Source organism: Eucalyptus grandis, chromosome 6 (genome assembly GCF_016545825.1).
Source record: "Eucalyptus grandis isolate ANBG69807.140 chromosome 6, ASM1654582v1, whole genome shotgun sequence".
NCBI lineage: Eukaryota > Viridiplantae > Streptophyta > Magnoliopsida > Myrtales > Myrtaceae > Eucalyptus > Eucalyptus grandis.
Window position 1 is genome coordinate 40,691,658 of NC_052617.1, and position 142,758 is coordinate 40,834,415.

At 39.4% G+C, this 142,758-nt stretch overlaps 11 protein-coding genes and 2 non-coding genes across 19 annotated transcripts in view; 10 read left to right on the forward strand and 3 right to left on the reverse strand.

The window, feature by feature from the left end:
• LOC104452001 (homeobox-leucine zipper protein ROC8) overlaps positions 1–199 on the forward strand; it is a 4,120-nt gene extending 3,921 nt beyond the window's left edge. The window contains exon 10 of the mRNA XM_039314572.1: positions 1–199. This exon is cut by the window's left edge and continues 182 nt beyond it. Coding sequence (XP_039170506.1) covers positions 1–199 — 199 coding nt within the window.
• Positions 200–19,145: 18,946 nt separating this feature from the next.
• UGP (UTP--glucose-1-phosphate uridylyltransferase-like) lies at positions 19,146–25,101 on the reverse strand. The gene is given in 21 exon segments (NM_001302734.1): positions 19,146–19,172; positions 19,295–19,366; positions 19,669–19,773; positions 19,849–19,947; positions 20,048–20,131; positions 20,217–20,273; positions 20,373–20,448; positions 20,552–20,604; positions 21,281–21,313; positions 21,840–21,905; positions 21,981–22,027; positions 22,172–22,229; positions 22,314–22,386; positions 22,784–22,857; positions 22,965–23,015; positions 23,094–23,171; positions 23,255–23,315; positions 24,336–24,426; positions 24,537–24,628; positions 24,777–24,824; positions 25,016–25,101. Coding segments are annotated over 21 exon segments (1,431 nt in total).
• Positions 25,102–36,364: 11,263 nt separating this feature from the next.
• LOC104449760 (protein REVEILLE 2) lies at positions 36,365–41,601 on the forward strand. Of its 2 annotated transcripts, XM_039314205.1 has the most exons (8): positions 36,365–36,383; positions 38,287–38,416; positions 38,574–38,856; positions 39,622–39,756; positions 39,854–39,965; positions 40,054–40,115; positions 40,269–40,625; positions 40,713–41,601. In XM_039314205.1, exons 3-8 carry the CDS (start codon positions 38,845–38,847, stop codon positions 41,349–41,351), a joined length of 1,317 nt encoding a protein of 438 aa, XP_039170139.1. In that variant the 5' UTR covers positions 36,365–36,383; positions 38,287–38,416; positions 38,574–38,844; the 3' UTR covers positions 41,352–41,601. The 2 variants fall into 2 exon arrangements, with proteins under 2 accessions (XP_039170139.1, XP_010062320.1); XM_010064018.3 differs by lacking the exon at positions 36,365–36,383 and having other exon boundaries at positions 38,142–38,416.
• A 17,271-nt stretch (positions 41,602–58,872) lies between these two features.
• On the forward strand, positions 58,873–63,534 carry LOC104449761 (expansin-A13). Its single transcript, XM_010064019.3, has 2 exons — positions 58,873–59,561; positions 62,597–63,534. The coding sequence occupies exons 1-2, from the start codon at positions 59,065–59,067 to the stop codon at positions 62,904–62,906; spliced, it is 807 nt and encodes a 268-aa protein (XP_010062321.1). The 5' UTR covers positions 58,873–59,064; the 3' UTR covers positions 62,907–63,534.
• Positions 63,535–69,527: 5,993 nt separating this feature from the next.
• LOC104449763 (PH, RCC1 and FYVE domains-containing protein 1) lies at positions 69,528–77,760 on the forward strand. Of its 5 annotated transcripts, XM_018875287.2 has the most exons (10): positions 69,528–69,692; positions 70,255–70,341; positions 71,462–71,551; positions 71,657–71,743; positions 71,935–72,129; positions 72,814–72,857; positions 73,014–74,901; positions 75,749–75,895; positions 76,765–77,120; positions 77,527–77,760. In XM_018875287.2, the coding sequence occupies exons 1-10, from the start codon at positions 69,642–69,644 to the stop codon at positions 77,633–77,635; spliced, it is 3,054 nt and encodes a 1,017-aa protein (XP_018730832.2). In that variant the 5' UTR covers positions 69,528–69,641; the 3' UTR covers positions 77,636–77,760. The 5 variants fall into 5 exon arrangements, with proteins under 5 accessions (XP_018730832.2, XP_010062322.2, XP_018730831.2 ...); XM_010064020.3 differs by having other exon boundaries at positions 72,814–74,901; XM_018875286.2 differs by having other exon boundaries at positions 71,669–71,743; positions 72,814–74,901.
• Positions 77,761–83,159: 5,399 nt separating this feature from the next.
• Positions 83,160–87,620, forward strand: LOC104449764 (NAC domain-containing protein 78). Its single transcript, XM_039315184.1, has 7 exons — positions 83,160–83,257; positions 83,371–83,695; positions 84,815–85,092; positions 85,240–85,560; positions 85,958–86,404; positions 86,502–86,580; positions 86,679–87,620. Exons 2-7 carry the CDS (start codon positions 83,539–83,541, stop codon positions 87,419–87,421), a joined length of 2,025 nt encoding a protein of 674 aa, XP_039171118.1. The 5' UTR covers positions 83,160–83,257; positions 83,371–83,538; the 3' UTR covers positions 87,422–87,620.
• A 7,042-nt stretch (positions 87,621–94,662) lies between these two features.
• Positions 94,663–98,747, forward strand: LOC104449765. Its single transcript, XM_010064022.3, has 11 exons — positions 94,663–95,188; positions 95,711–95,813; positions 96,052–96,065; positions 96,177–96,395; positions 96,496–96,567; positions 96,703–96,792; positions 96,982–97,020; positions 97,359–97,463; positions 97,626–97,794; positions 98,096–98,205; positions 98,454–98,747. Exons 1-11 carry the CDS (start codon positions 94,970–94,972, stop codon positions 98,538–98,540), a joined length of 1,227 nt encoding a protein of 408 aa, XP_010062324.1. The 5' UTR covers positions 94,663–94,969; the 3' UTR covers positions 98,541–98,747.
• A 1,469-nt stretch (positions 98,748–100,216) lies between these two features.
• Positions 100,217–100,319, forward strand: LOC120295196. Its single transcript, XR_005552554.1, has one exon. It is a non-coding gene; the product is annotated as a small nucleolar RNA Z103 (small nucleolar RNA).
• Positions 100,320–100,536: 217 nt separating this feature from the next.
• Positions 100,537–100,633, forward strand: LOC120295194. Its single transcript, XR_005552552.1, has one exon. It is a non-coding gene; the product is annotated as a small nucleolar RNA Z103 (small nucleolar RNA).
• A 1,710-nt stretch (positions 100,634–102,343) lies between these two features.
• On the reverse strand, positions 102,344–107,882 carry LOC104449766 (protein SET DOMAIN GROUP 40). Its single transcript, XM_010064024.3, is given in 7 exon segments — positions 102,344–103,217; positions 103,220–103,274; positions 105,229–105,513; positions 105,819–105,959; positions 106,060–106,191; positions 106,575–106,725; positions 106,859–107,882. Coding segments are annotated over 7 exon segments (1,530 nt in total). The 5' UTR covers positions 107,023–107,882; the 3' UTR covers positions 102,344–102,615.
• A 2,935-nt stretch (positions 107,883–110,817) lies between these two features.
• On the forward strand, positions 110,818–115,275 carry LOC104449767 (phytoene synthase 2, chloroplastic). Its single transcript, XM_010064026.3, has 7 exons — positions 110,818–111,697; positions 111,784–112,368; positions 112,528–112,578; positions 113,128–113,300; positions 113,607–113,842; positions 114,436–114,628; positions 114,771–115,275. The coding sequence occupies exons 2-7, from the start codon at positions 111,927–111,929 to the stop codon at positions 114,948–114,950; spliced, it is 1,275 nt and encodes a 424-aa protein (XP_010062328.1). The 5' UTR covers positions 110,818–111,697; positions 111,784–111,926; the 3' UTR covers positions 114,951–115,275.
• Positions 115,276–117,383: 2,108 nt separating this feature from the next.
• On the forward strand, positions 117,384–120,725 carry LOC104449768 (phytoene synthase 2, chloroplastic). 2 transcript variants are annotated; one of them, XM_010064028.3, is made up of 6 exons: positions 117,384–117,839; positions 117,997–118,047; positions 118,581–118,753; positions 119,410–119,645; positions 120,059–120,251; positions 120,396–120,725. In XM_010064028.3, the coding sequence occupies exons 1-6, from the start codon at positions 117,425–117,427 to the stop codon at positions 120,573–120,575; spliced, it is 1,248 nt and encodes a 415-aa protein (XP_010062330.2). In that variant the 5' UTR covers positions 117,384–117,424; the 3' UTR covers positions 120,576–120,725. The 2 variants fall into 2 exon arrangements, with proteins under 2 accessions (XP_010062330.2, XP_010062331.2); XM_010064029.3 differs by lacking the exon at positions 120,396–120,725 and having other exon boundaries at positions 119,986–120,217.
• Positions 120,726–123,538: 2,813 nt separating this feature from the next.
• LOC104449769 (glutathione S-transferase F12) lies at positions 123,539–124,969 on the reverse strand. The gene is made up of 3 exons (XM_010064030.3): positions 124,726–124,969; positions 124,290–124,338; positions 123,539–124,154 (listed from the first exon to the last, which is right to left on the reverse strand). Exons 1-3 carry the CDS (start codon positions 124,870–124,872, stop codon positions 123,712–123,714), a joined length of 639 nt encoding a protein of 212 aa, XP_010062332.1. The 5' UTR covers positions 124,873–124,969; the 3' UTR covers positions 123,539–123,711.
• Between the last annotated feature and the right edge of the window lie 17,789 nt (positions 124,970–142,758).

A 142,758-nucleotide genomic window follows, 5' to 3' on the forward strand; every position in this document is an offset into this window, starting at 1 on the left:
TCCAGGTTCAAAACCTTCGACCAGCACAAGCTCCAGCAAGCCAGCAGGTACACTTCTCACTGTGGCATTCCAGATATTGGTTTCCAGCCACTCAGGACCAGAGCAGCTCAACGTGGAATCCGTGGCGACCGTGAACACTCTCATTAGTGCGACCGTTCAGAAAATTAAGGCTGCTCTAAATTGCTCTGCCCCGGAATGATTTTTCTTTTTTTCTTTTTAAATATTTGACTAGGCGGAATGATCCTTCTATTTGTGTTGATGGTTTGTAGCGAAAGATGAGATGATATAATTTCATAGCGAGATGATTTAATTTCACAGCGTCACCAACCCGTGGTGAGTACAACCAGTTCCTGTCCAGAATGATCTAAGTTGGTGTTTATATTGGAATGACTTTTTGCGGAACTGTGGAGTATTAAATGTGGAGTTCCTAGCTGTTTCCTTCATCTTCATCTCCATTTTTTTTGTTTTTATTCCTTTGGGCTGTGGCAGAATGAATGCTGTTTTAGCAATTTGAAGATAACATGTTTGATGTTCCTCAGGATGAATTTTGCTTGGCAATTCTAAATCCATTTTGAGGAGCAATTTGAACACGTTTGAGTATGAGAAACACTTGCTTTTGGAGCTCCTTGGTATGACAGCAAAAGCTTATAAATGGATATAACCATCAGAACGTAAAAGTATAATATCAAGAGCATCCAATAGATTGTTCAACGGTACTTTAAGGCATTGTTTGGTAATACTTTCGGGAATAATTGGTTATATTATTTTATTCCTTAAAACAAAAAAAAAAAAAGGAATAAAAATTCGTTTAGTAAATTTTATATTCCCAAGAACAAAATCCGTTTTTTTGTTCCCAAGAATAGATTTGGAAAGAATCAAGAAGTAGAAAAAAAGTAGTTTCTTGTTCACGGGAACAATTTCAAAATCAAGTCAAATCTTGTTCTCAAGAACAATTTCAGAATCAAGTCAATTTTTTTTTTTTTTTTCTTCTTTTTCTGCTTCTCTCTTCTTCTTCCTCCACCGGCCATTGCTTGCCACTGCCATTGCCCCTGTTGACTCCGACGGCCACTGGCAAGGCCAACCTCATGCTGCCCAAGTGAGGTTGAGGCTTGTAGTGGCCAAGCGAGCCTCTGATGAGCTCGTCAGATCTTGCTTAGCCGGTCGCCAGCCACAGCAGTGGTTGTCAACTAGCCACAACAAAGGAGGAAGAAGAAGAGAAAAGGAAAAAGAAAAAAAGAGAAAAGAGAAAAATATAGTAGAAGTATTACAAAAAATTAAAAATAAAAAATTTAAGAATCCTACCATATATCTTCAAACACTCAAAAATTGTTCCCGCTAGCATAATAAAATAAAAAAATATTTATGAGGAAATTTCTTTTCTAGAAATATAATGATTACCAAACACGTCCTATCACACATCAAATGAAAGAGGACTTAGGACTTGAGACCGGTCTTTATAGCCATTGCCTTCGGTATTCCTTCTGGAATTTGCTTATGGAGAACCAGATGGAGAGGCATACCTAGGCAGTTTGAGATCATTGTGCCAAGAAAGATGAGCAAACTGAGTGGTTATACAGAACTAATATTTGGCAATCCCAAATTATTAGTATAGACCCGAAAATTACTGAAGCAACAAGGCAACAATTAAAAATCGCAATGCTTAAAATATGTCTCATTCAGTAAATTAATTTATGAAATGACATGACAAGCTCTATGCAAGCGAATCGTGTTCGAGTATCATAAAGAATTTGCCGCAACTACATTTTAAACTAATATGGGACACTATTATTTATAACTCTAAATGCATGTATGGACTATGGACAAATGGGTATCCGTTGTGCCTGTAATTGCATTCGTATTTGTATGAACATCATCCAGGTATGGCAACCTTTCAGGACGGGCATGACATGAGCAACTCTTTATTTGATTTTTCTTCTGTTGAAATGTCCGATAAAGTACCAGAACCTGTAACACGGGTTTGGCATTCAACTATACTCGTATGGAAGAAAGAGCACACGGACACAAAACTCTGTTGGTTTGAATGAAGTTACTGGTTTTAGCAGCATTTTTCGCTCTCTTTTCAAACAAGCAAAGTTGTAAAATTCTCACCGTTTGGATTGAGACGCTTCAAACCAAATTGTCCACCTATTTACCTACCCATACATGTAAAGATTCAACCATCACATTCAGGATCTCCAGTTGAAAGTCAGATACAACTCGCAATATATTTCCCATTGGAAAACCAAGTAGTGTTCCTCAGGGCCATGGATTGCCACCACGAGACAAGGTTTAACTGTGAAAAGACAGAACTTCATCTGGGTTTGAATCCTACTGAGAGGTCCACTAGAGATCAGAAATTGTTGAAGAAAGAACAAGATATAAGCAGTGACACTCTCACGAATTAAGGATGTAGATGTTGGGAGAGTAGAAATCCCAAACCTTCACCCAAGGAGGTCACCAAGAGGGAGCCCAAATCTGAACCCATCCATATATCCAATTGAACCCACCTAAAAGCTTAAACGAATGAGTTATGAGTCAACTATAATATATTAATTCTTCGATATAAGACTTTTCTAACACAATTCACACGTCTATCCTAACAATTTTCTCCTCACTTGTTAGCTCTAGTTTTAGGTATGCTTCCCTTTAATTTAAGTATCATTTTGGCCCAATTTCATCCTTATGAGCCTACGTTACTACAACACAATGCTCACCTGCCCAAAATCCATAACCATCGACTCTGATGTCATTTGTTGGGAGCATGTAACAAAAGTCCAATACTTTCATGGGAGATCGCCAAGAGGGAACCCAAATTTGAACTTGTCAATATATTAAGTTGAACTCACCTTCACTAAAAAACTTAGTTAACAAGTTATGAGCCAATTATGATATATTAACTACTCAACACCACATCAATTCTCCGATGCGCAACTTTTCTAATAGAATTCATACGTGTATCCCAACAATTGAATCCATTTTACCTTGTTTTTCAGCACCACCCCATTAGGAATTTCCAACTTAACCCAACAATGGTCTCATATCCCTAGATGAAATACGGAGTACTAGCTTTTTGTGAAGGCAAATCAACCAGGCCATGATTGACATCATCAAATGCACGTGTAGATGTCTCGTTTCAGGGAAGCACAACAAACGATTAGGGAGAAAGGGTGAGAGGGAGACAGAAGTGTCACGAGCTGATTATTTGGGATTGAGATCGTATAGAGACTTAGGCTTCATTGGATCATTTGAATCGCTTGCTCGCTCACTCGCCTACCCAGATCGTAAAGAGAGAAATTTCTAGAAAGAAGCTCTAGGAGAGAAAGGAACTATTGTTGAAATGGCTTGGATGATCATAATGAGGGGAGGGCAACCCTTCTCATACTAGAGGCCATTTGATTATAATCATTGATCATCATTTGATCCGGCAAAGGAGATCGCATTTCCCAACCTATTAACTACCGGTATTTATGCCAAAACAATTCTACAACCTAACGCAATTACTATCTCACCTGTCTCTATGAACATTCGGAAAACCCTACAGAGAATCCTAGAAGAACTTGGGCGGTCTTCATTGACCCAACACGGTCCTTCAATCATGGAAACCTCATGATCGTGATAAAAGTGTGAATGAGGTGGAGGAAATCGGCAGCCCATGGGTTGAGCAAGGAAAGACATTAGGTTAAATATGTTGCGAAAACTTAAAATCGAGATGAATGAACTTTGAGAAGCTCATGGGTTGAGCAAGGAAAGACATTAAGTTAAATATGTCGCGAACACTTAAAAATCGAGATGAATGAACTCTGAGCATTCAAGGGCAAGGAGCTAAGAGGGAAAAATGACCAAACAACAACGGTCTGTTGGATCGAACGACAATCATGCTAGTAATATTCCAATACGAAATTTCACATTGGGTGTGTTGGACAAATTTCAAGTGAGATTGGAGGAAAGAGAATTTTAAAACTCCAAAGGTATTCATAGAGTAAAGTACAACACCTCCTCTAATTGTGTCAAGTTGATAAGTCATGCAACCAAACAGATAATGTGAAATCAATGTTGAAAGTGGAAGCCAGGTACCGTGACTTGAGTGTCAAGACTAGGCCCCAGCTTTAGAGGACCTGGGCCTGGCCAATCGAAATTCCCACGACCAAAAACTGGGGTCTTGGTCGCATCCTAGACCGAGTCACTAGAAATTGAGAATCAGTGCTGAATAGGCCTGTTAAATAGATAGATTGGGTCATAAATAGTCCCACCCAATTAACCCATTTAACTCTTTCACTATCCATTTATTGCAATGCAAATTCCATTATTCATACCCAACCCAACGTAACATTCTCTTCTATATCCTTAAGCACCTCACAATCTTAAAGTGACTTCATTGGAGTGCAAAATCACATATGAACAGGATCCCATACACAAACCCTCATGAACAGAATTCAACATACATCACCTATATATCCAATTCGTTCACATTTCAATCAACTATATACAGTAAATCCAGCAAGACACAACCAACGCAACTTCAATAGGGTAGCCTTGGTCTGATTTCAGCATCTCTGTCTTTTCTGCAATCAACAATATACAGGAAATCTGGTTCGATAGTCATTGACTCTTTATTAAAGGGAGTGGACCCAAGGTGTTAGTAGTTTTATTAGACTCCCGTATCTCATCTCCACTTGTGCTGATCTTGGCGAATGTAATGAGCCCCTCTCACGACTCACTTTCTGAGTGCTCTTTCGCATGTAATATCGTTCTTTCGCTTTCGCCTACCACCAACAGTGCCCGAGGTTTCAAGCTGTAATTACTTCTAAAATCGCTCGTCCAAGAACCACACTAATAACACTTACACTGGACAAATGTTATTTCTTTGAAAACTAAAGACTCCATTCCGCAATGAACAAACAATCTCAAACCCATCCAAGCGAACCGACAAACGAAGCGGCGCATCATCAAAACCCTGTCCTCAAGAAAAACCTCGCTTTCCTCCATGGCAAGCAGGGTCCTCGTTGAAATTCTTGGAGGTATAATTGGCAGTGACGCCGCTGACCTTGAGGACCAAGTTCTCGCCGCTCGACTTAGTCTCGGTGATCGACCACCACTAGAAGAAGACCCTGACCCGGATTCCCTCCAGCCTGACGATTCGGCCCCTCACAATCCTCCCTGTGATCTTCTTCGAGTAGGCGGTGAATCAGATCCGTGTTGTCAGCAAATAGAGTTTTGAGACCCAGTGGCAGGCTCTAGGCTAGCTTTTTATGTGTCAATGGTCCATCATGGCCGATTCATGAAATTTGATGTGATCGACAGTTATTAAATGAGTTTTGAACTCATTTTGACAAGTCTACTAGTGCTGGGTTGTCACAAAATTTTGAAAGCATATAGAATAGGTAGTTCTGGCTACAAAATTTTGACAGAATGAACCTGCAATTATGAGTAGGGACTTGATTCTCGGGGCAACTTATTTCGGAATCCACGGTCAAAACCCACGAATTATCTAGGAGGAAGGACCGACTGTTTGGTACGGTGTGGCGTGTTCATAGGCATGAGAAGCCAGGAAACAAAAGGATGCCAAAGAAAAGAGAAAGGGGTCATTTTGGAGAGAACCAAGGGATAGAGCCGCAACACAAAAATAGGAATCCACGTGAGCCTGGACAAACAAGAGTTTCAAGCTCTCGGCAACCAGAAGCGAGAGAGTAAGGATTGGAAGGCGTCTGAGCTGCTCCATTTTGAGGAATAAGAACAGTAGGAGTGTCAAAAATTTTGTACAATGCTCACTCAAGCATCAAAACATTTTTTTTGCTCACTTTAGTACCAAATCGGAGTAAAATCGCTAACTTAAGCGTCACTTTTAACCAAAAGTCCTATGTAGATTTTTTATTTATGTGGAAATTGATTACCATTTTGTCCGCGAACGGGTTAGTCAATGTAAGTTGCATCCTCAATATAATTTCACTCTTGATCAACCCACTGACATTTTCACCAAGGGGCTCTCCACCTCTCAGTTTTGCCTCCTACAAGCCAAGCTTACTACGTGCTTACCCACATTAGCTTGCGGGCATATGAAAGGAAACATTGCCAGCTAAGAGGAATAATCTAGAATTATCCAAACATCATCGCAACTTCCTCTCCAAGGAAGGAGGGGGTGAGGAGGTTTGTCAAATTCGGAGGGAGAGGTGGTCGAATAGGAGGCGACTCCGGAGGACGAGCAGAGCAAGAAGGTGGAGAGAAGACAGGGAAGGCGTCGGGCGACGAGGAACGAGGTAGAGAAAGCCCTTGGGCTGCGTTGACTGAAAACATTTTCTTTGACCTTTGTTTTCCTTTCGTCAGAATCTGAGAAATCAGAAAACCTTTTGTTGAAAATTATTTTCCGGAAAATAAAAGATTCAAAAAACACTTTTCGAAATAAGATCGCTTATATTATTAAAAAGATAAAAAAATTTCATTATTGATGAAATTTATTAGATATAAATTGTTACATACTAATTATTTTAATTAATATAAATAATTATTTTCAGAAAAAATATTTTTCAAATTATTTATTATACATGAAAACAAACGGAGCCAAAGACATATTTGCCGCCCTGTAAACAAGAAAAGTGAGGGGAAAGGGAATAAGCAAACAAGAAGGCAAAAGTAGGATGGATATACCAATGCTGACACCGATAAAAGAAAGCCTGTGAGAGCACTACATCAAGTTTCTCACTGTTCATCAAGGATTGGGAACCCATGACCAGGGAATAACTGTGTATAGCATTTGAAATGGGAGAAAGTTTTACGTCAAAGATTTCCCATTAAAAGTTTATGACAAAGAATCCAATTGAGATAGCAGAATTGTAACTATTGAAAAGTATAAAAAGCACAAAGGAATGGACAGAGCTAACCCCTATCCAGTGCTTGGTAGTGTTAAAGGATCAAGATCCTTATCTTATTCTGCTACATCGAGAGTCAGCTGCGGGTCAACACTAGAAGATGAGGATCACCGGAAGACTGTCGTGAGTTGATGTAGAAGACACGGATAGCCGTCTTATCAACGGTGAAGATTATACAATACAGAAGACGTGGATTGCCAAGCTTGATTTGTCAAAGTTGTTGTTCTGTTGTAAATAGCTGTAAAAGTTTGTTAGTTCAAGTCAGTTAGATCGTTTGTTCTGTTATTAGCTTTCTAGCTTCTCTTCGTATATATAGAAAAGAGTCAAGCTCGTCTGAGATAAGAAGAATGATAGAGAGAGAAAGCTAAGAGAGCAATCATCAATGGATGCTCTGCAATTGTATAGCTGATACGTGCTGTGATAGAGAGATAGAAACAGGGGATGTAAAATAGAGGATTTTGTATTCAAAAGCTGTCATTGATCACTGAAGCTTTGTACTACAATCATATTGATATAGAGTAATTCGAAGTATTTCTTTTGCTGTTTTCGCCGTATCCTGATTCATTTCTTCATCTTCATCTTCATCTTCACATGGTATCGAGCATAGTATCTGAAGAAATCATCTTGTCATTTGCACATTCAATCTTGGATTTCTCGAAAGGTTTTCATCTAGCGGCGATCATATTTGCCGAGAGGATCCATTCGGTAGCTATTCATTAGATCGAGAAGAAGAAGCTGAAGTTGCAGCGGTGCAACATCACGGTAATTGTGTTAATTCTTCATAACACTATTGCTATCTTCTTCTTCAAGCTAAAGGATCGTAACAATGGCGTCGAACACCAAAGTACTCCTTTCCAATACATGTGAATATCTCGAATTTTGTCACAATTAAACTTGCTGAAGACAACTTCCTGTTGTGGCAAGCTCAAATCAAAGATTTCTGAAAAGTCAAGATCTTTTTGGTTTTGTTAATGGTGATATTCCTTCGCCTCCTCGAATGCTTTGCGAGAGAGGGATGAAGGTTGTGAAGCTGATCTTATCAATCCAGTTATACCGATTGGACTAGAACGAGATCAATTGATATCATCATGGATCGTGGGGTTGTTACTGAAAATATTACGAGCCTAATAATCGGATTAGAAACATCATCGAAGTATGGCAAACTCTTCTGAAACGATTTACAGTCAATTGCTAGAGAGTTCGAACTGAGGGGAAAACTGCAATCATGCCAAAAGCATGAACAAACCCTCTCTGTTTATCTCAGGGAATATAAATCCATATGTGATCAGTTGAATGCAATAGGTAAACCTGTGGATGAAATAACCAAAATGTTTGGTGTTTTGGAAGGTTTAGGCCCTGAATATGAAAACTTTCGAACCACCATATATTGCTTAAAGCCTCAACCTGAGTATGATGAGGTTATTGCCCAATTAGAAAGGTTTGAATCAAGGCTGAAGACCTACTCCAGGAATCAGTTCAACCCGAATTTGGTCTATTTTGGGCAAAAACAGTCTCAGTTACAGCCTAAAGAAAACACTAATGGAGATTACATCTCTCAAACTTCTGGATTTATATCTCAAAGAGGAAGTTACAGAGGAGGTCGAAGCTATGGTCGTGGCAGAGCTATTAATAATAGAGGTCGTGGGTTTGGTTATACTGAAAGAAGTCAGAATTATAGAACAGATATCTTAAACCAAGGACAAGGAGATCAATATCCTAGACAGAGAAATATTATTTCTACAACGAATCAAGGATTCAGACCCTATACTACTTACTCTCAAAGGTACCAAAACATCAAAACATATCCTTCTGTAAACTCAAATAAGAACTTACAGGATGAGAAAGAAACAAGTAGTATTCGATTGGAATGTCAAATATGCAAACGATCTGGACATGATGCTCTTCGCTGTTGGTATCGGTTTGACAACTCCTATCAAGCAGAAGACATTCCAGCAGCTTTAACAGCAATGCATATTGAAGATTCAACAGGAAGCGAATGGTATCCTGATACTAGAGCTACAGCCCACATCAGTGCCAATCCTGGTATGCTTCATACTCTTTCTAAATATCAAGGATATGATCTTTGTTATGATAGGCAATGGATCATGTTTACCTGTAACATACATTGGCGATACTTGGCTGAATACAAAGGGTAGTACATTACCTCTTAATGATGTCCTAATTGTTCTAGAGATAAAGAAGAATCTTCTTTCAGTATCTAAGCTTACAGATGACTATCCTTGCTCGTTCACCTTTGATAAAACTGGTGTTTATGTAAAGGACAACAATATCAAAATAATGGTGAAGCTCGGAAGGAAAACTAGAGGGCTTTATCAAGTTAATCCACAAACTACATAAGCTTTCTTTACTCAGAGGCAAAGGACAGTCAATGAAGACACATGGCACCAGAGATTAGCTCACACAAATGCACAGGTTGTGAAACATTTGCAGAAACAGAAGCTGATACATTTTAATTCAACATCTACGAATGTATGCAGTAGTTGTCAAATAGCAAAAAGTACAGCTTTATCTTTTCCTTTGTCGGATTCTGTGTCAAGTCTTCCATTGGAAAAGGTTCATTGTGACATTTGGGGACCCTCACCAGTATGTTCATTTCAAAAGTTTAGATGTTATGTGATTTTTGTTGACAGTTTTTCTCGATACAGCTGGTTATATCCTATGAAGTTGAAGTCTGAGTTCTATGACATATTTGTTCAATTCCAAAAGCTAGTTGAACGACAATACAATCATCAGATTAAAACCTTCCAGAGTGATGGGGGAGGAGAGTTTGTAAGCAACAGGTTCCAAACTCATCTGAAAAACTATGGGATAAAACAGCTTATATCTTGTCCTCACACACACAGAAGAATGGGGTCTCGGAAAACATCGACATATAGTTGAATCTGGGGTTAGCTATGCTATATCACTCAAAAGTTCCACTAAAATTTTGGGTGGATGCCTTTGCGACAGCTAATTACATTATAAATATTCTCCCCACACCAAAACTGAAAATGGATACACCCTATAATAAACTTCATAATAGACAGCCAAGGTATGATCATTTAAGGGTGTTTGGCTGTGCTTGCTATCCTTGCTTGAGATCATATGCAAGCCACAAATTTGATCCTCGATCTCTTCCCTGTATCTTTTTGGGTTCTGATGTCTGCACAAAGGATATCGATGTCTTGTACCCACCGATAATCGTGTGTATATCAGTAGACATGTTGTCTTTGATGAACTTTCTTATCCTTTTACAAAGAGGTTAGCCAATGAGTATGGACAGTATACAAATCTATACAAACAATGGATTGGAGGGATGCATTTCTTCGAACCTCCAAGAACGAGTCAACGACAATGGTCCTCTTCATCGATCGGCCAAAAATCAGCTTCATCTGATATATATGATTGTTATAATCATCACTTATATAGTAGACAACAACCTCAGGCCATTTCCTCGATACCTTTACAGAATGAAAGCACAACAGATGAACAACCTGTCTTAACTTCAATAGATAGTATGTCTACAGATCTATCTACCACTCAAGAACAACATACTACCAGCTCTTCATCTTCACACAATGATCTACCAGTGACGGTAGTTACGGTGAAGAGCACTACAATTCTACTCTGTCTTCTTCTCAAGGTACTATTAATAATCATCATATGCGGACTTGACTGATGCAGGATTAGAAAAACCAAATCCAAAGTATGCTTGTTTAGGCGAGTATCAAGTTCCTATGGAACCACGGTCTATCAAGTCAGCCTTAGCTAATAAAGCTTGGTATAAGGCTATGAAAGAAGAAATGGATGCTCTAGATGAAAACCAAACCTGGACATTAGTTCCCAGAACTGACCAGATGAATGTGATAGGCTATAAGTGGGTGTATAAGACCAAACTCGCACCAGATGGGACTCTTGATAGACTAAAAGCTCGTCTAGTCGCCAAAGGCTTTCACTAAGAAGCAGGACTAGACTTCACTGAGACCTTCAGCCTTGTTGTGAAACACACAACAATCCGGATAGTGCTGTCTCTAGCCATGATAAAACAGTGGCCAATACATCAACTTGATGTTAAGAATGCTTTTCTCCATGGAGATTTGAACGAGATTGTATACATGGACCAACCACCTGGCTTTATACACCCTCGAAGCCAAGTTATGCATGCGCTTCAAAAGTCCTTATATGGTCTTCGACAAGCCCCAAGAGCTTGGTTCGATAAATTCAGCAAATTTTTACTTGAAAGTGGCTTCTTCTGTAGCACAGCAGATCCCTCCTTGTTTGTTCTTCATGCTGAATCACATACAGTCTTATTACTACTATATGTTGATGATATCATCTTGGTAGGTAGTTCACCCCGACTCTTAACTACCTTAATTCAGCAGCTCGGTCTTCACTTCCATATGAAGGACCTCGGATATCTTCACTATTTTTGGGCATTGAAGCCAAACGTACTTCACGAAACTATTCCTATGCCAAACAAAATATGCCAGACTTCTTGAAACGAGCTCATATGGCTGATTGTAAACCAATCTCAACACCCTTGCCACTTGATCAATTTCCATGGCTGATACTACAAATCAGCTCACGGATCTGTGGAGTACGAAGCTTGGTTGGTGGTCTTCGGTACTTGACCATTACTCGACCAGACCTAGCTTTTTGCTACCAATCTTCTTTGTTAAAAGATGCAAAAAATCCTACGGTGGCGGACTATCATCGGTTAAAAAGAGTCCTTCGATATGTCAAGGGTACTATACATCTTGGGATCTATCTTCATTCTCAAAGTTCAGTAAACCTCTATGGGTTTTCTGATGCTGATTGGGCCGGTTGTACAATCACACGATGTTCCACAACTGGGTTTTGCACATTTCTTGGATCTAATCTACTTTCATGGTCAGGCGAGAAACAACCTACTGTTTCCAGATCCTCCACTGAAGCAGAATATCGTGCACTTGCTTCGACAACTGCTGAACTCACCTGGATAAGCTTTGTGTTACGAGACATTGGTATCTCTCTTCACTCACCTACATCCTTATTCTGTGACAACAGATCAGCAATTTCTCTTACAGCCAATCCAATACTGCATGCTCGAACTAAGCACATTGAAGTTGACTTTCACTTCGTACGTGAGAAAGTTTCTTCTGGATCTATTCGTATTCAATATATCTCTACTCATCTTCAATTAGCTGATATCTTTACTAAGTCACTCTCACGATTAGCTCATGTTACTCTCCGAACCAAATTGGGAATAGGATCATTCACCCTTCCCAATTTGAGGGGGGATGTTAAAGGATCAAGATCCTTATCTTATTCTGCTACATCGAGAGTCAGCTGCGGGTCAACACTAGAAGATGAGGATCACCAGAAGACTGTCATGAGTTGATGTAGAAGACACGGATAGCCAGTCTTATCAACGGTGAAGATTATACAATACAGAAGATGTGGATTGCCAAGCTTGATTTGTCAAAGTTGTTGTTACGTTGTAAATAACTGCAAAAGTTTGTTGGTTCAAGTCGGTTAGATCGTTTGTTACATATTAGCTTTCTAGCTTCTCTTCGTATATATAGAAAAGAGTCAAGCTCGTCGAGATAAGAAGAATGATAGAGAGAGAAAGCTAAGAGAGCAATCATCAATGGATGCTGCAATTGTATAGCTGATACGTCTTTGTGATAGAGAGATAGAAACGGGGGGATGTAAAATAGAGGATTTTGTATTCAAAAGCTGTCATTGATCACTGAAGCTTTGTACTACAATCATATTGATATAGAGTAATTCGAAGTATTTCTTTTGCTGTTTTCGCCGTATCCTGATTCATTTCTTCATCTTCATCTTCATCTTCACAGGTAGAGCTAAGGGGGCTTCAATCCTTATTCCTTTTCCTCGCCCAGGCTAACGGGGCCTTACAACTTTGCGTGGGGGTTGGGGTGGGAATGGAGCCTTGAGAAGCACTGTTCAGAGGAAGATCCTTGGCCCCTCTTCATTCTCTACAGGTTCCAAACCTTTCTTCAACATAGGTGACAAGGAGCGGGGCAGAAATGGGAGAGATCGAACATAAGAAGCAAGCTTGCCTTCCTTTTTGATCATTTTCATAGAGGGGGTGGAGAAAGTGGACAAAATAGACTCACATTCCCCAATTGATGGGTTCCTTTTTGTCTCGCATTTCTCATCGAACAGGAAAAGAATCATATTGAGAACGCTTCTAACTTAACCCCTTCCTTTGTAGAGCTGTGTATTGTAGGTTATCCGAACCTGCTCAAAGCAACCCTTCCATAGAGGCAAGTGAAGTTGGTGAGCCTTATGTTGGGCAACTATCTCCTGCGGTTCGGAGAGGACTCAGCTGTTAGTTAGTATGCCCTCAGTTACTGATTAGTCGGAAATTGTTGTCGAAAAGATTAAAAGTCAAGTTTAAGTGTCATGCTTGTGACCCAAAAAAAATTCGAGTGTCATGCCTATTAGGGCCAGATATTGGTGGCAAACAACTTCATGCATCAATTTTAAAGAAGAAAGCATCATGATCAGGAAAACTGAACTCCTTGACATTTAACCAAAGTCTTACCATCATCAAGAACCAAACGGTGATACTCGCTTTGTATATAATTCAATGAAGACTGACATAAAAATGACTTGGTCAATTCTAGACTAAACTCATCAGCAGATAATAAGCAACTAACTAATATTTTTCATCACAAACCTGATTAAAGTATGAATATCAATATTTGAGTTGGCATAATTTTCAACAATCTATAAAAAAGAGGAATATGACAATTACCGATTAGAATAACTAAACTATCAACAAAGAGGCAGGACAAAAGCCATTATCCTTCAAAGTATCATCATAGGTGTTAAAAGAGCTCATTAAAGCAGGGGGCATTGCACCCTTATTTAGTGTTTAGATTCTGTATGAACAGATGAAGATGTGATCAGAAGGAATAGAGCTAAAGAAACACGCGCGACATGGAAAATTAAAGAATACTACCTCAATTTGGATAACTATAAGGCAAAGAAATGTCAATCCATTGCCTACTTCTACGACATATCTACGTCACAATAGAAACATGCAATATTAACAAATAGGCAGCTTATAAAACATGGACAATGATATTAACAAATCTCCAAGAAGACATGGTAAAAATTCTAAGGAAGCTACATTTACAGCCTTGACAAATATTACATCTAAATAAGATCGAGGAAGTACCGAGCAGATCAAGCAGACACATTAGTGAGATCGTGCATCTCAAAACGGGGTGATTAAAACTTTGCCAAATAATGATTTCTTGATGTGCTGGTACTTCAGAGGCAAAATTATCTGCCATTCGGAACTTTTTGGCTGAGATTCATCAGATGAGTAACTAGCTGTCGAAGCAGAGAAATGTCCTAGATGCTCACCAACTTCACTTGCCTCTATGGAAGGCTCGTCATTCTTTTTCTTCAGACTATTTGGCAGAAAGAAAAGTGACGAGATATTTTTTTAGATCACAAAAGTTTTCACCAACCTCTTCAATTCAATTCGATTCGACTTGATTTATCCTGCCAAAGTGGTGGTTTCCGGATCAAGTGAGTATCATTGCTTCTCTCTTCTCTCCTCTTTTTCCTTTTACTCTATCTACGCATCCTTTGCACTTTATTCTTTTATTTCAGTAAAATTCTCTTGCTTTAAAAAGAAAATGAAAAAGCCGTCTAGATACAAAATGGATCCCTTGATAAGGTATATTTTTTCATGACGGGAGAGAGAAAAGAAAGAGGATCTAATAGTTGCATTTTCGCATCTGCCTCGTTAACAATACTTGCTGGTCAAGTAGGGGAATTTACAAATTAAAAAAGTTCCTGGGATGCTCTAGGAGAAAAAAGAGGCATGTGTCACTGTCCGGAACGACCGTAGATGATCCGAGAAGAAGTGGAAACCTCAAATCATCTAGGAATTTTTGAATTATTTTTGTACGCTCTAGAATATTCCCTAGAAGATTCTTTAGGATATTTTTAAGAGCAGGCAATAAGGTAACTATACATAAATGGAAAAAATCTCTCCGATTAGATCAAGGGGGCAATCTACTGTTGTGGTTCAAATCGTTATTGCATTCAATAGCGCCCTTCGCTCCCTATCTCACAAGTTATCTAATATCTAGAGTTCTCTCTCAAGACATAAGACACATACAACAAGATGATGATTTACATATCCTAGCAGTGTGAACACATTATTTAAGAATAACTTATTGCACTCCTGAAAAAAAGAGCATTCAACACAAGTATGCTATTCTTAATGCAAGAAATGAGGCTGAATAACCAGGTAGAATGTGTCAATTACCGTTTAAAATGACTATATATTGAGAGAGGTAGGGCGGAAGCCATGGAAGGATAGTCAGGTCAATAAGAGAAGCCAAGTTTTCTGAGTTGGCAACAAAAACATATTCCTTGCCCTGTAAACATGAAAAGTGAGAGGAAAAGGATAGAAAAACGAAAAGGCAAAAGGAAGAGGAATGGACTAGCATTGATAGTTGATAAAAGAAAACCTCTGAGACGGCTGTTCAAGGATGAGAATACGATAACCAGGGGATACCTATGTAACGGTGACCAACTTCTTTAAACTTTGCTATAACAACGCAGCATTCTCTAACGTTTTAGCGGTGCTCCATCTCAACCAAATCAACAATCCTCATTCTCATTTACTAACGTTGTTGCCATATTCTGTTCCAGAGCTATGAAAGAGAATATGGCAACTACTAAAATTCAAGTATTCTCAGTACAAACCATATCTTTAACGGCCCATAGGGCCATGAATTTCCACTTGAAGAAATCTGACTCCAAACATATGAACTGGCAATGAAGATCTAACAAAAAAGGGATGCATCGTCCACTCCACCTGATGAGTCATGGGCGCTGCACTTGGAACTACCACTTTCATGCGAGTCTCGTATCCCTACATGAATTTCAAAATATTAGTTTTTTGTACAAGGAGTTATGAGAAAAAAAATGACCAAACTACCTACCTGGAATTTGATAAAGGTGCCCAAAGATAGATCAGCGAAAGCAGACTCAATGCTATACTTAATGGTAGCAATGAAGCTCAAGATACTCTGAAATTGTCGACCCGGACATAAAAAAAAAAAAAAAAAAAAAAAAAGTGGCACGGGCACTAGCATGCAAAAAAAAATTCTCCTGCTCAAACCCAGCCATGCTTTTACAGTACTTGTCAAGGATCCAACCAACTTCTATGGAGATAGAATAAAGTGTCCATAATAAAAATGTTTACTGTTCAAAATTCTAAGAGAGTATTGGACAATTACAATTATCAAAGCATAGTAGGGAAAAAACAAAAGCTCATCTCGCAACTATATGCAGAATCTACAATTCGATAAAGGGCTATAGTGAAGTTGACCACTGCTTCATAACAAACATCACACGCGAAAACAGAGATAGAGCTTCCACTAAGGCCCCTTAATTAAACAACTTCAGAAATCATCCTTCAACATCATATGAAGAAAAAATTCATAATTCCATCAAATGGCCAGTAACAGAACAAGCCTCACTTTCCTATATGCTTATGAGTTCGCTAACAACTTCAAAAATCATCCTTCAATATCATATGAAGAAAAAATTCATAATTCCATCAGAAAGGCCAATAACACGAACAAACTTCACTCTCCTATATGCTCACGAGTTCACTCTCCTAAATGCTTACGAGGAAGTTCATAATTCTATGAGTGCATTGGACAATTACAATTATCAAAGCATAGTAGGGAAAAAGCGAAGTTCATCTTGCAGCTACAAGCAGAATCTACAATTCGATAAAGAGCTATAGTGAAATTGACCCCTACTTCATGGCAAACTTCGCACAGGAAAGCAGAGATAGAGCTTCCATTAAGGCTCCTTAATTAAACAACTTTTTGAATACCTAATCTACTCGGTCACGATGACGAAGGAGACGGACAAGTACAGGTTTGCTGCCAGTCACCGCTTATCCAACTACATTACTAAGGATACTATTCAAAGACTCAGTATGCATTTTACTACCCTGAGACCTCTTGTTACTTTCTGCAGATCTTGTCTATCGCTGAAGTGTATTCTCACTTGGTGATAGAGCACCTATAGTGTTTGTTGATGCTTGTTTTGCATGGATATTCTTATGTCCCTTATCTCTTCACTCAATGATACATTTGCTCTCCAGTTTCCGAGCAATGTCCAATTGAGAAATATCATCATGGACGATTCATTTGCTTTCAGAACCCATTGGAGGAGATATCACTGTTGCACGTGAGTCAGAGATCTTAAAGAACACTCCAAAAACAGCAATGGACAAAGCCTTATATGAACAACTGAAAACGAGGAAGTTTTCAGCAACTGTGGACAAGGTCAGATTGAGGATGCAATTACACATCTATTCCCCATTTTGTCAAGCGCCGAGGAATTGAAGGCCATGAACTTAATTCTTTAAATCTCCACAAGGTACTGTTCTCACGAATCACGGAAACTGCAGGCCAGATGTCGATATTTTATGTTAGAAAAAAACATTGTTTGGGCGCTTTTTATAGTGGATTGTAGCTGTGTGCTATTGATTGATGCGGGGGCTGCTGATCATTCTGCATTTTTCTCTGCGTGGTCCAGACAGAATTGCTCGAAACCATACTTGCAACAGAATTTGGAGGCTCTGAAGACTTACTCCTCGAGGAATTCCAATTTTCCTTCATTGCATTTCTGGTAATGACTGAATTTTTTTTTTTTTCCTTTTGATGAGGTAAATAAGTTGCTCTATGTCTGACACTGTAGATTTTTCAGACGGGGCAGTCACTGGAAACATTTTTGCAATGGAAAGGCCTTGGTTGGCCTGTTGCTTAGTTGCACTGAAGAGTGCTTGCTTGGACAGTTCCATATATTCCATCACGTTTTAAATGTTATTTTAACTGTTGATGTTAGTATATTCATGCCTATATTTTTAGGACTAAGAACCTCTCTGGTTCTCTCCCAATCTACCTGTTTTACTTTTGCCATTCGTGGGAAGTCTTTGACCACTGACTGCTTCCAAATTTCTAGTTTCTACATTTATCACCCCGTTCTGTGTATAATCTTGGTTTTGAAAATATGCGGGCTTTCCCATGATATGTTTAGCAGTGGGGTATTAGAAATGGGCCAAGTGTTTATATTGTACTGTTTGTTTTGTGGGTATCTATACTATATGGGAGTCATAAGAAGTGTTTGAAAAAATCTAAGAATTTGAAGAAACGTTTAAATATGACAGTCGAAACAAGATAAATCTACAAAATGCAAAGCAACTTTATGTTGTTTCAGCTCTCGCGAACTTCTACTTTTTTGGGTAAATACTCCACTAGATCCGGACAAGTTTCTCGAAAGCCCATATGGCTAAATTCTTGAGTTGCACGTAATGGAATCGAAAACATCCAATGGATCATTCACCAGTACTGTAACATCTCTCACATCTTAAACGAAAAAGAATTCAGGACTTGGAACATTCTTTGTTGATTGGGACGGGTTATCCGGTGTGTGTGAAGAATGCGATTGCTTATAGAAAACTAGATCGAGAGGCATATCTAGGCGATTTGAGATCCTTACGCCAAGAAAGGTAAGCACATGAGTTGTTTTAGAGAACCATTCAGCACTCACATACCGAATATACAAAGCACTAACTAAAAAGCCTAATGCTTCAAACACAGCCTCTCGTTTGCCAAATTAATTTACTAAGAGACACAACAGACTCCATGCAAGTGAATCGTGTTCTAGCATCCAACTATAATTTGCCTCAATCACTTCCCAAACTAATTCGGCACGCTATAAATCGAAACACTAAACGCCCGTTTGGATAAATGGGTATCAGTTGAATCAGACAATTTCCACGTACAAACTAGCAGACTCCTCGTTCATTTATATGAACCACTGTCGAGGTATGGTGGCCTTTCAGAGCGGGCACTCTTTATTTGAATTTTTTTCCTATGTTTCGGGAAAATCGCTGCTGAAATGTCCGATAAAAGTACCAGAATCTGTAGCATAAGACCGACATGCAGAGTTTGGCATTCAACAATACTTATACAGCAGAAAGAGCAGACGGCACATTTAAATGACCTCACTGGTTTAGCAGCGTTTCTCACTCTCTTTTCAAACAAGCAAAATTGTAAAATCCTCGCCTTCCCAAGGTTCGGGTTAAGATGCTTCAAACGGAATTGTCCACTTATTTACCTAACCAAATATGTAAAGATTACACCAACATACTCGGGGTCTCCAGTGCAAGATCAAATACTACTCTCAATATGTTTCCTTCTGGAAAACCAAGTGGTGACTCTAGAGGTCCTCAGGGCCATGGATTTCCTGCACAGAAAATTCAACAGTCACGATATGTGGACAGCAACATCAGCAGGCACGATATGTGGACAGCAACATCAGCAGGAATAAACGACATAGATAACGACATAGATTCTATGATTGTGTACCTTGTTTTCCAGCACCACCCCATCCGGAATTTCCAGCTTAACCCCAGGTTTTGCAGCAATGGTCACCTTTCCCTACATGAAATAGGGAGTTTTAGCTTTTTGTCAAGGCCAAATCAACCAAATCATGATTGACATCGCCAGATGCATGTATAAATGTCTTGTTTCAGGGAAGTCCAACAAATGATCAAGGAGATGCTATATATCAAGTCAATAAGTCATTGAAGGAATTTTTCCATAAAAAAATTGCAGCATGCAACTAAACAGATGCATAGGAATCTTGGGAAAATGTCACATCAGCATTGAAAGTGGAAGCAAAAAGACGTGTAAAACAAGAAGTATCCTATTTGGGTATAATGTGGTATATCACCAATTACCTTGAGAGTAATGCCAGTGCCAAACCATACATCACCAGACACCTTCAGGCTATCAAGCTCAATAATGCTGGGAATTGACTTGAATCTGCTCAAGAAATTGCCAACCTATCAACATCACAAGAAGTCAGTCATTATCCCAAAAGAGATGCGATGGCGATATCCCTGCAAGTAAATCTTCACCTTCTTAAACTCAGGGCCCAATTCGATTGAAGGATTTGAGGGATTTGTTCTAGCCTTGTTTCGTTCAACAAAACCATCCACCAGAGTATAAAGATCGGACTGTAAGACAGTAAGAGATGCATTAGATCCATCATTTCTTAATGCTCTTCTTCAAATAAAATAAAATAAAAGTTAACACGGACTAGGACAAGTTACTAGCCTGAACAAGAAGCAGATCTGAAGTTGCTTTCACTGGAAGGAACCTCGACCGAGGTACATTGATGCCAATAGCATTGTCAAAGAACTAATGCAAGAAGAGACACAAATTTAAAAAGACAAAATTTCAACAAATAGATTATTTTGACGAGAAGTTGGGTAAAGAATAATACCTTGATTGCTGCACCAGCTGCAGTTTCTAGCTGCAGAACTTTAATTCCATCCACTTCCTGAAATTCAAGAAACATCAAAAATAGGTTCCCTCTATACAAGCAGCATCTTGCAATTACTTGTGCAAAGAGAAGGGAGCAGGATCTACTATTATGTACCTTTGGATTAGGAATGATCTCCATCTTAAGAGCTTGAGCTTCGACAAGCCTTTTAATTGCCTTTAAGTTAACCCACCTGTATTTGTCATGTCAGTGCTTGCTTCATCATAATTACATAAATGTAATGCCAAGAACTCGCTTCCATGTCTGCGGAACACACAAAAGAAAGCATATCTTACAAGTTGTTTGTATTGAAAATCTTGAACTTCTCAATTGATTTGAACTCATTGATCTGCATAAAGCAAATGAAACATAACATCTCAGCATCGAATTTGAGAACGAGTTGAGAAAAAGAAGGGATCAAAAGGGCAGAAAAAAGCAGTACCCTGTTTGTATGAACTTATACAAAGCAGTAAACTGTTTGCATCTCATGGATTTTTAGATTTGAGACTACTCATCAACTGAAATATACGTGTTTAAAACCATATCACATTTAAGAGATGTTGATCTCCAAATTTATAAATGCTTGGATAAGAGAGAGGAAGTCATCATAAGAGCCCGTGAAACATCTGGAGGCAGTCACCTGGATAAATGCCATGATCTCAGAGATAAGGTCAATATCTACCTAGGAGATCCTGATAAGCAGGAGTCATTGACAACATTTGAGGATGGCAGCCACGTATGGTGCTGGCCTTCGCAATGACATGCTAGATGTAGGCACAGAGGGAACTAGTGTATCAACTAAGTCATCTTAAAACAAATTAAAGTCACTAGAACGAGAGTACCAATTTCCTTGTGGGCCGTTATGTAGCCTAAGTACCACTATGACTCCCTTGATTCCCACGTATCTCAATAAGAGGTCAAGAAAAACAAAGCAGTGGAACCGAAGTAGAGATACAAATTCAGAAAATGCCAATGCATGCTTCAGACCATGGAAATAAAGGAAAAGGGGAGAAAGGATCCCTCACGTGTTCATCAGGGACCTGTGCAATTTCCAAGAGCTGCAATAAGCGACAGAAGTATGTCAGTCATGAATCCCTTTTCTCTGTGTAAATCCAGCTTATGATCACATCTGTGATTTTTCCGTGAAATAACATGTTCTATTTACAATTGACTCAAAAAAATGAAAAAGGCGTAACAGTTTTCATTTTACAACAATGTGAGTTTGTTTTTTCAGAGGATTGCATTTCTGTCAAACCAATGTCCATCCAGTGTTACAAAGGTTAGGATTGATAAAGTCGATTCTAAGAGGATTTTAAGAAGTTAGAGATATTGCAGGAATATACTAAAATATCGTGGCACCGAATTAATCTGAAAAATATCCATGAACGGAATGTCAAAATCAAATAAGGTTCCACTTTCAGAATCTGCTGGGAAATGTAAGTTTGTTGAGGCTCTAGTTATCTTAACCATCAGAAAGAAATGCACTTTTAATAAATTTTAGAGAACTTTGTAGCCTGGGTCATAATTTCAACGACAGAGAACAATCTCACAGGACTAACTAACAAAGAAAATGGTGTTACTTACTTGAACCTTTCCCTCATAAGATATGAGTGTACCACCCTTCACATCAGCTAAGGTTTTTGGAGTAACCTGTAAAATTGTGAGCAAGTCAATACAAATACCAATCTATTAAAATAATTCTTCCTCACAATCCTCCTCATCTACCTCCATACAGTACTCGTTCTTGTTTGTCATCAAATGATTTAAGATCTCTATGCAATTCAGTTAAGGTCCATGGGACAACAAAAAATTATCAAACGGGCCCAACTGTCAAACCAAAGACTCAGGAAGGAGATATCATGCGATTAAAATCTAGAAACCAGAGATATCAGAAGAAACTAAGAATAGAAGGATACTCAGGTCAACAATAGCACCCAAGTTATCTGAGTTGGCAGCAAAAACATATTCCTTGCCCTGTAAACATGAAAAGTGAGAGAAAAGGGGATAAGCAAATGAAAAGGCAAAAGTAGGAGGAATGTAATAGTGATAAAAGAAAACCTGTGAGAGCAAAGCATCAAGTTTGCCACTGTTCATCAAGGATGCGAACACATCACCGTGACCAGGAGGATACCTATGTAGAGCATTTGAGACAGGAGAAAGGTTTCATCAAAGATTTTCCATTAAAAGTTTATGACAAAAGAATGAACAGATACTGATTAGTCAGAAATTTATTGTCGAAAAGATTAAAAATCAAGTTCAACTATTGGTGGCAAATAACTTCCTGCATTAAAGTCAATTTGCTCAAGCCAGCATGCACTTGCCACATCTGGGTTTCATCAAATCATAAAAGGTGGAATTCTAAAGGACTAATGACTATACAACGAACTGAAAGACCTACAATTACAGCCTCTTTCATTAAATGACCTATCTTGAAGCAAAATCATTTTGATGCAAAAAAACTTAATGAAGAAGGCATCTTGATCATGAAAACTGAAGTCCTTATACTTGATGTTTAAACAAAATTTTACCATCCATCTTTTCCAGTCTGTCCTTTGCAAGGCAGTGGCATAAAATCCTCAACAACCAAACGGGGATACTGGCTCTGTATATAATTCAATCAAGACAATCGAGACAAAAATGACTTAGTCAATTCCATTATAAACTCATAAGCAAATACTAAGCAGTTGACCAAAATTTTGCATCACAAACCTGATTAAAAGTATGAATATCTATATTTGAGTTGGCATATTTTTCAACAATCTACAACAAGGAAGATGGGTCAATTAGCAATCAACATAACTAAAATATCAACAAAGAGGTAAGGTGAAAGCTGTTCACCTTCAACGTATCATCATGGGTGTTAAAAGAGTTCATCAGAAGCAGGGGAACATTGCACCCATATTTAGTGTTCAGATTCTACATGAATAGAAGGAAGATGTGATCAGAAGAAATGGAGCTAAAAACAAAAACACACCACATGGAAAATTAAAGAAGATTACCTCAATTTGGATAACAATAAGGTCAAGAAATGTCAATCCATTGCGTACTTCTATGACAGATCTACATCACAATAGAAACATGCACATTAACACATAGGCACATTGGCAGCCTATAGACAAGGATATTAACAATTGTCCCAGTAAACAGGGTAAAAGTTCGAGGAAGCTACATTTACAGCCTTACTAAATATTAAAACTAAATAAGATCAAGGAAGCACCAAGCAGATCAAGCAGACACATCAATGAGGTCTCTTAACAAGGTGATTAAAATTTTGCCGAGTAATGATTTCTTTTTGTGCCAATTCCTCAGAGGCAAAACTATCTGCCATACGAAATTTTTTAGCTCAGATTCATCACATGACTTGCCTGGCTCGTCATACTTAAGACTATGTGGCATGAAGAAAAGTGACGAGATTTTTATTTTTTGAAGATCTGAAAAGTTTTGATGATCATCTTCAATTCAACTTTATTTATTCTGTTGAAGTGGTGATTTCTCATATGAAGTGAGAATATTCTTGCTTTCTCTTCTTTATTCTCTTTTTCTTTTCCTCTATCTACACATCCTTTGCACTTTATTCTTTTCTTTCAATAAAATTCCCTCGCTTCTAAAGAAAAAGGAAAAGTTGTCGAGATACCAAATGGATCCCTTGATAAAGTACATTTTAGCGCAACAGAACTGAGAAAGAAAGGTGATCCAATTGTCGCAATTTCCAACCTGCCTCCTCGACATTACTTGGATGTCAAGTTATGAGAATTTAGAAATTTCAAAAATTCCTTCAAGGCTCTAGGAAAAGAAAAAGGCACGCATCTTGCATCCTTTAAGACATGCACAACTAGATGATGGTAGATGATGGTATGCGTGTATGGACTATAATCAAAACGCTCATATTAATATGTTTGCAAGAGACAATTGGCGTGATTTACAACCCGACCAGTGCAGGCACATCATTCTAGAATAACTCATCCCACTTCTACAGCAACTCCAAATGGAGAAGCATCGGTAGCCGACTGATGAGATCCATCAAACTAAAAGGAGATCGTCTTATCCAACATGTACGAAATATAAGATCAGAAGCCATACTTGGGACCAGTACAACCCATCGTAGTTCCCAAACCACCATTGAGCTTCAGCACAACGAGTTTGTCCAAAAGGCTCTTGGTCGCTGCAGGATCTGCACAATTTGAGGAATTACGGTCTCAGCAGCAGGGGAAAAACCGATGCTCAAGTTGGCAATGTCATGCAAATCAAACGAGAGGATCATGAGCAGGGCAAAGTAAATACCCTGGGGAGTGGGCGCCAAGCTATCGTAAGGGACGACAATTTCGTCAGTGGGCGTCTGGATCTTGCTCCAGTCAACATGTTGAGCTTCGCCACTGAAAAATACAAAACGAAACAAAATGAAACGTTGATGAATCGTACTTTCCACCATCAAAGCATCGGACCAAAAAAAAAAAAAAAAAGGAAAGCGATGATGATGACGAAAAAAAGAAATGCCCGATCAACAACTCCGTCCCATGTCACCTGAGATAGCGAGACACGAGGTTGATGAATCCATTCTTCTCACTATCGCTGCCATACAGAATCAAAACGAAACAGAGTGAGATCCGGAATTAACGCTGATCTCCTATACACAAGAAATTACCAGAAATCAACCGTCGAAACAAACTCATCTCACGAATCAACCGACGCACAAAACCAATCCGGAAGCGCACAGACACACGGGGAGGGAGTGAGGGAGGGAGGGAAACATGGTCGGGAACCTGATTTGGCCGAGGCCGGAGACGGCCGATTTGAGCTGAGAGAGCTTCGCAGCGTCGGGGGCGCTCAGGGTGGCAGCGGCAGCCATTGGCGGGCTAGCGAAGAAGAGCTCCGGATCTGAGAGGGAGACAGCGATGGAGATGAACGTGGAGAGAACGCTGAGGAGGAGGAGGAGGAGGAGGACGAAGGTGGTGATGTGGAAGATAAAAAAAAGGAGGAGCGAGATTCGATTGGGCTTTTGGGGAGGGAGATGAGTGAAGAGTACGAAACGGGAGGAGGATATAAAAGTGGCCGGCTAGCGACGGGGGGGAGAATAACAAGCGTAACCAATCTCGGCCGTTTGCTGTTCGGTGGCGTAGCCTCAGAGAAAGGTTAAGAGAGAGAGAGAGAGAGAATATGCAGGCGAATATGACGCCCCGCCCCCGACCCCGGTTTTCAAGCCTCGGACGGGAGACTAGACCGCGCCCACCGCTTTTGTCTTTGCTTTATTAAAATATCGCCCATTCTCAGGCAACCCAAACGTCCGATGTTAAAAGCCGTTCGTTAAAACCCCCCCCAAAAAAAAAACTACAAAAAAAATTGGTAAAAATCGCGGAATAAATCCAGGTTTGATTCCTGAAACGTGGAGCGAATTGATGTGAATCAGCATGAATAGATCCAGTTGGCCCTAAGGCTAAAGCATGGGACGGGTCGTGCAAGCGTGGGTTTGAAGTATTAGCCGTTGGTATCGGCCGGTCGTAGACACTTACATAGTAACGTTTCTGGGTTTTTAATAATTATTGCTGGCGTTCTTCGTCGTGGTTTTTAAATTCGCATGCGCGTTACCGAATTTAATATCGACAATTTTGTAACCGAACATGAAAACGAAACGCCCCTGAAGCTTTAGAGTGATTGAATGACAAATCAACTCACTTTCTGATGTGGGAGCATCGGATTTTGGCAAACAACTCTCGAGCTCAATTTAGATTCCGTCAATCGATTCAGATTAATCCTTACTCTTGCAAAGTAAAGGCCGATTTAGGCTACAATTTGATTCAATGGTTTCGAGGTTGAAGATGTCGATTCTGTACCAGAGTTATTGATTCGATGGGTTAGTTGTCAATTTCATGGTTGCCAATCAACTACTAAAATGTTGATTTATAAGTTTATTGTTAACTTGAAGGCTCCTAATAGACTACCTAGCAACTGGAGGATGGAGGATGTTCCGATCATTCCAGGAGGTTACTCCTAATAGACCACCTAGCGACCGGAGGATGTTCCGATCACTCCAGGAGGCTAATCTGCTTACAAGGCTAGTGTACGGATTCGAAGAGTCTAATCCAACATATTATACATCTTGTCCTAATTAATTGCATTTAATCCTACTTATTATGCCTCTCATTAATGGTTATTAGTCCTACTTTTATGAGTGTTAAGTGTGTTATCGGAGTCATAATTATGTAACCGTTCATAAAATTGTCATGATTTTTTAGGAATTCTAAGAATCATTTTCGTTTGCTTGCTTAGAGTCCCTCTAATAGATATGCAATCTCATTTTGATTGAATAAGACTTGAATTTGAAGAACATATGAGATTTTCCTCAATTGAGAAATTTTGATTTTGGGTTCTTTATCCAATTCCTTTAGTGGTGAACCAAAAATTCTTTATCCTTGGCTGGTAATGTGTCCTTTAGGTAGTGAATTTCTCCCTTATCATTGACGGTGGTGTTTCTTTAGCCCTTCGTGGTGAACTTTATCTATCCCTATGGCTGGTGGTGAGTTCTTTTTTGCCTAGGTGATGATCATCTTCTATTAGAAAAAAAAAAAGAATCTTATGTCACTTAAAATACATCTTGTCATTTATCACTCTCTATGTTATTTTAAATTCACGCGTTATAGGTTTTTTTTCTTGGTTAGGCAAAAGAAATTATATTCTCACCCTGCCACTCACAAATTGAGATTAAAAGTTATTCTATAATGAATAGTAGCGTATTGACTATTATATAAGAAGGGAAAAAGCACGGATAAGAACGATGGAATAATTATGGAAAAGGGTGAGGAGAATAAACTTACTCTTCGAGGAAGTGCATGACCAAAATTGGGAACCCTATACCTCATGAAAAATAACTTTTAAAAGATTTACTATAGATTTAATGTTCTTAAAAGAAAATAGTACTTCATTTCAAGTTTTGAATTTTCTTTTTTCATCTGACAAGACTGAATAGCTTTCTTTATAAATAAGCTCCCACTATATTGATATAATAAGGAAGTACACCAAAAATAGGAGATGACATCGAAGGAAGCGGATTCCTGTTTTTCGAACAGAACAATGAATTCTTGGCATCTAAGTAGAAGAATTAATGATTAAAAGCACGCCTAGTCCATATTCCTTTACACTCGGCATAGTCCGATTGATGGAAATTCGTAATACGCTCCGGTTAACCTGACAAAAGAAAGGAAAAAGGGAAAAGAGCCGAAAATGATTGCAAGGAAGGTGGAATGATCCAATCCAAGAGAGTGAACAGAAGAAAGCCTCCCAGCCCAGCCCAAGATTAGCAGGGCCCATTGGCACCTTGAATTTTGCGCCTTGCTGCTGTTTATTAGCTTTGAGATTTTGCCGACAAGTGTCTTAGGAACACTTGTTATGCAAGTTATTATTTCCCGCTTTATCCGTCAATTAATGTTGTGAAAACCGAAACGGTCCTTACTCGAGATGCTTAATAAGTGTTCGAGAACGCTTGTTAACATGGCTTTTCATATCGGACAAATAAGTGTCGAAGTTATATGGCTCCCCATCTCTCGGCATTGGCGAGAGCTTATATCGAAATGAAGAAGGCAAATCTGTGGCTAGTGGAGAAACAAGCTGTGAAGCTGACGTGGTTCAGCAACGGGTTAAGAGGAGAAACAGGAATGAAATCCAACGAAGGACAAGATCCCAAATAGAACATTTGAGTCGCTTTATGTGGTAAGAGGACTCGTAACGTGACTCCTCGAGTTTTTAATACGTTCATAAAAGGTATAATCTTCCTTTCACCAAATCAAAGAGGTGGACTAACCCACCGCGGAAGTTGACCCAAGATACCACTCCACCATCGTAAAATAGTGGGAAAATTGCTAGAAAAATCATTAAACATACTACACTCATGCCAGATTTTTCCCGAACCTCTCAATAACACCAATTAAGTTCTAAACCTATTGTCGATTTACCAATATAGCTCTTTTGGCAGATTTCAGCCGGAAATTAATGACGTATATGTATGACGTTCTATGTGGCATAACTAGTACTAACAATGACAATTATTATAATTTTGAAAAAAAAAAATCTGAATTTTCTATGTACATTTTTTATTTTATTTTTAACTTCGATCGATGAGCTCGGTGAGTCATCGCTGGCGGCTGGCGAGTGCCAACTCGCCCAAAGCTACCTCGCTCATTGTCGACAAGATTGGCACTACCTCACCAGAGATCAGTGATTGCTCGCCTACCAACCTCATTGATCATTGTTAGAAAAAAAAAAGAAAAAAAAAAGTGTGTAATGGGTTTTTTTTTATTTGATGGGCCAAGTCAGGCCCATCTGCCCATGTTGGGTCAAACTAGGCCCATAAAGTAAGGGCCCATAAGAGGAAATGAGGCAATTATTTTTAAATAATAACTTTTGTATAAAAATGAAAAAGGAGGGATATTGAGAGATAGAATGAAACAATATGTTCTTTTCCTTCTCTTGAGACAATGGTATACTCCCTCTTGAAAAACGAAACTTCGGGTTTCAATCAATTTCTCTGATACCGCAATGAGTACTTAATTTGTAGCAAATAAGATATGTTCGTCTTCGAGATATGCCTTTGATCGGTGTTATATGTTTTCTGAGTGCATTTCCGCATTTGTTTTTGGTATTTGGTCGTTCAAGTATCGATTTGTTTTTTAAGGAATTTCTAACATTGTTGACGTTTTATAATTTTTTTTTTATCGAAATTTTGAGAAACATTGCGACGGACATGCGGGGACGGAAATCCCGACACTCGCCTATTGTTCACCCCTCTTTTTTGATATTTTGTGAGTCAAAACTCATTTTTGAAAGTGCAGGGTCATAATTCTCATCGAGATGAGAAAAACAATGAGTGGCTCGCCGCCGGGGACCACTGGACGTGCCGCCACGCACGGCCAAAATTTTCTAACTCGTCGGCGCGTGCGTTTCCCCAAGCATGTGCCCTGCACACGCATGCGCAGCATAGGCATAGTAATTGCTCTGCACATGCGCCACACATGCCTGCTAATGTCATCGTGACGTTAGCCGGTGGTTGCTCGCGCACATGCAAGATACATGCTGATGACGTCACAGTGATGTCATATTGTTGAGTCGGTTAGTTTGACCTAACCCGGTTTGACCCAACCCGACCTAGTCATTCGTTGATCGATGTTGACCGCCGTTGACCTTTGAACATTGACCCCAAAAAAAACGAAAAATGTGTTTTTCAAATTTGTTCATTGTGGATTATATGCAATTCCTTTTGTTCTGCATTTGTTACAGGAACAATGATGCATTTTGTATGCACGCCTATATTTCCGAGAACAAATGAACAGAAGGTGAGACTTGAAAGGCTGAAAACATAATTAGCTAATTATCAGTGAAATGACGGTAATGTAGTGTCACACATGGTCATGATTAATTAGATGATACAAGAAATCATCCGTAATGGTTATCTTATACCGGTTGTGTTTCTTTAGCCCTTTGTGGTGAACTTCATCTATCCCTACGGCTGGTGGTGAGTTCTTTTATGCCTAGGCAACAATCATCTTCTATTTAAAAAAAAAAATATTATGTCACTCAAAATGCATTTCGTAATTTATCACTCTCTATGTAATTTTAAATTCACGTGTTATAGGTTTTTTTCTTGGTTAGGCGAAAGAAATGATATTCTCACCCTGCCCCTCACAAATCGAGATTAAAAGTTATTCTATAATGAATAGTAGCGTATTGACTATTATATAAGAAGGGAAAAAGCACGGATAAGAATGATGGAATAACTATGGAAAAAGGTGAGGAGAATAAACTCACTCTCTAGGGAAGTGCATGACCAAGATTGGGAACCCAATACCTCATGAAAGATATCTTTTAAAAGATTTACTATAGATCTAATGTTCTTAAAAGAAAATAGTACTTCATTTCAAGTTTTGAATTTTCTTTTTTCACCTGACAAGACTGAATAGCTTTCTTTTACAAACGAGCTTCCACTATATTGATATAATAAGGAAGTACACCAAAAATAGGAGATAACATCGAAAGAAGCGGATTTTTGTTCTTTCGAACAGGACAATGAATTCTTGGCATCTAAGTAGAAGAATTATTGATTAAAAGCACACCTAGTCCAGATTTTCCTTTACACCCGGCATAGTCCAATTGATGGAAATTCGTAGTATGATTTGGTTAACCCGACAAAAGAAAGAAAAAAGGGAAAAGAGCTGAAAATGATTGCAAGGAAGCTGGAATGATCCAATCCAAGAGAGCGACGACAAGAAAGCCTCCAAGCCTAGCCCAAGATTAGCAGGGCCCATTGGCACCGAAGTTTGGTTAGCTAACTCCAAGGCACCATTGAATTTTGCATCTTGCTGGTGATTATTAGCTTTAAGATTTTGCTAAGTAAGGGCGCGTTTGGTAATGTTTTCATTCCTAAAACAATTTTTGAATAGAATAACGTGTTTGATAATTATACAAAATTTCATTTACGAAATAGAAAAACATAAACACATTTAGTAAACTTGTATTTTTTGTTTCTTTTAATTTTTTATTCTTACCGAGATAACTGGAAGATCCAACTTATACGAATCCTAGTGAACCTAAAAAAGGATAATTATTTTATTTTATTTTATTTATTTTTGCTAAGGAATTTTTATTTTACTTTTCATTCTTTCTTTTTTTCTTTTTCTTTCTTCCTTTTGGCTAGCGGCCTTGCCCAACCATGGCGAGGCTCGCCGGGCCACCACCAGGTCGGCAAGCTTGCCAGGGGCTAGCGACACTCCGGCCTCAACATGGGTCGCCGGCCATGGCCAAGACTAGTGACCGGCCAAAGAAAAATAAGAAGTGCTTCTCGAAATTGTTCCCGATAACAAGAAACGAGTTTTTCTACTTCTTGTTTTTATTTCAAATTTGTTCCCGGTTTGCTCCTGGGAACAAAAGAACAAAAATATGCGTTCTAAGGAATAGAAATAAATTTATACAAATAGCCCTAAGGGCGCATTTGGTAACGTTTACGTTTAAAAATTGTTCTTGAGAACAAAAATAGAAAAAACTATTTGTTCCGGGCATAATTTTTTAACAAAATAATGCGTTTGGTAATTGTACAAAATTTTTGTTCTGGAATAGAAAAGAACATAAACACGTTTGGTAAACTTGTATAATTTTTTTTGTTTCTTTTAATTTTTAATTTTTTATTTCTTCTTTTTGGCGGCCTCCCCCCTCCACGATAAGGTCGGCCTTGACGGCGGTGCGAGGTCGACTTCGCCTTGGCTAGGCGAGCTCAAGCTCGCCAAAATCCGGCGGGCCGAGGTCGCCCGGCCACCGGCGAGGCTCGGCCTCGCTTGGCCATCGTTGGGCAACACCGACTGGCGGTGGCACAGCAAGGCCAAGCCTTGCCGGTGGCTGCGCTTGCTCGACTTTATCGGATCTGGGTTAGCTTAAGCTCGCTAAGCTAAGGCGAGGCCGAGCCTCGCCGGGGGCCAGCAACACTCTAGCTAAAGAAAAAAGAAGAATAAACAAGAGAAAAAGAAGAAGTGTTTCTCATAATTTTTCCTAGGAACAAGAAATAAGTTTTTTCTACTTCTTGTTTACATTGTGGGAACAAAAAAATAGTTTTTGTTCTCAATAACAAAAGTGTAAACAAACGCGTTTTAAATTCTTTTTTTTGTTCCCCATAACAAAAGAACAAAAAATTGTGTTCCAAGGAATAGAAACAAATTTAAACAAACAGCCACAAGGGTGCGTTTGGTAACGTTTATGTTAAAAAATTGTTCCCAAGAACAAAAATAGAAAAAAACTATTTCTAATTTGGGAAACAATTTTTGAACTTTAAAATGCGTTCGATAAACTTGTATAATTTTTTTGTTTCTTTTAATTTTTAAAAATTTTTCATTTTTTTCATTTTTTTTTCATTTTCCTTTTTCTTTTTCTCTTTGGCTAGTTGCTGGCCACTGCTGTGGCCAGTGACCGGGTGGGCGACGTCCAACGAGCTCGCCGGAGGCCAGCCTGGCCCGGGCAAGGCTTGACCTCGCCTAGGCAGCGCGGTCTCTCCGGGGGCTGGCCTTGTCATGGCCAAGGCCAGTGATCGGCAAAAGGAAGAAGAAGAAGAAGAAGAAGAAGAAAAAAGCAGAAGAAAATAAAAGTATTTCTCGGAAGTGTTCCCAGGAACAAAAATATTTTTTTTCTACTTTTCTTTTCAATTCCAAATTTGTTCTCGGGAACAGAAATGTAAACAAACTCACCCCGCGGTGGACGAGATGGTTCGCACCTCACCTTTCAACTGGCAGGGAAGAGGTTCGAAACTTCTCGCCCCCATTGCATGACTCACCTGTGGCCCGTGGGAGGTGGGTCCCTGCGGGTCGCCCTAGGTTTACGTCGCCGGTCGTCCGCTGTACGGCGGTTCCCGGGTCACAAAAAAAAAAATGTAAACAAAAGCATTTATGTTCTTTTTTTTGTTCCCCGGAACAAAAGAACAAAATTTGTGTTCCGGGGAATAGAAACAAAAATTTGCCAAACACCCCCTAAGTGTCTCAAGAACACTGTTATGCAAGTTATTATTTCCTGCTTTATGCGTCAATTAATGTTGTGAAAACCGAAACATTTCTTGTCCAATATGCTTAATAAGAGTTCGAAAACGCTTGTTCACACGGCTTTTCTTATCGAACAAATAAGTGTCGAAGCACTATGGCTCTCCATCTCTCGGCATTGCGAGAGCTTATCTCGAAATGAAGAAGGCAAATCTGTGGTTAGTGGAGAAACAAGCTGTGAAGCTGACGTGGTTCAGCAACGGGTTAAGAGGAGAAATAGGAATGAAATCCAACGAAGGACAATATCCAAAATAGAACATTTGAGTCGCTTTATATGGTAAGGGGACTCGTAACGTGACTACTCGAGTTCTTAATACGTTCATAAAAGGTATAATCTTCCTTTTCACTGAATCAAAGAGGTGGACTAACCCACCCAATGTGCGAAAGTCGACCCAAGATGCCATTCGACAATCGTAAAATAGTAGGAAAATTGCCAGAAAAATCATGAAACATACTACACTCGTGCCAAATTTTTCCCGAACCTCTCAATAACACCAATTAAGTTATAAATCTATTGTCAATTTATCTATACAGCCCTTTTGGCAGATTTCAGCTGGAAATTGATGACGTATATGTATGACGTCTTGTGTGGTACAATTAGTGCTAACATTGACAATTTTTGCAATTTTGAAAAAAAAATCTAAATTTTCTATATACATATATACACACACATATATGTATACATATTATACTTATACTGAATTAGCATTAAACCTCTCAATGACGACAATTGAGTCATAAACTTGTTTTCAATTTGCCAATATAGCCATTTTGACCACTTTCAACATGAAATTATTGGCGTAGATGTAAGATACTTAAAATGGTCCAACCAAAGCTAAGGTTGATAATTTTTGCAATTTTAAAAAATATCCAAACATTCTATATTTATTTATTTATTTTTTTTCAACTTCGACCGACGAGGCTAGGTGAGTTGTTGCCAACTACTAGCGAGTGCCGAAGCTACCTCGCTCGCTGCTAGCAAAGCTGAAACTACCACGCCAAAGATCGGCGATGTCTCACTTAGCCTCGCTAGCCACAATAAGGAAAAATAAGAACGAAAAAATATGAAAAATTCACAAAAAATTATTAAAAGTGTTGATGTCAATATTAGTAACATTACGTAAAACAGTTGACGTCTTCAAAATCAATTTTCAATTGAACAATTATGTTGATAAAATGTCAAAAAATTTAGATTATATTGATAAAATATCAAAATTATTTAGAATTCAATTCATCAAATTAAAAGATTTATGGATGAATTAATACCAACATTAGGTTTCGAACTTTATCGAGAGTTTTTCCTCAATCAGTGAGACCCTCACTAAAGCGTCGAGAGTCGGGCCCACAAATTTCATGTGGCTTTGTGATCCCATAGGAGGAGAGGGCGAGGAGATGACGACCGAACCAAAACCTAAAATTATGGCAGACAGAGGCAGACACGTGCCCGCCAGTCACTTCGTTTTCACATCCATTCGGTCACGGATATATTCTGCCGATTTTCCCTTTTGCCCCGCAATAAAACTTGCGCCAGCACATATAATATCTTTGTGAAATTTAAGGAATCGCCAAGGAAAATAACCCATATATATTTATAAAAAAAAGAAAAGAAAACCACTCCTCCGACATTGATTAAAACTCGAGCCCCACTGAGGCCCGCAGACAGACGCAGATGTCAAGCTGAAAAAGCGCAACGGGAGTCTGGCTGGCATTTGACAAACGCGACCACGTTAAAATCGACCAATTTAATAAAAAGGCAGAAAAGACCGCCACGAATCTCAGCCACTCGTTCCGGTACTTAGTTGACCACACGTAAAAACCTAGAACGCCCGAACGGGGGGCGGGCCCCACCCACCAGGTCGTGCCCCCCGGGGGAAAAAGCACAAAAAGCGTCAGGCCCGCCGTGCACATGTCGCGATGGCATTGGGTCGTTCCAGACGAACCGTCCCGAAAGGAAAACGAAGAAAGAGAGAGAGAGCACTTGTTTTTTTTCTTTTCTTTTCTTTTCTTTTTTCATTTTGTGAAGATAAAGAATATCTGAGAGAAAGATCTCGCGCCTCATGTTTCACAGTGTTGACCGCAACCTTCCACGTTCCACTGCACCTGTCACCGCCTAAATCGCTTTTCCCTTTCCTTTGTGTCCGCCCTCCAACAAAGGGCAACGAATTCACACAACGCCCCCCCGAATTCCGAGGGTATTGCACTTTTGCCCCTGAAGTTTCGACTCTTATACAGTATCCATATAGACTGTCGTTTTGCTACCGCCGCTAATTCTTCATTTTTATTTTCTTCGTTAGCATGTGCAAGACACTTGAAAAATAAGAGTACATTCTCAAATCATTTTTTCGAAAAGAAAAATCTCTCTTTTAATCTTAATTGTAGTAAAAAGATGAAAAAAAAAAATTGAAACTTGGAGAAGACTAAATCAACTCGGAGACTAATAATAGAAATATAAACATGAATAATCACATTAGAGAATGAAAAATCTCCGAGCTTCTGGGATGCTCCAAGGTCCACATGAGCGTCCAAAACCGGGTCAAGTCCGGCATCATGTCAAACTTGATGGGTGTGACTACTTTAATAAAATTAGACAACATATGTTTAAGAAAAAGAGTGAACAAAGAGCCCATCAAAAAGGGAAAGAGCCTCGATAGCAAACATGATTGCTCTTGATGTATTTCTAAAGGTTTAATTAATATATAAAATAATTAATTAACATTAATATTTAAAAAGCATTACACCGGGAAGGATGCCTTTAGAGCATAAAAGGGAACCATCAACTGAAATTTAACGTGCTATTTGGATACATTTAATTGATCAATCATATTTTTTTGCAACTATAAGTATAAAAAAAATAATAAAATAATTTTCAATATTCAACCCTTTTGCTATTTAGAAACTTCTACGTTTTATTTTATTATGGTATTTTCATAAAACTATTTATACATCCGTCAATTTATATTTATCACTTATTATGATAATTATATTTCAGTTAAGTTATCTTTCTCCTCGTGTACTTTAATTTTGTTTCATTCTTTTTTTTAAGGGCAATCAAGGGTAGGAGATATTCAATTTAAAAAGCGATGGGAAATACACATGTTAACGAAAAGCATAATGGGGGATCGATAGGCATAAGAAAACGGAAGTTCGGGACTAATGCGCAATTAGGCGAAAGCTTAGGCGGCAAACATGGGCTAATTTTAAGATTAGGAGGGGAGGTTAGTGTAATTTCCGCAGCGCAAAAAGCGCATCCCCGCTCGCGAAAAGCCTAACGCGAGGACTTGTGGCCAGGATTTTTGGGGATTACTTTAAATCGGGGGTAAGGAGTACGAGTGGTGCAGAGCCATCCAAAACACATCCGCCTCGCCCGTCTCCGTCGTCCCGTCTCTAAAAAATTACACGTGGCGGGCAGTCATTGTGGAGGGCGGCGAGTGGGGCCGCTGACGTGGAGAAAAGCGCAAGGGGGAAAGTGGCCTTAGAAGTCGCCTGAGACCAGCTCATCCGACTCATCCTCATCTCCGCGCTTTTCCATCCACAACTCTTGGCCTACTTTTTCTCTCTCTCTCTCTCTCTCGCACTTTGTGCTTTTTTAATGGCTGAAGATATTTTATTTTAATTATCTCTTCCTCCGGCAGAAGACATCATTGGATTTCTCGAATTAAAATAGGGACAACTTGGATGCCTCTTGTCTTCATTTGGGTTAGGTGTGTTGGGTTGTCATTGCACGAGAGTAGCGATGGAGTCGTACTCGCCTTCGGTGCCATGTCCTTTATGTGCTTTTTGGCTTGATTGATAGATAGTGAATCTGATTTAAGTGGGAGCTTTCCCATCATACACATGTTCGTGGGAATATTAGTCATTATTCCCTTGTATGCTTACATAGTATTTTATCTCGTTTCGCACTTAATTAGTGAGATTCTTTTTGGTCGATTCTGACCCTTTGTCTGCTGTTTTAGTTTTCCCCTGCTTCGTATTGATTTGGAATGTTTTTATGGGGTTAGTTTTGATTGCAAATACGAAAAAAAACATATGTGTGCAATGAATCTCTATATCCTAGGGGATTGTTGTGTTAAAGGGAAGTGAATCTTTTAAGTCATTAGTCATAACACAAGTTCTAAACTCTAGACAGAGAAACTTTCGCCTCTCCTTTTTACCAATATGAGCTGATATTTACATATGTATTGACATAAGAAATTGTATCTTGAGACAATGATAACATCCTTCCCCGTGTCGATTTGGAATGTTTTGCCGAGTCAGCTTTGATTGAAAACATGAAAGAGATGCTATGAACTTCACTCACGTGCAACACGTATGATATGCGTGATAAATATCGAGATCCTACATAGGGTGCAATTAATTCATTTAGTCATAATGGCGCTTCAATATAAATAGCAGTACTATCCCTATACTATAAAAAGAAAGCTTTTACTTGTTTTTTATTTATTTATCAATACGAACTGTCATTTACATGCGTAAAGAGATTGTATCCTTAAATAATGATAATTTCACGTCGAGACAAATTAATCGAGTCATGTTCGTGCATGATTTTCCATAAATTTTTATCAAAAGGAAATATCCGATGGATTAATGAAATAATCGAAAAGGTCTATTTCACCTTCTCAATTCAATTTGCTCGCGTGTTGTACATGCAATGGTAAATGCACATAAATAACCTATTTGAATAGAAGATTTGGTTATGTCTTTGCTCAATGTCATTCATTATATTGATTAGTTACTAAATTCATCGAGTTGGAGAAGACAAAATCGTTACGTACCCATATCGAATTTAAAGTACAAATTGCGGTCAAAAAATAGTTTTTTTTTTTTAATTTTCGGTCGGTATTTTTATTTTGAAAGTTGAATGGCCTTTTTCCGAGGGTAGGCAAAAACATGTGGGGGAGAGAAGAGCGGGGGGGCTGCTGCAATCCACACAAGTGCCAATCCGACCCATTATCCACACGCGGCAGCCCCAGGAGGCGAGTGTTGGGGCCCACCCCCGTTTCGGCAGGCGCGTGGCGGGAGTCCCGCGCGTCCCGTTGCTCCCTCTTCCTAATTTCACTCCCACCGAATTTAACACGCCGCGCAAATGGAAAAAAAAGCGGAAGGGGGAGAGAGGGACGCGAGGGAGCGCCACGTGGGCGGGGCTCTTCGCGACGTGAGCCACAAGATTCCATCCTGCGTTCTCGAGCGTTCCCTCGGGTCATTTCTAGGCGAGAAACGAGTAGAAGAAAGAGGAAAAAGAAAAAAAGAAAGAAAAAGAAAAAGAGAAAAAGGGGACAGAGCTAAATATTTCCGCGAAAAACCGGATCTGACGTGGCGGCCCCTGCTTTTATCTTTTGGGCCATCATCGCGGCCAGACATCACCACAGACACTCTTCTCTTCTCTCTCTCTCTCCATCGCTCGCCCAAATCAAATCCAGTTCGTTCTCGCAAAGAACAGATATTCAATTCCACCTTCTTCTCTTCGCTTCCCTTCTCTCTCTCTCTCTCCGTGTCCGGATTGGAGCTTCCCGACCGTCCTCCTTCGCTTCTCTTCTTTCGGGTTTTGAAGGATTTCCGCGCACGGTGCTCCCCCCCCTGGTCCAATCGCCGCTTCCTTCAGTTCGCGTAAGCTGCTTTGCAAGTTGAATTTGCGTTTCCTGCTTCCGAGACCAGTTTATTTAGTTTGCGTCGCAATCCGTTTGTTTGTTTTTTTTTTTTCCCCTTTTTTTCTGTTTGGTGGGTGAAAACTGAAGTAGTTGCTGCTGTTTGTTGGTGTGAACAGTTCCCGAACTAAGGCGTGGATCGAAAGTCTCCATTTTGAAGTGGGTGGTTTCCTTTTTTTGTCGTTCGGAGCTCGAGAATTGAGCCGGAGAAGAGCTCGTACGGACGGAACGACAGCGACGGCGGCGGTTCGAAGGGATCCAGATCGGTCGGTCTTTGAACGGAGCCGGTCGATTCGAGGGCAGAGGAGGAAGCCCGGAAGAGAGACGTTCGTCTTGACTCTTTTCGGGGTTGGCAAAACGAGATCTCGCGCGGTGTGCGTTGGTGCCGATATGACCGTACAGGTATTGTCATGATCTTCATTCATGTAATTTCGTCTTCGTCTTTGAATTTTTCGTGCTTTCTTTTTCCCCCTGCGGTCAGTCGATTTTCTCAGTTATTCTTATGGTTGGTCTGTGAAGATTGCTTAACCTACCCAGAAATGTACAATTTCTCACTTTTGTTCTTTTTAAGAGAAAAAAAGAAAAAAGAAAATTGGAATTTTTTTCGAAGAGAGCGACAATCCTTTTCACTGAATCCGTCGAGACAGTAGATCTAACAAGTTTCGTGGCTGAAAATTTCAGCGTTTCTTGGGGAATTGACGATTCTTATGAATTACGGTTTTTATCATGCATCTATTTTTCATGAGGGAAGTTAGTGTCTGGATTCTCGTAAAATTGTGACCTGATGCTATTAATATTCCTGATTAAGGTGAAATTCGCCAGGCTGCTGTTGCTCGTGTATTTTGGTTCCTGCGCTTAATTGATATATTTAGTAGAAGCAAAGTCATTCTTGCAGTATATCTTATAGGGTTTCTTACAAAATTGTCTGCTCCCTGCAATCGAGCATTTTTGGGTTGTACAAAGTTACGTGGGCCAACCAGGAAGAGATGAATGAGTGAAACAATTGAGAGCCACAAATTCATAGATCAAAATTCTAAGGGGGGAAGAGAATATGGTTAATGTAGAGATGGATATGTTAAATGCAAGATCTCTCCCTCTATTTTAAGTTTTAGATTTTCAAGATTATGCTGCAGGGTTCATTATTAACCTTTATCTCTACTAATGCAGGATCAAGATGGCAGTGCCCATTCGAGCAATATGATCGTAGGAAGCAACGAAATGTCATTGAGTGATAGCCTGCACTCGATAACCAGCATCTCACTAAAGGAGCAGTTTTCTTGTGCGAATGACTATGCTCCCAAGGTCTACTATCCCTCTTCCACTGTGACAAGCTTTAGGTTCTTGTGCTATATCTTTTTCCCTGTTCAATCTGATTTACTTGTCACTTTGATATCGATAGGTGAGGAAACCTTACACCATCACAAAGCAGAGAGAGAGATGGACAGAGGAAGAGCACAAAAAGTTCCTTGAAGCTCTTAAATTGTATGGTCGAGCGTGGCGTCGCATAGAAGGTAATCAACAGGAATAATAATCTTCTCATGTGTTAATATTTCTTTGGTTTCTCTCATTCACTGGATAAAATTTTTCATTTCTGTTCAGAACACGTGGGCACCAAGACTGCCGTTCAAATTCGGAGCCATGCTCAGAAATTTTTCTCAAAGGTATACCGATACCCATTCTTTACCAAAATATCTGTGTCCCATTGACTGGTAAGTCTGATTATTTATGACCTGAGGTTTTCAAATGGTCATAGAAGGGATGGTCTTTGCTATTCTCGATCCTGTCCTAATTCTGCTTGTTTCACTGTTTGGCAGGTCGTTAAAGACCCGACTGATGGCAAGGTGGAAACCATTGAGATTCCTCCTCCGCGCCCGAAACGAAAGCCGATGCATCCTTACCCTCGTAAGCTTTTGGCTCACCCGATCAACAAGGAAAGCTTGCCTCAGGAGCAGCCAATTAGGTCTGGGTCTCCAAATTTCTCAGTCTCCGAACTTGAGAACCAATCGCCTATGTCTGTGTTATCCACTTTAGGCTCAGATGGTTTGGGTTCCTCTGGTGCAAGCACACCCAGTGGTAGCTCGTCCCCAAGTTCCTCGGGGGGTGCGGCCTGCCGTGCAGGTCTGTCACTCTTTGAATCGCCAGCTGAGGAGAATGGTCCGATCACTAGTGAGGTATGCCAAACATAAAGCTACTTAGCCTTGAGGTCAGCGTGTCATCTTTAGACTCTTTTATCTTATGGCATGTTTCTGGGATTGTAGAAACTCGAGCTGCATGCTAGAGGATGTGAGGCCTCAGGAGGTGCCATGGAGGAAGCACCTTCCCGAACCCTCAAGCTGTTTGGCATGACTGTATCTGTAACAGATTCGCATTGGCAATCTTCTTCGGCCATCAAGTCGGAGTCGAAAGAAATGAAACTTCAAGATCCCCTTTCTCAGGATACTTTGTCCGCGACATCACCTGCAAAAACAAACCGGGTACTTAATTTAGTGCAGCCACGGGACACATCCACCGATCGCATGGAAGCTGGTCCTGCCCCTTCAGCGCCTTGGTTGAATCTTTATGGCAATTTGACAATCTCTCTCTCACCGATTCGCAATAAGGTGGCTCCGCGATCTACTTGCGGAGACATCAACAAAAATGGGATTCCAGAATCCAGGAACGGTGTAACTTCCAACGAGTTCCACAGTGGCTTTGACCTAAAGCTCAGTTTCCTTTCGAAACCAAGCAGCACGTCGGTGGCCCCCGAACTAATGACGAGGCAAGAGAGACGAGGAAGAGGATTCATGCCTTACAAAAGGTGTATGGCGGAAAAGGAGACGCAGCCCTCAGGGGCAACCGGCCTAGAAAGGGAAGTACAAAGAGTACGCCTTAGCTTGGAGTGTGCGTCTAGCTTGTAGAGAGCGCGTCCCCGTTAGGGCCTTCGAATCGCATTCGTTAGTTTGATGTCCTCACGTATTGTTCTCCCCCACCCTCAATATGTCTAAAAATGTGTAGGTACCCTATAAATGCCTGTACTCCCTGATTTGCCTCATGTCTAGTTGCTTCCTTTTTTGATTCCCGAAAGTTAGTGGTGCTGTTTTCTGCAGAAGATAATTGTATAAGAGGACCAATAATTCGAATGAAGAAAGTACTTTTTGCTTGCTTTCTTGTAAATTCTTTTATCTTTGTACTTGGACTCAGGAAGGGAGAGAGAGTTGGTGGCGGTACTCAGGAAATGACAAATTCAGAAGCTTCTTTGAAATTCTTGCTTAAATCTCGTTAGGATTGTCTTTAACAATGGGACAGATCATGCTTCGAAAGGTTTAACTTCAACGCTTCCCTGTGCAGCTCATCAGCTGCGATGTCGACTTCACACCTTACCGTTTCCATTTCGGGGTCCAGCGAGAACTAACACCGAATGACGTCCAAGCCCGAATGTGGACCGAGCCCAATAGATTGCTAACATCCATCTTGCAAAAGAAGTTAGAAAGAAAGCTTTCACGGAAAGAAGAAGGGAATCGAGATATTTTTTTTTTTTTTTGTCAGAAGATAAAAATTTTCATTATTAACAATTAGATGAATAACAGAAACTTCCAATATCAAGACATACAATTGAACATAGTGGAGAGGAGGGACTCTCTTTCCAATTCGATGAAAGAGAATCCGTCCGGTGGACTTTGACAATTCAGTTTGCGGCCTAATTTGCATTTTTGGGCTCATATTTTAAAGCGACCCCATGTAATTTTGGCCCATTAATATTCTGCAGTCTTCAATTATGCACCTGCGGCCCAAGGAATTTGTAGCCGGCCTATTACACAATCCACGGCTTCAGAATTGTTTGAGACAACATCCACGTGCAGAGGCTATTCAAAAGAGTTTAATTCATTTTGCGCAGTTGTGCTTGCATTTCTCCACGATTTTTCCTTCAGCCACGACAAGGCTTCTCGGATAGCTAGAGTTTCCGCAATCAGCACCGACGAAGCTCAGATTTACTTGGCAAAACCATTGACGACGGTTCCCCATTCATCTCTACATATTCCGGCGACCAATCCCTCCATCGTCGTACTGCACTAGGAGCTATCGACATTAAGCTTGAGGGGAGTTCGGTGGCGGCAAACTCCAGTTCGTCTGTCTCGACGTTGGTCGCATTTCACCTTTCGTTCCCTTGGGTTGCCATTTAGCATAAAGATGGACTATGGAAGTGGCTTCTTTGATGATAGATCTTGGGTATGGCCTACTCCCCTGAAACATTAGATTGTTCCGTGCCTTCCAGATCGGCCATAGGACCTTCGCGAACAGTGCTTTCAACTTTGGGTCCAAGTTCGAGGTGAGGAAATCGCAAACCCATTTGTCGATTATAGTAATTGTTGTAGGGGATGTGTGTGCTTCCATTCTGGGATCTAACCATATGTCTTTTGTCCATTCACATAACACGAGGAGGTGTTCCATCGTCTCCAGAGCTTAGTTGCATAGTGAGCAAGTTGGGTCAGGTATCATCTTCTTTCCGTGTAGATTTTTCTTTGTTGGAAGTGCGTTGTTGCAAATACTCCACAGTAGGAATTGAGCTTTTAGGAATATTTGTAATTTCCAGATGTTCCATAGCGTTTTAGGGGCTTGGTAGGATGTTGACGGTTGTTCTTCTGTTTTGGTACTTTCCCAATATATTATATTGTATCCGCTCTTAACTTGATAGACCTTTGCATTGTTTGATGTCCACACTAGTTTATTAAGTCCAAGGCTTAGACTCAGGGGTTGTCGTGATTTCGTCGACAATTCTTTCCTTAAAAATGATGTTGAGTTTCTGGATATTCCATTGGCCTGAGTTTTTGTCAATTAGATCCTTGATCAGGTGGGAGTCATTTCGATTTGCTAGTCCTACGATTCTTTCAAAGGTTAGCCACTTGTCCTCCCTTACTTAGATTGTTCTTTCATCCCTAGCTTCCCATTTAATTTCTAGTTCTATAACATCTCTTCCTACTAAAATACTTTGCCACCCTCAAGAAGGTCGGGGGCCTTTTTGTGCACTCTAGAAATCTCCTTTTGCAAAGTAAACGCATTTAAAAATTTTGCTCCATAAAGCATTCAGAGTTTTGATTAGTTGCCAAGCTTGCTTCCCCAACATTGCTTAACTGAAAAATACCAAATCTCTTAAGCCTAGGCCCCCATAATACTTCCCCGTTTTCAGGTTTTCCCATATTTTCCAATTTATGTCATTCTTTGTTGCATTTTGTCTCTGCTAGATTGATGATAGGCTCTTCTCAATTGCCCTACAAATGGATATAGGGATTTTGAAGATGGACATGGTATATTATAGCATTGCTTGAACAACTGTTTTGATTAAAAAAATTTTGTCTGTCTTTGAAATAAGTTTTTCCTTCCATCCTTCTAATTTTCTATCAACTTTGGTAAGAACCTAGGTAAACATTTGTTTTTTTGGTTTAACCAAGTCTGAAGGTATTCCAAGGTATTTCCTGTTTTTTCAACCCGTAATTCTGCCACTAAATTTGACTTGTGGCTTTGAGGGCAATTTTTTCCAAAGAAAATACATGATTTGTTGAGATTTATAGCTTGACCCGATGCAAAATAGTATTGGTTTAGGATAGATGCTATATTCTAGGCTTCTCTAGTTGTTCCGTCTAGGAAGAAATGGCGTCATCTACAAATAGGAGGTATGATAGGGTTGGATAGCTGCTATTCAGTTTAATCCCTTTAATAGTTTCATCTTCTACTACTTTAGACATGAGAGATGATAGAAGATTAGCCATAATAACAAACAAATAGGGGAAGAGAGAGTCCCCTTGCTTGATCCCTCGGGTTGATTGGAATGGTTCATAAAGTTCTCTATTCACATTGATTCTAAAAGAAATTGAGAATATACATTGTTTTACTAGGGAGACCCATCTTCCATAGAAGCCCAATTTTAGTATATAATCATATAAGAAGTCCCACTCGACCTTGTTGTAAATTTTTTACATGTCAAGTTTTAGGACTGTTTGGAATTAACTCTTCCTTTTTTGCACCCTTAGCTGATGCAATACCGCCGCTAACAAAAGTGTTTTGTTCTTGAGAGATAAGATCATGGAGCTAGAGTTTTAATCTATTGGGCATTACCTTTATAATGATCTTGTAATTGAAATTACAAAGGCTAATCGGCCTATATTGGGTGATGTTCTCTAGGTTGTTTACTTTTGGAATTAGAACAATATGGATCTCATTTATCTAAGGGTTGAAAATACCTTGTTTGAAGAAAGTATGAACCATTTTGAAAATGTCTTCTTGGATAATAAACTATTGGCTTTAGTAGAATAGTCCATTAAGCTTGTTTGGCCCTAGGGCTTTGGTAGCTCCCGTTTGAAGTATTGCTTCTTTAATTGTTCTCTAAAATTTAGCTTGATGAAAGACTTATTCATTTCGACATTTATCACTTGTATTTATTGGTCTAATATGAGCTGTTAGTTTCGGAATAAGTACACTAATGGTGCCATAAGTTGTGTACGGCGCTCACTTTGGTGCCAAAAGTTTCCATCGGATCACTTAAGTGCCAAATTTTTTGAAAAAAAGATCACTTTGGTGCCATCGCCGATTTGGTTGGTTGGAAATTTGACGTGGCAGTTTTTTATTAATTTTGACGTCGACGTGGATCGCCGGAGAATACAATCAGCATACAAAGAACAAAACGATGCCGTTTACCGTTTTCCCTAAATAAGAAACCCTAAATCCCCAATTTCGATTAGAACCGGAAGTTGAAAACCCTAAATCCCCAATTCGATCATTTCGAGTACATATTTCGATTTTCTCCCAAAGTTATCAGCTTGCTTTTGCAAATGGAGGACAAAAGCTTTAGCAACGGCTCACATTCCTATAAGAAAAGCAAATTAGATGGTGAGTATTACTGTTATTGTGGGTTACTGAGTCCGAGAAGAACATCTTGGACTCGGTTGAATCTCGGGAGAAGATTCCATGGGTGTGGCGAGATATAGAGAAGGCTCGAAGTGCCAATATTTCAAATGGATTGATAGAAAGTTCTTTGATCAAGCGACAAATGTGATATTGGAGTTACTTGAAAGCCGAAATCAACCTTCACCTATGTTAATGGACGAGTTGGAGGATGTCGACTCAATGCAAGCTCAAATGAAGGGTTTAACATCTCTGGTGGACCATTTGAAGAGGGAGGTTTCAAGGCTGAAAATCGAAATTTTTTTTTATCGAGCGTTGATTGTGTTCTTATTTTCTTGGGTAGTTTATTCAAATGTAAAGTGAGTAATGAGAAGAAGTTTGTATGTCTACCATAGTAGAAGACGTTGAATATGCACTTGTATTGGATTATTTATAAGTAAAATGTGTTTTTTGGTTTGCTGCAATTTTTGTATGGAGCAGAATGTTTTGTTATTGTAATCTATGGGTAAAAATGCAAGGTTGGACTTGGAATGCATTAGTTGTGAGCACTTAAAAGTTTTATTGTTTAGTTGTGTATTGTCAATATTTGTTTTGGTTAGTTTTTGCTTCAAATATAATGGTTTGCTGCAATTTTTATTTGGTAATAGTTTGCTGCATTGAAAGCTTTTAGTAATGGTTTGTTGCATTTTTTTGTTTGGTAATGGTTTGCTACATTTTTTATTTGGTAATGCTTTGCTGCATTGAAAGCTTTTAGTAATGGTTTGCTGCATTTTTTTGTTTGGTAATGGTTTGCTGCATTGAAAGCTTTTGGTAATGGTTTGCTTTTATTTGATAATGGTTTGCTGTATTGAAAGCTTTTGGTAATGGTTTGCTGCATTGAAAGCTTTTGGTAATGGTTTGCTGCATTTTTTTATTTGATGATGGTTTGTTGCATTTTTTTATTTGGTAATAGTTCGCTAGTTTGCTGGTTCGCTAGTTTGCTGCAATTGCAAACCATGGTCGAAATTAAAGGATGGTGGCAAATTCACAATTGATCATTTCAGTGTCATAAGTTGTAAATAGTGATCACTTGAGTGCCAAGTTTTTATAAAAGTGATCATTTAAGTGCCAGTCGCGATTACAAAGTGATCATTTATGTTGCACAAGTTTTTAAAAAAGAACATATTAGTGCCAAACATCACATTCCAAATGCACCTTATTCTTGCACCAGTTGAGTTGCTGGTGCATCTTCTTACACCAGCCCAGGTGCAACAAGATATACCAGCACTCAAAGTGTTCTTATAGCAACACATATAATCGTAACCCCATAAATTCATTATAATCCACAACTTTAACCAACAATGTTGACAGCAACAGTGCAGCAACAGCAACATTGCAAGAACAACAAAAATAAAATATACAACAGTCATAACTACCTAGAATGGATTGTTAAGCCTAAACTTAACCCGGGCTCTCCCAAGCCCATTCTAATCGCGACTTAGATTCGAGTTCTTAACATGCAATTGATTTTTAATTAGGAGTCGCCACTAATCTATTTTTGGTGGGTCGATTAGAAACCCAAGTAAAGTAATGGGAGGTTTACTTTACTTCTACGAACCAAAGATTATGGGTACGGGGACTTGGTTACACTAGATTTCTCTAATGCCCTTTCGGTACCATTCTTTTAATTTCAAAAATGTTTTTGCGAGGCAGCTTGAATTGATTTTAAATTCTAACATGTGAGGTGATCGTGCGGGTGCAAACCACCAATTTAACATCCAAGAAAGCAATGAATAAATTGCAAGACTTACCTCGTAGCAACGAAAGCATCTGCGTTGTCGGTTTAGAATTCACATCAGCATGAGTCATAAATATGATTTCTAATTAACACGCAATTTTTGTTTTGTTTTCACTTAATTAATGAAAATCATGCAATATGCAATGCATGCCACTAATTTAACATGAAATGATATGACATGTCAACATGACTTAGCTATATGACCTAAGTAATATGTCATAACTAAGCATGTAGTCTATCCTAAGCATGAGATGATTTATTCTAAATAATTTTTTTATTTTCCATGAGATTCGAAATTAAAGAAATGCAACATTTAAATATGCAATCTAAATTAATCTAATGACTTAATTCTAATGACGGGCAATTTCTAATTAAATGCACCTAACAAAAATCACTAAATGACGTGCATTGTATGAAACTAATTCTATATGACGTGCACATGATTTTTATTTTCCTAATAAGCATGCAATCTATTTAGGAGAAATTATCTAAACCTATAATATGCAATCTTAGCATGCAATGACGTGCAAAGAATGCTCTAATTCTACATGACATATGCATATGACATTTTTTATTAAAAAAAATGCAATCTATCTTAGAAATTGCAACTAATTTATCCTAAGACAAAATTTTATGAAATTTTAAATGATCTAGCTAGATTAAGATTCTATCTAATTTAAACTAGGGATTAAGTCATATTAAATCCTAATTTAAACTAAGATCTTTGTCTTAACCTAGCAAGCTCTAACCTAAGATGCAAAAATCAATCTAAACTTAATATGCAATTTTATCCTAATATGTCATGACGTGCCAAGGATGCCTTAATTCTACATGACGTATGCATGATGATTTTTGTTTTTTTGTGTTTTTATATTAATTTCGAAATTAAAACTAATACATAATTAATATGCAATTCAAATAAAAAACTAACAACCTAAATGAATGCACTTTCTTTTTTGATTTTTATTTAAAAATTCATGATAAGATTGCAATCTTAAATATGCAAGATAACAACAAACCTAATCCTAATTAAGATTTTTTTTATTTTTTATTTTACGAAAATAAGATTTGACTCAACCAACTCGACGATAGCAAATCAAATAAGATAAGATTGATATCAAAAATTGGCGAACCATATCTCGCATGAGATCGGGTTGACCAATTTTAAAATTAAATCGTGAATCGAATCTCGGCTTTGAGATTGGATTGTCGATTTTGTAAGGGATTGCGAGTCGGATTTCGGGCGTGAAAATCGGACTGTCAATCCCTAGCTTGAGAGACTTTTTCATGTTGGAATCTCAATCATATACATTGATGATTATTTCAAATAAATAAACAAGATAAATAATAAATAACTAAATAAATAAATAAGAAATCTACCTAGTGGGATTTTGGACTCCTAGGGTTAACCAACGGAGGCTCGTGACGGTGGCTCAGCGTGGCTCGACGATGATGAACGCGGCTTCACGACCCACGACCAAGATTGGCCAGCGGTGTACTAGCGGTCAGGGGACCCGAAGTCTATTCTCTATTCTTCCACTAAAGAATATCTCCACACGTCAAATTTCTTCATGAGCTCTTGGCCTAAAATTAATCTCCTTCTTGCATGAAGTGAAACCGTAAAACCCACCAGTTGTATATACGAGACAAAACTCAACAGAAGACAAATTTACCGCTTGCACTTATTTGACCAAATTGTGATCTTTTTCCACCTGCGGCAACTTTATCCCTCTTTTCAAAACACGTGAGAGGCCACGGTTTTGTTGCTGGACGTAGACAAAGGCACCGGTAAACCTGCAAAAACAGAGAGTAGTAATCTTTGGGGCTTGGCTCAGCAATTCGTGGTGCTGTTGGGATGCTTGGGATCAGCCGGAGATGTTACGGTGGTGCGGCGATTTCTAGCGTCGGGTCACAGCCAGCGGTGGTGCTCGGAGACGGCAAGCAAGGGCTCAGCTATTGCAGGTCACGGGCGGAGCAGAGGCGCGGGATCTGGAGGTTGTGAGCGGCGCAGGAGCAAGGGCGCTGGGTCGTGTGGCGGTGGCGTCTGCAGAGCTACGAGCAGAGGCGCTTGGGTTGTGCGGCGGTGGCGTCTGCGACGAGTAGGCGTGGCTACAACAGGCGTTGGCGAGGCAGAAGCAGCGGGTCGTCGGGAGCAGCAGAGGCTTCGCGGTGGTTGAGACGCGGTAGCGTTGGTCAGAGAGGGCGTCGGGCGAAGGCAGGTCGCGGCGGCAGGGATTGGCGCGGCGTCTGGCGAGGCAGCAGACCAGCGGTGTGGTCTCCGGTGGGGCTTCGGGTCGTCGTGAGGAGGCGGGTCGCGGCTGGTGAAGACCGGCGGTGTGAGCGCAGCGCGAGTGAAGAGAAACTGGCGATTGGGGCAGCTAAAGTGGGGAAGATGATGAACAGTAGGAGTCAAATCACCTCTGCTTTTTTACTTTTCTCCTCTCTCTTTCTCACGTTCTGACTTTTCTCTTTTTCTGCTCTTCTTTTTCTGAATTTTTTTCCAAACGAAGCCTCCCCCTATCTCCACATACCCGATTGCTTTTTATAGGTGAAAATATGTAATCTTCGTAGAATATTTTATCTCGTTTTTTCAATATACACGAAGATAATCTATAACCTCCCGATCACCCAAAATCTTCTTATTTTCCTTATCTCATTTAATATCTCTAATGATTTTATTCTTTTATTGATAAAGATGAGATTGCAATGCGGTTTTCTCAATCTTCAAAAAAATCATCAGAATATTGCATCAAATTTCAATTTTTCACAAGATAATTGATTTAAAAACAATGGGCTTGGGCTAATTTGCTCATTCACGGGCTTTAAATCCGACTTGTCAATTTAAGCTCGAAACATTAATTCGAACCCATCCACCAATGCTCCAATAACTAAAAAATGCAAATTAAAATAAAATGCACCTAAAACTATATGCTATGCAATTAATTAATTAACTAATATTTTTTGGGGGTTAAAATTAATCCTAATTTTTTAATGCAACTAATAATTAAAAGGGTCACCAAAATTTAGGTGTCAACAACCGACTTGCTAGCATTCTAGCCGAAACCAACACAAGGGAAAATGAATAATCATTCCAAGATTTCTTGCCATTAACATTGATTGATTGTTTACAAAAAAGAAAAAGAAAAAGCATGTCTAACTTCACTCCCCAATCATCGAAAGTTCAACACTCTCTTAAAAAAAATAATGGCATTGCAGGTAACAACTACCATCAATCCAACACACTCCTAAAAAAAGAAAACATGAAAAAGACCATGTCCAACATCACATGAAAAAAAACCATGTCCAGCATCACATAAAAAGAGACCATGTCCAGCACCCTCCCATCAGTCAATATTGACAACACATTGATCTCATTTTCCTCTTGGAGTTTTGAATTGAATTATAATCCGAGTACTCTTTCGAACTGAATCTATAGGTTCTTTAACTGGGCTTTCTGTCACCTCATTTTCATTTTCCTTGTTTTTGACAGCGGCTATTTTTGTTCTACCACGTGTCATGTGTTGGTCCATATCATCACTACTGCTCCCAATCGTTGGTTGAGATGGAATTGGTGCTGGGTTCTTTTTGGATGGCTGTTTCGCAGCTGTACCCGATGTCTTCTTCTTCTTTGGAGCACTCTTCTTTAGCTGCGCCCTTGATTTTTGAGTTGGCCCACCTTGAGAGAGAAGTACCTCCGAAGTTCTCCCAGGCTACAAGAACATAGTGATATTGTCAATCAAATGAATTGAAATACAACAAATTAAATGCATGAGGCCTATAAATTTTACATTCAAAATAGTCATTCCAGTACGTTCATCTGTGTAAATCCCATAATCATATTGCCTTAATCTTTTTCCAAGAGCCCCTCTTGTTCACTGTGGTGCATCATTTTCAGCAGCAATAATCCTTGTAGCAACTTCTGCAACTTGTGCAGTTGCTCGTCTTCTCACCTGAGAAACACATAACAAATGTAAATTTTAGCCCTTAAAATACCAAACACAGCGATGCATAACTTACAGGATATTTTGTTCTTGTTTGCTCAACAGTGAACTCAGTTGTTGTTGTTGCTGTCCTGCCCATTCCAATCCCTATCCCTGCACTTGAGCCTACAACAGGGCCTAAAAGGCCCTGTAGTAGGCCTTACAACAACGTACTATATTATTATTATGACCAACAACACTATCGAATAAGAACTGTAGAGTTACTAAGACAAAGATGATACTTACCTTACGACATGACTTTCTGTTTGCCTTTCAGTAGGCATTACAGCAGGGCCTTTTGTCCTCCCTTCAATAGGCCTAACAAGAAACTCTTCAGTAGGTCCCGTCCTTGGCACTGAATCAGCCATTACATCTTGCTGTTGATGCTGCTTTTTCAGCTCACAACCTTTCTTATTGTGTCATTCTTTGCGGCAATAGGAGCATTTCATCTTTGATCCAGTCCTACTCATCCTTTGACTTGATGCCTCTTCCTATTGCATTATTCGTCTCTTTTTTGGCCTTCTTATTTGCTTATTCAGCGGTAAAGGTAGAAGGCTTTCATGATTTGTTAGCTCCCAAAATTTGCTGCTTCTGATAAGTTGCATCATGAATTGGTATGAAGCAAGGTATGAGTTTTTTTTTTTTGTACCAATCATGTAGGTAATCATCTGGGTTTTCTTGCTTCATTTGAATAGCACAAATGGTATGGGCACAGGGAATTCCATTCAGTTGCCAGGCTCGGCATGAACACTTCCTTCTATCTAGGTTGACAACATACTTATCTTGATTTAGAATAATTTCATATCCATTATCTCCATTCCAAACTGGATGATAGAACCTGCTAGCAGCAATATTTGCATCCAATCTCTTCACAATCCTAGGGCCACAGTCTCTACTCCATTTTGCAGCCTCATCTCTTTGCCTATGCAGTCTAGTCATAACCATAACTCAAATATCATCAAGCATGCTGATGATTGGTTTGCACTTGACCTCTAAAATTCTACCATTAAAAGCTTCACTAAGGTCGTTATCAATGATATCGCATTTGAACTCTTCGCTGAAGAAGGCCCGACACCAGTGCTTAGCTTATGTCTGGAGGAGTGCATCAAAACCTTTCTTTGTCAGCTGCAACAATCCTTGTTTGGCTAATTTGAAATCAACCATATTCGTACTCTTTGTTATCTCGCGAACCGCTTCGCAACCTATCTCCTTTGAAGTTCCTTGACTAATTTGCATATATGTGCCTCGCGCACATTCTATGCTCAGCATGTGGCATCAATTCAGCTAATGTAGGAATAAGTCCCTACAAAAATTCAAACCAATAAATACAAGTCAAGAAAATTATGCAATGACTAATATTAAAAGGGAGTGAATTAATTGACAATGAAATTACCTTCTGTGGGTCGCTCATGAATGCCCATCCTCCCCCATCGGTTATCTCAAGGTTAGCCATTAAATTTTTTAGAAACCAGAACCAAATATCCTTGTTTTCTATCTTTACCACCGCCCAAGCTATCGGGAACATTTGATTATTGGCATCTCTCCCCATAGCAGCCAACAACTCCCCCTTGCATAAACCCTTTAGAAAGCATCCATCCAATCCTATAACTCTTCTACAACTAGCCAAGAAGCCCCGTTTGCATGTATCAAAACAGACATAAAATTTATCAAATCTAGGCCCAAGATCAGGGAGTGGCCTCTCCACAACCTCTACATATACCCTACTAGATGGGTTTTGAAACATACATTCATCAGCATAATCCCATACCTGCGCATATTCTTCCTTATACCCACCCATCAATATCTTCATCACCCTCATCTTCGCTCTCTTACATTGATTTCTCGACACATTAACCCCCACTTGTCCTTCACTAACATTGAAATTGAGACTCTTGATCTCGGGCATTGCTTTGATAGTATTGAAAAAATGTTTTGATAACCACACACTTGTTATCCCTTGATTATTAAAGATAATTGGACAAGTATGCTCCTTCTGAAAGAACCTAATCTGGAATGACCCATTCTTACTAAGCGCAGCATAGAGTTTCCACGAACAATTAGGTTGTGAGCACTTAGCTCTCACAAACTCCTTCGTATTTTTAATGAATTTACTGCTCCTCTATTCACCAATTGAGTTCTTCACAACAGTTTCCTTGAACTGTTTGGCATCATCAAATCTCATGCCCACCGAAAAAACAAGTTTATCAACAGTCGGATCATAGTAAGGGTACTTACTTTTTCTTTGAGGAGCAGGTTCTTCATCATCATTGTCAAGCTCATTTTTCGAACCAACAACTTTATCGCCACAGCTTTCTTCATTTTCACTTCTATTACCCTTAGCTGGATCTCCATCCCTATTTACTGGCTTGGGCCTTTTTGCTGAAGCTGCAAGTTTTTTTCTCAGAAATTCCCTTTGCTTTTGTCTTGACTGTGCGAGTTCATCATTATCTTCGTCACTTGGGAAATTTACTAAAGCCAAACATTCATCTTCCGATTCACTAGATAATGCAATTTCCCATTCTAATCCAATGAAATCTTCATCGCCCACATCTTCATCCAAATCTTCATCCAAGATTTCAGGACATCTCCATTTTTGTTCATCTCTATCAATATGACTTATCTCCCTATCATTTTGCCCTCCATCTAACCTAAACTCATCCCCAACCTGATTACTCGCTTGAACAGGATCCCTCACTTCTTTTCCTTCAATGGTGGTCTGCTCATCCCCATCCTCATCCTCATCCTCACTATAATACTCAACATATACCTTAACTTCTTCACCGTGAAGATAATGGTAAATGATATCCTTAATACCATTATCATCATTAAAAAATCTCAACCCATCCTTCAATTCTTTCCCAGGAACACAATAATGTAGTTTTTGCACTTTGCATCATAAAAATATACCAAATCCCTCATAAAATCAATATATGATGGCTTCTAAACATTGACATAAATAATATCTTAATTTCCACCACTATATTCCCAATCTTCAGTGCCAATAATAAACTCTCCACCATAGCAAACAATGACGCCTACCTGATTTGCGTCCATGTCGATGCTGTACCCAATGAAAAAAAGAGGAAAAGACTCATTGTCGTTTTGTTGGAAACATATAACAGAATCGGCAACTTCACATGCAGGTTCTTGTCATTTTGTTGTCAAGGAACAAATGCGACTAAAATCTCTCCAATTCGGTGCATTTACAGAAACAAAAAAAACCAAATTAAATAAACAAAGTGAGGTCCCCACCACCCATTTTTCAATTTAATCACATTCACATTCGGTTCCCCACAAAAGCAGTCCAATTAATTAAACAAACAAATTCGGTCCCACCACTATTTCCATCCGAGTCAAGCCCCTTCGCACCTTGTTTTTCTATTCGGTCCCCACAACAAAAAGCGAACGAATGATGGAAGAATCAATTTTTCTATTTCGTCCCCATAAAAGTGACATCCTCACCACTTTTCCCATTACTTTCCCCCTGAGCCGAGTCCTCAATTTGCCCTCCATGCCTTAACTTGCCCATTGGAACCCTAAATTTTTCGCAAAATTGATCAATGTAGAGAACATGACAAACCTAAACGATCGTGAACGACGGCGCAACTATAGTGATGGCCGAGCAACGACAGGCGGGCGACTGAATGGCGGGCGAGCGAAAGGTGGTGGGTGAACGACGATGGGTGAGCAAGCTACGGCTGGCGTCGAGGAGAACCGTATACGAACCCTATTTTACTTCCTCTGCAACGATATCGTTTTTTGCTATGGAGCAAGGCGGCGTCGTTTCTTATGTGAATCCACAATGGATGGCAAGAAACAACGTCGTTTCTTACGAAGAAAGGAAAACAGCGTTGTTTTATGCTATCCACCGTGGACAATCTTAAGCCACATTGATTTTTTTTTTAAATATAAAGGCCACGTAATTATTTTGTCTGGAATTTCTCGCTGGTGGCATTAAAATGATCGTTTTTCCTCCAATTTGGCACTTAAGTGATCCAACGGAAACTTTTGGCACCAAAGTGAACGTCGTACACAACTTATGTCACAATTAGTGTACTTATCCCGTTAGTTTCTATAGCCCACCAAAGTAAATAATGAATTATAAAGAGTTTTGATGTATTGTTTGATGTTCGATGGGTCTTGGCTCCACTACTAGTCATTAAGTTGTAATAAATAAATCTTGTTTTGTTGTCTTCTTTGGACTATTGTGGCATGATTTTTTTTTATTTCCCCATTTTGTCCAATTTATTCAAGGTCTCATGAACCAAACCATTTCTTCTTGCCACCATAAATTTTCAATCTGTTTTATAATGTTTATGTATTCCTCACTGTTTGGTCAATCTTCTACACAGTTAGAAAGCTCAATAAGTCTATTTCGGAGTGGTTGGATCTGCCTTGATGCATTCTGAAATTTCTTCGTACTCTAATTTCCTAGGGCCATGGCCACCTACTTTGTCTCGACTTTAATATTTAAGTAATTGAAGCTTTTATTCTTCCAAGCTATGAGTATGACTTCTGTACATTCTATATTTTCTAATTAAATCTCAAACCTTTCTAATCAGAGGGCTTCAAACTCCAAAATTTTCTTTCTTCTCATCTTATTAGAGTTTGACAAAAGTAGGATTAGATAGTGTTTTGACCCTATTGCTAGTAATGCAAAGGCCTCTACATTTGGGAAGTATATGACTCCATCTAACCTATTTTTCACTAACTCCTTACCTTCCCTATTGTTTGTCCATGTATAGGTGCATCATTTGCTTTCAATATCCATGAGTGGGCATGTATTCAAGAGTTCCCGAAATGCTACAATCCTATATCGGTCCGCCTCATGCCTTCCAACCTTTTCCCATTGGTATAATAGTTCATTGAAATCTCTTATATAAAGCCATGGGAGAGTATTGGATAAACTAATGGAGCAAATAACCTGCCATAATTATAATCTTTGTTGGTATCTTATGGGGGCATGAAGGAAAGATATCCTCATTAGGTATCCACTATTAAGGTCCTTATATGTGATGTTTATTAACTCTCCAAAATTAGATTCCACTTCCACCTTCACCTTTTCATTCCACATAAGAGCTTGTCTTCTCGCGATTCCAATATGATTAATGTTGATTGATGTAAATTTCAATTGTTGCTTTATACAAGTCACCGTGTTGTTTTTTATTCTTAGTTTTCATAAGGAAAATTAAGTCAAGCCTGTCTAGAGCTACTAAGGCTCTAAGATGCTAAACTGTTAAGGGTGGACGACTATCAAGGGTGGGCCCAACTCTACCCACCCTTTGACAGTTTTGGCTCAATAACTTCATGTACGTTTGGGTAGTTTATTAGTGCTGGCCACCAAAGTTCTTTATTGGTCCCCTTCCTACACCTGGGTTGGAGTATCCAAGAAATGCTTCTCATTTGGTAAGGTAACCGATGATACCTTCTTTTCATAAGGTTGGATATGCTTATGTTTTTTGGCTACTGGAATTTTGTGTCATGTTTTTTCATTCTTCAACATTTCTGCATACTTCCTTGGGCTTGTTTAGTTGAGTGGTTGAATTTGTATTTATTGTGTTCTCTTTCCTTGGCTTATGAACATGTTTGCTGCCATATTATCCTCTTCCAAGATGTCATTTTCTGTATTGTATGGGATGATTGCCATCTCGCCTGGTTTTGTATTCTCCTTCCTTTTAGTGACATCAATAGAAAGTAGTGGTGTGGTTGACATTGTCTACTCTTGTTCAGAGGATGATTATATTTTTCCATAAAAACTTTCCAAAATAGGCTTGATTCCCTCACTTCCGCATTGAGTGACGAGCCATATCTTCCGGGTAGATCTTGAGCTAGGCCAATTTCCTCATAAGGAATCTTTAGACGGTAGTAAGCATAATTGCTTATACATCTACATAAGTAACAAAAATGTGGAAGTCTCTCGTATTTGAAATCTAACAACCATGTTTTTGTCTCCCATATTGATAATTGTGCCAGATGGGTTTACCAAATTTAAGCACACTTGTGCCTTTCTAGCTTTACGTGAATTGCTATTTTTTGTTTCAAGTTTTACTTTTTCTACCTTGTCTAATTTTTCTATTATTTGCCGCACATAAACTTCATTAATACGAGCTCGAGGGAGCCCCAAGATTTGTAACTAGAAAGCGTGATGCATGAATTCATAACAATGTTCTAGAATATATGGGTCTCTTTCAATAGAACAAGAAGATTGTTGGCAAATGACCAATGTTCCGTCTTTAACACTTTTCTTTTATCCTTAATGAAGCTGAAAATGAAAGAGAACCCGGGTTGTATTTGCTCACATTTTACTGAATTTAGTTTCCATGCTTTCCTCATCATACTTAGAAATGCTTGAAAATTTATATTGGGTTTGGAATAAAGTTTTCCATAGATGATCAATTCACTTTCCTATTTCTCTTATTCAAGGATCTATGCTACTAGTTTTGTGATGTTTTCTTTAGACCACAAATCACCCATTTTCCTACACAATGTTGCCAGGCTCAATTGGTTCTCAAAAGCCTCTGTCATATGTATTGTTTAATGTGGTAAATGCGAGGAAAAAAGGCCAAAAACTTCCTAGGTTATAGAGTGATGGGAACTCTTGAAAAAGTGTAGATTGCTACACTTAGGGTTTATAATGTAGATGGTTTTTTTTGTTTTTTGTTTTTTTGGTGGCTATGTAGAGGTGTGCTTATAAGGGATTCTAGGTTTATGTATAGGCAGAAGGGTGGTTTTAAGTGTTCCCCACTGTCAATTTTTCTTTAAGGTGAAGAGAAGGAAAGTGATAGATTCAAACGGTAAGGAGGGCAAGATTGAATGATTCTAGCTTCAGCAAACTCGGAGGAGGTTAGTTAAATCCCCAATTTGGAGATGGTGGGATCGGTGTTACCATGGGAGGGGAAATAAAAATTTGGGTTTTTAGGGTTTGAAAGAGGAAGAAACTATCACCTAAGGGATAAAGAGAAGCTCACATAGAGTAAGTGAATTCCAACAACTTTCTAGTTGACAAATCTAGCCAGTAGTGGGAACGGTCCAAAAGAATCAAGAATTCATGCCGCGAAATTTCCCCAAAAGTTTTCAGATTTGCTCTAAGTTCAATTTAGGCATAATTATACAAATAGTCTATGAAATTTGCCCTAATATTCAATTTGATTCTTGAACTTTTTATTTTTTCAATATAGTCCATGAATCCTGATAAATGTTTGATTTAGTCATTGCATTATTATATCCATCATTTTTATCTAGTCCTTGGATTATCTAGTTCATGAATTATATTGAATATATACCAAAAGTTTAAGTACTGCATTAAATAAAATAAAAATTCAAGAATAACATTGTATGTATTGAACAAATTCATGGATTATTTGTATAATTTTCCCTTTGATTTATGCCATATGTTCCTAAAATTTTGTTCCACTTAATGCCTTCACATTCCCCCCAAAATCACCCACGGTGCGATCTATTGCGCAGGAAGCCTCAACCCATATCAGAATGTCTCTTGTGTAATTGAATTAAATTTTCCTTTTGGTTGAAATTGCAGACGTTGATTTGATGAAAAAAGGATTAGATGTTGATTTGATCGAAAGGGGAATTAGATGGAGAAATATGAAGATTACTACTCCGAACAAATCCGAGGTTTGCGGGGAATGTCCTGCTCTGGGCTAGATCGAGGCGAATCGAGAAATTGGAGGGGAGAAAATTGGAAATCGATCCAAACTGGAGGGGCGATGAGACGAAGAACTTTCCCGAATTTTGGAAAAAAGCAAGGTGCTATCGCTTTCGACGGGAAAAGCCCAAAAAAAAAAAAAAAAAGGCAAAGCGGGAGCACTCATTGCAGTGATCTCCGAGCTCGAGCACTGCGCACTGACCACACACGCAAGTCCATCCATGGAGCCGACAAGCTAGAAAAAAAGGAACGTCAATCTTAGAAACGAATCAAAGCTCCCCTGTAGTTGTCTCCGTCCCCGTCTCTCTCCGGCGATGTCGCCGTCGGCTCGGATCCTCCAAACCCTAGCTCTCTTCCTCGCTCTCGCGTCCCCGGCCGCGTCCCACACGCCCACGGCGGCGTCGTCGTCGCCCCCCTCCCGGTCCTCCTCCCTCTCCGAGTGGCGGTCCGCCCGGGCCACCTACTACGCCGCGGCCGACCCCCGGGACGCCGTCGGCGGCGCGTGCGGCTACGGGGACCTCGCGAGGGCCGGGTACGGCATGGCCACCGCGGGGCTCAGCGAGTCCCTCTTCGAGCGCGGCCAGATCTGCGGCGCGTGCTTCGAGCTCCGGTGCGTCAACGACCTCCGGTGGTGCATCCCGGGGACGTCGCTGATCGTCACCGCCACCAACTTCTGCGCGCCCAACTACGGGTTCGCCCCCGACGCGGGGGGCCACTGCAACCCCCCGAACAAGCATTTCGTGCTCCCGATCGAGGCCTTCGAGAAGATCGCCCTCTGGAAGGCCGGTAACATGCCGGTCCAGTATCGCAGGTAAGCCAAGGCCCACAACCTATTTCTTCATAAAAAAAACGTTTCAATGGTCTTATTGCGTTTCGATCGGCCTTGTGTTCTTAGATTGCTAATAATCTAATGAAGACGACGCTTTCAAATCTTTGCTTACGCGGTATGCGACCCCTGGACTTTTGTTCCTGATCCTCACTTAATTAGTCTGTCTGCATTACGAGCCGAAAGAGCTAAACGAAGAACAGAAATCGTGCTTGGTTAGTTCATAAATTTGTTTCGTCCGCTATCAGAGACTCTGCTGCTCCTGCTAAAGTTGTTATTCTCACCGCATCTTTTCTTTCCTGTGTTCTTGTCATCTTTCTTTCGATTTTGTTTGGTGTAGACCTGCGAAATGGGCCAAGTTTTGGCATGTCTGACGGGTCGCTATCCTGCCTGTAGTGAGTTGATAATGAGGCGCTATATTTTTTCGGGGTTTGAAAAGGACAGGAAATTTAATTAGAGGAGGTTGATCTTTGAAGCGTGTTTCTTGCTAATTTAATGCTATTATGTAACTGACGGTGGTTGGAGTTGGAGTATAGAAGTGCCCTTCTACTTGGATGTTCATCTTCTTCAGGACCAGATATTGATTGGAATAGATTAGTCTAGAGGACCCTCTAGTTTATCTTTCTGGTGATTAGATTAAGTTCAAGTAGCGACATCATCGACTAATTTGCTGCTAAATAAATTTAATGTGATTCATAAGGTAATTCCTATGAATAAGGTTGGACCATTCGGGTCAGGTTCTACTATCTGAGCAAGTGTCATGTTTCAATGGCAGGGATTCTTAATGACATCATGTATTTGTACTTCTTCCAGTTCCATCTACTATCTATTTTTTGCCTTGGAATCTTTAATGTATTGTGAGTGTCTTAGATGGAACTAGAACCATCCAATTTTCTTGTTGCTGAAAATTTATCTGATGTCTCCATAGATTTTCCATATTGATGGATGTTACATATAATTTTGTTTAGACATGAAAATTTGTCAAGAAATTGGAATCAACATTTCATGCTTATAGAACAATTGGGAAAACATCCTTTAAATATTCTCTAGTTCTTTTAAAAATATGGCTATTGAATGCACAATTACAGAGAAAAAGTAGGCTTTATGGGCAAAATTAAGTTTTTGAAGAAGTCCTTATTTATGGAAGGATGGCTAGTTACTTAATAGTAACAAAACAAATCTATTCTGGAAAAGTTCTTTCCTATTGGTAGTATCTGTGATGACACCTCCTTTCAGGAAACCAGAAAATTGAAATGCTCCCTAAAGTCATTACCCAAGTAGTTTAATGGAATAACTGACTGAAAGGATCTGTTTGCGGATGCGAGGAATTTTTTGCTTATTCTCTGCCTGCTTACAGCACTGGTTCAAGAATTCAGTTTGTGACTGTTTTTGGAATTTCCACAATGACAATAGGTATCACATTGGTTGGAGAGAGTTCCCACCCTGTTTGCCATTTGAAAATTTACTCCAAATACTTGTTTTCATTCTTTTTGAAAAAGAAAAACTTCAAGGGATGGTGTTTGGTTGAATTTGGAAGCAGTCTGCATTGAAAATGCAAGAACACGCTGTTTTCTAAAGTTATGCTTAGATTGAAAGTTAAGTGTTTTCTAACCATATGAAAACATAAGATCTTTATGGAACATGTTGCTAACTCGCTCCTCATAATACATGTTTACATCTGTCTTTTGCACTTGTTCTCCAGATCAATTGTCATGATCTGTTAGCTGATGGTTGCTAAGTGACCAAGGAAGACACCCTTGATGACTACTCCCTCCCCCCCTGGGGAACCCCCAGGTTGGGGCTTCAGAAAAAGGAAGCTTGAGGGAAACTTCCCTTTTGAAGGCTGAAACTTTGTCTTCAGCTTCCAGAAGCTTCAAGGAAATTTTTCAAATCCTTAAAGCTTTCACCCTCAATGTTAAATACTATAAGATAGGTCAACTCAAATATTGACACGGAGTGATTAATACATGAAATAACAAAGTGGCGTCATTAACACGATTAATCTGAAGATGCTCTTTCTATATTCATTCTAGTCTTTGAAATAATTTATGTTTATAATGCCTTTATTAGTCAGATTAGAAAGTATAGGGAAATTGAAGCTTTCCATCAAAGCAATTAATAGTATGTAAGCATTAAAAAGGCACAGCAAATACATTTTAGCAATTTTTAATTCCTGAAGGAAATTTTCATGTACTAAACACATTATCAAGAAAACAGAACCTAAAAATTTTAAAACTGTTTTGTTTTCGCAAATGGGAATTTTTCAAGAACTAAACAGGGCTTCATTTCATTTTGTCTCATAATTTCCAAACATCAATTTGCATTTTGCTTCTCTGAAAATGTGTTTGATCCATAATTTTCAATTTGTACCTGTTCTGTTTTAATATCCATAAAACGGTTCTAATGAGAACTCCAGCTTGTTTTGAGACTTCAATCTAGGAACTTTATTATCAACTTTTGGATATGGCTTTTTCTGTTCATCCTATCTTTATAATGGCATAAGGATATATCATGTATCTGTATGAACTCAGCAAATTGACTGCTGTCAGAGTTATGGAAGTCCTTTAAAAGAATAAAATGCTGCATCATCAACCATTGTAATTTGATTTCTTCAATTCATTGCTTAACGCAAGTAACTCAATCTGTTAATACCCCAGGATGAGGTGTGCTTTCCTTTCTGGACACATGATCTCCAATTTTAGGGCACTCTGCCTTTGTTTAGATTCATTTATATGGTTCGTCCAGAGCTTCGATTGATAACGCTGCTTTTGGTAAATAGTTTTTGTGCCTGGAATATGCTGCGTTTTCCTAGTTATTGGGAAATTGAACACCGGTATTACAAATGTTATGTCAATTCTTCTCTATCTAACTGACAACAAAAATGTGACTAGCCTAGTCATTAGGCCTAGATGAAGAGAGGGGGATGCAATATGGTGTAGAGATACTTTTGCGATGCAAATCACTTAACTTCTGGACTCTTGAAAGAGATATTGTTCATTCTCTTCTTTGTCACTATGTAGGATCAAATGCAGAAAGGAGGGAGGAATTCGTTTTACAGTTGATGGCTCGGGTATCTTCATCTCAGTCTTGATCCGCAATGTGGCTGGTGCTGGAGATATAGCTGCAATAAAAATTAAAGGCTCGAAAACTGGATGGCTTCCAATGGGGAGGAATTGGGGTCAGAACTGGCACATTAATGCAGATCTGAGGAACCAGCCCCTGTCCTTTGAGGTGACCTCTAGCGACGGGGTTACGGTGACATCTTACAATGTTGCTCCCAAGAATTGGATCTTTGGACAGACTTTTGAAGGCAAGCAATTTGAGTCCTGAAAGTTTGATTAACGTAATCAAAAACAAGGCATTCTTTTGATTACTCTCTGCCCTCATTGGTATCGGATATGCTTGTGTGCTGTAATTGTGCACATTTTGATGGAAAAAGAGGTAAAAAAGTGACTTGAGTGGCACAAGCAAGCTCAAGTGTCTGTACCGTTAGTCACAGAAAGGGCACTTCCATAAAAAATACGTGTATCCTTTCATAAATGTGTTACGCCTGGGTCTCTAGGTAGCTGCGGTTGCATGCCCATGCCCTTGGATTATTATGGAGAAAAGGTTAATATGCTACCCAAATTCTTTAGAAATGTAAAACTTAGGTATCCGAGTAGGAATGTTTTACTTTTCGTTGATGGTGAGTTGTATTTTATGGATGCGGATTTTGGAAAGTTTAATCGATGCTGTACTTTTCTTACAAAGAAACCAAGGTTGCATGGACGTGCCGAATTCTAAGGAAGAGATGAGAGTTTTGTGTAGCAGTGGACTGTATTGTGGGTGATAATACTCTTATGTTATGGAGACTGACGCATCTTATTTTATATGCTTTAAGACATCTGTGTGCATTGTAACATGCCAAAAAAAAACTAATGCTCGATTGTATTTTGCAGTCATGTTATGTTTAACCCAATTCTGATGTGAATATGCTGTTTCCATTCGTTGAGTATGGCCTTTTTAGCTCTCAAAACTCTACACTCTTGAGAAACTTCTCGTGGTACATGCACTGTCCTCGTCGGAACTAGGAACCATATGGCCAAACTTGTAAGTTACATCATGGACAGACTTGGGGGGGTGATGCTCAAGGGTTGAATCTCCAGTGATGGGGATCGAAATTCCGAATCCACGAGCTCGGTTTTAGATGCTTCTCTAGACTTGAATTCACGGTCGACCGATTGTCACATTTTGTATGGAATGAGGGTTAACAATACCAAAAAATGTCAAAATTTGTTGTCGAGTTTTAGTTTCTTCGGCACATAAGATCTGAGCTTTAAAACTGTGTGGCGCGTAAGAATGACAACCGCAGTGGGATAGAAAGATGAGATAAAGATATTGATACGCCGACATACTATATGACTAAAACCTTAAAATCTCATTTTATTACTGATTTTCTTCAAAACTTTGGTGGTAAGAAGATGGATAAGCTACATGAAGCGACAAGAGAAATGGAGAACAGCTTCACGTTATGTGCTTCCAGAAGATGGAAACTGCACATGGGATGACGAGCATCATCTAAATGCAAAGCCTACAACACCTCGTAGCATCGTTGTTACTTCACAGGGGCCTCTAGCGACAACCGCAAATTCCAAATCTCCGAGCTGAGAAACAAGCCCGGCGAAATCACGACCTCGGGACTTCTCAAGGCGAAAAACAGCTCCCAAAATCGGACAACGATCACAAGAAACAACGATAACAAACAAGGTGGGATAAGAATTTGATGTTTGAGGGGACAGGTCCTAGTCTTTGCCCAGAGATTTGTGAGGGCTTTGAGTGATCAATTTAAGATAGAGGCACGATTGCCCCCCCCAAAAATGAAAGGAAGGACGGAGGGTATCTCGGGCTGCTTGTCCTTTGGCCAACAGATGAATGTTTCGCGACATATTCCTTCCAATTTGCATGTGGTCATGCACCGCAAGTCCCTCCAAGCTATCTCGGAGAACCCTACTATTTAATTGGTTTATAATGCGGTTCAGTCCGAGATTGATTGAACGTTCGATTATGAATCCCTTTGTCCTCTTCTTTTTCTAACAATCCATATCGCTTACACGTGACACGACGACAAATATTGCATCAGAAACTGCAAATTTTCTTTAATAGATAGCTTAACAAGCATCATTAAGACGGTTTTTTTTTTTTTTAAAAACAAAATCCTAAATATAATGGTTTCGGATAATCATGATGCCATCTTTTTCTATGCATGGACTTCTCTTCAACATGGCGAAGTTGCCCCACAGCGATGTAGGAATTGTGAATTAAAATCCTTGCAAAACTGAATTGACCCGCACAACTCCAACATGCCCCATAGCGATGTAGGAATTAATTTCATTCCCTTTCGGCAATTCCAGTCATGGCTGACATTTGAGCTGATGCGCACGTCGGTGTCAAGTTATTATTGTTATGCATGATATACATGGAACTTGAGGTCGATTTCAATCGAATCATGCATACCTCCACAGAAGACGATGCAGAAGTTTTGAACCTTTAGCATCTCCAAATCAAGTGTAAACGAAACCATTTTTATCGTCTGTCTAAACGCATTATTGCACAGAAACTGCATAATAAACCAAACAATTTCAGATGGAACCAAAGTTCTTGCCTAGCTTGGATTTTGTGGGTGTAAGTAAGTGCTGCGTCGACTTGGATATGTACAAGCCTATCCGAAGAATTAATGATGGGAGTCCAAATGCAAAGTCCAGGGTTCCTCTAGGATGAGATTGTGACTACTCATCAATATTGTTAGGTATGAAGTGCCCCGTCTAGTACACCTATCGGATTGCGGATGTGATCAAGCAGCAAGGTAATCATTTCCGATTTTCTTTCTGTACATTCAATGCAGTTACAAAAGGCTGCCTTCAAATCGAGCTGAAGTAGATTGCTAAATAAGAAAACAACTGATCTCGAGGTCGAAAGTCCTTCACGCAGGTCTTGTAATAAGGTCTAGGACAAATTTTTCGAGGACGACTCCTCGCAGGCCTGCAGATGGCTTGATTTGCAGTGTTTGATTCCCTGCCACAAGCCCCACTATTCGGAATCTGCCAGACCGACCATTCTGCAAGTGCCGCTTCGGCAACTGCATCCCCATCAGCAAACGGTCCATGCCCATCTTGTTGACATAGATCTGATCAGGCAAAGAGGACAACAAGGCAGAGAAAACCAGATTGTCCCAACCTCGCTTGGCAAAATGGAGCCCCTATGCAAAGTACACGTTGGTATTGTATAAGATGCGTTCCACCAGAAATACAGACATTTGGGAGACAAACGGACGCATGGGGCCAATCTAACGTTAGCCCACTTCGTGTCTGCCGGAGCCCATCCCGCGCGATGGTCAGCGACATTATTTTGACCGGCCAGGCCACTTATACATGCAATCATACGTCCGACCTGCAGATTCTGGAACGAGCAGCAGGCCAAGTACTCAGTTTCACCTTTCCAATTTACACCGAGTTCCCCACGTATTATGTTCTGCACACCCAAGGCTTGCTAATCTCAAACAGAAGCCGGATCTCCAAGAAAACAAGAATCAATCCAAACATGTGATTAGGAACGTACGATTTGTCACATGCGGTCCGCTTTTTTGACTGCTCTCCTGCTTTTTATGTGAGTGGAAACTGGAAAGTTAATGCAATCATGTTCTCACTTTTGTCCCACGAGTCGAAGCAGTTGAGGACCAACTGTTCACGCACAGTACAACCTAGCTTTGATTAATTAAGACGAGGGATTTCAAGTACAACATAAATATGCATCGAGTGTCGAACCACCCTTTGAAAATTCTCTGTTTCTCGGGTATGGTACCGCAATGTTTAGCTGCGTTCCTTCCTTCCTGGGGGAACATTTTGGCATATGCCGTAACGCAAGATCGTATCGCATGTTTCGGCTTCTCCCTAAAATGATGGACTAGTTGGATATTAGGAGAGGTTGCGTTTGCGTGTACTATACACTATGTTGTGCTAGTGGAAATATATTTTATAATATTTTGAGAGAAATTTCGTAAACTAGTAAATTCATGCATAAATTAGCTAACTACTTATCTCGTGAATGAATAACATGCAAATCTTTAGTGAATTACCGTGCATATCTTACAATTTAAACATTGAATTATCAAAACTATTTTATCATGCTCTCATTTATTGCTTGATTATGATTGGCCACTTTTGAGAGTCGTGTATCATAGATGTTCAAGATGGCATGTTTCAACCCATTTGCTCTATTTGAAGTAACTCAAGTTGTCATTTGAAATTCTGGTTCCATCACCAACTAGCACCAATCGGTGAGGATCTTATGATTAGTCCTTTAACTCATGAGGATTCTTGATTTGAATAATCTTAAAATATAACTCGAAATATGAAAATGTCAAATTATATCTTTTAATAAAAAGAAGACATTTAAGTTGGTAAATCTCAAACTCATGAATATATTATGACAAGGGTCACTCTTATTTCGAATATGTGTTGAGAATTCTAATATATTATCCCTGACATAATCAACCCCAGGGTCCACCACGGCACGTAGGCTGTGATACTTGGACGGACATAGATAACAAGCTCATTAGCACCATAATTACTTTCAACAGATTGAAGTGCTACGAACACAGGTAGCTCCTAGTTCCAAAGCATTAGTTACATAAGTAGCCTACTGCCTAGGGGATATATTGCTAGAGATTTCAATTTAAAGCCCACATTAGTAGCCCGCAATTTCTCTCTCATTGTATTTATGATAACATAATCTAATCCCACAAGATAGATGTATGTCCACATGTACAATTTCTTAAGCCTATGTTTTGGTCGGTATACATTTAAAAAATTAGGTGAATTGTCGTGCATGTTTGCATGCTGTTGAATTGCCCGATAGGAACCGGACATGCTTAATTATGACCAGGGGCACTCTAAACGAAATTGCATTGACTTTATAAGCCCCTCTACAGTCGCGCAAACCCTAAGAGGTCCCAGGAGAAAAAGGGTTCATTTTATATTAGGGTTAGTTGGGTGGTGGATTAGTGGATGAAATTTGCCGTGAAAACCCTAAATTTCTTACTGTCTCAACTAATGACTTTTGACCGACCAAAAAAAAAAAAAAAAAAAAAACTATGACTTTTGACCTATTCTCTGTCATACTATCATTATCTCCATTTTCTTAAGCTTTTTCAGGTGGCCAGTTGATTTCTTTTATTCCCTCTTTTGTGCTTAACGATCGCTGGATGATTGAGTTTTTTGCCAACATTTGTGGGGTGAAATTATTCTCCGAATTATAGAAACAGCACAACTTTCGAATTGCATGATTGCAAGCGATGTCTAGGGTAAGATTGTGATCTTTTTCACGATTTGATAATCGCAAGTCAGAGTCTTTCCTGGAACTTTTCCCTGTCTCAAGTCGGGATCTCGATCAAGATGATCAAATCCTTAGGACGCCATTATAGAGTCGATATCAATATTTCTAGCGCGAATAGTAGGTCAATTGAGGAACACCTCGAAGTGCCATGGTTGTGTTGGTGAAAATTGACCTGAGGACTAGCCAAAAGAAATGTTGACAAAGAGACGATCTAAACTTTAGAGAGTAATTGAGATGCTCTACCATTCTACGGTTAAATCTAAACTACTAGTTTTTTAAGGGAAAATTATCAAAAAAATGTATGTATACTAATTCAGTCCTAATTTTTTAATTTGGTCAATTTAGTTTTAAATATTTTGATAATTTGTCAATGTAATTATTTAGATCAATTTTGGTCCTAAATTGTTGAGGTAAACTTTGGTCATTTTATGTGATATGGCTTGCTTTAATATGAATAATTTTTACAATTTTTTAAAAATATTTTACGATTTTTTTTCCACCATAATTGGTAATGGTCACCAAGCCTCACCAGCTACTAGGTGAGGCAAGGTGACCCTTGCCTATGGTTGACAAGGGCTTATAGGCCCTCGTCCAGATTGGCAAGGCATTGAAATAATTTTTTTTAAAAAATATTTGTAAAAATTGCTTATGTTAATGTTGGCCATACTATATATGATGGTTGGTGTTCATATTAACGATTTTAGTAGAGAAGGGCCAGAATGATTTCATTGGCATTCTAAAATGATTTAGGATTAAATTGGCCAAATTTAAAATTGACATCTCTACAATAATTTCATCTTTTTTTGGTAATTATGCTAGTTTTTGTAAGTAAGTGAGGAGACTCCTATTTACTCATAAGGGTGGGATTAACAGGCCCTTGACATCTTTTGGATAATGCATGAAGATTTTCCCAAATTTTTTTAAGATAGTGAATTTCCGTTATAAATTTTTTTGAACTTGTTTCTGTAATCATGGACAATTCATATAATTTATTGACATCAAATGAGATATCCATGTGCAATGTACAGATTCTATACGTCGAGAACAAGAGAAAGGAAATGCAAAATTTGCAACGTTCAAGAAACATGCAATTTCCTATAAATCAGGGAGAATTCATAATTTCCTAAGAGTTCGGAAGAAGGATGATTTTCTCATTGAAATGAGGGTAAAAAGAGTTTCCTAGTGAGTTGAGGGGACAAAATTATAAATTCTCACGAGATCAAACTTAGCAACAAGGCGTTAATTTTAAAATTTTCCAGAGTTAAAATTGAAATCCCTATTCGATTTTGTTGTGTACTTAATATATTCATAGTGGCATATTCTTCTGTCCATGTGCAAGAAACATACAAAATCGAAGGTGTACATATTATAAGTTAAATTTTTAATTATGAGTGCCCGATAAATTATGAGAGAAATGAGAAAGATGATGAAGCTGAAGGGATGTGAAATTCAATTTAGCAAGCAGATGAAAACAAAGGTGTGGGGATGGTGCGCACGTGCATGTTTGATTGTGTTTTGTCCAGTTATTACTGAATATAAAAACCCCATCGTCTTCTCTTCCGCCAGCTCCACTGAGTCCACTCTCCACTCGACGCGCGCAGAGCTGACTGAGGCTCAGGACAACCATTGCAGTGCAGTGGAACAGAGATTACGCCAACACAACATCCTCCGTGTGTGTGTGTGTGTGAAGGCGTGATGGGTGAAGAGTTCTTGGAAAGAGTTTCGACCGACAGAGCAGTCGAACAGGTTTCACAGCTCTGGTTCTGTCTGTTCTAAGTTTTCCCCACTGTCTTGCTCGTGAATGCGTTGTTGGTGTGCGACTGCATGCCGCCATTTCCAAATCATATGGTTTTGCTGGTTTCCATTCCCACATTGCTGAATTTTCCACTTGTTTCGGTGTTAAAGTCTGTGAAGATAAAGTTTTCTCTGTTTCGTTTTGCGTGACGAGCCATTAATTGTTGAGAATGTGGAGTGCTTTCCTGGGTTCTACACTACATAGTTGCTTCATCTGTTCATTCATAAGCGATAAACTTCTTGGTTTTCTTTTTTGCATCTCTTATGCTTTCTTTTTCTTTTTAACTTGTTTGTAGTATCGGCTTTGATGGCATTCGTAATTACAAGGAAATTAGACATCTCTCTCTCTCTCTCTATGCATGACTTCTATTTTTTTGTTCCGAACTTCTTTGTTAGTGCATAGTTTTAGATGCAGCAAGCACCTTCCTTTTCATGCGGCAAAGTAGGAAGTTTAAAGTTTGTTTTGAACGCCGTTAAAAATTGCAATGATGGGACTCCAATTAAATCACTGCAGGCAATTATGGCCGTAAAGAAGGGCGCGTATCTTTTGAAGTGTGAAGGAATGAGAAGGCCCAGAGTCTGCCCTTTCAGGATTTCTGTGGTAGGTCAACTGCTAGAAGAGCAACTAAAAAGATGGATCTTCCGATTATGGAATAGTGTGGGATTGATATTTGCTTCTTCTTCTTTTTGAATAACTGTCCAACCTAGTTGATGGAGTTGTTCTAATGCTTTTAAGTCATTTTCCAAGGAGAGAGATATTTATCATGTGCAGCACCAAACCTTGGTAATCTTCACTCTTTATGTTTCCAGGCAGAGCTGGAGGACTCATATGACGGGCTATATGATGGTGTTAAGCAATTCTATGGCTAGGTATCTCTAGGGCAGTGCAATCATTTAACAGGGACGTGCATAATTTGTAATTCACAAAACTTGAATAATAAGAAAGAACCCCAGACTAAAGAACTGTTCAACCGTGGTTGCGGCGGATCTTCCCAGGAGATTGCATCTTTATTCATGTTCTTTTCTCCTATTTCTGTACTGATGCCATACTTAAACGAAGACCAATGTGTTGTTTGAGCATCCCAGCATTTTATTATCAACAGGAACTGATTGGATACTCATTCATTTTATTCGAGTGTCATTGGCTTTATTCTAGATCTTGGAACAGAAGCATGTGAGAGTGGCTAGTGTGGTCGATGGTCATCGGCTCATTGGAAGCCTTTCATCTCTAGTCATCGTGCATTGGATTTCACTACACATAATCCACTTCTTTGCTGGGATCAATTTATTCTTATTTGTCTTAAATCAAGTACTATTTACTCCTCCGTTGACTCAAGTTGCCAATGGATGTTCACAGGGTAGTAATCTTACATTTGTTTTGTACAGTTCTGTAACATCATTATCAAGGAAAGTCCATTCATTCTGCAACTTCAAGTCATCTTATTTTGAAAAAGGGCACCTGATCTTTTCTTCCCATATGCTTATTGTTGTGTTTGACAACTACTTTTATGTTAGAATGTTGCCTCGGAGGCCAACTTTCCCTTTTACTTCTAATTAGTGCTAGATATTTCTTCTCCATAGAAGTAATATATTCCAAGCATTGTTAGGTAGGTTGGCTTTCTAGAGGAGTACTCTTCTGCTTACACTTCAATTAAGTGGATAAAAATTTCCCCTCTTTTGCAATTTGTTGAGGAAAACTAACCATGCGTGTTTTGTTTCAGGATGAGAAGTTTATGATTTGGTATTCAGGCCAAGAGGAAAAGCAATTGAGACTAAGCTCAGTTACTGAAGTTATTCGTGGACAGAGGACTGTATGTGCTATTAACATGCATCCGAATGCAAATTGGTTTTGTGATTCAAGTAAATATCTTTCAGTGCTCCTTCTGTTTTACTAACAGGAATTTTCACTTTGCAAGGTAAATTTTCAGAAGCAACTTCAACCAGACAGGGAGGCACAGTCATTTTCTCTCATCTATGCTGATGGTAAACGCTCAATTGATCTGGTAATGTTTAATGTGTACTCAATATGTCCTTGAATGTGGAATCATCTCAAACTTTCTGGAGTGTACTTATCTTTCCACATTCTTACTAGACTCAAGGATTTTTATTATTCATCTTGCACTGATTTTGCAATAGAATTACGTGAGGAAGAGAAGGGCTTCAATTATTCTTCTCTCCTTTCCCTGTTGTATAGATATGCAAGGATCACGCACAGGCCGATTCTTGGTATCTGGGCTTGAAAACCATCATATCGAAGTGTCAACATTCCAGACCATTTGCGAGTTTCAGAAGCCCAAGTGGTGTTCAAACTTGTGTCAACAGTCCAGCAGGTTTTATGCGGAGAAAATACAACCTAGGACTTCTTGAAGATACTGCAGGATTTTGCCAGGTTAAAAAAAATTTCTTGAGATTATTGAGTAAATACTGTTCTAAGTGATATCTGTACATTCTCATATATTTTGCCCATTTTACCATGTTGTTAGTGTTGCTGAAACATGTTCACACCAGGTTCCTTCCTCTGTTAAGAAAAAAGTTTCTGCTTACACTGAGGTAGCAGACAATTACCTTTTGCTCTGCTTGGGTATTAACCTAGTTCCGTTAGTACTCTGTTTTAACTACTAAAAAGTTTTTGCCTGTGATTTCAATAGACGGGAGAAAGACAGGCACAGGCAAATATACTAGGAATATCTCTTTATTTGTTGAAAAGCCATCCGAATGTCCTTTGAAGTGAAGGTAGCTCCAAATTTTAGCACTGTTGCCAGATTGTAAGTAATGGTCTATGTATTAGTTCAATGCTACTATCTTGTTGATGTAAATCATTGATAAATTAGATAGGTGGATCATCAGACAGGTCAGTGGCTGAGAAAATTATCCACTTTGGACAGCCTCTCTCTCAATAATGTTGTAATTGAGAGGCTATTGAGCAATGGCAACTACCAAATAGTGAACTAGAGAGCTCTCTTTCCTTTCAAATGCTTTATTTTTGGATTCAACATATGTATGTAGAGTTCATTTTCTCATTTGTTGCAAGCAGTGAAGGTAGATCTTATTCTTTCTATATGCTATTTTGAAGGTGCGCAGCTTATGCGGGAGTCCTGCGTTATCACTTTCAAAAAGGTATTTCTCCGAAGGCTCCTCCAATTCTTCTGATAGCTTTTATTCATCAGAGTCGAGCACGTCGCAGGTCCATGATATCACATATTACAACAATCCTGAGTTCTTGTCTGCTGAATCAAAGAATCTAAGTAAGTCAGAATCATCTTATGGTGGCAGAGATATTCAAAAGGACTTGCCTAGACAGTTTGCCTCACCTGATTACAGCTCTACTCATGTTCAACCAAACAAAAACCTGAAGGATATCTTCATCTGGGGTGAAGGAGCTGGAGGGGCACTCAGAGGAGTGGTTGATAAATCTGTCGACAACACTGGAATGCTGAGGGATTCCTTGTTCCCCAGACTGTTAGAATCCGCAATGATGTTAGATGTGGAGCAAATATCTTTAGGAGGAAAACATGCTGCCTTAGTTACTAAACAGGGAGAAGTGTTTTGCTGGGGTGAGGCAGACAAGGGAAAACTGGGACATAAGGTTAATATGGATGAGAGTTGTCCAAAACTAGTCGAGTCCTTATCCATGGTCCATGTAAAATCTGTTACTTCTGGTGAACATCAAACATGTGCTGTCACTCTATCTGGCGACTTATATGCTTGGGGCGACTATAACATTGGGTCTGACTTAGCTGTTGAGGAGAGAAGTAGAAATCAATGGTTGCCATGTAAAATTTCTGGTCCTCCTAATGGTATTAAGGTATCATCTGTTTCTTGTGGAATATGGCACACTGCTATTATTACCACTTCAAGACAGTTGTATACATTCGGGGATGGGACTTTTGGTGTTCTTGGGCATGGGGATCTTCGGAGTATCTCATGGCCAAAAGAAGTTGAATCTTTCAGAGGCTCTCGAGTGAAATCTGTTGCGTGTGGACATTGGCACACTGCTGCCATTGTGGAAGTTGTGTCAGATCGTTTGTCACCAAGTGGTGTGAGTGGGAAGTTATTTACTTGGGGTGATGGGGATAGAGGGAGGCTCGGGCATGGTGATCAAGAGAAAAGGCTTCTTCCGACTTGTGTTGCAAAACTTGTGGATCATGATTTCGTCCAAGTCTCTTGTGGACGAACATTTACTGTTGCACTTACCAAGTTGGGTAAGGTGCACACATTAGGTAGTGGAATGCACGGGCAATTGGGGAATCCACAAGCCATGGACCAATCAATCATTGTCATTGAAGGAAAGCTTAAGGATGAATTTGTCATGCAGATTGCAACAGGGTCCTATCATACAGCGGCGTTGACATCTCGAGGAAGCGTTTATGTTTGGGGAAAGGGTGCACATGGACAGCTAGGATTGGGCAATACTGAAGACAGAGGCTCACCAACGTTGGTCGAGGCCTTGTGCAACAGAATAGTTGAAAGCATATCTTGTGGTTCAAATACAACAGCCGCTATCTGCATACATAAATTTGTTTCAGTTGGTGACCAAACAGCTTGTAGTAGATGCAGAGTCCCTTTTGGATTCACAAGGAGGAAGCACAACTGCTATAACTGTGGTTTATTGATCTGTCATACTTGCAGTAGCAATAAAGTCAAGAATGCATCTCTGGCACCAAACAGAAACAAACCTTCACGAGTTTGTGATCCGTGCTTCGTCAAACTGAAAATAGATACTTGTTCTAATTCAGAAAAAGATGTTCAAAAACAGCTGTCAATCCCACATAATAGATTCTCAGATGAAAAAGAAACCCCTTCACTCACTCCTAGACTGGGCCTAACTTTGCAATGTAGGCGACCTTGTGGCAAAGTATCGCAGTTCAGTGAAATGCAGATACTGCCTGATAAAAAAGAGGGACACGAAGATTTAGATTTTGTTCCATCCTTGTTGACTAGAACGCCACAATGGGGACAGGTTTCTCGCCCTACTTGTTTTGAATGTTCTATGGAGCTTGCTCCTCTTCCCAAGACCCAAGCTCTCACCATTTCTCCAATTCATTCGCTAACTAGACCTCCGGGATCAAAGCTTTCTATTAAAACTGCCACGAATACTCAGGAAGTCAAGCCTGAATCTGCTAAAATGCTCTCTGAAGAGATGCACAGATTGATTAATCAGGTACTTGTTTCTCATTCCCAGTTCTGAAATTTTCACATGGCTTCCTGGTGTTGCTCTGGCCGTTTAATGTCCTCTAAATGTGCATCCACATGCACAAGAATACTTGGATTCACTAGGATATTATGGTTTATGAATAATGTCCACATAATATGCCTTGGAAAGGCTTTCAATTCTAAGGGTTTGGTGCCGGTCACTGGGCATCTTCTTTGTTCCATTGGTTAGTAATACGCCAGTAAGGTAGATGAGTGTGGCAAATTTTTCATTTGCTCCTCTTATTGAGTTAACACTGAAAGATTACACAATCAGTGGTCTTCTCTGCTAGATGCGGCTGAAGAATAGCATACTGTAAACTGATTTCAGTTTCCGTGCATTAGTGTTGTGAGAGATTGCTTTTGTAAAATGAAATACAAAGAAAAAAACTACACATATATTTTGCTGCTTATAGTAAGGAAAGGGAAAGGCGAAAGAGTGCCCCAAGGGAACTTGTTATACAAATTTCTGTTTAAAGGATATCACTTGCTCGAGATATGATTTTGATCAATTATCTTGGTGCATTAATATGCGCTTTTTCTATTTTAGTGGGGTCTTAACAAGTGCCTTAGAGATATTTGTTGACAATTATTTTTGTTTGTCCTCATGAAGGTACATTTTTCTATTACACATTTGTCCTAAGTGTTTCCCATATGTATTTGTCTAAAAGTCAACTTCTATCCCCAGGCATTCTTCTCTTTGCAACTTAAATTACAGATAAATGTCTGCAATTTCAGTATTCAACCCTCTGTTATGTAATGTAACCAAACCTACCCAAATTAGTTACCATGGGAGTGTTATAATTTCTTCTTCGCAGGCAAGGACTCTTGAAGAACAATGTTCGATCAGAAACCAGAAGATTAAGGAGTGTCAAAGAAAACTTGAGGAAACACGGTCTCTGGCAAGGGAAGAAGCTGCTAAATGTAAAGTAGCAAATGAGGTTATCAAAGCCTTGGCAGTGCAGGTGATTACTATCTACTTTCATTATGAATGAATACATGCTTCCAGACGCTTTCTTTTGTCACTCAACTCAACCAGATGAATTCTTTCTGCTTCCCGTCTGTCAGTCAATCGCATTAAAGGGACTTTTAGTGCCAAATCAAATATATTTTGGGACTTTTCCTTCAATGTGTCCAATCCATTCAAGAAATTAGAAAAATTTGACAGTTTTAGAGTCCATCTGGCATTTGCTTTTGATCTTCTCCAGTGGCGTGACATGGAATCACATTGGTCTCTTTGTCCTTCTATTATTTGACCTGTAACTTCTGCTTTGCTGCATCAAAATGATTGTTGTCATGGAGACCGCATAAGTGAACATGAAAATCTATATATGTATTTTCTTGTAGTTTTTGACATACCATGTTGGCTCTTGTTCAAACTAGCTCCTTGGATGGAAATCATCATTTGGCAATCAATGAGATTTAAGCGTTTTAGTGGTAAGCTCATACAATGAGGATCATACATGTCGGACATCATAGTTTTTTACTAGAACAATGCACTCCTAGTCTGGGAAAATACTTGTTCTTATTCCTTATGCTTGAGCCTGGAATAGCTTCTTAATCCAGTTGAAATCCGCTCTGACAATCCGCCCTGTATTAAGAGTACATTAATCTTGTGGTTTTCAAAGGATACATTATGCTTTGATGTACGTTTTGGAACTTCCTGGTTGATTATTTATTAGGGTCTACTAACCTAAGATCCCGGTTAATTATTATATAAACCTGTCTTTTGATTGTTTGCTTGCATAAGTATTTTTTTCTTCAATTCTTTATTTCCAACTTGCCTCTGTATTTCACTACTAAGCAGCAGTCATTGAGGCTCCTTTCCTTGTAGCTCCATAAGTTGTCAACCAAAGCCTCTGTTGGGAGCGGGACAAAAGACGGTGTTGATGAGCAAATGCCTCAAAATGCACCATCCCTGGGAGAACTGAATGTTATGAAAGGCCGGCAGACTAACAGTTCCTGCGGCTCTCCTACTGCATTAACAGATGCATCGAAACCCCTTTACAAAAAAGACGAGTGGCGGGATGGCTCGAAATTGGCCCATTCTCATCCCGCGAGAAAAGAAGTTCAACCAAATGTTGCTAAAGATGTGGGGCTTGAATGGATAGAGCAATATGAGCTTGGTATATATCTTACATTCACAGCCTTGCCAAACGGGCAAAAGGGGCTGAAACGAGTGAGGTTTAGGTACCATACTATCCGCCTGCATTGCTAGACTTATTTTACGATCTATCCCATCTGTTACTTTTATTTTTGTGCATGTGTATAAGCATGGATGTGTAGAGTACAAATTTGTTCTTGAACATCATCACGATCCATCAATACTTGACCAAATCGAGCCTAATCAATTGCAACCTCTATTTGAGTGGCCCAAATTCGCTCTAGGGAATATACATTAGAGCAGGCCAAGTTAAGGAGGAGACATGAATTCAGTAATTTAAATCCAGATCTACTGAGTTTTCTGGGTGAAATAGACAATCAATTCATGTCATAACAATGTGTTATTCATTTTGGATGATTGAAATGTACCCTCATTTTTACTTTCATCTGTTCAAATGCATCATGAGCAAATTATTGCACACTGTTTTTGTAGCCGGAAGCACTTCTCAGAGAAGGAGGCAGAGCGATGGTGGGAGGAACACCAAGTCGCGGTGTACGAGAAATACGACCTCGAAGGATACATGAAATCGAGCCGCAAATGAACAGATGGCTCGCCTTAGTCAGCATTTAACCATATATATCCTCTGTCGGTTCATGGTCTGACCCTATTCGTGAACATTGGCACTATGTCAAGTAAGCTAGTTCATATGGAAATTTTTTTGCTGTATATATGATTTTCCACCTTGTTCATATATATATATATATATGAGGTGTCGCTTTTCATGTCATTGTGCGGTAGTCTCAGTAAGTTTCCCCGTAATGTTCCAACCAGGCATGGCATAATGCCATCAGCCAAAAGCTAAAACAACGAAGAAAGAAAAGAAACGAGTAATCGGGCAAGTTTGCCCTTGAGCACAGCGAGCTGGTGTTTGCCAATTCACGAGCTCCCTTTTAGTGAACGAATCAGCATATGACAGGGATAAAATGGTCAAGCCCAATGGCCTTCTTGGATCAGATCACTGTAAAAGAGTAAAGACCCATGATTTTGGTTAGTGACATCATCATGTGTCGTTGATGCCTTTCTCAGGCAAAAGTGATCTAGTGATGCACAAGCAGGAGAGGGAGCAGTTAAGGAGCAAGAAGTGTGAATAAGGGCGTTCCATTAACATGAGTATGATCTGCATGTGACATTGATTAACTATCTCTGCGCAATCTGACAAGTAAGCTTTTTGTATCCCGGAACACTGGACACCAAACCCATCACTGCCTTCTCTAATCTCTGCTTTCCAGCAACTTAGCCAATCAAAAATAGGAAGGAGGTTTTGGAAATGAGAGAGGAAAAGAGAGAACACTTCCCATCGGTGAGCTCAGATTGAGAGCTTGTGTGTTGTCATGCATGTTTCGAACTTATATCTGCAACTGTAACCCGGTCCCTATCTCATCGGATACTCGACTAATCCTTTCGACATATGAAGGTATCCCATTGCACGCACGCTAATAATTAGTCAATTGCAGGTGACCCTCGGCGAAAGTTTCGAGTGCAATAAACGTACAGCAAGATGGCCCCTCTGTACCCCCCAAGACTCATTAAAAACAGCATATAAAAGGGATTCAATGCATTATTAGGGAGATCTTTATGTCGCAAAGATCATCCCTCGATTCTGTTCGGGTTTTGGTGTGAATAGAGGACGTATCAAGCTACTTAGCCACAGGGTTTTGCTTTTGCTGCACTCAGTTATTTAAATCATTCTTTAGACCCCCAAATGTATGTGAACTTGTGGGGTTGTACGTACATTGGTATATATGTAAGCAAGGAAAACAAGGGTGCTCTTTATCTACTTTAATCTGCATATTTTATTGGGGGGATTGGTTATTTATCATTTCTTTGGCCTCCTCGCTTTACACTTTCGGAAAATGTGAGCATAACGTAGGCGCTGCAGATGATTTTGGACCACTCATACCCCGAAGTTGCATTGCTTCCCTTTTGGAAATGGTCATGAACACATCTTTCGAAGATGCAATACTCATTCGCCAATAAAAGCACAGACAAACCTGTCGTTCTTCAACTTTAATGTGCTCATCACATGTCGAAGCAACAGTGGATTGAAAAGTCATCGAGATACCATGATCGTTCAACACAAAACCTAAAAACAGATCCGAGAATTTAACATATTACCGATCGGCAACTGTCGGGAAAGTGAAGTCATGTGTCGGACGAGGCCCTGTAGAAATTGAATCATGTTACAGGACCAGTTCGTTACTGGTAGGATTTTCACTATGGGGGCACATGTGTTTCATTAGGCGTCAGTTTGTATTAGTATTTTCCTACCACTTCCGTGGGAAAATATTCCATAAATAACTTGTGTTTCCACAAGAGCTATAGTTACCTCCCAATCCCATGGCTGCCCCCATTGGTCCCATTCATCTGTCTTTTTTCCTTCTGAAATTATGAGGAAATTCTGCATTGTCACGGATACCGTAACCGTCGATTTATACAGATGAGCATTTAGGATTTTCATACTATATGAAGCTTAAACTTATAAAGCTAAAAAACAGAAAATAATAAAAGAAGACGTGACTCCAGCCGACCTTATTTTTTGTGGTATGCGTGAACTTTGAAAGTAGTGTACTTTTGCCCTTAAACTTTCAACAGGGGGTTGGCAAGATGGACCAATCAAACTTAGAATTGCTCGGAATGGACCAAAATAGCCAATTGGTCCGATTTTCAAGGGTGTTAGTCCAGTTCCTATTTCCTAAAAGTTGAACTAGTGTCTAGACAATTCGGTTCCCGATTCCAAGAAATAACTAGATCGAACAAAACTATCCAGGCCAATTCTTTGTCATTTATTGATTTTTATATGTCTTAAGCACGCCTCTTCTCCTCTTTCGATCTTTTCTTTGCCCCACGATACTCAGACCTATTCTTCTTTTTCGGTCTTTCCCTTTCTTTGGGTCTCTTTGAGATATTCTCTCCTTTGAACTTGATTGCTTTTATTCGACCACTTGGGTTAGTCCAATCTAGTCATTGGTTTCGGAAACTAAGAATCGGTCCCTTGGGTTTAGTTCCTAGTTTCGTGGTGGGACCTGAGACGTGGAAACCGAACACCTTTGCTTTCAATTGATACACAATGCCAACTATAACTTTTGTTTTAGCCATTAATTCTCCATTATGTTTTCTGGTAGCATGTAGGATGCACATGACCTCTAAGGTGAAAATTTGTATGCTCATCTCATCTTTTGAATGAAATCTCTCTTCTACCCTCGATTTGACAATTAAATGAATAATCCTTCTGGCCTTTTCGTAATGAAGAAAAATAAAAATTAAATTAACTAAAATATCTAAACTAAATATCAATAAAACATTATTTAAAAAAAGGTCTTGTTTTGCGGCTTGTCATTGTTCTGAATTAGAAGAAAAATCAACGTGGAAATTTAAAGAATCGTGAACTTCTTGATAATTAACCTTGCCACCGAAAGAGTAGGCAAAAAATCTAATACATCACAATGAAAACTTTTTTTTTTTTTTTGGGGGGGGTGTAAAAACCACAGTGAAAACTTAGAAATAAGGCAATTCCTTACACAGCGAGGGAGAGGAATGAAAACCTGACTTATGTCTAGCAACAAATACGACAAGCATATTCTTTGTCCTACGTATAAGGTGATCTATACATGGGGAATTTCATTACAGGACGTCACTTCTTTCTTTCGCGACAAGAAAAAGGAACAACTGTTTATCTTAGTATATAGTTTGATAATATATGCGCCTAACCCTAGGTTTGTGAGTGATTATGACGACAGAAACCCAACCGACCGTAACGGTGAAGGCATCAGGATATGAACTCGAGCAAAGGGAAAGGTACCAAAAGATTGATTGATGTAAAAGGAAAAGATGGAGGGTGGGGGGGACCCACCTGCGCTTGGGCATCGGAAAGGGAAAAGGATGAGAGAGGACGCAAGAAATCCTGTCTTGCCACGTGGAGCGCCTCCCCTTCACGTGGCAAAAGCAGGTCCCACATGCGATCTCGTGGACCCTCGTATCAGGATCGGAGCTTCCTAAAACGAGGTTCTTTTTCATTTTCTTCGTTTATTTTCCTAGGGCAGAAAACCATTTCGCTAACCGGGGGATTAATGCGCTAAAACGGGAGATTGGCGAAATTCTTAATCAATGTCAGCCATGCAGAGAAAGTCTTTCGTATAAGGTCATATCACTTGGCAATATAATATGGTCGTAATGTGATTTCAAAAGATGAACGTTTAATGAATGTCATTATAAGACTTTTCACTTTTGACTTTTGACTACCGAAGATTAACACTAAGTCAATTGCAATTTCTACCAACCCTTTCCAAAGTTTGACTGACTGTGGGCCATTACAAGAAGTGATGTTAAAGTTATCTCACTTACTGTCTATGGAGTTATGAGCATTTTACAAGTATGACATGGAGAGAGTTTCAGAAATGTTACAAATGGAAATTGAATATTAATCTAGATTAGTGAGTTTTATCAATTTTTTTAAAATGATAGGATAGGAGAAACGATCAGAGGAACTACCCCTTATACTTGTTACTGCAAGAATCTCACATTACAAATAATAACTCAATATTTAGTTTGAGACATAACTATTTAGTTTACTCCTTATCCAACAGTAAATTTTGATACCCTCTACGTAATGTAGTGTGCTAACAGCATGGTAGCATTTAGGACATTATAGAAGTGGGTGAGACGCTTTTATATCACGAGTTAGTATGCTCGATGGTTCTAAAAGTAGCTAGTTAATAGTTAGATGGTCATACTTAATTATTTGAAAGGTAAAAAATAATCATTCCTTTCTCGGTTGACATTTATGATAAGAGCTTTGATTGGATTGAATTTGTGAGGTTCCAATGCGATTGGATACGGTGCAATAGGGAAGTGATACTAGAGAGAAGCTCTTTTCCTTCATCTACAATTTGGTACAACGGATAGGTCAATATATGAATCCTTTCAATTCAAGGGGTAGATTGACATAATCAAATGCCCCCAACAGTAGTTACACCTAGCTTTTTAATCACCAAAAGCTCTAATAGCCTAGTCACTGAAAATCATGATCCATGAATTATCGATAAAAATTCTCAATCTCTCCATCCTCTAGGTGGCACAACTCCCATCATTCATGCCGCCATGACTTGACTTGCAGGGGTCAAGCTCTAAAAAGAATGCTAAGATGTGACCATATAAAGTGGTGACCTTTTAAGTTAGGGATGGTTTTGCTTATGATTAATAGTTGCGAAAGAAGGTGACATATATTAAAATTAGGATGCAAAGGGTGGCTAACATTGGATTATAGCCATTTTGGTTTGCTTTGAGTTTGATGTTGCGCATTGTTTTTAACCCTAGGATATTAGTTTGCTGATGGACATCCTCGCAAGACTCATGCCAAATAGAGAAGATGGCAATCCAACTGGGCAGTGGCCACATGCATGGGATCCAGACAAAGCGTCCTTGAAAACTCACTTTTATCTTTTTTGAACAGTTGTATTTGTGAGGAACATTGCCATTTTGGAGATTACCAATCAAGCTTTCACATGGGAAACAGCACAATACAGAAGGACAGAAGGTTCTATTTATTGATAGAAACTGAAAGTAGAGAGTAAAGAGAGACGTGGGGTAAGAGCAAGGGAAGGGGACAGTTCTTCTATTGGAACGCCGCCGCCAATTCCTTCACCTCGGTGCTGTCAAAATGTTTGATTCTATCTTTTCGGTTTGAGTTCTTTGTCCGAGTCATCTGCCGGTTGTTTGGCTCCTCTCCCTAACCCAACTTTTTGCATGAAATAGAGGTCATATTGCAGCGTCGCAGTCGGTTAAGAAAACGTGGAATAACACAGAATCCAAGAAAGGGCGAGAATGAAGTATGGCATATAATTTGGGCAGTGTCTGTGCAGAGAGAGAGAGAGAGAGAGAGAGGCTTGACAAGAAAGATAATGAGAATCAGTCAATATAGGGCAATAGTATAATAATATAATGATAAAATAAGAATAAAATAGAATAAATGAAAAGAAAAAGCAAAGCAGGGGTGGCAGCTCCCCGCTTCACTTTTTCTCTTTCTTTTGTCCTCTTAATAGTTCATATATCTTATACCTTCTCAACTCAATCCGTCCCTCTCTTCTCTCTCTATCTCTCTTATCATTTGCAGCCTCTTGGTTCTCTCTCTCTTTCTTTGTTCCTGGATCATCTCCTCTCGACCAAGGTCTCTTTCTCTCTCCACAACAACAACCACCCCCCCCTTCCCGGGGCGGTGTTAGCTCATACGTACTTATCATCAAATCATTGAACTAAGCAAATTTGTTCTTTCTTTTGCAGAGGCTGCACTGTACAGTTGTTAATCACATACACGATTAGCATCAACCAGTCTCTCCACTTTTTTGTTTGGTACGAGGCTGGCTCATTGTTTTCTTCTTCCATAGATTTACATAGGGAGATTGATTATTCAGAGAGGAGAAGGTCCGGATCAAGGAGAGAAGTAGAGAGATGGCTCCTGTTGCATTGCCTCCTGGTTTCCGGTTCCACCCCACGGACGAAGAGCTCGTGGCTTACTATCTGAATAGGAAAATAAACGGCCGCAAGATCGAGTTAGAGATCATCCCGGAGGTTGACCTCTACAAGTGCGAACCTTGGGACTTACCAGGTATTTAGATTCGAGACTTTTTAATCGGTGAATGGTTTGTGTCAAAAACATAATTGTAGAAGCCAAAGTACAGAAATATATGCATTACTTAGTCTCCTTCGACTTCTAAAGTTGAATGTGTTCACAAGTCTTTAATGTGCCTTACTTTTTCCACAAGGTTGGATCAAATTACCAAGTTCTGGATTCTACTTTTCCTTTTTTCTTTGCTAATCACTCCGACACGGAATCGTTTCAATAGGTACGACTGAGTTTTTCCAAGTCTTACGTGCTTTACTTTGGAGAAAATTGTGATGAAATTAATAGATTATAAAGAGGTGCGAGGCATTTATTTTCAATATTGCAAACAGCTCCCCTTGATAATATCTTCGTCATAGCATTATACTTTTGGGATCTTGTTGACAAATGAATATCCTTATGGTTCTACATTGAACATCTCTCTAAACAGAAAGCAATCTGATGGAGTTGTATGAAAAAAAAAAATGCTTTTTGAAACCGTCTTTGTTACGTGCCTGTTCTTCATGTCATTTAAGTTTGATAAGGCGTACGATTGTATAGTATTACCCGAGAGCAACATGCTTTATTTTATTTAGGTCAGTCAAATATCCAAAGCTTCCCTATGAAATATCTAATGGGCCTTTATTCATCCTCAAGTGTGAAAAGAAATCGTTATGTGGCACTAAAGTGCATGGTCCCTCATCTTTAGGGTTTATATGGCGAATATAAAGATCAAAGTATGTGGGAGACCAAGTCAAAAAGCTGGGTGAGGAAAAGAGAGAGTGACTCGTCGGATGTCATCTTTTCTCGAATTTTACTTCCATCTGGGTCGATCTTTCTTCTTCTTTTTCATCTCTTTAGCTTTGATCAGATGTGTAAAGTACTTGGAAATTACTCATGGAATTTTAGATCTGCAGTCCAGTCCCTGCGCGATCAACTTTAGAGCACATGTGATCCCTCGTTTCTATGTAGTAATTGCTGCGTTTAAACATACATACAGATGTTTCAATACAAATATACTTAGATACGAAGAAACAAAAGTAAGTCTGTGGAAACTTTGTGCAAGAATTGGCTAGGCTTGTAAACGTTGATAAATCTGACTCTATGATTGCAAATATGTTGTAGGGAAATCTTTGCTACCAAGCAAGGATCTTGAATGGTATTTCTTCAGCCCTCGTGACCGCAAGTACCCAAACGGGTCAAGGACCAATCGTGCAACCAAAGCGGGATATTGGAAGGCTACAGGAAAAGATCGGAAGGTGAATTCTCAAAACCGTGCTGTGGGCATGAAGAAGACATTGGTCTATTATCGTGGAAGAGCTCCGCATGGTGCTCGAACCGATTGGGTCATGCATGAATATCGCCTTGACGAGAGGGAATGCGAAAATGCTTCTGGTTTACAGGTAAAAGCCCATTACCTCACATTACATGCGTTATGCATCTTCACCTAATTCTTGCTTTCTTGAAGGGGGAAATAAGAAAACCCCTTGATGATATGTACCTTATTCCTCTTCTTTTCCAAAGCTTTATCATTTCAAGTAATTTTACAGGATGCGTATGCGCTATGTCGAGTTTTCAAGAAGAGTGCGGTGTGCATGAAAGTTGGTGAGCGTAGCAGCTCTATGAATTTGACTGTGAGCCAAAGATCAGACGACTTGTTTTTGGAGAGCAGATGTGACGACATGGAGAGCACAGATAATTACTCGGTTTCGTTGAATACTTGCTCACCAAGCATCATGAATGAGCCATCAGCATTTGATGAGTATCCACCACATGAAGCCAAGTGGGTTCAGCCTCAGCATGAAGATACATTTCAATTTCCTACTCCCTCTTTCTCAAACCGTGGTGCCCTATCATATCCTCCATCTCAGGTAATGCTCATTTTCCTATTTAGTTTTTGGTTATCATTGCATAATATTATTCAATCCCGATCAATACGTCCAAAAGCTATAGATTAAGATGCGATTTGACATTTGGATGCTATAGAGTTGGCATTTTTCCTTACCTGATCAATCGTCCACTGTTTGGTTATGCTAATCAAGTGAATTCCCATAGTGCATATTTTAGTTTATTAAAGTACTCAAACATTAATATAAAAATCAAACTGCGAAATTTCTAATCGGTACAGCAATTAAACTTCAAACTTTATCAACGAGGAATAGTTTCATCCTGACTAATTAAGCAAGCAAGCAATACCTTAGTTGTAATCTTCCTTGTTCACTAAGCTCCCTCGTAGAAATTTTTTACAACGTGTAGTCTCTTTTGCAGGTCGATATAGCTCTAGAATGTGCTAGGTTGCAGCATCGGTTTTCAATTCCACCATTGAGAATGGAAAGCCACGCTCAAGATGGATTCGTTCATTCCCAAATTCCGCAATCGTCTCTGACACAAGAAAACACAACTAAGTGTGATATTTTGCAAGAAATTCTCTCTGTCGCACAGGCATCTCAGGATCTGATACAACAATCCAACCCTTTATTTTCTTGGGATGCAAATTACACTGCTATGGAAGATTTCAACTTCAGCACTGGGAAAGAGACCGCTTATTGTCACCTCATTAGTGATGTTCCTTTTGCGAGATACAATGATAAATCGTGCAGCGATCTGAACGCTCGAAATGTGGAGATTGGCGACTGGATGGAGGACTTCAAAATGGATCAGGGGGCGTCGGAGAACTTGAGATGGGTGGGAATGTCAAACAAAGATATGGAGAAGGTAATGTTATTATTAGCGTCTAATGCTAGGTTGCAATAGTCATCTATTTTATCATATCAATTGATACTTAAGTGTTTTTTTTTTCTATATGAACTAGACTTTTGGAGAAGAAAACAAAGTAATTCCAGTCGAAAACATTTCAAACTTTCAGAGATGTGGAGAGGAAGAAGCTCAAGGTACAATGGCGTGACCTCTCTCTTTTCCCCTTCGATTTTGTGCCCATGAAATGAATTTTCTCGTCTCAATATTCCCCTATAAAATCCTCTTGTTGCAGGAGAAATACTGCCCAGTAGCAGCTACAAGGAACTACTTGAAGATGAAGAGAGGGGTGATTTTCCTCTTGACTTCATCAGTGGAGATCGGAATGGAGACTTTCTGGATGACGGCCATGTTGACGATTACTCGAATTCTCTGAGCTTCGAGATTGTCGAGGAAGTAAAAGTAAATCATGGCATGTTCGTCGCAACTCGACAGGCAGCGGAGACAATCTTCCACCAAATGGTGCCATCACAAGTGGTCAAGGTTCAAAGTCTCAACCAGGGAATGATACTAAATGACTTGCCCTTCACTAGCTCCTATCCAAAAAGGAGGTGCGAACTCATCCGAGATTCTAATGTGAGAAAATTCAAGTCCTTTGCACGGGGAAAGTTTGTTGGCATGAAGAATTCCATCATTCCAAGCATGAAATTCGGAAGCTCGATCGTCTGTATGTTTGCACTATTCTTGGTACATCTCATTTATCTTGGGGAGGATGTGGAGTATGAAATATTAATAGATGACAGCATCACGGCAACAAAAGATGCACAGCATATTGAAGAGTGCAATTTCAACATGAGGAGAATGAGAAAAACAGCAAGCATCAAATGGAATGACAAGTCAGAAAATTCTACATCGATCACCATTGATGGAGATGGGAATACCAGGTTGCATTGGAAGAAGACAGTGTTCTGCCTCACAATTGCTTTGGTTCTTTCTTGTGTTTGGGCTAACCAAAACATACTCACTCTTGAATACTGAAATGTCTGTTATTTTTTTCTTGAAATTTTATTGGTGTCAAGTCAACTAATTGGAAGGCTTAAGCTAGCCTTGGGTTTACTTAGGGGTCAAATGCATTTGTTCTTTCATTTCCAGTTAAACACATGTTTAAGATGATACAGCTTGTAACCGAATCATATACATTCTACATTAGTGAAGTCTCATTTTACTGTTCTTTCAATGACGGTGTTCTTTCAGAGAGTTTCGAGTATCATGGGTTGATCTCACCATGCATCACTTCGGCTCCCATTTTGGTTCACTTAATTTGAGATCAGCAAGTGACTCTTTAGTCTTCACATTGCATCAAACCCTATTTTTCACGAGAGGACAAAAATATTGAAATGAATTCATCATTTCGTTCGTAGAGGATTAGAAGAAAATCGTTCGTGCTTCGCTTCATGTGCGAAAGTAGTAGAGCTAGCAGTTAGCAGATTTATTCAGCGAGTCACTGGGCAAAGTCAGAGTGGTTTGGTTGAGACATGCTAGACCCGCAGGATACGTGAACTTAAGATTGAGAGAAAGTCTGTATCGAGGATGTTAGTCTTTTGTTTTTTTGTAACTCCGAGAAAGATACCGTTGACGATGTATTCACTAGAGGTAGCAAAATGGAGCCATCAACACATATGTTAACTCATATTTATTAAGTTGGGTGAAATAAGAGTTATTTAAAATTTAAAATATGGGTTAAAACAGGTCCATTGAGGCCAGGCCCGATTCCTCCATCGCTCATTCTAGGTTCTTTGAGACTGGGCCCGAGACTTGAGTGCTTGTGCCCAGGTCCATGAACGCCAAGCTCGAGATCTTTGTGTTTGTGTCTAAGTTCTTGGTGATCATGCTTTGGTACTCGGTTCCCATGCCTAAACCACCGGTGTCCAGCAAGGGTCCATCGAGATTGAACTCGGTTCCTTGATGACCTTTTTGGGTACACCAAGGCTAGGCCCAAGGCCTCGGTTCCTTGATGATTATTTCCCTAGTGGCCTTGCCTAGGAACTCACGCACCCAAATCACTAGCGTCCGCTTGGGGGCCATTGAAGTGAAGCGTAATTCCTCAATGACTAGCCTAGTTACATCAAGCTTGGGCTCGAGACCTCAGTGCTGGTGTTGAGGTCCTTAGTGGCCATGCTTGTGTACCCAACTCCCTCGCCTAAGCATTAGCACTTGGCCTTGTCCAATGAGGCCGGGCCTAGTTCCTTGTAGTCAAGCCTGGGCCCAAATCCCTTAAGGGCAAGCTTAGGATCTCATGCCTGGGTGCTCGGTGGTTATGCTTAGGTTCTTGCCTCTTGTGCCCAAGTCACCGGTGCTTGACCCTAGTCCATCGTGGCCAGGCTCAACTCCTTAATCAACTTGCCAATGTCCATAGTGGATGGGTCCAATTCCCTTGAGGCCAAGTCTAAGACCTCAATATTTATACTTAGGTCCACGAAGGCTTGGCCCAGGTTTCTCAAGGCTCATGCCAAGACCATGGTGCCCGTTTTGGATACCCAATGGCCATGGAAGGTACTCTATTCTCGTACTGAAGTCTCTAGCACTTGCCTCGGATCCATTGAGGCACGCTTAGGTCTGTTGAGGCCAAGCTCAATTCTTTGATTGTTGTGTCTTTAGAGGCCAAGCCTAAGCCCTAAGTGGCCATGATGTCCAAGTACTTGGCTTTACACCAAAGTGACCAGCACCCAACTTGAGTCCATTGTGGCCAAGCTTACTTCCTTGATGGTTAGGCTAGGGTCCCACAAAAGAGGGGGGCTAGGTCAAGACCCTAGTTGCTCGTGTCAACCCATGGGGGCCAAAACCAACCGATTCTTGGTTCTAAAAACTCTTTGTTTTTGTCTGCGTTAGCGAGGCACTCACCCGCATCTCCATGTTGCTCATGTGCCAAGTAAACTCCTAGCCCATGACCCGACTTGAGCACCTAAGCTCCCTCCATTGCTCGGTGAGCCGATCCATGGAGTTGCCCAATCTTAAAAGATAACAATTTAAGGAGGAAAATTGCTAAGAATTGGAGCCCAAGTTGAGCAGGGTATGAGTGGAGTCCCATTCAAATATGAGTTGTTGAAATTGTATTGCATAAAAAATGAATCAATTTGGATTGGACATTTTTTACCCAATCCGACCAATGGGCCTAATGTTGACATTAGGAAATTGTTGTAAAATTTAGTATGATGTATGAAAAGTTTACCGCATTGTTCCCTATTTATGTCTATTTCCTAACCATATTCATGTGAACACATTTAGCATTTTTAGAGTGGGCCCTGAGGACTAGAGATATCTTCACCTAAGAGAATAAGTTTTTTGTGCGTGTGTCAAAGCCATGTGATACGTTGAGTGTAAGTTTTATCTAGTAACTTATTTTTCACGATCACCTAACCAATATCTAATTCTGCATCTCCAATTCGTATGCATATTTTGATAATTAATTTGTAATTGATAATTTTCATATATTCTTATTCATAATGCTCTAATAACATTATGCATATTTTGGTCAAAAATGTAAAACAAAGAATAGTTATGTATTTATAGATTCTATTTTGGCACACTTCTATGTTATATGTTTTTAAATTATTGTTCATGACAAGGTTATGAAAGAATGTAACGATGTAGGAACACCTATATCATATTTGACACGTATTATATTAAAGATCAATCTCATATCGGGCTCACATTTGACAAATAAATAATATTAACATAATATTTGAGAGATAATGATATCAAAGGTTCAATCTCATAATGGACTCATATTTGAGAAATCAATAGTATTAAAGATCTGTAAAAAAAATACATCATCATAAAAAATTATATGACTTGCTTTGCAAATAATGATTATTCTGAATATACCCATCTTAGAAGAAAAGGAGATATATGTTTAGAGGATTCTATTACATGACTGTATATTCTAACAATAAATATAATGAAATGCATAAAAAGAGATGATTATTTCTTTTTTTGTTGAAAAGAGAGATGATTTGTTGTTATTGAAAAGTTACATGGAAACCGATCATGATAATCGTACTTCCTTAATAAATGATATTAACTAACCATTAAGAAAATTATATAAGCCAATAAACCACATTTACCAAATCTATATATGAATATGTAAAATATATGTGCTAAATAGAAGCTCAATAAGAGTCGGACAATATACAAACATTTCTTATAATAAGGTAGTCTATATTTGACAAATAAAAAATATGATGATATACTTAATGTGCTAAAGTTGTGCTAAATAAGATACTCACTAAGAGTTGAACAATGTAAAAAAAAAAAAAAACTGCTATATCATCATTGTCAAATACTATATTACATGATTTACAAATAAAGAAACATTAGAAATTAAAAATATATATATTAGCAAACTAATAGATAAAATTAATTAATTTTTACAACATCAACAAGTTCAAAGTATAATTTGTGTCACACTTCCAAATAAGGGTAAAAATGTCTTTATTTTCTCAAATAAAGATCTGAAGTGGATATTATTTCAAATAAGAACTCGAAGTGTCCTTACTTTTTTAAATAAGAATTTGAAATGGATCTTATTTCAAATAAGGGCATGAAGTAACCATATCAGTCTCAAAGAGGGGTTTGAACTCATCATGTGGTGAAGGGCAATTTTGTCTTTCTAATTTTTTTTTCTTTTTTAATTTTTGCATTTCATTAAAAAAACTATAAAAACTATAAAAAAAAAAAAAAAACAAAACATAGGCAAGAGGGCTAGCCGTTGTCCCATTGCTAGTGGGGCGATGGTGGCCGCCTAGGTGAGGGCCAGCGACTATTGTTGAGGGCCAACAAGCCCTTACTACAGATGGAAGAGGGCGGGAGCCCTCTCCCAGATCTGGGCAAGGGTTGCTCACCCTCACCCTAGTCCGGTTGAGGGTCTTTGGCCCTCACCCAGCACCCTTAAAGCTCGCTGCCAAGGTTTTGGGGCATTGGGCAAGGGTAGGCGACCCTCGCTAGATCAAGGTGAGGGCCCAAGTGCTGATGACCCTATTGGCCATTGCCGTTGGCCCACTAGTGATGGGGCAATGGTGCTTTTCCTTTTTTTAAAAGAAAAATTAATTTAATTTTAATTTTAACTTTATTTGTATTTGGACTAAAATATTCCCGATTGGTTGGAATTTTTTGGTGGCTGGCAAGACTAGGCCCTTTTTTAAAACAACCATGACCATTTTAAGCCATTTTTAAAGATTGATATAATTAATTTAGACTCTTATTTAAAATAATGTCTACTTCAGAGAATACGAGGACATTTCAAGCTCTTATTTGAAATTTCCCAATAGGATATCTTATTAAAGTTTTATTGCAACTTATATCATGCTCAACTTAACTAAATGTCAATTAATTCTCATAAGACATTAAACTAAAGGGCTATTAATATTTCAATACTGTGACGTGAATATCCATATAACACGGTAATTTGAGTAATAAAAACCGACCGATAATCATGATACAACCAAATAAGAGTTAACAAAATCGGCAAATATAATAAGCAATTGTTGGCGACTAAGGTTTCGCTAGAAAACAAAGGAATATGTGAATATTCCAAGGCTCTGTTCGTTTCATGAAAAATGCAATATTTTAGAAAATTTTCAGGAAGCAATTTTCTAGGACAACAACAATATTTTCCATTGTTCAGCCGAAATTCGAAAATGAATTAGAGAATATTTTCATCCGTTTGGTAAGGAAAATATTTTCCTACATGCATCTATTTTCAATATTTTTTATTATTTTTTTAATCTATTTTTAATTTTTAATTTTTTGTTTCATTCTCTTCTTCTTCAACCTGGCCGGTCATTGACGACGACAATGGGCGGCCATTGACCAGCCGATGGTGAGCTTCGCTGCCATGGTTGGCGACTAGCCAAGGCCAAAGAATAACAAGAGAAGGAAAGAAAGAAAAGAAATAAAGAAAAATAAAAATTAAAAACTCATTTAAAAAAAAAAAAAAAAAAAACAAAATGAAAATTTGTTTGGCGAAAGAAAGTGGGGGTGAAAGAAGCTATTAAAATGGGAAAATGTATTTTCCAATAACGAATTTTTTTTTTCTTGATTAGTTTATTTTTGTGAAATGAACGTCGGAAAATTCAGAAAATATTTTCCTACAAGTTATTTTTCATAGAGCTTAAATCTAAATATAAAACAAGGGAGTTCCAGTTATGCATTCTTGGGGAAACAAATATCAATAATTTCGGAACAACTACAAATGGAATATTGCACATTTTCGTAATTTGTCCAACAATTCTCCTTGTGATATATTGTCATGATAATGATTTATCCGCTAACTCTTGCCAAAACAGAGGTGGACATTAAACGGTTACCAAACATAAAAGGGACAATTTCCTTAAAAAAAAAAGGAAAGTGAAATATAAGGAAGTGAACGATGATCTCAAAGAAATTACCTCTAAATCTCTATAAAGTAGGAGCATAATCTGTTCCATTCTTCCTACCCCTCCGTAGAGAAGAGCAAGCAAACGGTGGAGAGAAAAAGGAAAATTTTAATCAAAAATCCTACACGAATAATTTGCTCCCCTTTTCTGCACAAAATCAATAGCACAAATGTGAGGATCTCAACGAAATAGATGCAATCTGTCGAGAAACGGGAATTTACATTCTTAATTTATACTTTTGTGTTTCGTTTTGATTCGTGGTATTAATGCACTTGAAATATTACATGCGCTTATAATATTATTCATTAAATACTACAGTCGGATTTTTGTTATAGTTTTCTACGTATTAATATATTTCTCTTGTGAAAATTCGCAAGCAATATAAAAAATACGGTCTTGGACCCGTGTAATGCACGAGCATCTTGTTGCATATACATCTAAAATACACATACAACTGTACAAGCTAGCCCAACTTTCCACTCATGACCTTTTCTTTTTTCCACGCAATTGGTCGATTCGCTCAATTTACCGACATGTGTAAAGCCAGACACGATCCAATCATTATAAAGCCAAAAAGGAGTCCACCGTCACGGGATGGATCGTCCTGTACTGGGATAGGGAAGAAGCTGCATTGAAACCCGTGAATCAGTATTTGCTTTCCCCTTTACTGATGATGGACGACAACATGTGAAATTTTAGGTGGATAAATCAATCATGATTTTGTGGATTGACTTGGTGGGAAAAGAATTGAGGATGTATCTGGGATAACTTGAAAATGGTAATGCCTTTTTGGTCCCTCTAAATAAGAAAACATTTTAGAACTTTCCATACTCACGATTAATATCCATGTATTTTATTGATGGGATATGATAAATACCGGATAAAACTAAAAGTCCAAAAAGGACTAACACTCACTCTAGATGGAAATCATTAGGAGGAAATGGAAATAATCAGATAATTTAGAGAGAGAATAAATGGAGAAAACGAGTTGAGGTGTTATTTCGATGTCAAGGGAAAAGATGGAAATGCATGCAAAATGGTCTAAATACCTTTACATGAGTTGCATATATCCTTCCGACTCCCCCTATATCAAAACGGATTAGGCGGCATATGTCAAGTCACATAAAACCGGTTGCATTAATCCCTTCCAATCATTTGCTTTCTTCTCCCTCCATCTTCATCGTTCCGTCCAAACACACGATCATTTTCAAAATCATTTCTCTTCCCTTTTAATCACTCCCTCTAAATTAAGTGTAAAAGCCAAACCATATAATTTTAACACTAAGTCGCCCCACTTACACACTTAAATGGGTGATAAAGTTGAAAAGGCCTTGTGGAAAACCATATGTAATCTCTCGCTGTCTGTCACTACTCATACATCAAAGACTAATCCCGAGCCCTATAAAGGAAAGGGATGGATACTGCAACCCAGAGGTCTCCGACTAACTGGACCAGATCGTCTGGTTGGGCCAAGAATCAAAAGACTAAGGAGCTGAGTTGCTAGCCGCCAACAAAAAGGGGGGCCGTATCATCAGGTTCACTGAGAAGATTACAAAAACAACAGTTCAAAAAAGAAAGTCGGTGTCTGCAATTTTTCAGAAATGCAATGGTCTCGCTTAGATTTAGGCAATGTGTAAGAAGTGGAGCAGGAGGTGCACAGCACATGGGATGAAAGAGGGCAGAAAGGATGGTAAAGGCAAAGGCAAAGGCAAAGGCAAAGGCGTGAAGGGATTAGAGAAGTGAGAACAAAGAGGAAGTAGATGAAGAGAAGAGACAAGTACCATTCACGGGTGGCCAACTGTTTTACCATTAATAAATAGCCACACTCACATGCCAAGTGCCAACAAGTTCATTCCCCAATCATTCACAGCCCAAAGTCGTATCGGATACCCCACCTCACATCACATAAGCGTCCATCACTTTCTTAAAGCTGCATATCTTTTCATTGCGGTTCTTAAACTATGTTTTATCAGCATCGATCAGTGTCCGTATAAACATGGTCGAACAGCCAAGTTTCAATTTGGACACTACTTGAATTCAGAGCCATGTATAAGTACTTCCGCTGAAGTGCAAAATCAGATAGCAGCTGCATCATATATACCTGCCTGAAAAAGGGTCTCGTTCTTTTCTGCGTTCCTCTCCAACGTCCACCATGATTCCGTCATCCTCTTCTTCAGTTTCCTGGTTACAAAGGTTTTTGGTCGCGGCCTGGTTCCTCGGTTGCGGATGTCTTCAAGGCCTGAGCGCAGCATCCACAGTGAAGGTGAACATCTCCAGGGTGGAGGACGCAGTGAACTTCCACATTTACTACGGACAGACCTTCAAAGTCATCAAGAATGCCATTGACACCAGGAGCTACCTCCTCATTCAGGTCTCTGTTTCGCCGGGCATCCTTGCTGAAAGAGAGCTTTTCTTTTTCTTTTCCTTTTTCTGAAACCTTCCTTTTTCTGAAACTGTTTTTGGGTGAATCAACAGAGAAAACAAGGATACTCACTCAAATTCATAATCCATCGGTCTCAGTAGGACATTATCGCCACGAATACAAGCTTTTGCTCAACTAGTGACAGCATTAGTTTAAATAGCTTTACAGCAAAATTTCAGCGCGGGGTTGGCTCTTAAACTACAGTTTTAGTCGCTAGAAAGGTTTTAGGGAGGGTCCAAGTTAATTGGATTTTTTCGCTTGTTTAGCTTGTGACAGATGCCCTGTTTTAGGAGTATCCTATTTCTAAGTATCGAGTAAATATCATATAAAATGAGATTAAGCTACCTTATCAACATTTCATCTTGTTCACCAACTGCTAAAAATAGAGATACTACCGAAAAATTTCCTCCAGATAGGCAGTTACTTTTCTTAAGAAATTAGTTTAACACTCCCTTACACAATATATGACAGGATAATTCAAGGATGGCATCCAGGACAAAATATTGCACTTCCAGGATCAAATCATTCATCATTCCCTTATCGAACTATTCAGTAGATGCTGAACTTTTTCCAGGTATTGGCCTAAACTCTCTTGTCCATCTTATGTTTAAATTGCAGTTGCCTCTATGTTGATCTTCTTTCTTGTTGAAACTACATACATCAGAAACAATCACATAACAAGATGGGACAAAATGAAAGAAAGATACTAGAAATCCAGCGCTGCATCATCACAGTTATGTCATCTAGATTTGGTATGTCAAATTGTCTTATCTAACCATCGCTTTCTTCTCATGTTCCTTCTTTTCTTGCAGTTTCCTTCTTCGAGGTAAGCATTAATCGGTTCTCTGGAATCAGAGTCAAACCAAGTTGGTGTTTTCACGATCTAAAAAGAGTACAAATTATGATATCCATTTTAGAAGGCCTACTTGATGTGCAGCTATTAGGCTTACTTGGGAGCTTAAAAGGCATAACAGCAGACTCCGTTGCCTCTCCATGTGTACTAAATTTATGCGAAGGAGGAGGAGCTGAGATGATTAACAAGAGCAATCCTCAGCAATTTCAGCAATTCTCGGCAAATTTTATTAGCAACACTGATCTAGCACAAGCTTGTAACTTTGCATCATTTGCTCCTACCAGCGAAAGCCTTCCTCTGCAGGTGAGAGAGTTTATCATTGATGATTCATGTTTATACTTCCTTTTTTCCATTAATTAGTACAATCCAATTCCCACTTTCTCTCTATGGATGGAAATAACAGAGAGCAGAATGGATCAAGTACCTTGGAGTTTACGCTAACCTGGAATATAAAGCCAATCAAGTGTATAATGCTGTAAGTACTCGCACTCCATCTGTACAACTCTGCTGTAGTAAAGAGAGAATTTTCACATGCATCTTCCATGGATTATTGAGCTGCGAAATTCTGATTTTTTATGAAGTGTCATCTCATTTCCGCTTATCTTTCTAGGTTAAAGAAAATTATTTGTGCCTGGCCAGGGTTGCTGCAAGCAAAGCTTCATCAGTCAAACCAACAGTTGCCTGGATGGAGTACAATGATGTTTGTATAATCTCATCAAGGCTTTTTACTGCTTTTTAACTTTCCAGATCACACAAATAAAATGGCGTTCCAATTCTGAAGTATTATTAAAAAACAAGCTGCACAGATCAATCTTAACTAAACACAGTCCAGATCGAACACTCCTTCAATTTGACATGTCACTGACAAGAATTTGCTCTTTATTTGCAGAATATATGGTCCTTTACCACGGAAACACTCAAAATGAAGGTACCTCATGATGGGAATTGGTTTCCTAAAACAAGAACTGCGCCTTACTAAAGGCAGCCTTGAATCTTGTAAAGTTCAAAGACATGCACAAATGCTAGTCTAGCCATTGCAAGAATGGTTACAAAAGCCAACAAAATTTTCAATTACAAAATAGGCAGATGTACTTGAAGGAACTCTGCTTTTACTAGCAACGCACTAAGGACAGAAGATGAAGTTGTTATATTTTTTAGCCCCCTTCGCTTTTGGAGATGTTGGTTTACTTTTAAATTGAAAATGCTTCCTCTCCTTTTCTTCACTTAGTCACCAATTTATTTCATATGAGTCATGTTTTGAAACAGTATGTAGAGGATGCTGGAGGAGAGAATGTAGATGAATCGATCGGCAAGATCACTTACAACACCTCCAATCCTGATGATTTGGAGCAACTGCATGCCATCTTATGCGTAAGTCCATGCCCAGAGAACTTTAGATCCCTCACCTTTTTGCTTCATGCTTTATCTGAGATTATAATTCCATCAAATAGCAGAAACTCCATTTGTGCATGAAGTATAACTGCGTCGCTGTTTATTTTCTAAGTTGGTCAATTCCCTTGCTGGTGTAAACAGACTGTCGATGTGGTCATCGATGGAACAAACACTTTCGATCCCACCGGCTACACAATGTCAACTTTTGTTGAGAACGTAGGAGTCGCAGATACTTCTTGTTTTGCATTTCTTGCAAATCAAAGCCTGTGGAGATATGATAAAAGATTGCAAAACGCCAGCAACACTCTTGGTAAGTAATAAAGTAGCCCATTTTTATCTAGATAGGGTTGCAACAAACTCCTACCGAGAAAGAACGTGATTAATAACAGTACAGTCTAAACTCGCTCGACTTTTGACATTTTAGCAAGAAGTAACTATATGCAATAAGTTATTGGGCACTCAAAGACTACTGTCAACAAAAAAAGGAGAACAAGAATCACTCCAAAGTGTTTGATTTATTGAACATAATTATTTGAGTGATATATAGTACTTTGTCTTCTGGGAAGGCGCTAATACAATTTTCTTTGTTTTTGGGATTTGTACATTTGAAGATTGGTTCGACGGAGCAGTCTCCCAACCTCAGTTGGTTCTTGCAGATCTTACGGAAGCTTTATTCCCAACAGGAAACTATACTACTACTTACTTTAGGAATCTAGCCAAGGTAAAGTGTTCAACTTTTTCTGTCGAAGAATTTTATACTGTCCCCCCCGCAAGTTCAAAACAGTTCTCACAAGCGGTATTTAGTAGGATGACGACTCATGTAGCATGCCAGACATTCCAATATTGCTAGTCGAAATTGCGCCTTTCACTGAGCTAGACAAGATGAATTGTTTCTTTCCCCCTTTCTCAAGTAGATGAAACCGCGGATCACTTTGACTATCAGCACTAACCTGTGAGTTTCAAATGCAGGAAGAAAGTGTTGTAAACATAACAGCCGACATGTGCGATAGGGATACCTCGACAGCTTTGGATCCAACTATCATACCTTGCTCGTGATTCCCCAGAGGATCAAATTCAATACGTCGTAGATTTTCTTACAACAAAAAGTCTACTGTCGTCATTATTTTTTCATGAACTCATGTAATTTGATCTTGTGTTTGACTAGTTTTCAAGATACCAGAGGTGATGTTTCAGGATGAGGGCATTGTAATCTTTGCTTGCACATGCTTCCAATCAAACTTCGATGTCCCTGACATTTCTGTACATGTTGCTGGTACTTCCACGAAAATTGCACTGTCGATGAACAATCCAGAATAAGCAGTATGAACAAGCATGAAATTAATTAGCAGCAAAAGCAAAGTGGAGAGAGCGTAAAACCGATTGAAATTGACTAAACGAAATTAAACAAAGCGATGCTATCTTGGTATCTAAGCATGGGATCATCACTATTTTAGCTCATCCCTACACCGGGGAAAGGCTGATTGGTAATTAAGCATGGATTAATTGCAGAAAGCATCTCCTAAACTATACTACGTTTGTATTTTGGCCAAAATAATCTTAAATTTAATGAATTAAACGAAATGACATTAAAATTTCCTGTTCGGTAATCTATTTAAGAGCTAAATCCACAAAGGGATTGCCATCCGGTGAAACAAGAATTTTTTTGGGGGAAATAATGCACATTGTCCATAAACTTTGGTTCAATGTACAATGTGATTCATGAATTTTTAATTTGTTTAATATGATTCATAAACTATAACCTGATGCATAATGTGATATTTGAACTTTTTAATTTGTTAAATATGGTCACTGAATTTTTTAGTACATATTCATTTTAATGTTCAAACTATAAGAAAATATTCGGCGTTATGCCTGAACTTAAATTAATAGAATGACAACGTTGAATATTTTAATAAATATAATTAAGGGACTTAGTTGAATATGTATCTATAATTTGGAGATTCTTATTGAACAACTTGAAATTTCATGGATCACGTTACATATTCGATTAAGATTTATAGATCGTTTGAACAAATTAAAAGTTTATAGACTGTATTGTATATTAAAGCCGAAGCGCATGGCTTTTTACGGTGGGTTTACCGGATCATTGGGCCGGACTTCTTTCTCCGCCGAACCACGGGCCGGATAGGGCTCAATCCCCTCGGGAAGCATTAGCGCATCCGCCGTACACGTGTCCAAATCGAGTCCGCCGATGCTCCAGCCACAATTCTTTCTTTCCAAGCTCGAGCCGCCGTTCTAGATTTAGGGTTTCTGCCGGCCCCTCCTCTGCCTCTGTTCTATATAAAACGAGGGTTCCGGGCTGATTCAATTCCATCTGCAGCCTACGACCGCGAAAGATCGAGCTTCTCCAGCGGCGATTCTATTGAAGAGGGAATCGATTGCTTCTTCCCTTGTGTCCTCTCTCTCCGTCTTGTTCTTTTTCCCCTTTTTGTCTTGTGTTTTTGCCGCCTCTGATTTGAGAGAGCGAGTCGTGGAAGCGTCAAAATACTGATTACCTGCGCTGTGACTCCCCGTGAGCGCTGTGTATGAGCTGACGCTAGACTCGTCCATGTCTGCCTCCGCTTCTGCCTCGTAGGGCGCTCTTCTTCTCGCTCTACGATCGGGCAGATTGGAGACATTCGCTTAAAAGAGTGAGCTTCTTTCGAGATTCGATGCAGTTCGAGTGTTTGCTGAAATGTTTTTTTTTTTTTTTTTTGTGTGGAAGAGGAGGATTGGAGGTGATGACTATTTCCCCACATGATCGGCGCTGATTATACTGTGCGCTTTTTTGTTGTTCCTCTTTGTTGAGGAACCAAGCCAGTCTTTCTGATCCAATTTCACTCCTCTTCCCCCACAAAAAAAAAAAAGAAAAAAAGACTTTCTTTGCAGCGATTGAAGTTTCCTTTTTGTCTCGCTCGATCGATTCGCTTGAGCCGACAAGGAATTGGGCTTTTTAGCTGATTTGATTTTAGGTCTGAACTTTGCATTGTCGTAGCAGATTGGAACATTGTTTTAGGGTTTAATAGGAGAGATTCTTGAGCCTGAGATAAAGATGGAGGTGATGACTATTTCCCCAGATGATCGACGCTGATTAAACTGTGCGCAACTTTTTTCTCTTTTGAGAAATCCAAGCCAGATGTCTGATCCATCTTTCTCGACCTCTTCATAAACCCTAAAAAGATGAATTTGTTTGTGAAATGCTTTTTCTTAAGATGTCAAAATTATGTATTTAAATGAAAAAAAAAGATAAAAGAAAAATAGGTAACCATTTATAAGTGCAATCTTTGAGGCAGCTATTTTTTATTCTAGTGTATGAATTTCTAAGTGTAGGGAACGAGATATAATAATTTAAAGCTTTCATATAACTATTAAAATAAACTTACTAAAGAATTAAGATTTGATATTGAATTTTTTCACGATATACGAGAAAAGGAACATGTGATTTAAAAGTTTTTGCATATGATTGATAACAATTTATAAACGTTTTAGTTACAAGATATCGTTTTTAAGAAAATGTTTTATGAGTCATTTTTTGTAAGGCAAATGCAAATAGATTAATTTGGTTGCTGAACTCACCTCAAATTAAAGATCAACAAAAGCCATCAAAATCTGAACCCACGATTTCTGCTGTGGGGGAGACAACTTGCGAGGACGACCCAGTCTACCACAAGCCACAAATTACACAGTTTTTGGCAGTCGTAGGTATCTTTGGAGGTGAGCAAACATGGATGAAGCATCGAATGAGAAACCGGATGAGAGGAACAGTTTGAACTTTTGTCCAATCTCCTTTGCAGGGTGTGCTGGGTCACAGGGGTGAGAATGGTCTGAATTGGGCTGGTATGCCCCCTAATCTTATAACCAATCCTCACACGCCGGTCCTTAATTTTTGAAATTGAGGGCTAAATCGACCAATGGTTCGGTCCGATTCTATGATCAATTCAAGACCGATAATTTTTTATTTCATTTTTTTGTACTCCTTAAAAAAAGTGATTGAGAATCGAACTAATCCAATAAGTTCGGTTCGGTTCGATTTCAAGTCAACCCAAAATCAATCAATAATTTTTTATTTCATTTTTTATACTCTTTAAAAAAACGATAGAAGACCAAACTAATCTAATAGGTTTGGTCTGATTTCAGGGTCAACTTAAGATCAATTAATAATTTTTTTAGATCATTTTTTGTACTTCTTAAAAAGGCAACCGATAACCATATCAACCCAATGAGTTTGATGATGAGTGAGGTCAGCTAAGAAATACAAACGGTGAGAGTCAAGTAGAGTGAGCATCGAACAAAATGAGTATCGAATGTTGAGTAGGAATCAATAAGCCAAGTGAGCATCGGGCGGCAAGCGACACGAGTGACCAAAAAAAGCGAAAAAAGCGAGGCGAGTATCAAGTGGAGTGTAGAAAAGCTATTTCTTTCAATTTTGACAAATTGAAAATTAGGAAAACAAATAAGACAAAAAATAATGAATACTAGAGAATGATGCCATAAAGGGTCGTTTATGCCATTTTGGATGCTGTGAAGACTCATCATAAAAATATTTTCCCCATTTATAAATTATGATTATTATTGCCGTAAAAGACACTAAAAATCTAAGTTATTAAAAAATAATGTAGAATTACTTGAATTTATCACTAAAGAGTTGATGTCGTTTATTTAAAAAAAAAATTATATATAAAAAAATTATAAGTAATATATTATTTATAGTTAAAATTAGTCCAAGTTAGATTGACTCGAAATTCTCAGAACCGAGGATCAACCTCCATCAACCCAATCTCCTTGAGGGGTTGGGTCAATCTTGATTGACCCTAGACTGATACTCACCCCTACTAGGTCACAGTTCAAGTAACTAGCCATTTCAAACTCAAATGTTCCGAAGACACTTATAAGAGTGGACATGCTAACTCAAGATAATTATCGTGCAACATATTTCTCATGCTAATGATTCATATCTTCGGAGTGGATATGACTTCATCATTACCTGCCATTTACTATACTGATGCAAGATACCTCTCGTGCAAAAGCAAGCATATGTTCTGTCATTGCTCTCTAGAAGTATCTTGTATCCTAGTTTTAATCCCCCCCCCGGCAAAAAAAAGTATAAAAAGGAAATCTTGTATTCGATGGTTCAAACATCAGTCAGCACTTCCATTTCGAGGGGACCTGGAGAGTGAATACAGTCAATTACATTCGAACAATAAGTGATGCAATCCACAAGGGTTCTCTTATACCTCAGCCTCCACTGAACTGCTAGTTTCCACCTCTCCAATGCCCTCTCGATTTTCCAAGACATAGATTCTGCAACATTAGCTCTGCTTCGCAGGCCAAGGCTTTCTAAGAAGGCACGGCCTTCAGCTCCAAGTTTCACAAACACTTCAAAAAGCTCCACAGGGATATCAATACTATCCACTTGGTTGAGGCTACATAGGAGTCGTTGGTCATCTTCAATTGAAGTGGGCAGGTTTTGCAGAATGGTATTGCACCACTTCAACATTAGGTGCATAACACACATCTCATTTTCTGGAGAGAGTTGAGACCCTGAGTAAGCCAGATGTCCCACAGATCTCCGCTTGTTTGAAGGTGTAGCCCATAGTCGCAACATGGACAACAGTGCATAAGAAGGCTCACCACCCTGATTAATGTACAGAGATTCTGCAGGCCATGAACTGCAAGAAGACACCCCGGGTTCGAGGGGGATGTATACCTTGTCATTTGGATTGTTGTCGAGCAAAAACCATAATGCTCTAGCAGCTCCAAATTAGTGTATGTACCATAGCTCAAGAGAACCTGCGCATGACAGGACATCATTAGAGATTTATCTTGCCCTCATTCTCGGAAGAACAAAGTATGATATGGCCAAGCATACTGATTATTCGACCAAACAGAATGGTCCAGCTGAAAGGAGCACCAAGACTCGGTTTGACATAACAACGTGATAAATGAAGGCCAGACTGGATGGGTCTTTTTTTCCTTTTGACTTTACAATTTAGCTTGCCTACAATAGACAATTGACTTGATGAAAGGGCCAGCTCTCACGCATTACACTTGCAACTAAAATTTTCCATTTTCAGGTAGATGCAAAATTTCAACGAAGTTATGACAGCAATTGTTTTGACACCATCAAACTTAATGGGGAGAATTAAACATTAAAAAAAAAAAAAAAAAAAAATGGAGACAAGGTACTCTGCAAACGTGGGCTTCAGATCCAACTGCTAGATTGGAGAACAAAACAAGAAATGGCAACTATCAAGAAGTAACTTGGCCTCAAGCTTTCTTCACTGACTTACGTTACCGGAAGAGCCGAAACTCTGAAGCCTAAGTAATTTCACTACAATATTAAATGGAAACTCTGAAGCCTAAGTAATTTCACTACAATATTAAATGCGGTGGGTAAGATGCACTAAGTAGTTGAATGCCCACACCCATAAGCCAAGTGCAAATATTCTAGCGTAACTGTGAAATGGTAATGCAAGTGTACACCTTCATAGGGGAGACAACACAAAATAATCAAGGATGGTCCCCTGGTGACAAATAGATCCAATAAAATTAGTCCTACAAGAAAAATTAGCCTTGAGGCCTAATCCTTATGCTCCAATAGTGGATGCTCGATAGCAATTGCAGAAGTACTGGATGTTAAGTGGTATATACAGTTGGCTTCTTAGTTACGTTGATCTGGCTTCTGGTTGCACAGGAGTTTCTTTTGTGAATGAAGGTCGAGTATGTATTTGCCAGCCTCTTTCAAACAAATCCAGAGCCAGAGTAAAGTTTATGGGCCAGCAGCAATAGAAGGCCAAAGTGGTGATAATTAATTTTTCTGAGCGATAAAACCAATCAATTTTACAAAAATGATTTCCAAATCATTGATTTTTTGTGAAACAGATGCACCCTATCTGAAAATTTGTGAACGTTGAGGTCAGAAAGGAGTCCCAGTTGAAAGGAGAGTTTGCAATGCTGATAAGAGGTTCAGTGCTAAGAAATGGAAATGCAAAGAAGTGTCTGCTGCAGACTACAGTCCATATTGGAACAAAGAAGAAACTGCTTTCTGAATGAGCAATTGGAAGAGAACCAAAACCCAAAGAAACAGAACGAAACTAAATTCAAGGAACTTAAATCTCTAGAGGAAAACATGAAAGCTTGGGCATTCAACATTTTGTTTTACAAATCAATGAAATTGAAAAGAATTCTGTTAAACTGACAATAGCCTAGAACTAATGTCAAAGAAAATGTAATTTTTCAAACTAAACAAAAATTTGATATTATATCTCTAACCAGATACATACAGCCAGTGTTCACAAAGCCTAACAGAAAGAAGACTAGGCCCTGGACCTTGGTGATCAAACAATGTAAGTTATCCACAAAATATTATGAGAAAAGTTCTCTCAAACCAATCTCACCCTCCACTTCATTGATTGCCAACAAAATTTTTATGACTAGTCTCAAATATCAACACCCTGAAGTGTTATAATGAGTTTACACATGGTGTGACACCAAGTCAAGACAAAAAGGATGGCAAGCAAGAATGTTTCTGAGGAAGGACAGATGCAGGAACTACAACATACAGTTCAAAACAGATAATCGGAAAGCTTGCTATGCAGAACTTGCATTTATTGCATCCTGAAACTAGATGCCAATACAAGGAAAAATAAGGCACGGACTACTTTTATTCTCTTATAGAAATCACAAAACAATGCTGCTTTATGAGAACATACACTTTAAGGCGATGCAACAAATGTTATAGTACCTGTTCGCCTCTGACATAATGCTGTCTAGCGTAGAAGCAATATGCATTAACACTTTCTTCAAATCCCCCATCTGTCAATCGCTGAGAAAGAGTATCCAACTGCTCTAGTTTCGAGTTATATTCAGCTTCCTCATAGCTCAAAGATCCAACTGGCACGGACCTTGTAAGAATTATATCGTCTGCTTCTGCCAAATCCCCTCCAGGCGCAGCATAGTTGAACAAGTCCCCCACAGGACATAAACATCCAGCTTCATCCCATGGAACGTGCAATGTCCTTGAGGATATCTAGAATACAATCAAGATTTCAAAGTTCAGTATGTTGAAATGAATAAGCTAGAAACATATGACTAATAACAACTATGGCCCTATGGGGATAGAAAAATTGCAAATGAATGACTTTCGAGTATGGAGCCAGTAAAAAGAATAAACGAAAGTGTTCAGTTCCTGACTTGCAAACGAATAAGGCCAAACCAGTTTATCCGATAATTAGATCTAACAGACCAAGTTGTGGAAGAAGACCCTACCACATCCATGTATGAACAAACAAGTTATGGAACATTACTATGCAAGAAAAGAACAAGTAACCTCACAGTTGCAGAAGCCCAAAGCCAACTATTAAAAGTTAGAAGTCTAGGCTTAAACTTAAGTTCCTCCATAAGTGCATGAGCTTCTTTCCATTCTGCCTCTGCCTTCCATCTGGCCTTCTTGGCTGCCCAAATCGCATCATCCACCTATCAACATGTGGAAACCATTTCTGAATAAAGAAAAAGTAAATTCCCACAAAAGAGATGCATGAAATTGTAACTGCAAGTGCAAGTATATGAGTTGAACCTGGAAAGCTTGCACTGCAAACTGCCTGAAAGTCGGAAGTGTGCTGTAACTTCTGGGAAGGTTCTTTAAGTAAGGGTACCACCATGATTTCTCCCCTTTACCCACTTCATATAGCAAACAAACGGTCAAAGTCTGCATTTCAAACGCAACAATCAAATAAACATGAATCTAGATATTCAGCAGATACTCTAATTCTGAATCTTTGATCAACTACAATATTTGAATCAGGAGGGAAAATAAAATTACTACGATAGGGTGCCAGTTCATTTTGCTTCATTGTTTTATTGTCAACTAATTGCATCGCCTTGAGTCATAATCAATTCGGTCCACTATGATGAAAAGTTGTTTTCAAGAACAAATGGGTTAAAACATGTAAATGCAGGTCTGTTCTGACTTTATTGATTTTCCTGTCATGTTCCATTCCTATAAGAGTTTCTCAATACATTTGTCGCGTGTCGGAAACCCATACACTTCTACTGAAGAAAAGGGCGATATCAAACTCCGAGCATAATCACCTGAGTAGCGGAGAGAGAGCGACGATTCTTGACAGCGGCACAGAGACATTGATCATCCATCAAGAGCCTCTCTGTGGTCAACAAGCATGATCTAGGAACCTTCAACACCATTTCACCTTTCCTAACGTCACGAACTGCACCCAACCCTCTTCTGCACATACAAAGCATCGTCCCGTCACATCGAGCAGCTAGACATGGAAAATCGATGGGATTAAGGCGACCCACGAAAGCAGACACGTCCTAGCCACCGAAACCAGACGAAAACCAACGCAACATCGACGTACCCGCCTGCTTCGGGGAAGTCGGAGACGGAGAGGGTGCGGCCGAGACAGGAGGCGGTGCGAGGCTGCGCCGCCGTCTTGGGAGGGAAAGAGTCGGATACTCCGAGCTCGCAAGCCCATTTCAACAAGCTCTCGACTCCTCCCTCTTCCTCGCCGTCTCCCTCCATGTCGTCCCGGTTCAGCCGGCAGTCTACACTCCCCTTGCGCTGCCTTCACTCTTGACTTAAAAGGAGGTTTTTTTCTGTTCTTCCTCTTCTATTCGTACTCTATAAAATCTTGATTTCTCTGTAAAACACGAAAAGGTCTAGTTTTTATTCGATCGCTGGAGTTGTGCAGTTGACTCGAACGTATCCAGCTGCAGGCTAGAGCAAGAGGTGTTAAATTAAGTCCTGGGCCTTTTCGCCATCAAGATCTTTGGGCTCTTGGAGTATCCTTTCTCGATACTCCTGAAAGACACCAAATTGGGCTATGGAAAACCCTAGCCTATTCATAACAATCCTCAAAGATCTCAAAATGGGTTGTGATAAGGCCCAAGAAAAGTAGCAATCCATGGTGGGTTCTCGATACTTTAATGTTGAAAGGAAAGAGAGAAGAAAGAATTTCAATTCAATCCGCTGGGAAAGAGTTTTTCTGTTCCAAGAACGTCTATTTTAAAGCATCCAAAAAGTAACCGGTTAAAATCACCAAATCACAAGTATATCATTCGCCCCGCTGTATTTGGATAATCATCAAGACGATAGCCTTGAGCAACTGTTTCTTGTAGAGACTCAAACCAAAATCGATGCTCACGAACAGTCCTTTCCAATGCAAACTTGCATCCGCCTGCCGGCTTTTCCCAATTTTCTCGACACCCAGTATCATCTTCTATCGACGAGTCAGGTCTTTCTCATCTCGTGACTCGCGGTGCTGCCAATGCGTACTATAATCCCACCTTCGCACTTGCCATGCCCCGCAGGCCCTGCGCTAGTTTAGGCAAAATCAGTAGACAGGCTTGGCAAAGTAACAAGCGGACGATGCACATGCGGTCGCGTCCCGGTCCAGCCGACAGCTCAAGGCCCAAAAAGCCTCAACTGCAACTCCAACCGCACCACGTGGATCCCATAGCATGTTCCTGCCGACAAAGTGCGCACGTCACTACGTTTCTGGTCCTCCGGATGCTCCTGATTCACGGCCACGACGAAACATAGCAATTAATCTGAAGACCAAAACTGTCCAAGTGCGATGTAATCTACCTAAGCCAACAGTCGTCTTCGTTCTCTGTTGCCAAGAACACGACGGATGCGGCTCTGGGATCGTCCTAGTCTTCCATCCGTCCACGGCCATTAACCCCGGTTACGACGACGAAGAGGGAGGGAGACAAGAGATGACAGCTGCGACAACAATGCAAAAAGTCTTGAAGAAAAAGGAATAAAGAAAGGAGCAGTCAAACAAAGTGCAGAAGGCCTGCGTGGCAACGAGCTGACCCTGCGCGCACTAGGCCAAATGCGTGGACGAAAAAGGCAGAGAGCAAAGCGATGTGAATTGGGGGGTGCTGTGCTCTGTTTTCCATACAATTTTCTCCCACTTCCTGACAAATAGAGAGTCGATTCTGTCCACACGACCTACTCGCTAATGCTCCATCAATTGCTCTAAGCCTCTACCTGTACCTTCCATTTACACTCACACATATATATGTATATATATATATATAATGAGCTTACCTTTAAATTTTCATCTATTTTAATCCATTCCATTTATCTATTTTTTTATTGCACACAAATGCGCTTTAAAGGAAAATCCTGACATCTGGGGGTTGGTTTTTCCCTTGTACATGCATGAAAATCGAAGCAACCATAGATGTAGAAATTCTTCTCTTTATAAGAATAGATGTAGAAATACTTCTCCCTCGTGATCCAATAAGTTAACAAATTACGCATGCATCGGCTTGGGAAATCTTCATTCTTCTTCTTTTTCTAGCTGAAAGTAGTAATTGTTTGACCGTGGCAGGTGGAACTTTGCCGGATGCAAAGCCATGATACTTCTAATATATTATTAGGGTTGTCTCTTTCTTAAATTCTATATTTTCTAGAAACTCAGCAGATGTACCTAATCTTTGAAGCCTATAATTTAAGGATTTATATGAAGTGCATCATTCCATGTAGAAATTTTTTTTGACACAAATAATTGCAAAGTAGAACTTTTCACAGGTCCATGGAGTTGACCCATTTGTTAAAACTGGAAACCATCTACCCGAAAGTGTCCGAGACCTACTCGTGTAATGATCCTTTTACACCATCATGGAAATCCATGATTTAATGCACTAAGATTGCATTTGGTTGGACTTTTAAAGAAAGTATTTGAGAAAATACAAAGAAATTTATATTAAAAGAGTTTCTCAAAATGTAAGCAGCATTTAGTAAATTATAATTTGAAAGGGTATTGAAAAGCAACTTTTTAATTTAAATATTGCTTGGAAAGTCACACTCTACAATAAATTTTGCTTTTTCTAGGGGAAAAAAATAACTCAAACAAACAAAGGACTAAAGCAAGTGACTGAGGCGAGACGAGAGTTATCATGTTAAATTTAACCAAATCTGGACTTGTTAGTGACATCATGCAAGTTGAGGGTATTTTTGAAATTATGAAAGATTAGTGAGGACGATCTAAATGATAAGTATATTAACATTTCCAAAACACTCAAAATCAGAATTTTTTTTTTGTCTTGGATAGAAGTTATTTAAAAATCCAATTGCATATTCAACAGAGCAACTCATAGAAACTTTCAATCCTTAAGGCGAAGCTTTTGGTAACGTTTCTGTTAAAAAATTGTTTCAAAAAACAAAAATAGAAAAAATTATTTATATTTCAGAGAATAATTTTGAGAACGAAGAACGCGTTTGGTGAATGTACAAAATTTACGTTTCTGGAATAGAAAAAGAACAAAACACGTTTGATAAACTCGTATAATTTTTTGTTTCTTATAATTTTTAATATTTTTATTTTTATTTTTTTTTTTTCTCTTTGGTGGTCGCCGGCTATCGCCCAGCAGCGTCCGGCGAGCTCACCAAAGCCTTGCCAGGGCATTGATGAGGCTGGCCTCCAGCTCGGCCTAGCGAGGCTTGACCTCATGCCAGCTAGGGAGGCCGAGCCTCATTGTGGCCACGCGAGGTTCGGCCTCGCTTGGGCTGGGTGAGGCTGACCTCACCCAGATCTGGCTAGGCCGACCTCGTTGGTGGCTGGGCAAGCTCGGCCTCGCTGGGGGCTGGCAACACTTCGATGAGGTCGCCAGCCCTTGAAGGCCAATTGTCGACCATGGTTGAGGTCGGTGACCGGCCAAAGAAAAAAAAAAAAAAAAAGAAAAAAAGTTTTATATTTTTGTTCTTTTATTTCTTCAAAAAGTGTTATCGAGAATAATAAACAAGTTTTTTTCTGTTTTTTGTTATTGTTCCAACAAAAATCTATTTTTTTGGTCTCTGGGGACAAAAAAATTATTTTTTTGTTCTCGGGAATAAAAGTGTAAACAAATATGTTTCTATTCTTTTTTTTATTTTTAGGATGAAAATAGTAGAAATTTGTATTCTGAAAAACAAAAAATAAAAAGAAACAAACAGGCCCGAAGTCATCCATCTGCCGGCACAACAGGAAAGGTAGGAAACTTGAACCTCTTTCTCTATTTTAGAACGGAGAGCGGGGCTTTGACCTCCTCGCGTGAAACAAGGCCATTCCCATTTCTTTTTTTGTCTTTTTTCCCCCATTTTCCCCATTTTCCCCAAAGAGGAGGTTACTGTTTTGAGTAGACGCTGAGAGCAAGGGGCCCTTCCCCCACCAAGACGACCACCAAGATCTTGTCCTGGCCGACCCTCCAATCAGGAGGCGACACGTGTGCGTTATCCGCCCCCCGCGCCTTTTGATAACCCTATCCTCCACTCATTGGGCAACGCCTCCCACGCGTCCGTCGGCTCCATGTCTGGACGGATTCACCGTACTCACCGTCGCCACCTTAATCCTCCCCCTTCTCCCTTTTCTTAATTCCATCGCACCGCTCCTTAATCCGGAACGCGAGCCTCGCGTCCTAATTTGTTCTTATATTCCCTCGACCCGAGCACGTCAAAATCACACTCCCACGTAGAATTTCCAGATCGATCTCCCCGAATCAAACACGAGCTTTAGCTTTGCCCCGGGGTGCGTTTCATTGAATGCCGACCCCCCGGAACCATGACCCACCACCGGTCCAGCGAAGCTTGAAAAAGGGCCGAACGAATCGCCGTTGAAGATACCCGGAATTGCTCCGCGATTCATTCCTTGCCCCGCAAAATACAGGGGAGGGGATTAAAAGAAAGGGGGGGAAGCTTTCGTATGAAAAGACGTACAACAGAAGCAGCAGCAGGACGTCGCGATAGTGTCTCGAACGCTCGAGAGCGTGGCGGTTGTCGGCTTTTCTTTTCTCAGCGGTGTGACGTTGATGCTCGGAAGCCCTGCGCTTTTGTTTTTTAATTAATTCGTGGGGGGCCGAGTGGAGCCACTGGTTCTATTCAAGGGGGGGTGTGTGTGGCGACGACATGTGGGCTTCTTCACCTCGTCATCTCGCGCGGCGTATGCTCCCTTTTCCTCTGTGACCCCTCCATTTGCATCTGGCCATTTTTATTGCGCCTGCGTCGGGAGTGATTGGAACGCGTTCCAGAGAGGGTGGGAGTGCGGGTGCGACTTCGCTCGGACAGGAAAGGAGGGTAGGGAAAGAGAAAAAGGAGAAGGCTCTTTTCATTTGACCCTTTAAACCGGCATGAGCCGTGTTTTTCCACCTTGCCTCGGCGAAGACTTTAGGCCCATGGATCATGTGACAGATTGCCCGTTCTTGTGAGCGAGGTCTTTGTTCCTAACGATCTTGTTTTTCTTGTTTTTTCTTTTTCCATCTTGGGGGCACTTACTTAGCCTTTCTGATTTGATCGCAGAGTTCTCTCGACGGAGCCTGGTTTTTTTAGCTGCTGCTCCAGAGCTCCGTTCTCGTGCTGGGTCAGCTCGGTTTTACGCAATTCTTGATCCCCCAGTTACAGAGTGCAGTGAAGTGTAAGTGAATTTATTCGAGTTTGCCAACATGCCCATGACATTCTCATGGGTTGCGACCACCCTCAACACAGAGACTATCCCCACGAACCTCGGTTTTGTCGACTCTTTTCGCTTTAAGGATTCGTCAAGATTCGTCCTTGGGGAGAGACTGCGAGTGTTCGGTCACAGGACAAAGAAGGGTAGAAGCCAGAAAGTGAGTTGGTGCTCGATAAGCAGCCCGAGCTCGGCCTCCAGCTTGATTACTAGCCCGGTAACCGGGGAAGAAGAAGCTGCCGCGCCGGTGTCATCGGAGCAGAGGGTGAACAGCGTAGTGCTGAAGCAGGCGGCTCTGGTGAGCGAGCGACTGAGGTCAAAGGCCACGCTGGAGGTCAAACCAGATATTGTTATTCCGGGGACTTTGAGCTTGTTGAGCGATGCCTACGACAGATGCGGCGAAGTCTGCGCTGAATATGCCAAGACTTTTTACTTGGGTTAGCCAATCATCCTTCTTCATCTGCTTTTTTCATACGTAGTATTAAAATCCTTCGATGTTGTTATGGGTTTCTCTCTCTGTTTCTTCGAGAGATTGATTTGATTTTGAGTCAATATAATCTGGTGACATTCTTATCTGCTTATTTTTGGGTTTGCAGGGACGTTGCTCATGACTCCGGAAAGGCGAAGAGCTATATGGGCGATATACGGTGGGTATGATGCCGTGGCATCATTTTTTGAAAGCGCTACTATGAAAGTCTCCATAGCTTTGCAGGTTTTACTGGTTTGGCCTCTTTCAGAGCGATTGTTTTAGCTTGTGGAGTGAAACCATCTCTTATTAGCTGGTAGGAAGAATTAGCTGGTCACATAGAAAGCAAAACTAGAAACGGAATTTCAGTTCCTGAAGCTACAGGTCCCTGTCAAAGGCAACGAATTTGGTGGTTTCTCCTTCATTTAGTAATCTGCGGTCTCTTTGTTTATATTTGGTATTTGAAATTTTGATACTTCCGAGTCAGTTTCACTTAAGTTGGTTGAAGTTTGTGTATGCGACTAGAATGCTTATACCCTCCATTGATGTTGACTTTTCCTTCACTCTATAGACATGCGCTGCTTATGGTGGATGGTCAGAATATTCTTGCTTTGGCCCTACTTCATGCGATTTCTTTTAATCTGTCTTTTAATGTATAATTTCTGCACTAGGGTGCATGGATTTTTCTGTTCATAGATGTAGTCCTTGTTGCTGAAACTGTCGATTGCAGTTTGGTGCAGGAGGACGGATGAACTTGTAGATGGGCCTAATGCTTCTCACATAACACCTACTGCTTTAGATAGGTGGGAATCGAGGTTGGAAGAACTTTTTCAAGGGCGTCCATTCGATATGTATGATGCTGCTTTATCAGATACTGTTGCCAAATTCCCAGTTGACATTCAGGTCTTGGATCTCCCTCAAGAAATCTTTTGTTGATGAATCATTTCTAAGCATTTCATGAAAACATCATAATTTTCTTCATATTGGGGTGGCTCATTCTCTCATGTCTCCAAGTGAACTCTTTAGACATATATCTCCATGTTCTGTCGATTAGGATGTGGCTTTGGAGCAGTTGCAAGTACAGTTATATCTTGAACATCTCGGGAATATGATCTTATTTGGGGTTTTAAACTAGAGTCAAGGAGGCATGCTGTTATGGCCTTTGTATTTTTGAAAATCTGACACATGGTTTTGCTTTTGCTGTTGCAGCCATTTAAAGACATGATTGAAGGGATGAGGATGGACCTCAGGAAGTCACAATACAAGAACTTTGATGAGCTATATCTCTATTGCTATTATGTGGCGGGTACTGTCGGTTTGATGAGCGTTCCAGTGATGGGAATCGCACCTGACTCCCAGGCAACGACGGAGAGTGTCTATAATGCTGCATTGGCCTTGGGAATAGCTAATCAGCTAACCAACATTCTCAGGGATGTTGGCGAAGAGTAAGTTCCGCCCATCCTATTTCTCATATGCTTCAATTATTACTTGTTTTGCTAAAATTGTCAATAATGTCTTGCTGTGAAATAAAAGTAGGTTCACCAAAGGCACTACTGATCCCATAAGGGGGACGGCTAACAGAAAAGTCCCCTGGTTAATTTGAGTAATTGGGCATATCGTGAAGAACTAAAAACTCATGACTTTCTCAAATTTTGGAATGCAGTGAATAACCTGATGATGATTTAGCATATGTGAAAGTTGCAGTAGATTGGTGAACCTTAGTTTTTTGCACCTAGTTCATTTGTGCCTTCTTCAGTTCCCTCAGAACCCTATATATTTAAGCCTCTTGTGTTTGTATACACTAGAATGGCATTTGATTCCATGAAAAGTAACACTTTGAGGAATGGTTTAAGTTGGAATGGATATGCCTGGTCATATTTCCAGCAGAGAAAATCATATGGTTCTCTCTTTCTCTCACCCATTCTCCCCAAATGTTTCACAGCCCTTCGGTTTGGTTTATGCAGTTGTCAATCGTGAGCATATTATGTCGCAACCTTCTGATGACCAAACGTCTTTTAATATGTCCATTAATTTCCAGTGCAAGAAGAGGAAGGATTTATTTGCCACAAGATGAGTTAGCCCAGGCCGGACTTTCAGATGATGACATATTTGCAGGGAAGGTCACGGATAAATGGAGGTTCTTCATGAAGAATCAGATCAGGAGGGCGAGGATGTTCTTTGATCAAGCAGAGAAAGGAGTAACCGAGCTGAATGCTGCCAGTAGATGGCCGGTCAGCCATCTAAACCTTTCAATTAAATGAAATAAGCCAAAGCCAAATTACCAAATGGCTTGTCTTATTCCCTACAATCCCATTCCTTTCATTTCGGGTGGACGGATCTGGTGATAATATGTATTGGTTTTGGTTCATGCAGGTTTGGGCATCTTTGTTGCTGTACCGTCAGATTCTGGATGAAATCGAAGCTAACGACTACAACAACTTCACGAGGCGGGCCTATGTGAGCAAGGTCAAGAAACTAGCTTCTCTGCCCATTGCTTATACCAAGTCTCTCATTGCTCCGGCCCGAGCATCATCTCCTCTTATCAAGGCATGACCGATTCAAATACAGTGATCAACTCAGCTTCCTTAAGGTGGGGCAAATAGAGAGAGGGAGAAGAGGACAGAGAGAGGAGAACTGGCATGCATTTGTACATTAGAAATTGATATACTGCAAAAAAGTGGTCATAAATTTGTATTAATTTGCCTTTAAAGCTGTAAAAAAGGTGTGGCGTTTTCCTTCTCCAGGATCAAGTTGTGAACCTTGTCCTGTTTCTCATGATCTAGTTTGGCATGGCAGTGTCGTCGGAGGAAACACTGCCTCTGTCTATTAGAATGGCAGGGACATTGAAGCCTCATTAAAGAATTTCACTTCTTTGCAACGGCGGTCGGAGATCTTCCACGTTTAATGGAATAAAAAATTTGGTAGAGTTTGGACAATCCACCATTTCACTACTTTGCTCGATGTATTTGAATAATACGAGCAATGTGAAAGACATAAGAACGGTACAGTATATTGGTTAACTAGATAATGTTGCAAAAGGTAATTGGTTTACGGTATTTTGTCGCATGACACAAAGGCGTGGCATTATGCCTTGTAAGATTGTGAAATCGTCTTATAATATGGTCTAATGTGATTTTTTTTCTAGTTTATCACATCAGCGTACAAAAACATCGCATAAAAAGCAATTGCACAACATGTTAGAAATTTCTACTACTTAGGTTAATGGACCTGTTTATCTATCATTTCAGAATTTGTCAAATCACTTGAGAAATCAGTCTAGTAGCCCAATCTAGTATTATCCATTAAATGTTTATAGGTCAGGCATTTTCAAACACAATACACAAAAATCTTATTGGTGGTAAAGACGTGGGGCAACCCGATGTATGTTAATATGATAGTGGAAAAAAAAAACTAGCTGTAAATTGATCTAGAGGGAAGCTTCAACCAATAAGCCATTATCAATAAGGTGGTTAGTCTAATGATAAAATGGTCACTTATCTTTTATAAGATTACGAGTTTGATTCATATTGGGAGTGAATCTCTAAACAACTCATGTCGCATTACTTAATTGCCACATGCTTCATGTGAATAGATTTATTAACAACTAGTATCTTGATAGGATTACGAAAATGAGCTTGCTAATCTCAGACTTATAGATGACGGTGATACGGAGTAGTTATAATTCAAACCAAATATTAAATAGTGGGTGTTAGACCTTTGTGCATTCAACTATAGGGGGTCGGTTGCCCCTCTCCACCCTTCTTACCTAGAGAAAATAAAATCTGCTTCATATTCCCAATTCATCCATACTTTCACTTTTAACCATCTTAGACTTTTTCTTTACTTTTCTGAATTCTTCCATATTTTCTGAAACAAATAATAACTCCCATGTAGTTTGACCAATTCTATGATCTATCGAAGGACACATCCTTGAATGATAACCGGTCATAACTCTTCTTATCATTATATAACTCCTATATAAGTGTCGTCGTAATGAAAACTTACAAATTTTACTAAATGCGATTGAATCTCTTTTTTTATTTGATTAGAAAGTCATCAATGGATTGAGTTTCTCGAGGATCCTTAAAAACAGCGCAGTTCTCCTCCTATAAGATGCATCTTTGATCTTCGAGCCTAATGAGCTGTGGGAATCCCAACTACCACGTCTTCTCTAGGTATCGTTCGTCAACGGAACGAGCCTAACGACCGCTTCTCGAGCCATCAATTGCCCAGTCTCCGAATAGATCTCTCAATCATTTACGCAAAAGATTGCGTTTGGCATGTTTCACCCGTCACTCTCCATCCAGCGTCGGAGAATAGCACGCCCAAGCATGAATCGTGATGCTGTCTTTGTCCGCGGAATGATACAATATCCCTCTTTCTAATAAACCGTTTCCAACTGATTGAGCATCAGGGAGGCAGTTTCCAGATTTCCCAATTCCAAATTTTCGTGATTGATGAGTCATCCACGAACTCCCTTTCCTTGAGCCGTTCACAGCAAAATATCTTCAGTGATAATGAATACGAAATGATAGGTATTATGGTTAAACTACAAAAAAAGTCCCAAATTGATACACCTAATAAATTTATGCTTAATTAATTTTTTGACAATAAAAAGTTCCTAAATCGGTACATTTATGACAAATTTACTCTTTTTTAGTTTCCATTAAATTTTACCCTTTAAATTGCTGAGTTAGATGATACGTGTACCAATTTAGGATTTTATCTTTTATTTGTTATAAGTATACTAATTTGTAATTTTCGTGGAATTAATCTAATTTAATGAAAATTACCAAATGTAAATTTGTCATAAAAATATCAATTTGAGATTTTTCATGATAATAAAATTAGTTTAAGATAAAATTGTCAGTATTAATTTGAGATTTTCGTGATATTAATTTTAATATAATTTGAATAGGACGCATCTGACTTTTGTTTATTACTTGGCCAGCTCAAGTTTACGTAGTTCTCGATCCTCCACTCGCAGGGTGCGGTGAAGCGAAGTGAATACATTCGAGTTTGGCAACATGGCCATGCCATTATCACGGTTTGCGACCACCCTCAACCCGGAGACAATCCCCACAAGCCTCGGCTTTGTCGACGTGTTTCGCTGCTCGCATATGTCAAGATTCGTCCTAGCAGAAAGACTGCGAGTGTCCGGCCACAGGTCAAAGACGGGTAGAAGCCAGAAACTGAGGTGGTGCTCGATAAGCAGCACGAGCTCGGCGGCGGACGAAGAAGCCACGGCGGCGGAATCCTTGGTGCAGAGGGTGAACAGCATGGTGCTGAAGCAGGCGGCTCTGGTGAGCGAGCGACTGAGGTCGGAGGCCAATCTGAAGGTCAAACCTGATATCTTTCTTCCAGGGACTCTGAGCAGGTTGGACGATGCATATGACAGATGCCGTGAAGTCTGCGCTGAAAATGCCACGAATTTTTACTTGGGTCAGCCAATCATCCTTCTTTTATCTGCTTTCTCCATACCCATTATTCATTTCCTTTGATAATGTTACGGATTTTTCTGTGTTTCTTCGAGAAATTCATTTGGTTTTGAGTCGGTATAATCTGGTGAAGTTCTTCTCTGCTTATTTTGCGTTTGCAGGGACATTGCTCTTGACTCCGGAAAGGCGAAGAGCAATGTGGGCGATTGGTGGTGGGTTCCGTCTCCTGGCCTCATTTAAGTAGTCTCTTGAAAGTCTCCACAGCTTTACAGGTTTTGCCGGTTAGGCCTATTTCAGAGCGATTGTTTTAGCTCGTGGAGTGTAATCATCTCGTTACTAGCTGGTAGGAAGAATTAGGTGACCAAATAGAAAGCAATACCAGAAAAGAAATTTAGGTGTCCGAAGCCAAGCGATCTCAGGTCCCTGTCAAAGGCAACGAATTTGGTGGTTTCTTCTTCAATCTGCTTGTTTCTTCGTTTGTATTTGGCAATTCGAAGTTTTGGTTTCTGTGTATGTGAACTAGTATGCTGTCATCTTCGATTGATGTTGACTTTTCCCTTGGAATATATACACGTATTGCTAATAGTGGATGGTTAAAAGTATTCTTGATTTGGCCCTACATTACGCATATTCCTCCAACCTCAAGTCTCTTTTTTTTGAGATTGATGCTTACTTATCCACGGACAACTTCTGCTTTGGCGTGCACTGTCGAGGGATGTATCCTGCATAAAAGTGTCGATTGCAGTTTGGTGCAGGAGGACGGATGATCTCGTCGACGGGCCTAACGCTTCTCTCCTGACGCCTCATGCTTTGGATAGGTGGGAATCGAAGTTGGAAGAACTTTTTGAGGGGCGTCCATTTGATGCGTTTGATGCTGCTTTATCAGACACCGTTGCCAAATACCCGGTTGACATTCAGGTCTGGGATGTCCTTCGAGAGATCTTTTGTTGACAAATCACGTAACTTGCTTCGTATCGGGGTGCCTCTAAAACGGAAAATTGCATAGGAAGCCTTAAAACCTTATTCACCGCTTGCAATTGAGTCCTATATTCAATCAAGTTTTAAACATTTTCGAAAAGTGCAATCAAGTCATTGTGATGGGCAATACTTCTAATTGCGCAAAAGTGTCCCTCAAAATGTATTTGCATGACAACCTTAAATTGCACTTATCAACATTATTGTAGTACTCAATTGCAACTTTTTTGACAAATGTTGATGACTTCATTGAATCCATTGAAATGTTTAATACTCGATTGTACTTTTTGGTAAAAGTTTATAACTTTATTAAACCTATTGAAAAGTTTAGAACTCAAATGCATCTCATATATAAGGTTTAAGACTTTTGTTGCAATTTTCACCGACTCCCTTATCTGTAAGTGAACTCTTTAGTTATATCTCTCCGTGGTCTGTCGATTAGGATATGGGTCTGGACCAGTTGTAGAGTACAATTATATGTGGAACCTCTTCGGAATATGAGCTCGTTTGGCTTGTTTAAACTAGTGTCAAGGAGGCTTGCCGTTGTGGCCTTCGTGTTTCTGAAACTCGGACACATGGTTTTGCTTTTGTTGTTGCAGCCATTTAAAGACTTGATCGAAGGGATGAGGATGGACCTCAGGAAGTCGCGATACAAGAACTTCGATGAGCTATATCTCTATTGCTATCATGTGGCGGGTACCGTGGGTCTCATGAGCGTTCCGGTCTGTGGAATCGCACCCGACTCCCGGGCAACGATGGAGAGTGTCTATAGCGCTGCATCGGCCTTGGGAACAGCTCTACAGCTAACCAACATTCTCAGGGATGTCGGCGAAGAGTAAGCTCAGACCCATTCTACTCCATTTGCTTTGCTCATCGCATGTTTTGCTAAAGTTGTCAAGAATGTGTTGCTGTGAACTAGAACAAAGTTTCCTGTGTGGGCAATAACAATCTCCTAACGAGGACAGGTAAGGGAAAGGGGCCCCCGCTTAATTTGAGTATTCGGGTCTCTCGCGATTAACTAAGAAATAAAACACAGCATGACCTGATGACAATTTAACATCTGTGAAAAGTTGCAATACATTGGGAAACCTTGTTTTTGCACTGAGTTCATTTGCACCTTCTTCAATCCCCCCGCAACACTAGATATCTAAGCCTGCTGCGTTTGTCTACACTAGAGTTGCATTCGACATAACACCGTCGCGACCTCCTGATGACAGAATGTCCTTTGACATGTCCGGTAATTTCCAGCGCAAGAAGAGGAAGGATTTATCTGCCACAGGACGAGTTAGCCCAGGCGGGTCTCTCTGATGATGACATATTCGCTGGGAAGGTCACGGATAAGTGGAGGTACTTCATGAAGAATCAGATTAAGAGGGCGAGGATGTTCTACGATGAGGCTGAGAAAGGAGTGAACGCGCTGAACACAGCCAGTCGATGGCCGGTCAGCCATCTAAACCCTTTTCATTGATCGAAATAAGCCGAAGCCGAAAAGAACCAAATGGCTGGTCTTGTCCCTCTGAGGTGATTGTCTTTCAATGTGGGCGGACGGATCTGGTGACGCTACTGTCTCCGTTTGGCAATGCAGGTGTGGGCATCCTTGCTGCTGTACCGGCAGATCCTGGACGAGATAGAAGCCAACGACTACAACAACTTCACAAGGAAGGCCCGCGTGAGCAAGGTCAAGAAACTAGCTACTCTGCCCATTGCTTTTGCTAAATCTCTCATCGCACCGGCCCGAACATCATCTCCTCTAATCAAGGAGTAAATTGGTACACTAAATTGGTGTATTGAATGATGTCGAAGAATGAGATTTTTCTTTTTTTTAGTTGGAATGTCGAAGAATGTGATTGGTTTGCTATATTTTATTGTATACCTCAGACATTTCCACTATTTAGGTTGATGGACCTATTTAACTATCGAATCAAAATATATGAAATCACTTAATAAATCAATTTAATATCTCAATCTAGCATTATTTTTGAAATGTTTATGTGTCGAGAGTGTTTTCAAGCACAATTTGATTCTAAGAAAAGCTTTTTATTGGTGACGAAGACACGTGGTAGACTGGTGTATATTTATATTATGGAAGTATACGAGTATAAATGGATTGCAACTTTCCGATGGTAAAAGTTTGAGGTGGCAAGTCTAATGATGAATGGATTGCTTTTCTTTTACAAGATCACGAGTTCGATTCGCGTTGTAAGTAAATCTCTGAATAATCTGTATTGTATTGCCCAGTTGCAACATATCTTGCGTGAATAGATTTCAAGGGGGCCACAATCTTGATGGGGTAGAGCTGATGGACCTGTCAACCTCTAAGCTTTGAGTGGCGGATAGTTGTCATGACTTGAAAGGGAAGGTCCACAACGGGCGTTGGACCCTTATAGTAATGTCTAGAGGGGAGCGCTGGTCCCCCCTTCCGACCCTTCTAACCAAGAAAAAAACCTCAAATCTGCTCCATATGTTCAATACATGAGCACTTCTGACTTTTGCTAACCAATTTAGCCTTCCCACACCCTTTTGAATCATTACAGATTTAAAAAAAGAATTCACAATTTGACTTTTATTCAATACAAAACAGTAGATTGTGTTTATTATATCAATATTTGACATGTAGAATTTTACATTATTTCAAACGCGTGAATTATATTTGCGATGTCTATAGTTAGAAGGGAAAAAAATGTAAATTTAAAATAACAAAAATAGCTAAGTCAAAGTAAATATGTATTTTCTAGCCAATTTAACAATTTATCGAGAAATTGATTCTTAGATCATAACCCATCAAAACACCTTATTATTATGATCCATGGCTGTAATTTACTCTATTATTTTATTCATCATATGACCATCAAAGTATTGGTATCCATTTCTCAAGAATTTTTTTCTTTCTCGAGAATCCTTACGTTACGTGGGCATCCTGAGCGCCAGATCTTCTGCTAGAAAGCCATCAATTAACAAGTTTTGTTTTTTTCTTTCTTTTGATCAGGTACCAAGTTGAAAGAGACCTTTTAGGTCCCACCCACATGCGTGCTCTTTCCGTATAGCTCATTATTTGGGCAACCGGTCGCCCCTCTCGTGTCTTAACATAAACCATGATGACTATTTTACATGGCATTGTTAGTGCTGACATAAATATTTTTAATAAATCTTTTAATTTTATGCTTTTTTTCCTTTCTTTTTTTTCTTTTCTTTTTCCTTTGCCAATCATTGCGCGGCCTTGGTCAACAATCTTAGGTGAGGCTAAGCAGGGCTAGGTAGCCCTTGGTAGCCCGAGTGAGGGTATCCCTCACTGAGGCTAGCGAGGGTGGCCTTCGCCTGAGGTTGGCAATCGCCGCCATAGACGAGGCCTAATGATAGCCGGTAAAGGGAAAAAGGGAAAAAACAAAAATGAGAAAAAGAAGTTTAAAATATTATTTATTTTAATATCAGCCATGCCTTGTAGGACAACTAGTATTAATTAAATTATCGCGTTAGCTATTTTTGGTCAAATCGAGCACAATCGAAAGATTTGATGTTAAATTGATAAGTTGTCAAAAAATTTAGAATTAAATTGATACAATTAAAATATTTAAAATTGAATTGGTCATTGTACAATAAATTTAACACTTTTTAGATAGTTTTTGCGTAATTGCCTTTTCAATTGGTTAAGCATAAGAGAATTGTTAAGTCATTCTAGAAATTCTCAGAAAAGGTTTTATGATCTCATCCTGTTGTTCTGCATTGGTGAAGATAGTTTCGTTGATTTTCAGTATCGATTCTAGTACAACATAAGATCCGTGTTAACATTTTTAGGTTGCAATGGAAAGAACCAACTTTCGTTCGTTATTGTTTCGGTCTCGGGCTCTCGGCAACGATTCGTCCATTTTGACTTATAGAGTCTTTGTTCCTCGACGGGACCATCTTTGCGTGAGGGAAAGTTAATGAGATCCCATCGACAGCGTACAAAATCGCACGGTCAAAAGTATCTGTACAAATCGAGCTTTCGATATTTAAGGAATCTCGCAGGTTTTGACACGATTTCCAAATAACCAGGAGCCCTATCCCCGAATTGAAGGAGAAAATCGATGATTGTGCATCCACACTCTCTAGCATGGAGCAAGTCATCGAAGGGAAATGTTTTTTTTTTACCAATTTCCGCACGGCGGATTAGGAAGGACTTAATTTTTTTTCTTTTGTATTAAAGCATACATCGATTGTGTATATATAATTCTAAATCTTTATTGGGTACATTTGCATTTAGTAGCTCTTGCGTATAATATATATATATATATATATATATATATATATATATATATAGCATGCTATTTATTTAGAGTCAATCTAATAATTTTTTCTTCCTTCTTTATCATCCAATGTTGTCACGCTCATTCTCCCAAAAATATAAAAATGCAAAAACGAAAGAGGAGATCTCATTTATGTGATAAGAATAATGTCAAATATATTAAGATTATTCGTAAAATCGATATATTGGACAATTGAGAGACTTCTACATAATGTTGGATTTGATCAACTCATTTAAATGTCTATTGCGGTTTGTCTCTAATGGATAAATTTCGTAAACTTACTCAATCTTAGGGATTTATTACAGTTTGCCTCTGATAGATAAATTTTGTAAACTTACTCAATCTTGAGGTGCATTTGCTTGAATGAAAGGATATTTCGCGAATTAGTCTTATGAACTTCCATCCGCTTGATTTGTCGAAAATGATTGATTTATAGAAAATCATTTACGGTCGAAGAGAATATGTATGCATGATGTTGGAAAAATGAATTCCCGGAATACATTTTCCCAAAACAAGGATTTCTCGAAAAGCTTATTTCTTTATGATAGAAATTCATATCAAACCAAACACACGGAAAGTTGTAAAGTGAAGTCCACACGAGAGCTTTTCCCTGAACAATCAAAGAAGGGTCAACAGCTTCTTCCACGAGGGCCGGCTCGATATGTCCTCCCACCATGCGTTCACGTACTTCCTCTCTTTGACCAGGTGGCCGAGCCCGGCGTCCTCTATGAGGCACCGGAGCGCCGGCAAGTGGCTGAGGTCAGCTAGTGAGAAGAAATCCCCGGCCAAGTACCTGCTCTTGGACAGCCTCTGCTCGTACACGTCCATCACCTTCTCCAGCTTCTGCTCGCTGCTGTGGACCAACGCCATGTCGCTTCGCAGGCCCAGGCGCGGCGATATCACCAGATGGAACACGAGGTTGAAGGCGGGCTCATTGAAGTTGTGTGCCTCCACCTCGAGCCACTGGTCCACCACGGCCTGCTCCTCCAGGGTCGCGCCCAGCAGGTCGGTCCCCCGGTTGGCGTACTTGGTTGCATAGTACCTTATTATCGCCCTCGACTCTGCATAATCGCGGACGTGAAATAATTATCGTCTACACTCATTTCGGTTCGAGAAGTATCGAAGCATATTGGTCGCAAGTGTTTCTATGTCCATTTTTCCTTGATCAAAGGCACAAGTCATCGACGCGATCTTACCGAAAAGCCTGAAATCGCCGTCCTCCACCGCCGGAACTTGACCAAACGGCTTATTGAAAAAGAGCAAGTGTTGGCACATGTCAGCCAAAATATATGAAAGAAGCTCCAAAATAACAGACAGAGAGAAAACAGAATTCCCCTAGCCCCGATGAGAACGTATTTTTGTTCATTTAAAAGCTTATTATTCTATGCCCCCGCTCATGGAATGATTATATATTAAACCACACTTTCATTTAATAACTTAAATTTTTAGATGAAACGTTGGAACGAATGTGCCTTAAAGTAGTTTCATTTGAGTGCCAAGCCGATAAAGTTGTCACCAGTCCTTGTAAAAGCAACAGAGCAAACACGTCCTACCCTTATTTGGGAGACATGTCGAGAAAAGTACGTGTTGTACTCACAGACGGAGGTCAGGATTCGATATAAGCCAATGTACCTGCCGCTGGAGGAACTCGGGCTTCTTTTGCTCCCCGGCGTCGAGATCCACGTGCTCAATTTCGAAGTCCACCTCCTTCTCCAAGAGGCATACGATCACCCTCTGCGGGCAAGCCGCTCTGATCGAGCCATGCACCTTCACCGCCATTTTCTGAATCTCTCCCACCTCCCTTCAAACCTGCTTTCTCTTCTGGAGATATCTGCAAATCGTTGGTGTTCCCAGCGTAGGACGGCGTCAGTTTATATAGCAGAAGTCGCGCGAGGACTCGAACCTGATATCACGGCCATTCGCTCGTGGGCTTCTCTCCAGGATCGGGGGTTGTCGCATGCTATGATGGCCATTTGTTCGTGGGCTTCTTTCCAAGATCGGGGGTTGTCGCATGCCACCATCCAAGACCGTTCGTTATCCCTCGGGCGTTTGACTTGCTGGCCAGATCGGGACTTGAGGGCTACGTGTCGTGTTGATGATCGCAGACCACATTCATCCGTGTTGGGGAGATCCCGGGTACAACAATTCACCACGGCCAAACGCAACCAGGATCAATTTCTCCCCCGAAACAAAATCAACTAAAATCTCTTAACCCCAGCAACAACCGGCAATGTATAGCCTCACAAAATGCAAATATAACGCCAAAATGATAAGTAGACAAAGAAATAATGACACCAAAGATTTAACGTGGAAAACCCGATGCGGGAAAAACCACGGACCGCCCAAAAACATCCACTAATCACCAGAATAGCGGGATACACAAAATATTCTTCAGTCGCACACACTGTAGCCAGCATCAACATTCTGATAACATTAAATGCAGTTTGGATTTGGAGAATTTGGAGACGGTTCTCGACGAACAAAAACCATCAACTCGTAGCCCTCGGTCTCACGAACAACATACTGAAATTTGAGCCGATTCCGACAATATTTGGCCTTTGAATCAAAGCCGCAAAGTTGCAGCGCTCTTCCTCTCTTCTCTTTCTCCTTTGCTACAGTTTTCTTTTCTGGTTTTTCTCTCTCCTCTCTTTTGGACGCACACACCACGTACGACAACTCCACTTCTTTTTATTCTTTTTCTTTTCTTTTGTTTTTTTTTGTTTTTATTTAATGCTGGTTGGGCCCCACATGAAGGTGGACCCCAGCCAACAAATCTCCACCTCCACCTCATGTGGGAAGATTCACCATGCCCGCTTTTCTTCTACAAGCATCAAGCTTCATCACGAGCAAGGCTTTGGTCATCATGTCGGACATATTGTTGTCGGTATGAACTTTCTCAAGTAGGAAGAGCTTCTCTTCTAGCTTTTCTCGGATCCAATGATACTTCACATCAACATGCTTCGATCTTGAATGAAACACTGGATTCTTGCTAAGATGGATGGCACTCATGCTATCGCAATATAGAACAAACTTCTCTTGCTTCAAGCCCAACTCTTGTAGGAATTTTTGCATCCACAAAAGTTCTTTACCTCCTTCGGTAATAGCAATATACTTCGCTTCAGTTGTAGATAAAGCGGTACATTTTTGCAATCTCGATTGCCATGAAACACTCCCCTGCAAAGATTATTATAAAACCCGATGTGGATTTTCGGGAATCAACATCACCGGCATAGTCGCATCCGAGAAGCCACTCAACTCGGGTTTTGCATTTCCATAGCACAAGCAAAGTGTAGAAGTGCCTCTAAGATATCTCAAAATCCATTTAACAGCAGGTCCAATGCTCCTTACCCGGATTAGAGAGAAATCTACTCACAACACCAACTGCATGAGCAATATCCGGTCTTGTACAAACCATGGCGTACATCAAACTACCCACGGCCGATGCATAAGGAATTTTCATCATCTCAACCTTCTCTTTCTCACTTGAAGGATACTCATTACTACTCAACTTGAAATGGCCTGCAAGTGGAGTACTCACCGGTTTACATGTGCTCATGTTGCATCTTTCAAGCACCTTCTCAATATACTTCTCTTGAGATAACCACAGTTTCTTATTCTTTCTATCACGGGTAATTCTCATGCCTAAGATTTGCTTAGCCAGGCTTAGGTCTTTCATTGCAAAAGCTTTACTCAACTCATTTTTCAAACTCTTGATTTTCTTGGCATCACGCCCGACAATCAACATATCATCCACATAAAGTAGGAGAATAAGAAAATCATTATTTGAGAATCTTTTCATAAAAACACAAGAATCGGAATTTGTCTTACCGTATCCTTGTTCTTCCATGAATGACTCAAACTTCATATACCATTGCCTAGGCGCTTGCTTGAGACCATATAAGCTTTTCCTCAATCTACATACAAGGTGCTCCTTGCCTTCAACTTCAAAACCTTACGGTTGCTCCATATATATCTCTCTTCTAGGTCTCCATGAAGAAAAGCCGTCTTTACATCAAGTTGTTCAATTTCTAAATTTAAACAAGCGCGGCCAACCCAAGAACAACTCGAATAGAAGACATCTTTACAACCGGTGAAAAAATCTCTTCAAAGTCTATGCCCTTCTTTTGACGAAAGCCCTTCACAACAAGTCTAGCCTTGTATCGTGGTTGTAAACTATTTTCTTCCGTCTTCAACTTATACACCCACTTATTTATGAGTGTTCTCTTACCCTGAGGCAACCTCACCAATTCAAATGTGTGGTTCTCATGCAAGGATTTAAGCTCCTCTTGCATGGCTTCATGCCACTCATTCTTTCTTTCACATAATATAGCATCTTCATAAGTTTCTGGCTCCCCTGCATCAGTGAGTAACACGTACTCATGTGGCAAATATTTTTGAGAAGGCCTACGCTCTCTTTCAGATCTTCTAACTTGAGATAGGATAGATTGCTCTTCCTCAACTATTTCACCTGTATCAGCTGAAGAATCAACATTATGTGAGGACTCACCATCTTCATGACTTCCTTGCACTTATCCCCCATAATTTCTATCAACATCAGAAGGATTTGGGCTGAAACTAACTGAACGTTGACATGTATTCTTTGGTCTCTCCACCTTGTCAATGTCTTCAATAGTTTGATACTCACAAAACACCACATCTCGACTTCTAATGACTTTCTTTGCAACTGGATCCCATAACACGTAGCCAAATTCTTCATGTCCATAACCTAAGAAGATACACTTTGTTTAGACTTGTCATCAAGCTTGGATCTTTCATCTCTTGGAACATGCACAAATGCCCGACAACCGAACACTTTTAGATGGCTGTAGGAAACATCTTTGCCACTCCAAACTCTTTGCGGAACATCCCCCTTAAGAGGAACCGATGGAGAAAGATTTATCAAGTCTAATGCTGTTCTCATCGCTTCACCCCAAAATGACTTAGGCAACTTCGCATGAGAAAGCATACACCGGGTCGATCATTAATTGTCCGGTTCATTCTCTCTGCTACTCTATTATGTTGTGGTGTTTTTGGAATAGTCTTCTCAAGCTTGATACCATAATCCCTGCAATAGTGTTCAAATGGGCCTCTATATTCACCACTGTTGTCAGTCCGAACACATTTCAACTTCTTCTCGGTTTCTCTCTCCACATTGACATGAAATTGCTTGAAAGCCTCAAGTACTGATCTTTAGATTTCAAAGTAATAGCCCACACTTTTCTAGAACAGTCATCAATAAATGTCACAAAGTATAATGCACCTCCAAGAGTTCTAGCATCCATGCAACAAACATCAGTGTGAACTAAATCAAGTACATTTAATTTCCTGTGTGGAGAGGAACTATGAAATGAGAATCTATGTTGCTTACCAGTCAAACAATGAGTGCATTCCTTTAGATTTTTCTCTTTCAAAGGTAAAAGGTTCTTTCTAGCAAGAGTTTCAAGTCCTTTCTTGCTAAGATGACCCAACCTCATATGCCATAAATCAACCAAGGAATCCTCCACTTTGCATTTACCTCTTCTTTAATCAAGTCGCTTGCATGGTGTAGAGAGAGCATGTCTTCTTACCCTTTGCCACTACCATGGAACCTTTAGTCAACTTCCATTTGCCATCAAAGAATGAATTACAATAATCATCATCATCCAAGGCACCCGTAGAGATCAAGTGAAGTCGAATATCCGGAACATGTCTCACATTTTTCAAAAGCAAATTACATCCGACATCGGTTTTCAAATAAACATCTCCCATGCCAATAACCTTGGAAACATCATTGTTTCCCATCCTTATGCAACCAAAGTCGCCGCTGCGATAAGAAGCAAAGTAATCACGCCGTGAGGTGACATGAAAAGAAGCTGCGGAATCAACAACCCACATAGAGTCTTGGCATGTAAAATTCACATATCCGTCATCACATACAAACACAATATCGCCATCGGATGCAACCGCCGTTGTAGCTTGTTTCTCTTCTTTCTTTTGATCTCCATTTCTATCATGGAATCTATCTCTCTTTGGCAACCAACACTCTTTTGCATAATGTCCCATTTTGCCGCAATTATAACACTTGACACTCCTCCTCGGTCTTGATTTCGACCTTCCTCTTGACTTGCCTCGGGTATCATTTCTTTGAAACCTTCTTGATTGACTTCTCCCCTGTTTTCTATAACAAGAGCATCCGATGTAGAGGCATAATTCAAGCCTTTTCTTCTTGTTTCTCCATTGAACAAGCTTTCTTTAACCATACTCATAGAAAGCACACCAAAAGGAGCCGAGTTATTTAATGCCACAACCAAGGTATCCCAACTATCAGGAAGAGTGCCAAGTAATAAGCATGACTGCAATTCATCACCAAGATCAATCTCAAGATTTGTCAATTGATTTACAACATCTTGAAATTCACTCAAGTGTTCCGCCATGTTACTCCCCTCCTTGTATCTCAAATTCACAAGTCGCTTAACTAGAAGAGCTTTATTTTGTGGAGTTTTTCTCTCATAAAGATCTTGTAATTTCTTCCACAAAGTGTCTGCCCTCGTTTCTTGAGCAACATGATGAAAAACACTATCATCAATCCATTGTCGGATAAACCCAACTGTTTTCCGATTCATTCTCTCCCATTCTTTGTCTTCCTTATCTCCTTTGGCTTCATCACCCTCAATAGGATCAAATAAGTCTTTGCAATATAACACATCTTCCATCCGAGGCTTCCAAATAGAATAATTCGAGGCATTTAACTTAAACATGGTGCTGCTGGTTTCTTCCATTTAACACTAAAATTCAACCGTGCTCTGATACCACTTGTTGGGGAGATCCAGGGTACAACAATTCACCACGGCCAAACGCAACCAGGATCAATTTCTCCCCCGAAACAAAATCAACTAAAATCTCTTAACCCCCAGCAACAACCAGCAATATATAGCCTCACAAAATGCAAATATAACGCCAAAATGATAAGTAGACAAAGCAAATAATGACACCAAAGATTTAACGTAGAAAACCCGATGCGGGAAAAACCACGGACCGCCCAAAAACATCCACTAATCACCAAGAATAGCAGGATACACAAAATATTCTTCAGTCGCTAGTCACACACTAGAGTCTCAACATCAACATTACAATCATCTTCTTCACCATGCATAGGTAGACAAACAGTTTGGAGCAAGAAAACCTTAACCGCAACCGGAGAATTTGGAGACGGTTCTCGACGAACAAAAACCATCAACTCGTAGCCCTCGGTCTCACGAACAACATACTGAAATTTGAGCCGATTCCGACAATATTTGGCCTTTGAATCAAAGCCGCAAAGTTGCAGCACTCTTCCTCTCTTCTCTTTCTCCTTTGCTGCAGTTTTCATTTCTGGTTTTTTTCTCTCTCCTCTCTTTTGGACGCACACACCACGTACGACAACTCCACTTCTTTTTATTCTTTTTCTTTTAGCCCTCGATCTCACGAACAACATACTGAAATTTGAGCCGATTCCGACAATATTTGGCCTTTGAATCAAAGCCGCAAAGTTGCAGCGCTCTTCCTCTCTTCTCTTTCTCCTTTGCTGCAGTTTTCTTTTCTGGTTTTTTCTCTCTCCTCTCTTTTGGACGCACACACCACGTACGACAACTCCACTTCTTTTTATTCTTTTTTTCTTTTGTTTTGTTTTTTTGTTTTTATTTAATGCTGGCTGGGCCCCACATGAAGGTGGACCCCAGCCAACAATCCGTTATGTCCATGACCACGAGCCGACACCAAGGCCAACACCAAGGCCGCCAGGCTCATGCGCCGTCTGGTCAATGATGAGTTGCATGTGCTGTGATATCTGATGCGGAACGCACTCGTCTAAGATAATATACACCTCGACGCTCCGTAAGAGTATATATACTAGAATGGTGAATCAGTTCAAGTAAATGAAAATATTGCATGTGGCGAGACATTCTTGATGGCAAGTAAATCGAAGAATGTTAGGATTGACTCAAGAAAATATTGTCGCTTTGTTTTAGAGAGAAACAGTGATTCCCGCTTAGTAAATGGAGAACCGATTAATACGTGACATTCAACTTAAGTTATGTATTAGAGTTTGAGCCTCGACACGAGGGAAATTTTTTTTTTTTTTCAAGACTTTAACATTATGTTCAAAAATAAAAAAAAATTAGATGCACGATATGAATGTTTGGTTGGCACAATATCTCACTTAGGCTATCGATGAGTCAAGGTTTTGGCTGTGTTTTTAACCTGGTCATGCGCACCGAATCCTCATGGCGTGAGTTTGAGGACTCAAGATTGATATAGATAAGGCAAAAGGCCTCGTGTTATTGTCTAACATTGAAAAAGATATTTTCATTATCAACAATGAGCAACGCCTACGCGTTTCTATTGATGGTGAAACTTTCTTTCGTTAGCTCGTTCTCGTAGACAATTCAAATTAAAACTCTTAGGAAACGACCTTTTGAATCATTTGATTTTTCAAAGAAACGATGGCGCAATCGGTCAAATTGAGTAATGGGCCTAGGCCCATTTTGGGGATAAAAAGGGACCCATAGTGAGGCCCGGATGGTGGGCGATTCAACAATGAAAGCTCAACCCTGTGAAGGTGTCCTCCGGGCCATTTGGGCCGAAACTCAAATGGACTCCGAGCCTGTAAGAGAGATGTGCCGGGATTATGATCCCTAATTGAAATTGTTGGGCCGATCTCTTAGGTCCAAAAGTGGAATAGTTGCTCCTTGAACTCTTTTTTTTTTTTTTTTTTTTGAAGGAGAGCTAACTAGCATGTGTTTGGATTTAGCGCTTCGCGTAGGTTCAATTCTTCACACCACCAATCGCAAACGATCCTATACATATCACCCGTATGAATTCTAATCCATGAGATGAATTGGGCAATTAATGTATTTTGGAATTTGCTTAGATTTTTTTTCCTCCTACCGTATAAAAGAGAGATATTTAAATTGTGATTCCTGGCTAAGTTTACTTTAAGTGTGAACATGGTCTAGGTGGACGATTCCAACCCTGAAAGCGAGAATTGTCCATTAAGAATTTATTTCGAAAAATTAGAATAGAACAGCTAGATTGGTCCGATTCCACGGTGGTCCATGGAGTGGGTCAAAATGTCCCCAGTAGTACCATGATTTCCAAAACCTTTTTGAATTTTTAAAAATATTCAATCGAACTTGAAACCAGATACGTACAAAAATCATTCTAGAATGTGTGAAATCAATTAAATAAATTCACGTGAAACCGATGTAATCTTAACATGAAACATGCTATTTCAATTTTAAACGTATCGCCTTCCAAAAACGTTTTATCAAACATGTTATATGTGTTTGGCTAAAAGAAGAGGAAAGACGTTAATGAATTTAGATTCGACACCAATGTCACTATAAATTGATTTAGGTTGTTCGCAATGCATAGGATAATCTCAAATTATTATTGAAATATGTATCAATTCAGTCCAGATAGACAGTCCCACTCGTGGAACTTGGAATCCGACCAGTCCTCATGTAAACTGTTGGTTTTGGGCTGGTCTGATTTTGAGTAGTTCTTGATTCTTTTACATGCCCCTAGTTAACTTCACCAATCCATCTGTTAATAAAGGAGGGTGTTGATAATGAATGTCTCGGCATATTTATTTGATATATTCCAATTTCTATATGACTAAATCCACACAATTTTCACAAAAAGACAAAAATTCTCTCAATCATTCGATTATGATTTAAAGAAGTGGCCTAGATTTATTTCTCTTTTTTTCAATTTCTATTTAGGATCAAGTCACCACAATTAAATGTTTCACATGTTTTTATTTTGTTTATTGTGTGTGTCTAGCATATATTAAAGACGCTTTTTTTTTGTTTATTAGTAGATTTTACTTTCGTAAAAATTAGTTTTGTCGAAAAGAGAAATTTCCAAGAAAGCTAATTCTTTTCCACGTTGTTGAGCAAATTTATGTACTAACTCTCAAGTAAAATATAGAAAATGTTTAAAATAGACACTTTTTGACACAAATCACTGTATAAAGGCGGGCGCAGATATATGAATAGGAGATGTTGTACAAGTATCTATAGGTCCTTATCCAAGCACGTTGAAAATTCGGCTGAGAGTCACTCTGCCGACTGGAACACTTAGAGGAGCTCCAATCACTTCCATTCCTCTCATTAGACCAGGTACTCATAGCTGCAGCTCTAACTCGATTATTTCCTAATAATTGATGTACCTCACAAGTCACATTAATTTCTTGAACGATAGTATCTCGACCTTTAACTACCAAAGCGTTATAAATATTAGGTAGCTTGCTCGAGGGAAAGGCTACATTTAGTGCCGGACCAATGATTTGAGAGATACGTCCCAGTTTTTTTTTTTCAAGTGTGGAAACTCCAGGACCGGAAGTAGTAGGATTGATTCTCATAATAATAAAAGTGAAATATATTGAAATTTTTTGCAAAAATTGTCAAATCCAAAAAAAAAAATGTTCAATAGCAAGTTGATCGGTTAATTCAATAAGAAATGGTAATTAGCACTTGATTTAATTGGTACCATCCAATCGAATCCAATTCGATTTTGTTTACTTATTCAATTTCAACGAAAAAAAATGGAAAAAAAGAAAGAAAAAGAAAATGCAAATTACTTATTTATAAACTTCGACTTTATCATCACCAATTGCGATAAAATAATTGATAGCAATTTTATATTTTAAGTAAAAAATGAAGTGGATTAGTCATAAGGAAGGTGGAAAAAGCGCAGCTCATTTGTTAAGAACGAGAATGGTCGTGTTCTCTTTGGAACATTGAATGTGGTAATCGATGCATTGGATTGAGATGTTTGCTTACTTTGATTGCTCAACGAATGCTTCTTAATAAATAATTCACGTAACGAATGCTCACCTCTACCTGGCCGACTTCCCCAATTTGCCTTCCAGTATCTCACAGAATAAAATAAAATAAAAGAAGAGGCAACAGCGTCTGCTGAGAACTAAGGACGCGATCATTACCGGGGGGATAAAGACAGAAACTGTCCATCGACAATGCGCGCGGCAATGACCTACCAAAAGGCAAAAATTAAAGGGGCCACGAAATTCACGGGTGGTGGGGGGAAGAAAGCAACCCCGCCCTGGCCACCACACTTTTCTTTCCATTGACCAAACATTTACGGATGTCCCTAATTGAGTGATGGCTGCTTTGAATTTTGAACCCCTCCCCCCCTCCACGGAATCCACGTCCGATGACGCCCCGGTGCCGACACAGCAGGCCGATCGCCACCCCCATCTGTCGCCACGATCGAAATCGCCCCATCCAATTCGCGTATGTAATCTTAAGTTTATACGCCAAAGGTGCGTGTGTCACGTGTGGATCCGACCCTTTCGACCCGGTTTTGTCACCCCTTCACCCGTCGGATTATATTGGTAAACATGCTATTTGTGTCAGCACAGCGTGTCGAGATATGTTAGACCACACTTTTTTTATACGCTTTGATGTGTTCGCACGAGCTCATGATGTTAGGATTTGGCGTACAATCATAAGAATATAAAAAATAAAAACGAGAAAAACAAATTTGAGACATAAGATTTTATCTTGATTCACTGCATCTAACAGAAGATTCTTAGCACCTTACACATCTCCATTATATTCTTTAATTATTATTATTTAATTATTATATATAAAAAATTATATATATCTAATAGTTATGTATGTACCCAAGCTCAATGATGGAGAGTATGAACCGCACATTAACTATCGGACTTACCTTCTAAACCTTCCTCCACCTATTGATAATCAACCTGTTCCTCGTTCTTGCACTCACCCAATGCAAACAAGGTCTAAATTTGGTGTCACCAAACGAAAGGCATTTTCCCACACCCTTCACCCACTTCCACTTGTAGTTACCGTTAACCATATTTTCAAACCAATATGTTACTCTAGGCAGTTAAGGACCCTCAATGGCATCATGACATGGATCAAGAATTTACCTCTCTTCAATGGTAACAATCTTTGGTCCCTTATGATCCTACTATGAACATAGTGGGTTGCAAATGGGTATTTCGAGTTAAACAAAACTTGGATGGCTCTATTAGTCATTACAAGGCTTGTCTTGTTGCTAAGGGTTTTCATCAACAACTGGGTGTCAACTTTGTTCAGACTTTCAGTCTCATGGTGAAACCTACCACCATTCAAATTATTTTATCTCTTGCAATATCTCACAATTGGCTACTTCAACAATTGGATGTCAAGTGTGCATTTTTACATAGTGATTTGCAAGAAACACTATTCATGTCCCAACCTCTGGTCTATGTTAATCTGGGCTAATCTAATCATATTTGTCACATGAAAAATATCCATTTATGGCCTTTGTAGCTTGGTGTGAAAAGTTTAATTCAAAACCCCATGATTTTGGATTCACCATCTCCAATTCCAATCCATCACTATTCATCTTTCACCAAGGCCATCTAAATGTATGTTTCCTCCTATACGTTGATGACATCAAACTCACTAGCAATGATACTTAGCATTGTTGTAATTAATTCATATTTTGGCCATCATTTTTGCATGGAGGACCTCAAACCTCCTTTTTATTTTCTTAGTGTTCATATAACACGTATTTTTGAAGGCATACAACTTAATCAGTCTAAGTATATTATGGATGTTCTGAAGCATGTAAATATGGATGGATGTAAACTAGTCTAACGCTTGCAGTGTCTCAAAAAATTGGCCAAAGTTGATGGCCTTCCACTATAAGATCCCACTCTTTATTGGAGTCTTGTTGGAGTGCTGCAGTAGTTACTCTGACATGTTTTGACATTTGTTTTGCCATTTGTTTTGCCATCAATCAAGTTTATCAATTTATAAAGTCTCCCACTGAGGATCATCTGATGACCGTCAAACGCATTTTGTGTTTTTGAAAGGCACAATCACTCATAGTCTTTACTTTTGTCTAGGCCGGCACCAACTCACGACCTATGACAATGCTAACTAACAAACTGCCCCATTGATTGACGCTCTACTAGTGGGTTAAGAAACAGGCTACGGTGGCATGTTCTTCATCTAAGGCTGAGTATCGGTGTCTAACTCTCATTGTAGCTGAATTGATTTAGTTATGCTGCTTGTTTTGTGAACTACATTATCCAGCTTACGTTGCCCACTATATGGTGTGATAATGTTTCAATAATCTCTTGCCCACAATCATATCGCTGTTGATTTTCATTATGTCAAGGAACTAGTTGGGCATAAAAATCTCATTGCTCAATTCATCTCCAACAAAGATCAAATTGCAAATTTATTTGCGAAAAATCTAAGTTCTAATCGCATCAAATTTTTGCAGACCAAGCTTTACCTTTAGCCAACCGTGTTCAACCTATGGGGGAATGATAACTTATTGTCTTAAAATCGAGCCACTTGATCTTTTCCGCCTTTCTAAAAAATCAAATTTTTTGAATTTAAAATTCTTTTCTCAATTTGAGGATATTTTCCTTCTTGATTTGAGGAATCAATTTTGCCCCCATCATGTAACTGTGAATCTATTTAAAGTCATTCTATACATCAATAAAGATTCGAAGGGATAAAAAAAATAAAAATAAAAATTCAAAGTTTCCTTACGTTATGCTTTGTGCCTAATAACACTCGCCAAATAATCCCTCATGTGAATCCCGCGAGCCGTGCATCGACAACGGCAATGTGTCCGGACGAGACTCTGAAACGGGGACGTGACATCGGGTCAGGTTCCAAGCACGAGGGTCGCGCGAATTGCGATCTCCACGTGAAATGAAGGTAAGGAGCGCTCAATAGAGATGCATCGGATGCCGACCGCTAATCCTCGACCACCAAACGCAAAGAAGAAGAGGACGACGACGGCGACGGGGCGGTGCCGCCCATGCCACAGATCCCAAGGGTTCAGCTCGGTAGTAATTGAAAGGGCCGTATGCAGTTCGCGTGATTGATTGGAAATGGCCGCGTCCCTTTCCTCGGGGAGCCATCCCCTTGACAAGACCCTTCCTCAAATCTCTGAGAAGAAAAGGGTTGCGAAAGGCCGTTCTCCTCCAATGTGACCCAAATTGGATCCCAGTAATCCTAAAACTATTTTCGTTTGAATTTTGGAATACTAAAGTCGGTAGACGTAGACGAGAGAAGAAATATTTTCTCTTTAATTGAAGGAGACAAGACTTGTAAATACCGATACATTAAAATAAAGAATATATTCAGGTTGGATGTTGGGTTATCGGACTATGTTAGAATTCTCCATCGAAAACTTGCTTCCCTAGCCGGCACGCTTAACTAGTACTCGAAAGGTCGTTCTCTTATGACGTGGCCTAGAGGGACGGTTACCCACTATAATTCAGCGAACGTTGATGATGAATCTTTACTGTTCGTGAGGAGAATTATGTTGGACAGGTGTAGAGATCATAAACATGAGGACGTGGATAAAAAACTGACTGTTGCTAGTGGAAAAAAAGAAAGGTACGATCTGCATTAGGGAGAGATCACCGTGCAGACGATTCGACCCAAATATTCGCCGAGCAGCCTGACGGCAGTGGGCCTATTAACCCCGCCGGCTTGAAAAGTGGAACTGGACTCGTCAAAAGTTGGATGATATATTATTTGACCTAATAAAACCGTTTAACTCTTTTTGATCAATTTTCACGCAATATAAATCTAATTATTCATACATAACCCAATTCATATATAATATTTGGCCAATCTAATTCATATTTAAAACACTTCCATATTTAACCCAATTTACCAAAATCCATGGTCAAATTGAGGTGAGAGTATGAAGAGACCAAAGAGAGAGACAAATAAATAGGTTAAATAAATTATAAACTTATTTATAACCCATTTAACACTCATATTATATTTAAACTCATTTATAATTCATATATTTAAGGGTTAATACTCTGAAAAAACCCAAACTAGTACACTCGTAACAAATTTACCACGACTGACCATAAAAAATCATAAACTGGTACATTTATGATAAATTTACCCAAAACTAATTTATTCAACCGTCCTGAACAGGTATATTTGTGATAAATATACACTCCGCTAAATTAGATTAATACCACAAAAAAATCACAAAAATTGTAAACCTTGACAAACGGATCATAAAATCGCAAATTGGTATACCAGTCAACTGTCACGTGTCATTTAACTTAGTCAAAATTTAACGAAAACCAACAAAGGGTAAATTTATCACAAATGTACCAGTTTAGGGTAAATTTGTCAAAGATATACCAGTTTTGGATTTTTGGTGGTCAAAAAAATAATTTTTGGTAAATTTATCACAAGTGTATCAGTTTAGGGTTTTTCAAGGTATTAACCATTTATTCAATATGACTAATTCATTTAACACTCATAACCAATCCATCTAGATGAAACAAGTAGGTTTAAGCAAGCCCTTTTATCCTTGGGACTCGTCTAAACTTGCTCAGGCCGATTCCTTTTTATACAAAAGTGTTACCCCACGCTATGGAATGGGTAAAGATATGTAGGGTAGGTAGCAAGGTTGGTCCGTTTAGATTCGCCCATTATTTAACTCTGGTCAGTGTATGCTGTACCTAAGGCTAAATTGAATCCACACAGAGCCATTCGGAATTGGGAATTTAACTTTGGACCATCACTTGCTGTCTCTCGATTTTCCAGATCTGCCTGCTCTAGTAGTTCGTAAATATCTGCTTTACATGGTTTTGGAAAGAATAAAACTTCCATACTTTCTATCATGTGACCTAAAATTGAGACCTATACTTTCACATAAGAAGGATCTTAGCTAGAGGCTAAAGTGTATTCATGTTTTTCCTAGAAAATACAATAATATATTTGTTATTCTATATAGGACTTCATTTCCAAGAAAATTGTCCAAAATGTCCCAAATCTATTGCACTTTTCTCAATTCACTCCCTCTTAATTTTGCCAATTAAATCATAAACCTTGTTATTTTTTGCCAATTGAGTCTGTTATTTTGATAAAAAAAAATGCTAACTTGAACACCAATTTTTTTACATGGCACAACCGGCCATAGGTGAGGGTTAGTAAGATCAACCTCGCCAGCCTCTAGTGAAGCTCACCCCCATTGACCATTGGCAAGGACAAGCCTTGCCATTGTTGGGTGAGGCTAGCCTCTCCATGGCTGGGCAAGGCTTGCTAGTGGCTAGGAAGAAGAAAAAAAAGGAAAGAAAAATTTTAAAAAAAAATTAAAAAATGTAAAATATTATTAAAAATTGTTCATTCGGTTGTGCCACATCAGATGGCCAGCGTCTACGTTAGCGATTTCTGGCTAAAATTAATCAAATGAACTCGATAGACAATATGTGAAAATGTTTAGGACTAAATTGACAAAAACGTAATAGATTTAAGACTTACTTTTTAAATAATTTTCGCCTTCATTTTCGGTTGACCCGTCAATCGATGGATGCATGGCATTTAGGATAGGATTTCATGATGCGCCACAGAAGATATGTCATATCTAACATGGGTCCCCAAAAATCAAACGTTGGATGTTGCTCAAAAACTTTTTGATTAATTGGTTTTTCCAATCGTAGAGCATCTTCATAATTTGAGCTCAAGCATCTGGTTCAATTCAAGCATTGGTTGAAATATACTGTGCCATGGAGTCGAACTTGTCCTCATTCAATATTTATTCGAACTTGGTCTTGAGTTTCTTACGTCAACAGCTTGATCGAGCTAACTTGTTAGACAAATCGTTTTCCTCTAAAAACTTAAACTAACATGATACGAACCAACAATATATTCATAGCACATGAGCTAACAAAGATTGAATCAAGTACAAAGTCGAGTTGAATGGGGAGAAAGGGGCCAATGGAAAACGATTCTCCTTTCTAAATACAAAGGTGGTAAAGATTCCTATTCCCATGCAAACAATTAGATGGTTCCTCGTCACGCCAACTATATTGTTGTTGTTGTTGTTGTTGTTGTTGTTTGTTGTTATTGTTATTGTTGTTGTTATTGTTATTGTTATTATTATTGTTATTGTTATTGTTATTGTTATTGTTGTTATTATTGTTATTATTGTTATTATTATTATTATTATTATTATTAGTTGCCTATATATAGAGTAGAGATACTCTATCGTAACCTAGAAGCGAAATGGGGTATGATGCTAATAAACAAGTGGTTGTGTATTCCACTTGCATATATAATATCTGGTGCATGTACAAGCATTTGTCGATGACCAACGCTGAGCTCGACAACCTAAAATAATCTTTCAGAATAATAAATTGTCGGTTTGAGAAAGAGAGCTTATGAGCAATGTTTACGTACGCTTTTTTGTTCTTATAAAATTATTTTGAGGAAAAATTGTCCACAAAGTTCTAACTTTATTTATAGCGATCAATTCAGTTTGAAATATTTTAATTGTACCAATTTTTGTTCAATTTTTATAGTTCAATCCTAAATTTTTGACAATTTATTGATTTAGTTCTTTTGGCGGAGTGAATTGGTTGTCATACGATAGATTTAGAACTTTATGAATAATTTTTTCATTATTTTCATGACTTCTTATAGAATATTTAAATATTCAATCACATATTTATCTAAAAGCTTCATATTTTAGAATGGTTTGTGGTAATCTCACAAAGTCTCAAATGGTATCAGAATAGGAGGTCATGAGTCTAAATCTTTTCATAACCCATTTGACTCTCAAATTAAATATGTACATGCCTAAAATACGGGATTAAGTGTGATGGGGAATTGTAGAATATTTAACTATAAAGATATGCCTTTATCTAAAAATTTAAGTTTTTGGAACAGTTAACAATCGTCTCATAAAATTTCATAACTTTGATGTATCAATCAGTGGTCTAATTATACAATACAAATCTAGACATGTTAGATCACAGACTATTTCATAAAGAATATCTACTTTTTAATAAGGAATCCATCACACTTAATAGTAGTAGAGAATATGTAGTATTGCATTTCTTGATTGAACCAAAATGAACCTACCTATCTAGAAAAATTGTTTTCTGAATTATTTCCGAGTTCGGAGTAATAACACTCACATAAACTCAATGATCCATGGAGAATTATTTGAGTGCTCCGTCTCAATGAGTTCATGCAAACATTAATTGATGGATCGACTGGTATAAATACATCGCAAATGTAGTTGGACCGGTATGAACTAGGACAAGCATGTCCAAATGCTCATCGGATCCGACGGCACGGCCTTGGACGTGACACGACTTAGGGAATTATTATGCTGAGGCGAAAAGAACCCAAACAAAAGACGATGAAAGAGATATTTTTCGTTTTATCCCTGAAGACAAGAAATCGCAATTCAAAAAAGTTGTGGTGGAGAGGAGAGGATCTATAGATTATCCGGATATGACGTTTGACACGACCCGGAAAGTATAAGGCTCTCCAACAGAGGCTAATTATATGGGCATGCGCCATCTCCATCGCGGCGACCATATTGAGCACTTTATTAGGAAGTGCACCACGGCAGATGATGGGAGAGAGCGTTCTTCGTCAGTGGACAGTTTTTGTCGATTGTTCATGCCGGATGAAGCCGGGAATGATCGGTGATAATCATTGATGAGGTTGTAGCTCCGCAATTTGAGAGGAGCCCGGATGCATTGCCTTTTCCTTGGTATGTTACGGAGTGTTCCGGCGTTTGGGTTTCGCGTTAGGGATTCTACGTCCAAATTGCAGCTTCTGTTATGTACAATAACTTTGAGGGTCAGCCACTGCCCTGTTGATGGAGCCAAATTGTTTGATTCTTGTAGGCGGAACTATGTATATATTGGTTTAAACAAAGTTTGGGTTAATAATATTAAAAGGGGTGGGGAGAGAGAGAGAGAGAGAGAGACTTGTCCATAACTATCGACGAAACAAAGGAAATAAGCCTTTCCATAACTATCACCAAAACAAAGAAGATAGACAAAGAAGTTCCAGTGGGGCAGATTGAGCATTGTTCACATTTTCTCGACTAGCACCAAGAATAAGGAGAGCTTTTCTTGGTACATAGGACGAGCTGATGATAGATTTTCTGATTATAAGGTAGGTGATATGGAAATAATGCTTGGAAAGAGCTCTTGCAAGTTCTATTCCAACGTACATAAAGTCATCATGTACGTGTGATCTGAAATTACAATGTGTGTACATGCATGAAACTGCAAATTATCAATTAATTATTTCTTCTCATGTGTCGGCCTCTACCGACCAAACCCTAGTTTACTTCTTGTTTTCTAGTTAAGGTTAAAAATTAAGTCTCAACTTCCTTTTGTATGTTAATTGAGCGGAGCAACCGATTCGGGAAAGCCTCAAGCATCTATCAAATAAAACAAAAACCACTGCAAAGGTCCCACGACTTCATTAACTTTCTTCTATCCTTTTGATTGGTTACCAAACCACAAACAATTTTACACTCATCATGCCACTATCTCTTTCTTACCTTTTCTTCTCCCCTCATTTTCAATCTGCTACTCTCAATTATAATTACTTGTTCACTTACTCACTTTTATAGTTATGTATCAGCAGTTGTAGTATCAATAATTGAACAATGCTCAAAATTAACGGTGACGTGTGTGAATTATATTAGAAAAAAAATATACTGACTATATACTTAAAATGTTCCGACAATTGAATAGGTTTCACGAAAGTCATTGTAGGCGTGAAAAACAAAGCACGCATATCATGTAGTAGGTTATGATATTAGATTCTTATTATATTCATTTGAACGATTCACCAT

Excerpts from the sequence above, each read along its gene's own strand:
- LOC104449768 (XM_010064028.3), top strand. The coding sequence starts at position 117,425 with ATGGCCATGCCATTATCACGGTTTGCGACCACCCTCAACCCGGAGACA. Across the intron at positions 118,048-118,580 it reads AGCAATGTGGGCGATTGGTG|TTTGGTGCAGGAGGACGGAT; the intron begins GTGGGTTCCGTC and ends TGTCGATTGCAG. Across the intron at positions 118,754-119,409 it reads AATACCCGGTTGACATTCAG|CCATTTAAAGACTTGATCGA; the intron begins GTCTGGGATGTC and ends TTGTTGTTGCAG.
- LOC104449765 (XM_010064022.3), top strand. The coding sequence starts at position 94,970 with ATGATTCCGTCATCCTCTTCTTCAGTTTCCTGGTTACAAAGGTTTTTG. Across the intron at positions 95,189-95,710 it reads GGAGCTACCTCCTCATTCAG|GATAATTCAAGGATGGCATC; the intron begins GTCTCTGTTTCG and ends AATATATGACAG. Across the intron at positions 96,568-96,702 it reads CCAATCAAGTGTATAATGCT|GTTAAAGAAAATTATTTGTG; the intron begins GTAAGTACTCGC and ends TTATCTTTCTAG.
- LOC104449763 (XM_010064020.3), top strand. The coding sequence starts at position 69,642 with ATGGGTGAAGAGTTCTTGGAAAGAGTTTCGACCGACAGAGCAGTCGAA. Across the intron at positions 72,130-72,813 it reads ATACTGCAGGATTTTGCCAG|GTGCGCAGCTTATGCGGGAG; the intron begins GTTAAAAAAAAT and ends GCTATTTTGAAG. Across the intron at positions 75,896-76,764 it reads TCAAAGCCTTGGCAGTGCAG|CTCCATAAGTTGTCAACCAA; the intron begins GTGATTACTATC and ends CTTTCCTTGTAG.
- LOC104449764 (XM_039315184.1), top strand. The coding sequence starts at position 83,539 with ATGGCTCCTGTTGCATTGCCTCCTGGTTTCCGGTTCCACCCCACGGAC. Across the intron at positions 85,093-85,239 it reads AAAATGCTTCTGGTTTACAG|GATGCGTATGCGCTATGTCG; the intron begins GTAAAAGCCCAT and ends GTAATTTTACAG. Across the intron at positions 86,405-86,501 it reads CAAACAAAGATATGGAGAAG|ACTTTTGGAGAAGAAAACAA; the intron begins GTAATGTTATTA and ends TATATGAACTAG.
- LOC104449767 (XM_010064026.3), top strand. The coding sequence starts at position 111,927 with ATGCCCATGACATTCTCATGGGTTGCGACCACCCTCAACACAGAGACT. Across the intron at positions 113,301-113,606 it reads AATTCCCAGTTGACATTCAG|CCATTTAAAGACATGATTGA; the intron begins GTCTTGGATCTC and ends TTGCTGTTGCAG. Across the intron at positions 114,629-114,770 it reads ATGCTGCCAGTAGATGGCCG|GTTTGGGCATCTTTGTTGCT; the intron begins GTCAGCCATCTA and ends TGGTTCATGCAG.
- LOC104449760 (XM_039314205.1), top strand. Across the intron at positions 39,757-39,853 it reads CGAATGACTATGCTCCCAAG|GTGAGGAAACCTTACACCAT; the intron begins GTCTACTATCCC and ends TGATATCGATAG. Across the intron at positions 40,626-40,712 it reads ATGGTCCGATCACTAGTGAG|AAACTCGAGCTGCATGCTAG; the intron begins GTATGCCAAACA and ends CTGGGATTGTAG.
- LOC104449761 (XM_010064019.3), top strand. The coding sequence starts at position 59,065 with ATGTCGCCGTCGGCTCGGATCCTCCAAACCCTAGCTCTCTTCCTCGCT. Across the intron at positions 59,562-62,596 it reads ATGCCGGTCCAGTATCGCAG|GATCAAATGCAGAAAGGAGG; the intron begins GTAAGCCAAGGC and ends GTCACTATGTAG.
- LOC104449769 (XM_010064030.3), bottom strand. The coding sequence starts at position 124,872 with ATGGCGGTGAAGGTGCATGGCTCGATCAGAGCGGCTTGCCCGCAGAGG. Across the intron at positions 124,339-124,725 it reads CCGAGTTCCTCCAGCGGCAG|CCGTTTGGTCAAGTTCCGGC; the intron begins GTACATTGGCTT and ends TTTTTCAATAAG. Across the intron at positions 124,155-124,289 it reads CGGCGATTTCAGGCTTTTCG|AGTCGAGGGCGATAATAAGG; the intron begins GTAAGATCGCGT and ends GCGATTATGCAG.